This window comes from Hemicordylus capensis, chromosome 3 (assembly GCF_027244095.1).
Source record: "Hemicordylus capensis ecotype Gifberg chromosome 3, rHemCap1.1.pri, whole genome shotgun sequence".
Lineage (NCBI taxonomy): Eukaryota > Metazoa > Chordata > Lepidosauria > Squamata > Cordylidae > Hemicordylus > Hemicordylus capensis.
Window position 1 is genome coordinate 123,675,141 of NC_069659.1, and position 136,294 is coordinate 123,811,434.

General features: G+C 43.4%; 2 long non-coding RNA genes across 2 annotated transcripts in view; both read right to left on the reverse strand.

The window, feature by feature from the left end:
* LOC128348867 (uncharacterized) overlaps window positions 1–4,981 on the reverse strand; it is a 6,064-nt gene extending 1,083 nt beyond the window's left edge. Inside the window, exons 1-2 of the long non-coding RNA XR_008318392.1 lie at window positions 4,722–4,981; window positions 4,138–4,238 (exon numbers count right to left, since the gene is read on the reverse strand). This is a non-coding gene — a long non-coding RNA (uncharacterized LOC128348867). The remainder of the gene's footprint in view (window positions 1–4,137; window positions 4,239–4,721) is intronic.
* A 20,066-nt stretch (window positions 4,982–25,047) lies between these two features.
* On the reverse strand, window positions 25,048–77,034 carry LOC128348868 (uncharacterized). The gene is made up of 3 exons (XR_008318393.1): window positions 76,919–77,034; window positions 27,910–28,000; window positions 25,048–26,762 (listed from the first exon to the last, which is right to left on the reverse strand). It is a non-coding gene; the product is annotated as an uncharacterized LOC128348868 (long non-coding RNA).
* Between the last annotated feature and the right edge of the window lie 59,260 nt (window positions 77,035–136,294).

Below are 136,294 nucleotides of genomic sequence, written 5' to 3' on the forward strand. Positions count from 1 at the left end.
CCTCTGAAGGGGGTAAGTTTAAAAAAAAATCTGCGAACCCCCCCGCCCCCCAAACAGTCAGAGGTGTTCAGTCCAGGGTTGGACCAAACGGGATGGTTGGGTTTGACCCCGAAAGGTCAAACCTAACTGGTTTGACATTGAACACATTCTATGTCGAACCTGTTTGCACATCCCTAAATGTAGGTAGGGATGTATATCCCCATGTTCGTTCCACTGAAAATAATGCAGTGTTGATGGATTGTACTTACATGCATGTGTGCATTCAGATACAGATATTAATCTGAATTACTTTCAAAGCGTTATGGTTTTGAAATGCACAAATGTGCTGGACTTCAGAAGAGGACACTTCTCAAAAATGAGGGGACTTGGTAAGAAGCAAGTTGAAAGGGAAAGTTAGGACAGTCAAATCATTCCAGAAAGTATGGAACTTATTTAAAACCACAGTACTAGAAGCACAGTTGGAATGTATACCAAGGAGGAGGAAAGGTACCACCAAGTTCAGGAGGACACCAGTGTGGCTAACAAGTAGAATCAAGGAAGCTATAAAAGGGAAGAAGACTTCCTTCAGAAAATGGAAGTCCTACCCAAATGAAGAGAACAGGAAGGAACGTAAACTCTGGCAAAAGAAATGCAAGGACACAATAAGGGACGCAAAGAGAGAGTTTGAGGAGGATATAGCTAGAAGTGTCAAGGGGAATAATAAAAACTTCTTTAAAAGTATCAGAAGTAGAAAACCTGCCAGGGAGGTGGATGGACCCTTAGGTGATGAGGGTGTGAAGGGGATTAAGGAGGATAAGGAGATTGCAGAGAACCTGAATGAGTTCTTTGCATCTGTCTTTACAGCGGAGGATACTGACTATATACGCTCTCCAGAATTAAGCATTTCAGGTTTAGCAGCTTAGGAACTGGGCCAATTTGAGGTGACAAGCAAAGATGGAAAAAACCAAAAATTAACAAACCGCCAGGGCCAGATTGCATCCACCCAAGTGTTCTGAAGGAACTCAAATGTGAAATTGCTGATCTCCGAGCAAACAAATATAACTTGTCCCTACAGGGGCTCTGTACCAGAGGACTGGAAAGTAGTCATTGTGACTCCAATTTTCAAAAAGGGATCCAGGGGGATCTGGGAAATTACAGGCCAGTCAGCTTATATTTGGTGCTGGGTAAATTGATGGAAAACATACTTAAGGACAAAGAAAGAACCAGCATGGCTTCTGCAAGGGAAAGTCTGGCCAAGTCTTTGGAGTTCTTTGAGAGTGTCAACAAGCATGTGGATAAATGTGATCTGGTTGACATAGTATACTTGGACTTCCAAAAAGCTTTTGATAAAGTTTCCCACCAAAGGCTCTTGAGTAAACTTAGCAGTCATGGAATAAGGGGACAGGTTCCTGTTTGGATTGGTAACTGGTTGAAGGTCAGGAAACAGAGAGTAGGAATAAATGGACAGTTTTCACAATGGAGGTAAGTAGGAAGTGGGGTCCCCCAGGGATCGGTATTGGGACCACTGCTCTTTAACTTGTTCATAAATGATCTAGAAGTTGGCATGACCAGTGAAGTGGCCAAATTTGCAGATGACACTAAACAATTTAGGGTAGTTAAATCCACAGAGGAATTCCAAAAAGCTCTCTCCAAACTTGGGGAGTGGGTGATAAAATGGCATATGCGGTTCAATGTAAGCAAGCACAAAGTGATGCATATTGGGGCAAACGTTGATGGGATCTGAGCTGACCAGGAGAGAGATCTTGGGGTAGTGATGGACAACTCATTGAAAGTGTGTCTCAGTGTGCAGCAGCTGAGAAAAAGGCTAATTCTATGCTAGGAATCATTAGGAAGGGGATTGAAAATAAAGATGCTTGTATTATAATGCCCTTATACAAATCTCTGGTGTGGCCACATCTGGAGTACTGTGTACAGCTTTGGTTACAGTATCTTAAGAAGGATATTGTAGAACTGGAAAAGGTGCAGAAGAGGGCAACCAAAATTATCAGAGTACTGGAGCACCTTCCTTATGAGGCTAAGCTACAGCATCTGGGTCTCTTTACCTTAGAAAAGAAAGAAAAGCAACTAAGGAGAGACATGATTGAGGTGTATAAAATCTAGCATGGAGCAGAGAGGGTGGACAGAGAGAAATTTTTCTCCCCCTCTCACAATAGAACCAGGGGTCACCCCACAAAACTGAAGGTTAGGAAATTTAGGACCGATAAGAAGTACTTTTTCACACAGCACATAATTAATCTGTGGAATTCTTTGCCATGGGATGTGGTGATGACCACCAGCTTGGGTGGCTTTAAAAATGGGGCACGATGCCTCTGAATACCAGTTGCAGGAGAGCAACAGAAGGAGAGAGGGCAGGCACATACCTCTTGGCTGTGGGCTCCCTAGAGGCATCTGATGGGCCACTGTGTGAAACTTATTTATTTGATTGATTGATTGATTTCTATACTGCTCTTCCAAAAATGGCTCAGGGTGATTTACACAGAGAAATAATAAATAATAAACATGATGCTGAACTAGATGGGCCTTGTGCCTGATCAAGCAGGGCTGTTCTTATGTTCTTATGGGGTGCCACTCTGAGATGGCAAAGTCACTGGGAGAGGGGAATTACAAGCCCCAGCGCATGAGCTGACCTGCCTATTTTCAGATCCTGCCCAATGAACTATGGATTTAGATGCATATCTAAATGTTCCACGTATTAATCAACAACTAGAGCAGGAGGAGAAAGAATCAGCCTGGCTGCTTCAGTAGCAGGGTCATATTTTTTCTCTCAATATGCAATCTCTTGTAAGCAGTTTTGTAAACTTTGGAAATGGTGCGCAAAATAATCCAAAAAGGGGCACAAAGAAAAAGGACCCAGAACAAACTCCCGCCTTTTGACACAATACTAGTTTCAATTCATATTCTGAACCTTGAAAAACCTAGCAGGTTTACTACCAAAGTGATCTTTTTGGTGCATGGGCAGCTATGTGGAAGTTAAGAGACACATGAATACAATAGGCTAGGGCTAGTATCTGACAGCTAGTAAACAAGAGAGAAAGCAACTTTTGCCTTCATTTTTGTCATCATCCCTGTCCCAAATAGAGTTCACAGACAGTTCAGAATCTGGGTCAGCATGACCTAGTTTTATTCCTAGATAAGGCATTTTTCACAATGTCCTAAAATTCACAGAAGGAACCAAGAGCAAACTTGCTCCTGTACATAATAATTTGAAAATTCTTTCTGCCAAACTGATGATACCAATGTGTAATATGCAAGCTAAAGGTGTGAAACGGTGGCTAATAACTGTAAATTACATTCCATTGGCAGGTAGAGAAAGAAACATCTGTCCTAAAAATAGCCAGTTGGGTAAGCATTACACCTAGGGATGTGCACACAACTGGCACAGTCACACAAATGGCCTCTGCACTTTTTCGGAGGCCATTTTAGTGATCTCCACACCTGTGCAGAGGCCCAAACTGAGCCTGAACTGGCCCAGGCTACTCACGGGAGGCCAGTGGGAGAAGCCACTGCCACCCCATCCCCCACTTGTAAGGTACTTTCTTACTCTCCTCCTGCACACTCTACTTTTAGGGAAGCCTCCCTCCCCCTGTTTTACTGGTAAAACGGAATCTTCACCTTTGCCAGTAGAATTCCAAGCCAGCTCGGTTTAAACCAGGCCCAGTTTGGTTTAAACTCGGATCAGATGAGGATGGTCGAGTTCGCCCTCAAACCCTTTGAGCTGAGCCTGCTCTAAGTTGAACCAGCTCAAGCTGAGCTGGCCTACACACCCCTAATCACAACTGGTAATTTAAGGTTTTGTTGGAGAAATGAGCTGGGAACTGATGGTTTTAAACTATAGTCTAAAGAGAGGGGCCTGTGTCACTGTGGATGAGCTACAGAGCAGACAGCTACACCAGTTCTTGCTTATACTGGACGTTACTCCACAAACTCAGAGCATTTCTTGTATGGTCCATAGAAAAGTGGGGCAAAGACAGTGAACTGCGTACTACTTCCACCAACATTTAGGATCACAGGAAGCTGCCTTATACCAAATCAGATCATTGGTCCATATAGCTATTAATTGTCTACACTTATTATTTATTTATTTATTTATTACATTTATAAACCGCCCCATCCAGAGGCTCTGGGCGGTGTACTTACTGGCAGCAGCTATCCTAGGTTTCAGGCAGCAGTCTTTCCCAGCTCCAGAAATGCCAGGGAGTGTACCTGGAACTGTCTGCATGCAAGCCTATGTTCTAACACTGGAAAAAATATAAGGAGAGAGTGGTACTACTCAAAATAACAAAGAAAAAAATACCACCCAATGGAAGAAATAGAAACAATGCCAATATACGTATGAATGGAACTTCTTGAATCAGTTCATTAATATAAGTCACTTATTATAATAAAACACTGAATATACATGAATCACTTGACAAGGTTTCGCGATAAGTCCTTGTTTCCCAATGAGCTTCCTCAGAAGTGAAAGAACAATTGTTATGTCCCAAACGTGATAAACTTTACGTCCTCCCTGGTGTATAGAGTTCTTCAATCCTCCAAAAATGTTTCTTCAATTCCTCCAAAGGGAGTGTAGATTGTATCCAAACATTCTTAGATTTCTCTAAGGGAGTTAGACAGAGTCCTTATAAATACAAAACACAAACCATACATAAAAAAAATTTGCAAAACATGAGAGGAAACATTAACAACGTACTGAAATTCATGTTTACATCAAAGATAATTACCCAAAAGGTGCAACGGTTCACAAACTGCTGCCCAAGCTGACACCCAGTCTTATAAAGCCTGCTCGGATGAACTGACCAAGCTGTCTTACTCCAGTTTTATAACACTCTCAATCATTCTCAGCTGCTGAACCTCCTAATCAGCCACTATCTGGCACTCATCACGCTTAATTAGGGCACCACAATTACAAAAAACAGGATAAGTCTAAATTCATGTTTAAACCATAAGGTGACAGGGAATTTAATCTGTGTATATAAAACAATTCTTGTCTGTTTAACAATCAAATGTTTGATCTTACTGCATCAATGTTACAGTATCTAAATTTTTCTTTTCTAAAGGTGGAAATCACCACAAATTTAAAGTCATCAGGCTGATGACCAGCTAGCAAAAAATGTTCTGTGAGTGGTGCCTCTAATACTCCATTCTTTATTCTGTAGTAATGTTCTAAAATACATTTTTTAACTGGGCGTATGCTGCAGCCAACATATAGCTTTAAACATGGGCACATAATAACATATATGGCATAAGCAGAATTACAATTGGAGAAATCTTCCAAAGGCTTAACATAATTGCCAGTAGGGTGTTGAAAGACTTTAGTGGGCAATGAAAACTTGCACACAGCACACGTCCCACATTTGAAATGGCCCTTAACCCTTGACATACCTAACCTCTCCTGTGGCATATCAGAGTGTATCAAATAGTTAAACAAACTTTTATTTTTCCTGAAGCCAATCAGCAGTGGTTCCTCACAACCTGGAATAATATTAACCAATGGCCACTTTTTTAATTTTATTACTTAGTAAAGAATAATTCAAATCCCCATGTAATCCTGCGTGGTATGGACTTATCTTTGGTCTGAAATAAACATCTCCTCTGAATGCTATCTGCATGTTGTCTCGCTCTCTTAATAATATGCCAAGGATAATCCCTATTTAGCAATTGTACCTCAAGCGTCCTGGCAGATTTCTTATAATCAGAGTCCAGGGTGTTGTTTCTTTTTAATCTGAAGAACTGCCCATAAGGTAAATTATCTTTTAAATAAGAAGGATGAAATGATCTATAATGTAAATATGTATTACGGTCAGTCTCCTTGGTATACAATGATACAGAAATACAATGGTCAAATCCAATATGTACATAGACATCCAGAAATGAAACTCTGGATGAACTTATATGACTCTCAAATTTAATCATTTCATGAATGCAATTAATCCATTCAATAAACGCCTGGACCTTCTCTTTATCCAAAATAATAATAAAAATGTCATCAATGAAACGCTTATACAAAAGCAAATTATCAAAAAATGGATTGTTATCCTTATTGCAAATAATATGGGATTCCAATCTTCCCATGAAGAGATTAGCCAAAGATGGGGCAATAGGGCTACCCATCGCCACACCCTGAATCTGCATGCAAGCCGATGTTCTAACACTGAGCTACAGCCCCATCCTCTAAGAGGAATATCTTACAGGAGATAGTGCTCACATGTAGTCACTCCAGGGTGGACCCTGCTTAGCAAAGGGGACAATCCATGCTGGCTATCACAAGCCCAGTTATCCTCCCCAAAACAAGTTTTTTGCTCCCTTCCAACCAAATCTGAGACCCACCCCCACCTCAGGTAACAAAGCTAGGGTACCATTTAGAGGTGGTTAATTTCATTTCATTTTCAGGTGTGAACATTTGCTATTTAAGTGTATCTCTCTCTCTCTCTCTTGCTTCTATGTTGCAGTCTTAATATGCTGATTCTCTTCTCAGTTTAATGTACTACTAAATTAATCTGAATTAAATAGAACTTCCTAAAATATACTTACATTAGCAGGAAAAGAATATCACAGAAAAAAGTGTTTGACTTCCACAGTTGAAAAACCAGTAATTTGATATTTTGCAAACTACAAATATGCAAGTGACACAATTTTCAATCTATATAATTAATTCCTTTAGAGGCGATGTTTGGAGATGTGACAAGCTCTGCTCCCACTGCAGCCGCGACCAATGCAGGCCCAGAGGAGGTGACATATGCAAGGGCGGGAGGGAGGAGTGTGTGCCAGGAGCTGGTTGGGGCAGTGCATACCAGGAGGCAATTGGGGTGGAGGGCAAGAGGACTGTGGGTGGTGGGAGGAGGATGGGCGGTGGGCGAAGCCCCACCGCCCTGAGGAGGACAATGAGGCAGAGGGAAGCAGTGGCATCGCCTTGAGGAGGAGGGCAAGAGGATGACGGGCAGCGGGAGGAGGATGGGCGGTGGGTGAAGACCCACCTCCCCGAGGACGGCGAGGCAGAGGGAGGTGGCGGGAAGGCCTGGCCCTGGGCCCCCAGGGTGAGATGGCAGCAGCGGCATGGGGGGGATGGCTGGGCCCAACTAGAGGCACAGATGCTTTGTGCCCAGGTCCACTAGTTATGCTATTATTGTGTGTTAATAATGTTGTATTAGGGATTGCTCTGGAGCCCCACCTTCCTTATTTTTGCTGTTAGCTTTCCCCTGATCCCCATGGGAGGAAAAACCTAAAGATAACAATGACTGTCTACCTCTGCTATTAATGTTGAAGTGCAATGTTTGTAAACAATTGTCTTTTATGAGCAAAAACCCATAGACTTTTCTCCTCATGGTATTTTAGATAAAAGTCTGATCTAAATCACAGCTTAGAAGCATGGGAGCTGCCATTTTGAAATAATGCAAAATGCTCAAGCCACTTGGATGGAAGTTTTGTATGTGAACTTTGCAATGGCAATAGCAACACACTGCTATTATATTGCTTAAGCTGGGCCTCAGTCCTGAAGACAAGAAAGAAAAAAGGCAATAAGCCGAACAAACCAATGTTGCCTTTCTCTTAAACTTATGATTTCAGTTGCTGGACAATGAAGCTGTTCACACAACCAAAAACTGGGTATGATGTATCCTGCCCAGGTTTGGGAACTGGGTGTGCTGTGCTTCCAATTTCCGGTTGTGTGGGAGCAAACAATTAGGTAGGAGGAGGGAGAAGTGATTGTGTGGGAGGCAGGAGCTGGATAGTATAGCACTGTCCTGCTCTGCTTTCATGCCCAGCATTTGACCAATTTAGGAGGAAAAGCTGTCCTACCTAATTATTTACATATCTGGAAGGATGGTTAATGGATGTCATTATGTATCAGTTTTACTATTCATGTTTATGTATTTGTCTTATTAAAATAAACATTTAAAAAGAAAAAAGAAAAGCTGTCCTACCAAGCTCCTGTTTCCCACACAATCACAACTCCCTCCTTCTAACAACTTGTTTGCTCCCACACAACTGAAAATTGGGAGTGCATACAGCTTGTAAACCTAGGTAGGACACTTTTCCTACCCAATTTTTGGTTGCGTGAACAGCCTCATTATCCCTTTTAAGGGATCAAGCACCTAATTTTCCTAATTATTAAAATCAGCCTCTCAAAATTAGCACCTAGAAACATGTACAGTATAAACTTTGCAAGTGCTAAATGTGTGTTTGTGTACAATTGACAATACAGTTTCATCATTAGTTAAACACAGGCCAGCGTTAAGGCCAATGAAGAAAAAAAGATAGATCCATTTCATATTATGTGCTGCCGGGGGTGTCTTTGTTATTTGCAGACATTTCATCACTTATCTGGGGAAGAGATTAAGCTTTATGAGCTATATTCACACTTTTAATTAAAAAAGCATGCCCAAAATGGATGGTTCTGAAGGTCAGGCCATTCATTTTGAATAGACTGGCAAAACAATGACATTTCACCACCAGATTTCCAGGGCTTTAGTGATATGTTTTGTGATATTTTGACAAATTAGCTCTAGAGAGACAGCAGAACAATGCTTCAGATATTACACTTATTCATTCATCAACTGGATAAACATCAGGGTTATTAAGAAAATGACAAGTAATTATAACAAATATTACAGATTCTGGGGGGAATGTTACCAAATGTGTCTTTTATAATACGTGTCTTGTGAGTCTCTGCAGTTGTGTGATAATTTCGACATGTGGACAAAGGGACTACTTTATCTGTGAAATGAAAATGTTACTTGCTGAGGGCTCTTCCACATTATCACTTAGAGGCTTGTTTAAATCATCTTCCTTTTCCTGCCAGCCCAGATGAAATGTTTGTATAGTGAAGCAATCATTAGAGTGATACAGATTTCATGGTGCCACACTACCACCAGCTTCATTTCTGAATTACTTGCTTGATCCGGGTCTGAGGTGGAATATTCAGATGAATGCCTCATCGTATGTACCATATTGGACCTGCTGCTACCACAAACTGAAACTGTAGGAAATAATGTTGACTTACCCTGGCTAATATCCTGATTAACTTTTGCTTTTAATTTCAATGGGACTTTCTGAAGTAAACTTAGTCAGGATGTCAGCACCTGCTTTTTAAATATATATGGAACTGATGTTCATATTTGTAGTTTACATTTAAATACAAGGACAAATAAGGATGAACATTTCCTATGGGCACAATATTTTCAGCAATATGCATTTTTGTAGCTTGTCCAAAGAATGTTAACTCTGAGGTGTATTGCACTCTGTATATATCTAGTTAGCCTATTTCTATTACAATATCTATAGAACTCTACTAGTTTTACTTCTGCCGTTAAATATTTGTACAATTTGTACGACACCACTTTTGTATACTTTTCATGTCTATTCCTTCATATTATAATGTAAAAATGGCAAAATCTGATTGACTCTTCTGGTCTCTCCTTAATGATTCTAGTAAGTTGCTTAAAATTCAAATAAATAAATCAGAAATCTGTTTGTGAATAGAATTATATTTGAGAATCAATCACCCTAACCCTATTCTCAGAAAAAGAGTTCTGAACATCTACCATGAATAAATCTATGGAGGGATTCGCCTCACTGTGAATATCACCATATGCTGATTGATACATGTTTCCATTTCAAACTTAAAACATTACAATTTGATCAAAGGATAGATAACCTCTCACATGCTGTTACAAAACCCATGTTACTTTGACATGTTAACTGGTGCACAATTGTTTCTGTTTAGTTGGGGCTTTGCATCACAGTTGTACCACATGCAATTATTGATCAGACAATTAATCAGATTAATTAAATGATAACTGCCAAGAAGAATGACCCTAACTGGTTGAGGATAGCGTGAGAGCCATGAATGGAGCATGTATAAATCCGCCCCCTAGACCCCAATCCACCCCCTAGACCCCAACCCTTTGACTAATTTAATTTAATCTAATTTAATTTAATTATTTATTCAACAAATTTTTATACCGCTCAAAACTTACGTCGCTGGGCAGTTTACAACAAAGCAAAACAAGCAGAAAAAGTTAAAGCATTAGTTAAAACAAAATAAATAAATGACAACAGAAAAATTAAAACATCAGTTAAAACACAATTAAATGATAAAAAGTTAAAACATTACAATTAAAAATTTTAAAACAATATTTTAAAACAATGTTAAAACAATTAAAACAATATTTAATTAAATGCCTGGATGAAAAAATGCATCTTTAAAAACTTTTTAGAAGTTGTCATATTTTTAAAAGAGATGGGGAAGACTCTTATTTCAGCAGGAAGCACATTCCAAAGTTTTGGGGGAGCAGCAGAGAAGGCCTGTCCTTTAGTAGCCACCAGATGAGCCAGTGGCAACTGCAGATGGGCCTCTCCTGATGATCTCAATGGGCGGTGGGATTCATGACAAAAAAGACAGTCTTTTAAATACCCAGGCCCCAAGCCATTTAGGGATTTATAGATTATAACCAGCACCTTGTATTTTGCCTGGAAACTTATTGGCAGCCAGTGTAGCTCTTTCAATAAGGGAGTAACATGGTCTTTCTGAGATAACCCAGAGACCAAATTCTGGACTGCATACATACAGTTTCTGGACTACATACATTTTGTCATGAATAACGCTGCACGTGAAATAAAATGTCCTTAGGATTAATACCACTTTCACTGAGGAAGAAAGAGGGCTCACCAGATCTACAGTTGTTCAAAAGGGGATACAATTTTGCAATGTGACATTATTTGAAACAATCAGAACGCTCAAAAAATAAAGGTTCCTATCCTGAACTCCTTGTACAATGGTGTCTTCAATTCAATGTTTTAAAAAATTGCTATGATGTTTGCACACCATATCTTATCAAGTCAAGACACCTTATCATCAAAAGAAAAGGTGATACACTGGGGCTTATAAACAACTGAATGCAAAGAAGTGTAAGAGATTGCGGGCAAGACAAACTAAGTGCTAATTTTTTAAAAGCATAACAGTGTTTAAAAACCAAGTCTGAATTTTGATGTGATCCATGAATTCTGAACATGTTTTGTCCATCTGTTACAATTAATGTGAGATATGTCATCCACTCTACTTGGATCAAGATTATTAACTAATGACACAGAACTGATTACCATGTGAGGTTTTATTGAGAGTAACCGTCACTGAATAGCACTTCACTGGCAATAAATACTATGGCCCCAATCTAGCAAAAGTTAATTTCATTATGCAGTAGAATTTAAGTTATTGACAACTAACTTGTTCCATTGATTTCAGTTAGTACTTACTTGAAAATAGTTGCTGAATATATGTTTGGCTCTTTTGTGTGCAGGGCCGTCCCTAGTGGGGTGCGGGGCTGGGGGCAAATCAGCATGTGTGGGGCCTCCTTAACATTTCATATCATTACAGAATCATACTGATTGATGACATACAGTGTAAATATTGTGAGTGAGGTTTTTGGACATGTGCAACCAGCATGGACATATAGTTCATTTCTAAAGAAAATAAAAATGTACAAAACATGCTGCACAATTCTCACTCAGACCTTCTGGGTTGCAAGCCAACTTTAGCACACACACTCACACACCTATCTTGTTTGTTTGTTTATTACAGAAGTTTTTGTAATTTTCTGCCATAGAACTAGACACTTATAGGAGTTTTTGATAGGTTTTTTTTAATTAAAAAAAATTAAAAACCAACAATTTCTCCAATCCACTTCAATTTAAATATACATATTCCTCCCACCCTGCTCTACATCTCTGCTCAATACCAACACCCTATGCAAAGTAATTCCAGGTAATCTAAAGGCTGGGGCAGAAAGGGGGGTTATTTTACCATTTTTTATGAAGGCAAAGGGCAGATTCTTCCATATGGGGGTGGAATGATGGTCTTCGGGGGGAGGGGGCTTCAGTTCAAAATTATTAAAAAAAAACCCCAAACACCAACAAATTCCCCAATCCATTTCAAATTATATATTCAGAGTCTTCCCAATCTGCCCTACATCTGTACCCTATATCAAAGCCCTATGGCAAACCATTCCCTAAATATTCGAAGGGGGGGAATAACCACAAAAAGGAAATCACACTATACCTCGGTAGGCAGAGGCTGGGCAGGTCAGAGGGTCTGCACAGAGCTGTGGTGGGCATGGGTAGCCAGTGCTGGCCACTGTGCTTCCTTCCTTCCTTGCTGCCTGCCTGGGGCAGGCAGTCTGCCTGCCAGCTGACACTGGAGAGCTTCAGGCTTCAGAGAGGCCTGCACCAGAGGCCTCTCTGGAAACCCCACCCACCCACTGAACAGCTGAGAGGTGAAGAGGGAAGGAGCTGTAGCAGATTGCCTGAAGGGAGCCTTTCAATCGCAGGCAAGCCTGTGTTGCACACACATACAAAAAAGGCCGGCTCTCTGGCTGGGATGTGCGGGGAAATATAAATTGCTGGGACTGGGACTTGGAGGGAGAGAGAGGAGGACAGGCTGCAGTGCAGTGTGCCCAGAACGGGGCCTGGGCCAGTGCAGGGCTGGGGGTGATTGCCCTGGTCACCCCACCCTAAGGATCTCTCTCTCTCTCTCTCTCTCTCTCTCTCTCTGTATGCACATGTTTGTGTGCTCATTGGGGCTCAGGGGCAGAATGAACTCTACCAAGCTGTTGGGAGGGTCTTTTTTTAAATGTTTTCCATAAAAGAGAGAATTCACTAGTTCTCACAATCGAAGTGCTGCTGAAACCTGAGTGGAGGAGGGAGGACAAGATGTATGCGCTCCTGATACTCTATCATTTGGACATCAAACTGTCAGAGAACCAGGAAGTGATCATGTGCAAGGTGCAATCTTCGTTCATTGGCTCAGGCAGCTGACCTCCTTTACCCTAGATCAAATCAAAGCTCACAAATGTCATCTCCCTGATCAACTATTATTGTATTAGTAGTCTTGATACAGGACCTCAAATAGTCCATTCACATCAGCAGAATTATAAAGAATTGCTCGTCCCCCACCCCACCACCGCAATTTTCTGTTGGACATTTTCTTGATAGTGGTGCTATTCTATTGAAGCTCAAAGAAGCAATTATCCTGCCCATAAAATCTTAAATCCTGCTCTCCCACTGGTTTGTTTACTCTGACGAGATAAAGAATTATAGCCATGAAAATGCTAGTTGCATAGAAATCCCATTTAAAATCCTGTTTATTGTGTTTCCTGAACAGGAGGCCTCTTAGCCAAATTAAATATCTTCTACCATGTTAAAGTATAACAGTACAACTGAAGGTGTATTTTCAAAACGGTTCATTGCTCAAATCACTGCTGAACTTTCAGTGTGGCTATATTGTGACACTCCTTGAACAGAAATGTACCTGGATCAGCAGAACGAAAATTGAAGGTTCGAATTCCAAACATTCAGTTTCTCAAAAGGTGCCTATGAAAATAATTTAAAACAGGAAGAACTACTTGAGCAGCAAAACTAAGCATTCTTGTCTGAATGCTAAGGAAAAAAAGGAAGTAGTGGCTATCATATACAGCTGATGTTAGCATTTGGATTCAACTTCAAATTAACCCTCTTCTTCAGACCTTGTAGGCTCAATCCATGGAAGGGCAAGTGACATTAGAGCCATGGTGTCTACTCTGACCTCTGCATGTTCAACAAATAGTCTGAAGGGAGCCCCTGGTGGCGCAGTGGTAAAACTGCCACCCTGTAACCAGAAGGTTGCAAGTTCAATCCTGACCAGGGGCTCAAGGTTGACTCAGCCTTCCGAGGTCGGTAAAATGAGTACCCAGAATGTTGGGGGCAATATGCTAAATCATTGTAAACCGCTTAGAGAGCTCCGGCTATAGAGCGGTATATAAATGTAAGTGCTATTGCTATATGCATGTGCCACTGTACAAGTATAGATCTGCAGTCCTTATGGAAATCCTGAAAAGAGCCGATACGGAAGAACCTGTGAATTTGTCGATGACTTCTGTGCTGACTATTAGAGGCTGGGGGAAGGAGGCAACAGGTGCAATCCCACTCTTTGCTCTACGCACCCCCCTCCCCATGGCACAGTGTGGTTTCTGTCATGGTTTTGAATGGAAAACTGTATTCACCAACATAACAAAAAAATGTTTGTCATAATGCACTTTCCTATTACACAACATCACAGTATGATGAACATTCCTAGTCAATTATAAATTTCCACATGTTCTTCCTTTTATGAGTTAATGATGCATTTTTGCATCCTTCCAACATTTATCACATATATTTTCTCTGTTCGGTTTAGTAGTTTTTCAATCCCAGTCTGTGAATTGGATTGTTCTCTGAGAAATAAGAAAACTCAAAATTAGTCTTGGTTAATGAGGAAGTCAGTTTCTTTTTTTTTAATATAAAGAGATCTGAAACATTTGTATACATTTGTCAGCTAACAAAAAATGCATTAAAGAAAATTGAATACCATTATGACTATATGCTTCTCTAAGTGAATCTTGATTCAAATACTTATCAGGACATGATGACCATTTTTCAAATAGTTGTAGAACATTGAAATAAATACAACTGCCGGAGTGCCTATGCCAAATAATAAAATAGTAGGGATGTGTGAACTGACTAGAATCAAACTGGGTTTGGTGTCAAATCAGCCCAGTTCAACAGGTTTGGGTTGGAACCAGACTGGACCCATAGTGACATTTAAAGTGCAGTGGCCGTTTCAGAGCTGGTGGTGGCTGTTTTAGGTTTGTGTTTTCACTTTTTTCTCAATGGCTGATTGGTTCTCCTGGCATTGGCTTCTGATTGGCTAGCGATGTCCTTTCCCCCAGTTGGCTTGCCAGCCTGTAAATCGCAGTGTTGTCGAAACAACTCTACTCCCATTGGCTGGGCGGGAAGGACGAGGGAGCAACCAGGAGGAGGATTCAAACTTCACTTATGGACATCCCTGGGCATGGCTAAGCCACTCTGCTTCTGGTGGATTCTCAGAGTGCTGATCAGAACAGCTGGCCTGACTGCTCAGAAGAGCTGGAGTCTGCAGCTGTGAGACTGCTGCTGCAGCCTGGGAGGGTCTGGTCTCTCTGTTTTTTTGGACTGTGCTTGCTTCTGCTTTTTCCTGGCTGCTATGATTTGTCAAGAAGAGGAACAGCTTGCTGCTGTGCCTGCTCCTGCTGTTGCCTACCCAGCCAGCCAGTCAGCGTATCCATCTGGGCCCTGCTGGGCCCTTGGACCTTTGGCCCTAGTGCTGCATTTTTTTTTCTGAATGGCACTGGACCTGAGACAGAGAGAGGCCCTTTTATCTCCACCACCCTCCATTTCCCCCCCCCCACATTTTTTGATGTATTTCATTTCATCGTTTGCAGTTCCAACTAAGCTGCCGTTGGGTTTATTTTCATTCAGTGCAGCACTCAGTGGATTTCAGTTAGTGCTGTGTTTTATTTTTGTTGTTTGCTTCTTTGGGTGGGTGGTCCTGCTGATTGACATATCTGCCCTCCCTCCAGCTGTGAGTGAGTGCCAATGTGTGCTGCTGTTCTGGGCCTGCAACCCCTAGCCAGGACTCAAGCTGAAGACACTGACAGAAGAAGACGTCAAATGGTAAGTAGATTTTTTTTAACCCCTTGCCCTGCTAGATTTGTATTTTAAGTAGGGCTGGGCTGGTTTGTGGCAAGCGTTGTTGTTTAGGTTTCTAAAGAATGTTTAACTTTATATTTAACTGAAAGCACCCAGGGATGGCCTCCACCCAAGTCCTGACCAAGGCTTGGACCAGAGTGGTGGGTAGAGGGAAGAGTATCATGTTGAGGTGTGGGAGTCGGGGGCAAGGCAGGCAGGAGGGGTAGCCTGCCACTCTTCAGTTCTTCCTATTTGGAGGAGCCTGGCCTGCTCTGCAGATGCTGCCTGCAGGAGGGAGAGGGCACTCCCCTGCCAGGGAATCTGTTCCCATGGTGTGAGCGGAGGAAATGATCTTGATGCCTATTAGTCCATCCAGACAACCCCTCTCTCTATCCTCCTCCCCACTGATCCTGTCTCTCTGTGAGACCCTTGCCCACTCTGGGACTGAGGATGAGCAGGAGGAAGTTATTCCTGTTAGGCCTGGCCTTGCTCAGCCCCAGTCAGTGGTAGGAGTGGTAGCAGTGGGATGCCAGCAGGCTCAGTAGCACTGCCATCACCCAAGCAGTCAAAGACTGCTGCAAGCAGCGGTGCATGGGAAGACTTTGAGCTCTCCTAAGGTGACCCATGCTGCTTGTGTCCACTGCAGAGCACAGGTCAGCAGGAGAAAGCATGTCTAGCATCAGGGGATGTCATTGGTGTGGAGACATGTCCAACGGCATTACCCGGGCGCCCTTTCCACTGCTGACAGCACTAGACAGCCTAGTTTGCCTTTGGCCAGTGGTGGCAAGGGACATGCCCCAGGTCTGAAGAAGGGGATGTTGCCTGTCATGCAGTGGCTGCCGTCGGCATGCAAGCATCCTGGTCACCCAGACCTACGTCTCATCGTATGGACCACTGGGGAGAAGATGGCTATGGACGACCAGCCATTTCAGATTGAGGAAAACACTGGCTTCTGCTGGCTACTCCAGGTGCTTACCTCCGAGTATAGAGGCCCTCAAGGACCACCTTCAGTCAGAGGGTGATCCCATTCCTGTACTGAGAGTGCAGAGAACTTGTGTCAGAGCTGCTGCAGCCAGCAGGGCCCAACACCTGTGTGCATTTCACCACTGACCTGAGGTATTGTAAATCATTAATGTTTACTAAAGTTGATGGGGTTTCATTTTATTTATTGTTTATACATCTGATGATGTTTTTCTTTTCTCCCAGTAGTAGTAACACGCACACTTGTCAATGATGAGTGCATGGGCTGGTGCCACCATGTGTCTGTCAGCCTTGCAGGCTCTCAGCAAAGCTGTAGTAGCCCAGCCAGACTCCTGAGCAAAATTTATTTTAGCATGTAGATACAAAGAGAAGAAAAAAGACTTCTGAACAGGTGCATGATTTTAAATTTCTTTCAGCTCTGTGTTTTGCAGGCTTGCTTGTTTTCTGCTTCCTTCCCCAAAAAGGACATTTTGCACCACGGCATATAGTGCAGATTTGTGCATTATTTGGTGTGGATAGATTCTTTTCTTGCAATATTTATTAGTGGCATAATGAATATGTAGTGTAGATAGGTTGTGTCTATGCATTCATTGTTTCTGCCAGAGGGAACAGTGTAGATTGCAGCCGGGCCATTGTTGACTGCGGGTAGAGCCTTGGTAGTCAAAAGTGGGTTGCCAGCTACCACCCAACCTGTGCCAGCTAGGTGCCAGCTACCACCCAACCTGCAAGGAAAGCTGGCAAACAGGTTATTTTAAAGGATTGTTTTCTGGAGTGTGAATTCTTGATTTGTATTGACTTCATAGGGAACAGTGTGGATTGCAGCTGGGCAATTATTAGTTCTGCGTAGTGCCTTGGACCACAAAAGCAGGTTGACTGGCAGGGCACCACGGGTGTTGCCTACCACCCAACCCACAAAGCAGTTGGGCAACAGAGTACTTTTTAAAGATCTTTTTAAAAAAAATTCTGGGTTTTGCATTGTTAGTATGTGTCGATTTTTGGTTTTTGGCTTTCTGCCATAGGGAACAATGGGGATTCGAATTGGTGTGTTATTTCCTGCAGGCAGTGCCTAGAGATTCCAAAGCAGGTTGCGTGGCAGGGCACCATGGGTACAGTTCAAGGACTGGCTGATAGGCTTCTTCATTTCAATTCGGGCACAAATTGATTTGTGCCCGAAAATGGCAATTTCAGATGATTTGTCTACAAATTGAAACCAGAATTAGACCTCCAATAATTTTCGTTTACAAACCGAAATGACCTCCTCTCTGATCCGAGTTTTGTTTACTTCGGAAAACATTTTGGTGCTCCATCAGCATTGCATTGCAAATTGTCCTTTTCGTCTCTCCACACAGACTCCAGCAGCAACTGACTGAGTGTTTGTCAGAAAGATTAGCATAGCAGAAGATAAGATATGCAAAAAGGGACACAGCTTCTGAAGACATTTAGTTAAGAGAAGTGAGCTGTATTGTGATGCAATTGTGTGCTGAGTACGAAATGATTAAGCTGAGAGCAGCCGATTCATTGTCAGCTCTAAGTAATCCAGAGCTTCCCACTCTGTCTGGGGGGACTGCTGGGAGCGCCTGGAGGAGAGACTTCTTACAGCTTTGCCCCCCCCCCTTTTCTCCCTCTTTATTATCTTGTGTGTAATGATTAAGATTCCACATGCCCTGTCCTGTTTGCATTAAAAATATTTAAGCCCTTGCAGAAAACAAAACAAAACAAAATGCCGGGAGGGACACTGCATGTCTCTTTCAAGGTACATGGGAGGCACAAGCTATTATGCTTGGTTAAAGCAAAAAGCATACACTTGCTATTAACACACTGGGAAGTATATAAGTGGAATATGGGGAGGGTGAGGGTTTGAGAGGTAACATGATACAGGAAGACATCCTGATTGACAGATTTTTAAACTTCAGATTTGCATTGGAAAGGAAACTAGTTGGAGTTTAGACACAACTGCCTTAATTGAATTGATGGCTCTATTTCTCGTTTCCAGAAAGAGAGAACTGAGTTTGCACCAGGAATATATATGCTGGTGTAGGGCACCATTTCATCCTTACTGCAACATGTGTGGGTGAAGAGAGAACTCCATTCATTGCCTCTTCCATCATCCTTTGCACCTATCCTCCATGATTGACTCCACTTTCCCAGGGGAGCTGCCATTCTGCAGGATTTATGCCCTTCCTTAGCCTCACTGACCAGCCTGCTGCTTCTTCTGTGTGTTCAGCCTTTTTTTAAAAAGGCTAGATGTTGGAATGAAGGTTACGAATGTGAAATGTTAAAAAAATAAACATTGTGATGCTTGCTGATGCTGATAATGAGATGACAGTAAATGCAATGCTTTGCCAGCATGGTGTAGTGGTTAGAGTGCTGGACTAGGACCGGGGAGACCGAGTTCAAATCCCAATTCAGCCATGAGACTTGCTGGGTGACTCTGGGCCAGTCACTTCTCTCTCAGCCTAACCTACTTCACAGGGTTGTTGTGAGGAGAAACTTAAGTATGTAGTACACCGCTCTGGGCTCCTTGGAGGAAGAGCGGGATATAAAATGCAAATAAATAAAATGTCTGCTGTATGAATATTTTCTTTGTATTTCTCCAAAATAGAAAGAAGCACTCTGTGACTGACTAAAGCGGCAGCACAGAGAGACAGACACGCATGCACCAACCTACCCCAAAGGACTCTGTGACTTGATTGACTAAAGTGGCAGAACAGACAGAAGCACATGTGCCCACCCACCCCAACCTGTCCCCACCACCAGCAGTGGCCACTGATGAGCTTGATGCTACTGGTGCCCCCTCACAAATGTCTGCCACTCAGACTTTGAGAACAGCACATAGCATTAGGCCACAGCACAAACCCAACACCAGGGCTGCTCAACTTCAGCCCTCCTTCAGATGTTGGCCTACAACTCCCATAAACCCTGGCTATTGGCCATGGTGTTTGGGGATTATGGGAGTTGTAGTCCAAAAACAGCTGGGGTGCCGAAGTTGAGCAGGCCTGCCCTAAACCCTCTCCAACCCTCTCACAGAGCACACAGCCACGCACACACAAGTATAAAATGCTAATTTTCACCCACCCATGTCTAGCAAACAGTAATATATAATTATTATTAGTATTAGTAGTAATTTTATTATTATTATTATTATTATTATTATTATTACATTTATATCCTGTTCTTCCTCCAAGGAGCCCAGAGAGGTGTACTACATACTTGAGTTTCTCTTTCACAACAACCCTGTGAAGTAGGTTAGACTGAGAGAGAAGTGACTGGCCTAGAGTCACCCAGCTAGTTTCATGGCTGAATGGGGATTTGAACTTGGGTCTCCCTGGTCCCCAATAATGAGGATTGGATCATAAAGTGAGTTGTTGCATTATCGGGGTTTTTATTGAAATATTGCTTGAATTCACAAATGGGTGGTGCTGCTGCGCTGGGGTGCCACAGGCTCCGAAGTGCTGCAAAATGCCCAAATAACGGCGCCAAAAAATTGAGTGCCGTTGTTCATCAGTCTTCACTAGGGATGTGCACGGAACCACGGAGGCGTGGTCCGGCTCTGGGAGGAGTGTGGCTTTAAGGGTGGGGGTAGAACTTACCCCTCCCGCTGCTATTCCCCCTCCGGCGCTTGACTGTGCTGCAAAGTTTTTCAGGTGGCAGAGTTCCTCCCTGCCGCCCCTGCTCCCATTGTTGTCTGCAACCTCTGTAACAAGTAGAAGTTGGCGCTACACATGCGCCCATCGTGGCACGTGTGCACCCGTTGCTGCCACTGGCGCGCGCGCCACAGCAGTCTTCCACATATGTCACAACGTGTGACGAATGCGGGGCGTGCGCACCGGCAGTGATGGCGACGTGCGCACATGCGCCACGATGGGCGCATGCGTAGCGCCAACTTCTACTTGTTAAAGAGGATGCAGACAACGATGGGGGCAGAGGCGGCAGGGAGGAACTGTGCCGCCCCAAAAACTTTGCAGCAAAGTCGAGCACTGGAGGGGGAAGAGCAGCGGGAGGGGTAAGTACTAGTCCCCTGCCCTTAAAGCAACACTCCCCCCCGCCAGACTGGCCAAAGTCTGAACCATTCTGGAGGACTCTTGCATGATCCCGGACCGGTTCGGGCACACTCCTAGTCTTCACTCTTTCAACTTGTTTCTGTGGGAGTATGTTGTTTTGTATTCTTGCCATTCCCTGCTTCACCCGCACCACATGTTCTGGAAGTCTCAGTCCCTGTCTCTGGATGACAAATACTTGGGTGGGGGGCAGGGCGCACTTGATGCTGCTGTTGGCTACTAGTCTGCTGCACATATGATGCCTGCTTTGGAAACCTGGCTCTTTGCAAAGCTCTGCTGTTGTTGTTGTCGAAGTGTGTGCTGTTTGGTGATGTTCTTCATGGCAGAATTGGGGCATAAAGGGGTCTGCTGGGGCAGAACAGTGGGTTGGGTGGAAGTGCCCCAAGGGGTGCCTTCCACAACCCAGATTCCAAAGGAATAGGGCAAAGGGCTGATTTTTTGTGATTTGGGAAAGTTTGAGTGTCTTTAAGCTTTTCCCCCAGAGGGAATAATGGTGGTTTCAGCAGCCCCATAACAGCACTTGGGTGGCACTGGTGTGGTGCTGAGCAAGTGGTGGTGTAGTGCACAGAGGGTGCCAACCACCCCCTTGGATTGCTAACCCATTGGGGTACTGGGCTTTGCTGTTTCTGAGGTGTTGAGTTTAGATTCTCTAGTAGCAAATGACAGTTTTAATGAAAACCAGTGAATCCACTCTCATATGCTACCAGAGAATCTACACTCAGAACACCTCTAGAACAACAAAACCCTGTACTTCATGGGTTGGCAACCCATGTGGGTGGTTGGCACCCTATGTGCACTACACCGCCACTTGCTCTGGGCCACCCCAGTGCCCCTCAAGTGGAGTTACGGGACTGCTGAAACCTCCATTATACCCTATGAGGAAAATCTGAAAGACACGTAACTTCATTAATTCTTTAAAAATTAGCCCTTTGCCAAATTCCTCTGAAAAAAATTGTGGTAGCTTCCTTGCACCAACTGGGCACTACCACCAACCACACCCCACTATGGGTCACCCCTCCCCCCCGCGTGAAGCTATACTCTTCCTGAAACCTCCATTATACCCTATGAGGAAAATCTGAAAGACACACAAACTTCAAAAATTCACCAAAAATCAGCCCTTTGCCAAATTCCTCTGAAAAAATTGTGGTAGCTTCCTTGCACCAACTGGGCACTACCACCAACCACACCCCACTATGGGTCACCCCTCCCCCCCCCGCGTTAAGCTATACTTTCCCTGAAACCTCCATTTTACCCTATGAGGAAAACCTGAAAGACACACAAACTTCAAAAATTCACCAAAAATCAGCCATTTGCCCAATTCCTTTGAAATTTTTGTGGTAGCTTCCACTCATTGGGCAATACAACCCCCACCCACTCTTTTGGCCATATGACCAATTTTTTAATCCGAATTAATTCGTATTTGGATTAATTCGGATACAAAACAAAACTGGGGTTATTCGGAAGGCTTAATTTCGGACAAAATACAAAATGGGGTTGATTCGGATTTGGTACAAATTGAAACAGAAAAAATACAAAACGCACAACCCTACTGGCTGATGAGCTCTTCTTCTGAATGCCCTTCATATATGAGTTCCACAAGAGCATATGAAGGTGCACTCTCAGCTGGCATCGCAGCTGAGAGTGCAAGCTTTGAGCCAGAAAGATCCCAGTTTAGAGCTCACTTCACCCTAGAGTTGCCCAGTCCAGATGTTGAAAAAAGTCGATATTCATCACCAAGAAAGTGGAAATAGAGGATGCTTTTTACCAAAAAAGTCTCCAAAAAAATCTCCACTTTGCATATAATTTGCATATGTTTATTGGTGTTTTTATAAGAATTGGATAATTTGAGAATAAATACAGCTTACTACTGTGAAGCTGATGACCAGATGAGCTGTATGTCTGCTCAGTCTGCTGTCTAGGTGCAGAGTTCTCAAGTTCCTGCTTCTTAACCGTAAATTGCTTTACCACACACAGAGACTTCTGTCCTCCTCCCCCATGTTTTTAAAGAAAAATAAATCATAAGATGCTCCCCTGTCCCCAAGGGGCTCACAATATTAAAAAAAAAAATAGACACACAAAGCATCAGCCACTGAAGGAATGCTGTGCTGGGACAGGGCCAGTTGCTCTCCCTATGACAAACTGAAGAGATTTACCACTTTAAAAGATGCTTTTTTACTCATTTAACAGGGGTAGCTGCTAATTGAGTAAAGTAAGTTAACTAACAGCTGAGTAAAGTTAGCTAACTGCTCACTTCTCACTGCTGCCACCACCACCATATGAAGGAATGAAGCTGTACCCATCCTTGCTCCTGCATCACATAGCTATGCGACCTGCCACTGAAGCAGACCCTCCACTCTGGCTTCCCCATTGGATGCATGGTCAGTAGGAAGGGGAAAGGAGACAGCGAAAGAGAAACTGCTCATGAAAGCAAAGTGTTCTGAGCAAACAAAATGTTCTAGCAGCTCCTCAGAACTTTGGACACCACAATAAATGCAAAAAAAGTTGTTCAGTCCCCAAAATAATCTCTATTCCTCCTAAGGGGGGGGGAGTCATTTGGTCCCTGAAATAGTCACATGTCCTCTGTCAAAGTCTCTAGTTGGCAACCCTACTTCATCCATAAACTCAGGCAAGCTTCATTTGCCTATCTGCTATGAGAACAGTAATGCTGGTCTGTCCTACAGAGCTATTGTAACACAGGCACAATATACACAAAACATTTTGAAAACTTGAAATGCATTCACTAACATGCATAGCAGCCTTCGTATTCCGACGGTCTCTGTCTTACAAAGGCACTGCCCATGTGTACACACCTGAGAATCTGCTGCCACCATGCAAGAAAAATCTGAGAGCAGTAGCTGACAAAATGGTAGTTCTGAAAATGTCCCCAACAGGAATAAATAAATAGTTATTTATTTATGTTAGATTTTTTAATATATTGGTGTCCCTCATGTGAGCTTGCTCTGAGACAAAGGCTTTTAATTCACTACAAGGTGTTGCATTAGATATGCTAAATGCACATTTTAGGGGTGTGCACAAATCAAGATCTGTGATTCGCTTTGAGTTTGAATAAAATTGCAGACCCCCAATTGATTTGTCGAAAGCAGCTGGCTTGGCCAGCTGACTTGATGAACCACCTTTGATTCAACCTGAATTGATTCGGGCTCCATTTTGAGGCCTGTTTTGCTGGGAAAATGGGCCTCAAAATGGAGCTTCTTTTGGGGGAGAGCTGGTCTACCAATTGAGATCAGCAGGTAGACCAGCCCTCCAAGGCAGGCTGACGCACCAAGTTCAGCATTCGTCTACCCACTGATCTCAGTTAGTAGACCAGCTCTCACCAGAATGTGAGTAACTAAAAAGAAGAAACTCCTTGTCTGTGCTGAAGGGCTTGCACACTTGCACCTCCTTGAAAAGAGTCCAGGTTTAAGATTTTTTCCTGAAATTACAAAATATATGAGGGTTGTCTTATTTCCTGACTTGTTTCAACCACACATAGTGGTTTTAAAAAATCTGCATGACTCCTGACAAAAATTATGTAAAGGCCCACTTCCCTAGGAAGATGTAGGTCTGAACTGGATGCTGAACAGGGGAGCGTTTGTGATCACAGTATTAATTTTTGTCAAATGTTTTAAACCATTTCATATATGATGCACAGTATTAAATTATAAAGCGGGGATACCTGAAGTTTCAGTATGTGAACGTATTGGATTTTGGCTATAGAAAATGCTATCACCCAATCCATTTCCCGCCCCCCCCCCCCAGGCATGAGGGTTCCTTCCAATGTACTTATATACATTGGTACATTGTATGGAGTACCAATGGTTTTATAACGGGCCCTGGGTCTTCAGAAATTAAGGAGATATAACCAGCAGGGTAAGTTCAACAGAACCTATGGGCAAAGGTAAGAAGTAGATGTAAAGTAAAGCAATAAGTCATCACAAAAATACAACGGAAACAGAACAAACACTGACAGTTACACAAATGCTCTTTTGTTTATAATACTTGGTTTCCCCCACTTCTGAAGGTGCCCTTCCCATTGTCCCACCAAATTCTCTCATGGCTTCAGGTACCCTTAATACTTTAAATGCTGGTCTCTGCTGCACTGGATCTGTTTCGTGAATGGTGTCATCAGGTAACTCTCTTTCTTTTAAGTCTTTGTCTCTTCTCCTCAGCTTCTTCTAGAGCCTCCTTCCTTATCTTCCACCTTTTCAACTCCTCCTCCAGGTTACCTAAATAACCTGTTCCCTAGCACCCTTTACTGCCTTCTTCTAGGCATTGCATGCTAGGCTAAACTTCTATACCTAGAACACTCTTCCCCATGGTGTATTGTTAGAAGCTTAGAACTAAACTACACATTACATTCAATGCATAGTTGGGCCCTGGTTGCTTTTCCTTTTAACATTTAAAACCAACTGTGGACTTCATTGGACTGAGCAGGACATAAGCCCAAGCATCTGAATAGATTTGCAACTCGGTATTTTAGTATTTTGAAATTTTTATTCCAAAAATTTGAATCTGAGGTGTAAACAGTAATATTATCAATGCAAAACTTTGACATTCTGCATATCAAATTAAATCAGAATTCATTAATCAAACTGACGGTGCACACATAGCAAAGCATAATTCATTTCAACACTGGTGATAATGCCTGTACAGCTTGTATTATATATGCAAAGTATTCAAGGCTAGAGATTTTCAGTTACATCAAAAGTGTATAGCAAATGATGGCATTAATTCAAATCTCTTTGAAGTCAATAGCAAAGTCCTTTTTTGAGTTCAAAGGAGATAGACTGAAGTCCTGTAAGGAAAACTACTGAACTGTAATGTACCATACCACATTTCTGGGTAAAAACATTCAAAAAAAGAAAGAAAGAAAGAAAGAAAGAAAGAAAAAGCATGTATTGAGGCTGGGTTGAACAAGGTTAAAACTTTATTAAATTATTTGACAACATGGAAGTGATTAAAGCAAATTCCAGTCCCAGAAGCAATAAGGCTTACACTTTTCTCCCAGGGATCTACCTGCAACAGAAGACCTTCTAAAACCCTTAATCTACTGTTCCAGCCTGAGAGCAATGCTCAACTATTGGCAAGCACAGATAGTTCTCAGGTCCGCAAAAGACTCCCTTGTCCCAAACACATCTTCAGGCATTACTATAGCAATCTTTGGGAAGATTATGTAATCCTGTTGTTACAGCAAGAGGTGATAGTTACCACTAATTATGAACCTTTTTAGTACCTGCATGATGTTTGCTCATGCCTGAGTCTTGCTGGAAAAAAGCTTCTTCCTCTCCCCGCATTAATCCTGGCCCTGGTCTGGAGCTGACATAACCCAGCCCCACCCCACCGCTTAGCCCCATACCTGCTTCCCAACCTTAGGCACTACTCTCAAAACATGTGGCCTCCATCTTTGAGAATGGGTAGAAGACTGCCTGGGCTTCTCCAAGCAGTCAAGGTAGCCAGTGGCAGCAGCAACATTATCTGACCCTTCCTTCAAGCAACTTGGTAGACAGATAGGTCAAGCAGGCACCTGGTGGGCTCAAGATTGTTAGCCTGACAGAGCAAGAGTCTGGTGGCCTCCCATAGCAACCAGTTGTCCAGGAGCTTTCCCAGACAGCAGGATTTCCCGTGGATATACTGCAAAGTTTTACTGAGAGTCTGGAGCATATCGGATACTCTGACGCAAAAAGTGTATTTTTTTTAACCCAGACATAAATCAGGCTAGGCTCCAACATGTAGGGGGAAACCCAAATCGTATATAGAGTGCACTCTGATATGTCACAGGATAAATCTGGCCAATATGTGAACACACACCTTCCGTTCCAGTAGAGAAGCGAGCTAAAAGTTCCGTCTGGAAATGCTCCAGGGAAATGTCAGATTGGATCTTTATATCAAACAGTGTCTCTGGATTGGCTCTCTGGTGTCATCTGCCTACCTAAATCAGGAGTATTATACACTGTTGTGTGGATGTTCCAGGTGAAATTACCTATAGTCTTCTAGTCCACAGGCTCAGTGGTGCAGGAGCCATATCTATAGGATTTCCACACTGAGTTTGACAGCACCTGACAATCCGTTTTTTGGTGAGGTTTTCTTTGCCACTTTGTCTGTTGAACTATCTGTTCTGCAATCACAGCTATCAAGCATTTGTCCACATTACAATATACGCTACTGCTGGGCCAATGGAAAAGTGTTCCAAATGAGTGTTATGTGACCTACCTGTGATAAAGAAAGATTTGTGGTATTTTTGTTAGCTCATTTCCATACAAAGGTAATATTTGAGATGCCTCTATATAGTGTTTAGTGCCACTATATTGTTGTTTTGGTTATTACATAGTTGGTTATTACAAATTGATCAATTTAGAGAATGCAGCTGTATGTAGATTTAATTTTTGGAAGAATGGATTTCAGAATCTGTATAAATGAGTTTCAAGGATAAGGGGGGAGTTGCTGAGTCGTATTGATTTGACTTCACTTCTTGCATAATACATTAAATGTAAGCAAAGGAAGCAAATTATGCACTATAAATAACATGTCAAACAATATACTCTAAAGTATCAGTCAGCAGTCTCACTGCAGATTGCTGAATCAACAGAGAATTTTCAAGTAATGCTTTTCCTATATTTGCTTCATACACAAAACGTTTGTGAATAAAACATTAAATGAAAAAGCAGTTCTGTTGGGAATATCACTGTACAGTAAAGGAAGATGGCATTAGTTGTAGTTTCACATTTGTGGAGATGGAAAGGTGAAAAATGACTAGCAGAGAAAAATAAAAGACAGAAACCTTCAAGAAAAATTATATTTCTGGTTTGTATTAATATCCTACCTTTCCTTAAGATTGAATATCACATGTACTCACCTCTTCACACACTTATCAGGTGTAATTTCTTTATACATGAAGAAGTGATAAATCAGGTATTCATCCAAACAAGGTAAATATAGTCAGATCTACTCTATGGATTTTTGTCATATTTGTCAGGATTTTATATTTTGCTGACCGTCTTCCCTTGATAAATTCAATTGAGGCTGAATTAGTAATTAAAGTGGACCACCTTAAGTGGCGCAGAGGGGAAATGCTTGACTAACAAGCACAAGGTTGCTGGTTTGAATCTCCGATGCTACTATATCAGGCAGCAGCGATATAGGAAGATTCTGAATGGCATCATCTAATACTGCATGGGAGGAGACAATGGTAAACCCCTCCTTTAACCAAAGAAAACCACAGGGCTTTGTGGATGCCAGGAGTCGAAATCGACTTGACAGCACACTTTACCTTACCTTTTATAGCATGGTGCCCAAGATAAGCTGGGATTGAAGAGATTGAAATGAAGTACAACTTCACAGATAGGGAAACAATACATACCATGCTGCATGCAGCCTGGGATATGATAACTTCTTCACTACATGATGGGAACTTCCCCAGATGCGGACAGATGCAAATTCCAGAAGCATGCCTACAATTAAGAGGAATGGTGAAAAGGTCAGTATTGTAACAACTCAGATGCAACATGCATGGATGAATAGAAAGTTCTCTCTCTCTCTCTCTCTCTCTCTCTCTCTGTAGGTGTGTGTACACATGCACCTATTTGTGAAAAGAGATGAGTTGTTAAATACTGAAACTATATATATAGCCAATATGGGGGAAAGACAATCCAAGGACAAGTGGGTCACTGTTATCTTTATGATATTGGGGCCAGTTAGAAGTAAATGGGCATGCTTTGACCACCCCAAGGTCCAGCTGTCGCAGAACTCAGAGGTCTGACCATAGGATTGTAATCAACTCTTTCTCTTTCCTTACAGCATCAGAGTTTTAGTCAGGGACAGGTGCGTAGGGACATTGGAGCAGGGGGGGACAGTGCTTTGTTGGCTGGAGGGGGCAAGGGGCCACTGTGCAAGTTAGCATACTCAGCAACCCCAGAGGTTTGTGTTGGGGCTGCCAGCAACCTTACTATGCTCCTGCTCAGGGATAGGAACATAGGAAGCTGCCAAATACCAAGTCAGACCTTTGTTCTATCTAGTTCAGTATTGTGTACAAAGACTGGCAGCGGCTTCTCCAGGGTTGAAGGCAGGAATCTCTCTCAGCCCATCTTGGAGATGCCAAACAGGGAACATGTAGTCTCTGTATTGATTCAAGTGCATTGATGTACATGTTAGGTATGCATGACTGGGGCGGAAGTTAATACAAGAAAGAGCATATTTTACAATATTGCTGTTTCATTCAAAGGTGTACTGAGCTTCTTGAGTATACTGAGATTCGTCTTAATTTTCCACTAACCCCATTTGCAATTTATTATTGTGCATATCGACAGCATAATTACAATAGCACACAAAATGTAACAATTAATCAAGAAAATGCATGATCCTTTGGTTTAAATCTTCTTTAGTCAATGGATTGATGTGACACTGTTTCTTTCATAAACCAACAAATCTAAAGGCATATTTTCACTAAGACAAAACAACAACAACCTTGTACTACACTTAGGCAGGAGGAAATGACTAGAATGATGTGTGATCTCGATTTCAGGTATTCTATTACATTTACATTCAGATAAGCTATAACCAGTGAGAAAAAATATACCCTGGGTATGCCAGCTCCTTTATAAAGCTATAGTTGCTAGAAGGTGTTCTGGAACAAAATAATTGAAGGAGAATATGCATCTCTAAGTCAATGAAGCAGTCACTGAATATTTTGCAGAATACATGAGATTGGTAGGTTACCATGCGGGGTTCCCTCTCCCCCATTTTTACCACAGGAAAAAAAAAAAACTACCTTGTACTGACTTCCTGCACTGAGAAAGCACAATCCATTAACAATCTCTCCTGTGTCTCCCCAGTCTTAGATTATAGATTCACACAGCTGTCAAGAATATAGATTCAGTCAGGCTTAGCAAAGGTGGGCAACAGATCTGCATAGCAGTGTAACAAAGACTGTCATCTTGCTGCTTGCTTTACAATCAAGTTCCTTCAAGCAACAGCTTGAAAAAGTAGAAAGCACTTTAGATTTCATACTCCCTGTAGACTCTAGCTTAATTTGCATCACAAACTTTAAGTATTGTCACTAGCATGTTAATGTAACCTTCAGAATAACCTCTTTTCAACCTCTGATTTTAAAAAGAGACGCTAAATTATTTGTTTTAAGGAGAATGTCCTTTTGTGTAGTAGAAGCAGAAATCTCTTTCTGGCTCATGGAAATACATCACATACTTTGCTTCACACGACTGTGTTAAAAAATAACCAAAAACACTTGACTGTGTATTATTGCTGGTGCCCAGCATTCTAACTAATGAAGTGCTGGCATGTGTAACGTGATATGCACTCGTGCTGTGGATGGGATCAACTAATCATCACTGGCACCTGCTTGGGGGTGGGTGGGTGAATTCCTGCAATCTCCCTTTCCCCCCAAAGCCCTCTGTGTAACCTGAAAATATGTCCCTGAGGGTGACACAGCTCACAAGGACATATCTTCAGGTGACACAGAGGCCTTCCAGGGGAATAACTCCCACCACTCAGCTAGTGCCAGTGCTGTTTTAGTCTGGCGGCACCAGTGCATCTCATGCTGCACCCATGCTATGTTAGGATGTTACCCAACATATTCTAAGTGTGCATTTTAAAATGTGCAGTGTGGACACAGCTACCCCATGTTTTCAAGCATGGGTAACTTGTCCAAGACTGGCTGTGGTTCCCTGATGAGGGTGTGCTAGTAGCAAAGTTGGGTTTAGCTTGAGTAATGTGTGAAATAACCTGGATACATTTACTTGAAGGTAAGTCCAGTCATCATTATCAAATGGAATGCTGTGTACAGAATCACATATTGCAAAAATTAAATCAATGGCCTTCCAACAGAGATGTCCGAACATAGCAGAAGGTTTTCGCTAGGGATTCTTCTTCGCCAAATAGATGATAGCCCTGATAATATGATATGTTTTTGTGCACTGGCGGCGCTGAATCTCACAGCACTTTCTCTCTCCCAGCATCCCTTGCCAAACCCTATCGGGGAGGAATGACTGTGTTGTTGGTCACTGATTGCCCTTGATAAACATGTTAATTGTCTTTCATGGTTGATATATTCAGCACAGATATGAGCATTAATAGGAATACAGAAGCATCTACTCTTGCTTTAGTGCTTGAAATAATCAAGTCAAATTTATGTCAAATAATGAGTACATCAGCCTAGTAACATTACAAGGCTATTCTCATGACCAGTAAAAACAGGGCTTAAGGACCGAAGGCAGGGTTAGCACTCACATGTGAACCATTGGCAAGCCCTCTAGCTGTGCTCCATCAAAAGAGGCTCAACCAATTCCCAGCCCCACCTCTAAAACTAGGTTTAGCAAACAGAGGAGGTTGCCTAGCCTCTCCCAGTGCTTGTGTGGAGCCACGGTGTTGTTTGAGCTCCAACACCGGCCCTCTCCATGTCTTGACAGAGCTACCATAGAGTCAGGATACCAGAGTGGACTGAGAGCTGTTCTGTAAAGCAAGCCCACTGGGCAAAAGTCTGCCCACCAACATATGACATCACCGGCACTGAGCAGTTGCTCAAGCTCTCTTAAAGTGGCAGGCACCCTGCAAATGAGCTCAAGGGAAAAGAGGGAAAAGCAAGCTGCCTTCTACTGAGTCAGACCATTGGTCTAGCTAGCTCAGTATTGTCTACACAGACTGGCAGCAGCTTCCCAAGGCTTGCAGGAAGGATTCACTTTCAGCCCAACCTAGAGATGCCAGGCAGGGAGGAGAGCTGGTCTTGTGTTAGAAAGCATGCATTTTCTCCTTTGCTAAGCAGGCAAAGGGGGGTCATGCCCACTTGGTGAGTATACCTGCATCTATTGCCTGCAACTGCTTATAGATTGTGAACTGCCCTGGGACTTGCGTATGGGATGGTATGAAAATGTGTTCAGTGAATGAATAACTAAATGCAGAGCTAAATGAATGAATGAATAGGCTGCTGTGAACCACCCAGAGATGTGTGCTTTGGACAGTATGGGAAGTGTGCATATCAAATTGGCAGAACAGCAGCCAGCTGCTGCTTCTTTACTCTCTTGCTGCTGCTGCTGCTGCTGCCGCCGCCACCACCACCAGATGTCAATAGCTGCTGCCAGATGTCCAATATTGTGCTGGCAATTGTGGGGTTTGCCAAGCAATTGGATGCGACTTGGGCCCCCTGCTTTCTGCGGAGCCCAAGGTCCTTAATCCATGGAGGAGAGTTGGTCTTGTGGTGGCAAGCATGAATCGTCCCCTTTGCTAAGCAGGGTCCACCATGGTTGGCATTTGAATGGGTGACTACACATGTTTCTGTGCAAATATTCCTGTTAGGGGATGGGGCCACTGTGGGAAGTGCATCTGCATGCTTGCATGCAGAATAGTCATAGGAACATAGAACGCTGCCTTCTACTGAGTCAGACTCTTGGTCCATCTAGCTCAGTACTTTGGCAGCAGTTTCTCTAAGGCTGCAAGCAGGAGTCTCTCTCAGCCCTATCTTGGAAATGTCAGGAAGGGAAATTGGAACCTTCTGCATGCAAGCAGGCAGGTGCTATTCCCAGAGCAGCCCCATCCCCTGTGGGGAATATCTTACAGTGCTCACTTGTGGTCTCCCATTCAAATGCCAACCATGGTGGACCCTTCTTAGCAAAGGGGACGATTCGTGCTTGCCACCACAAGACCAACTCTCCTCCATGGATTAAGGACCTTGGGCTCCACAAAAAGCAGGGGGCCCAAGTCGCATCCAATTGCTTGGCAAACCCCACAATTGCCAGGACATCTGCACATCTGCAGCAGCTATTGACTGGTGGTGGTGACAGCAGCAGCAGCAAGAGAGCACAGAAGCAGCCACTGGCTACTGTTCTGCCAATTTGATATGCACACTTCCCATACTGTCCAAAGCACACATCTCTGGGTGGTTCACAGCAGCCTATTCATTCACTCATTTAGCTCTGCATTTAGTTATTCATTCACTGAACACATTTTCATACCATCCCATACGCAAGTCCCTGGGCAGTTCACAATCTATAAGCAGTTGCAGGCAATAGATGCAGGTACACTCACCTAGTGGGCATGCCCCCTCCCTTGCAGAAACAGCCATAAGGATTGCACAGGGTGTGGTGGGGGGATCCTGTGCCTAGGGTGAGTGGGGAAACAGACCCCTGCCCATGCCTCTCCAGGACCCGTGCTCCTTCCCATCCCCTGCAACTATCACTCACCACTGGGGGCACCCTCCCCTGTTCTAGACTGTGTGCACTGCCTGCCAAGGGACAAGAGCAAGAGCACTGCAACCCTCCCAATCTGGCATGCTCCTCCCAATTGGTGCCATTGGCTGATCACCCCCTTCCAATGCCATGGCAGGAGTGTCCCCCCGCCCCCACCTCCCTGCAGCTTCCTGGTTCCTTCTTCCCACTGCTGACTCAGAGGTTATGCCTCCCCCACCCCACCCCCGCCCAACACAGCCAGTGCTGGGAAGGCAAGCACAGCAGCAACCTTGTGCATTCCAGGGGGAAACTGCACAAGTGATGGGGCTGCTGCTCTCTCCTTCCTGGCACCAGCCATGGGGAGGGGAGCTCACACCATTGTGGCCATGGTTGCAGGGCTAGATCCTATGTGTGGACAGTGCTAGGTTCTGCATTACTGGCTCCCTGCTAATGGCAGGTGAGAGCTATTTGGGAGCAGTTGCGGGTGTGGTGCAAAGCTGGGTCAGTAAGCTCTTAATTATAAGCAGCATGGCAGAGGCATGCACGCCTTCTGAAGCATTGCATGTTGTGCAGGTCTGTATCATATCCTGTAATGCTGGCATGCAAAAAGAGCTGCCCCGAGGCTCTGTGGTGCAGCAAGCATAGCCCGCCTGGGTGCACCCACTTGCCTCATGCCCCCACCCCCGCGCACTCCTGGCCACAGTAGATGGGAGGGTAGGTGGGCGGGCAGGTGTTCCCCATCACCCACCTGCCTGCCCACACTCTTTACCACCATCACAAATCAATGGGTAGCAGTGGCAATGAGGGTGGGCAGATGGTGGGAAACACTTTGCCATTCGGACACACACCCACCTGCCCTGCTGGCCCTGCGGGGTGTGACAAGTGGCAGCAGCAGGGCAAGTGGGTGATGGGGAACACACACACCCTCACACACACATATGCACATCCACCTCCACCCACTCGCCTGCCCTCCACCACACAATTGGTTGAGTATCACCAATAGTGCACGCCATTTGCCTCTGTGCATGCACAGAGGCCTGAACTGGGTTGCAGACTGACTGGCCTGTCATTTGGGAGGCCAGGGTGGGTGGGTGGGTGGCAGTAGTGGATTGTCAGGGAGGCAGAGTCGGCACTTGTCTGCAGCAGCAGCAGCGAGGGTGGGGGGTGAGGGGACGTTTCTCCCTTTTACCTTGCACACATTACCACTGTGTGGTGGGATGTTGCGGGCGGGGGGGGGGGCAGAGGCCACAGCTGCAGCTGTGGGGAGCAAGTGGGGAGCAAGCAACAGGGTGAGGGCGTGAGGGGAAGGTTCCCCCTTTTACCTTCTCAAACCACACTGCTATGCGTTAGGATGGGGTGACGGAGGTGGCCGTGACAAGATAGAGCTCCTTCCAGCTCGCCATCTGTGCAGTGACATGGTTTGGGAAGGTGAAGGGAGGAACTTTCCCCTCACCCTCCAACCTCCCCACAGCCTCCACTGGTGGCTTGTTTTTAAAATTAAGATGTATCTTTCCCCTGACCTCCCAACTGCTGCTTGCTATGGAGGAGCCCTTTACTTGTAAGCACAATCCTTGCTGGGTATACCCTTCACAAGCATACCCCCTTGAGCCCCTTAGGCCAGCTCGCCAGTTGGGGTTTGAAGCCAGGCTTGGCTTGAGTCAACTGGCTTCCCTCCTCATTTGAACAAGAGCCTTCCAGCTGAGCCAGCTCCAACTCAAGCCTGCAGCAGCAAGAGAAGTGGGGCCGGGTTGGGTGGGGGCAAGTGGCAGCAGTGGCAAGGTGGGCAGGTACATACTCACCGTTGCTTGCCCGCCTTCCTGTCCACTGTGGCTAGGGGGCAACCAGACAGGGAGTTCCACTGGGGTGGTGAGGAACAGAAGCCATTGCCCTTCCACTGGCTTTGTGCCTTCAGTGGCTATTTGCTTGGCTTTAATGGGCGGCCCAGTCCTGGATGCCAACTGAGCGAGCAAATGGGGAGATGAGGGGAGTGTGCCTTGCACCATGGAGGAAACCAGCAACTGCCTTCACCTGCCATTGATTCTGCTTCCACAGGCAGCATTTGTGGGGGTGTGACTGGGAACCAGGGGGCATCTGCCTTGTCCCTTCTGGTTCTGGGGTGTGTGTGAGGATGTGTGGTGGTGTGTGTTCATGGGCTCTTTGGGGAGGGCTGGTAGCTGCTGCTGCTCCCTTCTCCCCTTCCATCTCATTGGGTATTGGGACAAAGTTCAGTGCCTTTAGCAGTGCTGGGGTTCCAGGAAGGGGTTAACTGTAGGCTTACGGGATCTACCAATCAGGGAGCTGCAAAGCAGGATGACAACTTGAAGCCACCTGAGTGGTCTCCTTGGGTCATGTGATTACCCTTGGCCACTCAGGGAGCTGCAGCCACCTGGCATTGTTGGCTGGAGGACCAACAATGCAAGCTCTGGCTTCCTATCCTGAGCAAAAGCCTGTCATGGTGACCATCAGTCTTGCAGGCTCTCTGCCGAGGCTTCACTATGTTCTTGTGTGATTGTTGTGAGGTGGGTAAAGGGGTTACAGCTCGGCTCAGGGTTATCCTGTTTGCTGTTCATGTGAATAGCCTCAATATTTATGTAATTTCATAAGTTGCATTACACAAGAGTATGCCCAAAGGAAATAATGGGATTACTCATGTGTAATGTTATTTGCTCTAATTTTGTGCTTGTGAAACTTGTGCAAATTATGCAAATACAATGCTGTTAGGCTGATATTCTCTTGTGTGTTATGTCAGCCATTGTACTTAATTCCTATACTTAATTAAGTATAATTGTATAATCATTGTACTTAATTAAGTGGCATGAATTGTTGCAATTCTGCAGGTAAGGCCAAAGTGCACAGAGACAGACAATATTATCTTAACATTAGAAAGGCCAACTCAGTGATCTCAAACTGCCTTAATCTGTATGTAACAGGAGCTTGAACAACACCTATGGGAGATGAAGAACAGAGGAGTCATTTAGCCTTCCGTGAGTCCAAGGACAGTAACCTACTGGAGGTGCCAGGGATTGAACCTGGGTCCTGTGCATACAAAGCATGTTCCTACCACTGAGCTGCGGTGTCCCCTCTCATATACCTTTTTCATGTTGACAAAAGGTTAATGATGCTCCATCTTTGGTCTTGTCGTGGTGTAAATAGAAAGTAGAATCAGAATCAGAAGGAAAGTAGAGGTACCTCCTGCAGATAAAGCTAAGATAGCCCTTTGCATGGGAAAAAATGGTTTTTCAGGATTTATGCACCATGGCAGACTGCTGCATTTAAAACCAGCACAAAAATCATGAATCAATATAAGACCATAATTAAACAATGGAGAGAGAGAGAGAGAGAGCTCAGAGCAGCAGAAGAACCAAGCCAAAAAGTTCAGGGGACACATAATAATGAGACAGAAGGTAAGCCAAATGTAGTATTCGAAGACGTAAACAAAGGTCTTTTAAATACTGGTGAAAGACACTCAAGAAGGGGCAAAACAACAAGCCTCTTAGGGCAGGGAGTTCAACATTAACCCCTGCTAAACAGGCAAAGCCGCACCTTTTAAAGTGGTAGTTATTTTATATTTAGCAGTGGGGAAGCAACTGCCACTATCCAATCTCAGCACAGCATTCTTCCAGTGGCTATTGCTGATACCTGCCTTGTATTTCTTTTTACAGCCCTTTGGGGGCAGGGAACCATCTTCTCTTTATTTGTTTTATTATTATTTACTTTTTTGCAAGTGTGTATAGATATACTACCACTACTACTACCATTACTACTCAGAATAAATCTGGCTTTTCCACAGAGACATCCTTTTCATCCTTTTAAAAATGTAATCTATTTCCTTTTATATTTTACATTCCTGTTACTCAATTGTCAATGATGGATTGGTTTGGATGACTATATCCACTGGTCCTGCAAACTACACAACTGCAAATAAGGGTGTGCACATGTTGTCCCCTCACACCTCACCATGTTGTTCTGTCCTGCACACTCATGAGAGGATGGATAATCTGAATCAATTGTATGGGTCTAATAGTCCTTTGGACCATGTGATTAGTTAGGATGTTCCTACAACCACATGAGTCTGCAGAAGACTGCATACTTACTGGGTGGGCGTGGGCAGGATATATGTACTGTCATCTATAATCTCATGTTGGGCGGGACCAGTGACTGGTATCATCTGAACCAGCCCTTTATGTTGGGAGCAAAGGCAGACAGAGAGAGAAGTATTGATATTAATGTGCTTCTAGATTTTTATTTTCTGCTATCCTCAAGGGCTAGTATATATCTCATTTTAAACTCTCCAAAATCCTGTGATCTGGTTATTTATTTAATACATTTCTATACCGCCCAAAACGCAAGTTCTCTGGGCAGTTTACAAAACAATAGCCTAAGCAACAGTGACTTGTCCAGTTAGCCTAAGGGCTGAGGAGGAACTTATACCCAGGTTTCCCAGTCCATGTCCACCATACTGAAAAACAGACCAAAATTACATGTTCCAACCAGACATTTAGAACGCCGCACTTCCTTTCACATCTGCCATTCCTGGAGTTGTGTTGTTTTATAAGACTTTATATTCATACCAGTACAGTAACACACTGTCTGGCGAGGCCAGCTGTCCTTACCTCCAAGGATGGAGTGGTGAGAGGACCGAAGGCAACAGGGACAGCTGGCAGCCGGGGAGAGGTGGAGGAAAGACTGCCAATGGGCAGGGACTCAGCTCCAGTGGAGGAGGAGCTAAGCCCTGATAAGATCGAAGGGGAGGCGTGCGAGGATAACAGCAGCAGCATGCCTCCCGAAGGGAAGGGATCTGAGCAGGAGGAAGGAGAAGGGGGAGCGGCATTGGCAACAGCTATAAGGGGTAATCAATTACAGATAATAAAGAGGGGCGTTGGCCCCATAATTGGGGGCGGGCGATGCACAGCCTGTGAGGAGGTATATAAGGAGCCAGCCAGGGAAGAGAGACTGGCTGGTGGAGAGTGTCAGGGGCCCCAGGAGAGGGGCAGACACAAGGAACAAGTAGCCTGGACAGAGGAGGCACAGGGTGATGCTCAGTCCCCTCCCTGCTCGGAGGCCAGACCCGATAAGCCTAGCCAGGCTGGGTAAAGGAGACAGGGATCTGTAGCCGGACACACATACATATTGCATTTTTTTTAAATAGTGGGCTGTTTCTCACAATCAAAGTGCAGCTGAAACAACTTTCAGGTGGAGGAGGGAAGGGGAAGAAGCACATGCACCTCTGATACACCATTGTCTGTGTTGCAAAAATCCTGATTGGAGGACTGGGAAGTGATTTTCCATGCACAATCATAGTTTGTTGGTGCAGGCAGTCAACGTCCCTGCCCTAGACCAAATCTAACATGACTGATGTTGGCTGCTTGTGCAGATGAACTACTATTGACTCTTTGTACATGATCACTACCTAATCCTCCACCCGACATTTTATCTCCCCAGACAATGCACATGCCCCTCCTCCACACAACTTTCAGCAGCACTTTGACTGTGAGAATCAGACCCATGTCTTTTTGGGTCATTATTGCTTGCAGATATTTTTGAGAAATAATTCCACCTGAATCATCATTATAGGAACATGTATGCTACTCCCTGGGGAATTGTAGCATCTATTTAGTGGCAATTGGCTTTTGTTCCTGTAAACATATTATGCTCTAAGAATGTGTTTCTGAAATTACATTTCTCTAATTACGTTATTGCTTTGATTCTCACACTTTTATGCCTACATATTAGCAATTACTCAAATGGCTATTTTATGTCACATTGCCCCATTCACTGGCCAAGCATCCACTAAGAAATTGTAAACAAAGCTGCTTTTAAACACTCCACTTCCTCAGAGGTGAATTTTCAGTGTCCCTCTGAGAAGGAAACAGTAAATTTGATTCATTAAGTTAATTGTCTGCTTATGCAAAGCATCTCCCAAAATGTTTTGGCAAAGCAACACAAGGTCACAACAAGGTCTTTCAGAGTCATATTGTGGGGTGTTTTTTAAAGCCAACTTTGAAATTTCTGGAATAGCTCTTTCACACATTTAGATGTGCAATCCATGTTAAATATATTGATAAAATACATGGTCATGTGGTGTTTCACCCCCATGAGGACTCCTGTAGAAGACAGAATAGGAAAATGTGTTCTTTTACTCATTTCTTCCCACTGCCCTGCCCACTTCCAATATAAGATATCCTTAGGCAAAGGTCTTATGGTACTTTGTCAATTCCAAATTAAACATTGTGTGCATATATAGGAAGTCCACACTCTATTATCACAATAAATAACACAAGTATGTATCACCAAAATTTAAGGTTTCAAATAATTTTAGATATTTTGGCAAGGAAAGAGATGACAGAGGGAAATGGGAAAACAAGAAAGGCATGGATTGTAGGGGAAGACTGGCAGTTCAGTCCCCAAATAGCAGAGCAAAACCAGTTTGGTGAGAAAGCAACAAAGCAAGAGGTCTTGAGACAGTTCTTTAGTATTGAAGAACTACAAGGATTTATTTAAAGAAAAGGTTACAAACAAATATGAAAAGGCCTGCAGCTTAATTTCAGCTGTAGCTCATGGCCGAAGAGAGAGACCAAAACCTCTCTGGAGAGACAAAATGAAGACTAACACTGGAAGAACAAAGAGGGGCAGAGTTTAGCACTTTTATCCATGACCCTACCCCCACCCCAGGGGTCACTATGAGACACTGCAGCTGAGAGCTGATGCTGCCAGGGTCCTAGCTCCAACATGGATATTATGTAAATTGAGAACCAGCGTAGTATAGTCGTTAGAGTGCTGGACTAGGACCGGGGAGACCCGAGTTCAAATCCCCATTCAGCCATGAAACTAGCTGGGTGACTCTGAGCCAGTCACTTCTCCTCAGCCTAACCTACTTCACAGGGTTGTTGTGAAAGAGAAACTCAAGTATGTAGTACACCTCTCTGGGCTCCTTGGAGAATGGGATATAAATGTAATGATAATAGTAATAATAATAATAATAATAAATTGCCAGAAGGATTTGGATGCCAGAAAAACGTAACAATGGTACGAACATTGTGTAGAGTGTTAAATCTTTATCTCTCCCACCAGTAACCTTGCCTAGAGCACCTCTTTGAGTAGCACAATAAAGCTCTAGATTCAGTGTGGGGCAATGACACACTGTTCTCTGCTCCCCCAATATGTTTTCATTTGGCTAGGGCATACTACTAATATGGGGCCCTACTGACAGTCTGTATATGGTAGAAGCACATGCTTGATAAGTGCAGGATGCAGTGAGGGACAAAAGACTGGGGGGAGATGGCCATTGTGTCCAATTCAACATGAGACAACGTACAAGTCAGCAAGGCCAAGGAGGAGTAATTTGCAAGCAGAGTGGAGGAAGTCTGCAAGACTGTTAATGTTCAAATAGTTATTTTGTTAGTTTTACTTTTGATTCCACTTGCACATTGTGCTCTGCAGCTTAAGATAAGTAAGAACGGACAGAATTAAGAATTAACACTTTCACTCCTGTGGAGTGAAGGAGGAGGAATAGGGCTGAATGACCCATGTGGCAGTTGCCCCACTTATGGCACTCCCCTGGCTTCTGCACATGCATGATGGCCAGGCCATTTGTGTGGTCAGCAACACCATGCTGACCATGCTAATGACTGTCACCACACAAATGGCTGCTGTGCATGTGTAGAGGCCAAGCAAGTGCCGTAGGCAAGGCAGCCTCCATGCGGGATGCTGCGTAGGGTGTTTCTGCTCTCTGCAGCTTCCAGATGCCAGTGGTATCACCAGTAATGTCTTTTAAATGTACCTCTTGCCACTGCCCCTGTGCCACCCTCACTGGCCGCCACTGTTTCTAGCATCATGATGACCCAATATTCAAAATCCAATTTCACTCTACTTTATCAAGTTCTTGGTAGAGCAGTGAAGGAGAGTTTTGTGTGTAGTGAAAACTGCTTCATACAAAATGCCAGCTTGCTTTAATTAAACAGAACCAGAAAGAGTTAATAATGGACATTTATAGGTTGACTATGCATTAGGAAATGTGAGCTGGAAGTAAAGCAGAAATTCTAAGCTCATGTTCTCTGCTGGAGCATTCTGAAAAGCCAGTTAATGATGCAGGATAGGGATCTATAAGCAATTCAATTTCTTCATGGCATTAGATTTTATTGAAGAGGCTGCAGAAAAATAAACTAGAGCTGCTTACGGCTATAGCTCTTAATGTTATTGTCAGCACCAGAATCCCTGTCACATGTTTTTAGAGGTCTCAGTTAATCCCATAGCCCAGGAGACAGAGAACGGGTTTAGACATACCCACTGGGATTTCTGAAGATTTTGCTTTGAACAGCAGACCCAATACCATATCACAAATGGTTTTGAAATTCCAACACTGCCTTGGGCATGTGGAACTAGTCATGCAGTTCTTTGGATCCAGGCCATTGTTTTTTAATATGTTCAAAGACATTTTTTTGGACACATATGTGAAACAAAGAAGCCCATTTTATGACAGATGAATTATTTCATGTAAGCTTGTGATGGCAAAATAAACACCTTTGGGATCTAAAGAAGGGATATATGATTATGTGTGTACTGGAGAAAATCCATACAATCCTTCGGGACCTTTTCCTATGCAAAACTGTACAACAGAGTTGTGCAATATATCTTTGTAGTATTCACATTTTTGACAATGGAACTTGCACAGCAAAGCATTCTTCATGCAATCATAAGGAAAATAAGGAGAGGTTGGGTCCTGATGGGCCCAACCAAAGGACTAACCAGATGCTTTCCAGGGAGCCCATGAGGAAGGCATGAAGGAAACAGTCACTATACAGAAAAGGTAAGCTTGCACACTTATGTTCATCACATGAGCCCTATTCACACTTCACAAGTACAGTCTATGTGCAGTGTACACACATCCAGATCTGCACACATGTACAGTTATTCACACATAATGATCAGTGCTTGTATATTAGTACATTAGTACCTGGATTCTACATTTGTGGGGCTTGGACCCAAATACAATTTAAAGAAAATGCATGTACAATCATTCACACAAAAGCATGTACAAGTGTATGGACACCTGTATGCATGAACAATGTAATGTCTGATAAGGGCTTTCTTCAGTAGGTGTTGGGTCAACTCATCACAAAGTACCAATCACCACCAATGGAACTTTGCCCCCAAACCAACAAAGACATGAGGCAATTAGTTAGAAGAAATGGACCACAACTTTATTAAATCAAACAGCCAATTAAAACAAAGCAATAAGGGGATTTGAGCTCCATCAATTACAGTGTAGGGGTGTGCCCAGAACCACCAGTGGCAGTTCAGTTCAAATTTGAAACAAATTATAACCAAACTGCCAGTCCCTGAACTGGTTTGTTTGAACCAGCAGGAAGGTTTGGTTCGTGCACATGGAACAGGTTGAAACAGGTCAACCTGGTTCAGCATGCCTGTAAAGGGGAATCTGGTAAAGATTCCCCTTTACAAGCTTTGGGGATCCCTAGCGACAAGATTTGGGTTGAAAAGGGCGGGTGGGGGAGGACTAGTGGAGGCCACTCTAGACCCCTTGGTCTTTCAGCTGGACATTGGGCTGTGGAGGGATACATCCAGGCAGACATTTAACAGCTGCAGTTTCCCTAATCACTTCCTAGAGATGCCCCTGATGAATTTGTGCCTGATGCATCTCTGATCAAGGCAAAGTGTGGGTGCATGGAGGCTCATTTCTAAAGCCATCATCATATACCAGACTGTAAAAAGTCTTTACAGCTTATATAGCACAGAAGTAAAGATGGGCACCTTAACTTGCAATTTCCATTCCTTTCAGAGCACAAGTGAAAATGTAAAGCAGCTTAACTCTCATTTTAAACTGAAAGTTTTTGGATTACTGAACTTCCAGGTGTGTTTAAAAGGGAAATCTTATTAGACATTATGGGGAAGAGCTTACCCAAGCCACAAGGTAAAACTTCCTGATGCTGAACACCAAAATTTTTGTAAAACCTTCAACTAAAATAAAGTAACATTCCCTCCTGCCTGAAAAAACACAACTAAATTAAATTAGTGGATTCAGTAATAGTGACAACCTCATGGTTATTCAGCAGTGAATAAGGACGTAACAAGAAGGAGGAAATTTGTGTTCACTTTAATCTGTACTTCATTTTACCCCCTTTTTCTTAAAAAGACACATACACAAACAACAATGACAATTAAAAATAACAAATACTTTAACAATCGTGTCCAAAATGACATTTTATCTTCACAAAAATTTCCCATAAACCTCATAATTCTCCTGCTTGTTTGAATTTCCTTCAGGAAGGTGTTATCAGCAAAATAATGTACAAGTTGTACACACAGAGAGAAAGAGAGAGAGACACAGAAACAGACACACAGAGACAGGCACACTCAGGCACATACACAAATACAGGTGCACACGCATGCACTCACACAGGCATGCACATGAGTGTGCGTGTGTGTGCTCACACACACACACACACACACCCTGGTGTGCTCCACATCCCAGCACCTGGCCAGCTGGCTTTCTCTGCTGGCTGCCCCGCCCCCAGAGCTTAGATGCACATGCACAGAGGCTATCTGAGCCTGGGGCGGTGGGCAGGGTGGAGGCTGATGCAGTCAACAGGGAATGGCAGCTTGCCAGGGATGAGGGATTGGGTGAGGCACATGCTCGAATGGGTGAGGGTGTGCGCTGGAACAGAGCAGCGGGTGGGAGCATTTCCTGCCGGCTGTCCTGTCCCCAGGGCTCAGATTGCTTCCATACACGTGTGGACTCTCAGTGGTAAACCATGATATAGCTATGGCATCTAATGAAAGGGAAACATTTTGTTATATTTGATACAACCTGAAATATTTAGGCTCTAATACTCCTCAGCATCACACACACACGTCAGCACACATGCACAGAGAGAAAGAAAGGCAGGGGAAAGGCAGATGTTCCAGGAAGACAAAAAAAATAAATCACTGTAAATATTGCTTGTACAAACAAAAATAAATCACCCATAGCAAATGTTAATATGCTATTACTGTCATTGCATTCTTAGCATTATAAAGGATTTCCATGGTCCTGTGATTGTCAACATTTCCCCAACTTTTGTCCCTGTGACTTGTCTATAGTTGTGTTTCGTTCTAGTAAGTAAATGCGAAAGGAGAAACAATAAAGTGTATCTTTAGTGTGAAAAGGATTTTCTGCAGTTAACGGAGTTTAAAGTGTAATTAAGCTAAGCAAAATGAATACATGATCATTCATTTCTAGACATGACAACTTAATGTTTAGTGCCCTAAACATGCACTTGCTGCTTTCCTGTCCTTCCAGTGATGCTTTTCTTGCATCTTATTTGCAACTTTAAGTTTGGCTAACTCTGCATATGAGGGAAGGCACGGCAGCACAGGATAGTGAAGAAAACAGTATGGGGCAGAAAATCTTCCATCCCTCAAGGGCAGCTCTGGGGTGGTGGTGGTACAAGGGTGGACAAGTGGTTTGTCCCCCCACCGGTCTCCCATTTCTGTTTCAGAACTCTAATATGTGAGACACAGCTCACCCACCCATACATGTTCTTTTGTGCCCCCCTCAGTTTTTGTTCAGGTGCCGCCACTACCAGGCCTGTAATATAAACTGCAGGAATCTGTATTCAGCCTTTATGATATTTAAGAATATGAACAGTAGGACATTTGTTTAATGGTGTCATAGCATAGATTGCTAGCTGCTAGTACCTTTACTCAAACTCAGCTTTCTCTCACCGTAGAGGTTCTCAGACTAGCTGGTATTACTATGCTGCATTCCACTATCTACAGCCATACCACCTACTCATTTCTCCTACCTCTCTTCTCCACCAGCAGAAGGGCCAAAGCATGAAAATTGGCAGCCAGTAATTGCAGTGTTATTTACTTTGTATATGTACTCCCGAAGTAAAGGTTTGGGGTCATTAAGGCATTCTTCCATAGGCAACAGTAATTTCTTCCATTGGCATTCTTCCATTTGATTGATTGATTAAGTGCCATCAAGTCATTGTCGACTCTTAGTGACCACATAGATAGATTCTCACCAGGATGATCCGTCATCAACTTGGCCTCTCAGTGGTGCTTTCATTGCTGCCGTAATTGAGTCCATCTACCTTGTAGCTGGTCATCCTCTTCTCTTTCCTTCAACTTTTCCCAGCATTATGGACTTCTCAAAGGAACTGGGTTTTCTAATAATGTTCGAACAATAATTTTGAAGTATGAAAGTTTGAGCCTGGTCATTTGTACCTCAAGTGAAAATTCTTCATTGATTTGTTCTATGATTCATTTGTTTGTTTCCCTGGCTGTCCATGGTATCCTCAAAAGTCTTCTCCAGCACCAAAGTTCAAAAGCATCAATACTTTTTCTATCTTGCTTCTTCAAAGTCCAGCTTTCGCATCCATTGAATTCAAGGGAAAAACCATTGTCCAAACGATTCTAATCTTTTTAGGTATAGACACATCATAGCATCTAAATATCCTTTCCAAGAACTTCATTGCAACCCTACCATTCTGCCATGGACAACTGTAATTTCTATCTTTATTTATTAGTTGTGTCAAAAATCCTTGAGCCCTTGTCTCAGAGCTTGAGACATCTTGTTTGCTCCCTTTACTTATGTGCACCTCACTGTCATCCAGTCTCAGATGCATAAGGTGTATGTTTAAGCAACATACACATTAAGCAAAAAACATCCACATAAATTCTGCCTTTTCCTTCAGTCATGTAGCTGTCTGTGACGAACACTTCTGCGGTAGACCCACCAGCAGTGCCCAAACCTGCTTTGAGTTTTGCAGGACGGTTCTAAATAGGTCTCATTGAAGGTCAGTGCAAAGTAGAAATTTTTTCTCAAGTTGATTCAAGAGAAGACATATCCCACTCATGTTGTTTTTTTCCATTATATGACATTATCTATTGGTTTCCGCTTTCCAGAGTCTGCTGCAAATAAAGCTGTTCTCAGTTCATATGAAGACATTTTCTAAAGCATGCTGATGAGCTGTACAACTTATCTGATGCCAACTTTGTCACAGCTGACTATTTTGGCTGCATTCTCAACTGGCCATAATGTAGCCTACAGGCTCTCTTTCCATCAGAATGGTTTCCAAGTGCCAGGTGTGGGCTGGTGTCCACCTTGGACAACCATCACGCTCTCATACAGATATTCTGGCATGTACTTAATGAAAATCCACTGGATACTCATGTCCTGCTTCAGTTCCTGGCAAGGAAGACAATTACATTACTGTGGCTCCATGAGGAGATGTCACGCCAATTAGCAGTGAACTGTCTTACCATCACAACAGGCTAAGAGACAATGACCTAGAACCTGTAGTGTCGCTATAGGTTTTGGACAACCATCATGATGAAATAAAGTGTAATTTAGCACCTGCCTCCACACAACCGCACAGAGCATCAGCTTCCCTTGCCTCCCATATGTGAAAAGGGCACTAAGTCAACTACCAGTGATTTAACCACCCTGGCATTAGGTAATTGTATCTACTGGCAGGTGCAATTGTGCCTTATTGTGACTCTCCCAAGGAGGATAGGTCCATTCCTCAGGCCATTTTAAATCAGGTGAGATTTATGTATTCGTTTATTAGATGGGAAGCAGGGAGCTTTTAACAGGCATGCAGCTGTAGAGTACATACATGTTTTAAATATTTTATTCATCTGTTTGGATTAGTACCCACTTCTTGATGACTTCATAGGTTACAATACAAGAAAACTGTATGTAGGATCAGATCATTACATGACACGGGGGGGAAATATTAAAACTACACAATCATGGTAGGAGCATAGGAAGCTGCCTTATGAGGAGTCAGGCCATTGTTCCATCTGGTTCAGTAATGTCTGCACAGACTGACAATGGCTAGGGGTGTGCAAACCAGTTTGAACCCCAGTTCAACTCAAACCCCATTTTGAGTTGAACTGGCCTGGTTCAACCGGTCTGGGTTTGAACAGCCCCCCCCCCCGCAAGGGGGTGCCAGTCTGAGTTCAAACCAGATCTGCCCCAGTTTGAACAGAACCGGTCTGAACCAGTCTGGGGCAATGCTTGTAAAGGGGAATCTGCGGAAGACTACCAAGGGGGATCCCCAAAGGTCAGGGGGAGGGGAACTTATCAGCTGTGGCAGGACAGTGGTGGTAGGGGCTCCTCTAACACACCCACCCACCAGCCTTTTCTATAGCCCAGAGACATAAGTTTTGGCCAGTATAAAAATATGTTAAATACATAAATAAAATATCAGCCTGGGCCAGCAGCTTTGGTATAGTCCGGGCTTGCATGTGGTAACTGCAGAGCATGCGTTACAATAAATATTATTCTAATATCTATTCATTCAATATTAGAATAGATAGCCCAGTGCTCTTGCACTGCACACTCTGCAGTTACCACACGGAGGCCACAGGCACCAGCCCAGGCTGCTATTGAGGAGGCTAGCAGGTGGTTTAGAGAAGTCCCCATGACCGCCATCCCACCACTGGTGGGAAGGTAAGTTCCCCTCTCCCCCCTCCCCACTTTGTGAATTCCCCTTTGCTTGTAAAAGGGAATCCTCAGCAGATTCCCCTTTACAAGCATTTACTCGAATCAGTCACAAACCGGTTCAGCCCGGTTTGGCTGGAACCAGAACTGGACTGGGCCAGGTCGGTTCGAATTTAGTTTGAATTCAAACTGAACCGGCCATACCGGTTCCATGCACATCCCTAGGAGCAGCTTCTCCAAGGTTGCAAGTAGGAGTCTCTCTCAGCCCTATCTTGGAGATGCCAGGGAAAGAACTTGGGACCTTCTAGATGAAGCATGCAGGTGCTCTTCCCAGAGCAGCCCCATCCCTTAAGGGGAATATCTTACAGTGCTCACATATATTATTAATTCAATTCGATCCTACTCAAATACAAACAGTGCAGACCCTGCTTAGCAAAGGGAACAATTCTCTTCCCATGGACGAGCTCTTCTCCCATAATTTAGGGACCATAGGTAATTACTTCATTAAAAGATTTTATTTTTAAAAAATAAAAATAAATAGCAGTCCCAATCCAGAGATACACATGTACAACATATAATCACTTGCACCTTATATAGTTTGAGGAAACAGGTAACATCAGTTAGGATAACCCAGTAACTGGACACAGAAGCACTTTTTAAAAGTGGTGGCTCCTTTATATTTAACAGGGGCAGGGCAACTGCTCCACTCAACCAAAGATAGCATCTCACCAGTGGCTGTTGCTGGTGTTGTGTGTGTGTGTTTTGTTTTAAAGACTGTGAGCCTTCTAGGATAGGGAACCATTTTCTTAGTCTTTTTGCTGTATAAACTGCTTTGAGAATTTTTTTGGTTGAAAAGCATTATACTAGAATAAATAATATTAAAACATTCAGACTGATGAATGCAAAATGACCATGCAGCACACACCACACAGGAGGGGCAATATTTGTCAATCTCCCCTTCCTTCTGAAGCCCACTGTGCCCTCTATAATATGTTACTAAGAGATGAGCAGCCCTTGAGGACATATATTTGGAAGTCACATGGGCTAAAGAAGGAAGGGGAGATAGACAAAATTCCCCTCTCTCCCACAGCTGCATCAGCATGTGTTAGTCTGGATGTTGGGTAATAATAATAATAATAATAATAATAATAATAATAATAATAAATATGTAATATAGATTGCCACCCATTCAGAAGAAAAAATGTATGTAGATTCACACATCTATCTTGTGCATGAAATCAAAGAATCAATTGCACTAGTCAGATGCACATGCAAATTACACATCTACTAAGTGCATAAACATGTACATGTATGCATGTAAGGTAATATATTTGTGTGCAGCATCCAGCGCTGACCTATGTATGGGGAAGGCATGTCCTTGAATCTATTTCTTGTGTACATATATTGCAGTATCCAAGTCAGGTTTGCATTTAAGGAACATGCACATACAACTCTGCTATGCAAGCGAAATAATTGTTGAATTGAGGACTTGAAGTATTACTATTTTAAATGAGGATTTGGTATATGTTTTCTTAGGAATGTAATATTTCATGTTTCATTTATATATTTTCTTGTGTAAATGATAGAATAATGAAGAGGACGCAGTGCAAGACCAGGTACCTGTTCCTGCAGTAAACCATATATGAGATGGATTTTAATTATACACCTAGGCAGACTTTATTAGACATGTGAATAATATCCATAAAGGTCAGTGAAATTAAAGTTACTCAAGAGTGCAAATGTTTTCAAGGTCAAATAGCATAAAAGTAACTGCAATTGCATTAGTATTAATAGACTTCTGGGCGGGGGAGGATGAGATGTATGTGCTATATGTTATAACTTGTATTAACTCACTTTATAAATGTGGCATTAGGGGGAAAAATAATTGGCTTTTTCTAGACACACTTTAACCAATAACATATTTTTAGTATGAAAAGCCACTATTATCTACAGCTATGTTTCTATACAAGAGAATCATATATAAAGGAAACATAGAAAAAGAATTTGCCCAGATAAATTAAAAATATATAATAAAATAGAATTACTAGCAAAGCTGTGGCTCCTGCAGCTTTTTAAACTTATTAATCATATTGCTTTCCAAATCCATGCTGAGAGGATTCAACATATACTGGACAGGTTTTCTCAGCTGGCAAACAGAATTGTCTGGGTATATCCAAAGTGACTCCTATTCTTAAATGGATTTTAAAAAACTGTATTCTGCCTTGACAGTTTCTAACAGAACAGTGGAATATAAAAGTCTGAATAAATAACAATCGTTTGATATACTTTTAATAATAGTTGATATAATAATAATAATAATAATAATAATAATAATGAGGAGGAGGAGGAGGTGGAGGATGAGGAGGTTGTTTCTGGCTTAAACATCTAACAAGCCTTCATAAACAACTATCAAAACAGTTCAATCACATTATGAAAGGCGGTGATATTGAACAATGGCTAACAACTGGGAAAACTCATCTCATTATGAAAGACCCAGCAAAAGGTGCCGTTCCAAGTAATTATAGACCAATAACCTGCCTGCCAACCATGTTCAAATTATTAACTGGAATAATAGCAGATGAAGTGATGCAACACTTATTAACTAACAAACAGCTTCCAGTTGAACAGAAAGGAAATTGCCCGAACACCAGAGGCACAAAAGACCAGCTGCTGATTGACAAAATGATTTTAGAAAACTGCAAGAGAAGAAAAACAAATCTAAGTGTTGCATGGATTAACTACAAGAAAGCCTTCGATTCACTGCCTCACACATGGATACTAAAATGTTTAGAAACAACTGGTGTCAGCAAAAACATTCAGATATTTATTTAAAAAGCAATGAGCATGTGGAGTACACAGTTAACAATCAATGGCGAGGCACTTGGACAGGTTAGCATTAGAAGAGGCATTTTCCAAGGGGACTCACTATCCCATCTATTGTTTGTAATCACCATGACCCCACTTTCACAAATACTAAACAAAACAGGCCTCGGATACCAAACATCTAAAACATCAAGTCAAATCAACCATCTGCTGTACATGGACGATCTTAAGTTGTATGGAAAGTCCCAGTCAGAAATCGAATCACTGCTAAACACTGTCCATATATTCAGTAGCGATATAGCAATGGAGTTTGGACTAGACAAGTGTGCTGCATTAATAATGAACAGAGGGAAAATAACAAAAACAGAAGGAATAGAACTGCCCAATGGAAGCAAGATCAAGAACCTGGAAGAGAAAGAACCTTACACATACTTGGGCATTCTCCAGGCTGATAACATCGCACACACTGAAGTTAAAAGAAAAATTGGAAGTGAATACATCAGGAGAGTCAGAAAAATCCTCAAGTCCAAACTCAATGGCGGGAACATCATACAAGCCATAAACACCTGGGCTATACCTGTAATTAGATACACTGCAGGAATAATAGACTGGACCCAGGCAGAGCTAGAGACACTAGATCGTAAGACCAGGAAAATCATGACCATCAATCATGCCCTGCACCCCCGCAGTGATGTAGATAGGCTATACCTCCCTCGCAGCTCAGGTGGAAGAGGAATGCTGCAAGTCCATCAAACAGTAGAGGAGGAGAAAAGAGGCCTTGAAGAATATGTAAGGGACAGTGAAGAAGATGCACTTCAAATGGTCAAGAACATGAAACTATTCAACACCAATGAAACAAAACAGGCCTACAAGAAAGAACAAGTCAAGAACCGAGCAGAAAAATGGAGAAATAAGCCCCTGCATGGTCAATATTTACACAATATAAGTGGAAAATCAGACATCACCAAGACCTGGCAATGGCTTAAGAATGGCAACTTGAAGAAAGAAACAGAGGGTTTAATACTGGCTGCACAAGAACAGGCACTAAGAACAAATGCAATAAGAGCAAAAGTAGAAAAATCCACAACAAACAGCAAGTGCCACCTTTGTAAAGAAGCAGATGAAACCGTGGACCACCTGATCAGCTGTTGTAAGAAGATCGCACAGACTGACTACAAACAAAGGCATGACAAGGTAGCAGGGATGATACACTGGAACATCTGCAAAAAATACAAGCTACCTGTAGCCAAGAACTGGTGGGACCATAAAATTGAAAAAGTTGAAGAAAAGGAAGATGTAAAAATATTATGGGACTTCCGACTACAAACAGACAAACATCTGCCACACAATACACCAGATATCACTGTAGTCGAGAAGAAAGAAAAACAAGTCAAAATAATCGACATAGCAATACCAGGGGATAGCAGAATAGAAGAAAAAGAAATAGAAATAATCACCAAATACAAAGATCTACAAACTGAAATTGAAAGGCTGTGGCAGAAGAAGACCAAAATAATCCCAGTGGTAATTGGCGCCCTGGGTGCAGTTCCAAAAGACCTTGAAGAGCTCCTCAACACCATAGGGGCCACAGAAATCACCATCAGCCAATTAAAAAAAGCAGCTTTACTGGGAACAGCCTATATTCTGCGACAATATCTATAGCCATTGACAATAAAGGGAAGGACTCGATGGCTGGATAAAACAAACCAGTCAATAACACCTGTCTGACTGTGTAAACAAGATATAATTTTAAGTTGTTAAATACAACAAAGAGTATTATGGCACCTTAATGACTCATCTCATAATCCGCTTTCATGGACTGCATTCTAGTTCATCAAACCCGTTTTAGTCCAAGATTTAATTATTTGGGGAGCTGGTCAGCTTTGCTTCATCCTATTTTCATTGAAGGGATTTCATCAAATCAGGGCCAAAGCCTAGGCCCATTGCTCGCCCCTCCTCCACCACTGTACTGCTCCTCCAGCCCTTTATTTACTTATTGCACTGGACAGCAGTGCTGAGGGGCAGTAGCTGCTTGGCTTCTTATTTCAAAAGGTGAAAGGTTTTTTTAAAAAAAATTTCCCCTACCCTACAGTCCTGGAAAAGACACAGGGTTACTTGGGAATTGCAGCTTTTTTCAGAAGCTGCTGCCATTGCAATCCTATTCACCTGGTTTCGTTTCCAAATCTGAAGGAATTGTGGCCGCATCTGCACATAACATAGAATGGGAGTTAAAGGGGCCAGAGTTGAAGGGGCCTGGAACCAGAGGGTACCAGATCATTACGTCCAAATGCAGGCCTGGCTCCTGGAACTCCGGTTCTGTTTGGACAGCGACCCGAGGTTGCACTCTCCGAACTGTAATTTGTACCCTCAGGTTGTAGCACGTTTCACCACTCCAGCCTGAGGTTTTATGCAGCCTGCATTATGGGTGAATGCAGAAATGCCGGCTGCATTACTGGAGTTGAGGGAGGAAGCTCTTTCCTCAACCTGGCTGTCATTGGCTGTGCAGGCTGTCCTTAATGAAAGAAGGAAGCCCACACAGCCAGTTCCCCCTCCTCTCTGCAGTCAGTGAGACTGCAGAGAGGGTGCTCTCTGTTATGTCTGAATATGGACAGGAGAGCAGGGGCGGGGAGGGTGGAACTGCAGGTCAATTGGACCCGTGGTTCTGCCTAACATGTGGATGCGGCCTATGTAAAAATTCCACCCCTCCCCCCGATCATCAGGAGGGGTCCATGCAGAATTTCTCTTTTTGTGGTGTTGAGAAGAGGGGAGCTATGTGCTTTTGAACTCTCTGGTTTTTTCTCGGAGATTGGCAGCTAAGTGCTGATGCACTTGTTACTGCTGTGGTGGAAGTATTACTTGAACAGCAGACAGTGGAAATAGGCCTCTGGGTCAGAAGCAAACTGTGTCATATTTGTGGATTTGGTAGGACAGAAGGAGAGTCTGCATAAAAGACTCTCTGCCTGGATCAGAGTATGACTGGATAGATTAACTATTTTGCTGGATAAGGTGATCTCACCTATTATATGCTGATGTAATATTCTTTGTTGTTTTTCCATTCCACTAGGAATGCTAAGTGTTTCTCCTGATAGTTTTTGGCATTCTTAAGTGGTATAGCTTCTGACCCAGCTCTCAGATATCTCATCTTCGCAAAAATGCTGCTATGGTCTATCCATGCTAGTGTCAATGGCAGAGCTGAATCCAAATTCTATAATCTGAAGGACATAGACATCCACTCTGCATTAATTCTTATGTCAGGAGCGATACATTATAGGAATCAGAATCCTAATTTTCTGTGCTAGAAAATCTAACCCTTTCTAACCAGATTTGTAAAATGTACTCCTCACCCTCCTCCGACATGACTTACGCCTCTGATGAATTTATCTGAACTGCTCTCTTTCCCTCTGATCCAACTGCACAAATGCTGAATGTACGCTGAATCTGCATATGCAGATGGAAGCAGACTTCTGTGCTCGTAATACCCAGCAGAATGAGAAATGCTGAGCAATTCCTCCAGCATTTGAGGCTGCAAGCAACCTCAGCAGCACTGACTTGATGCCCAGGAGGGAAACTGGTAGCTGTATTTGGTTCCTGCCCCAGCCCTCTGGATATTGCTCCCCCGAGGAATTTCTTTTTTAGTGATTACCTTTAATTTCTTGGAGAAAGCTTTATAGGATATGCATACCTGACTTGTTTGTAGTTCTTCTAGGGTCCTCTCAAGTCACTGATTTTCTCAAATACCTGTTCAGTCCTTTTGTTACCAGTATCCAGTATGGGAGAAGGGCAGATACTAAACCTTCTCTTCTCTCATCATATATATTACTCTCTGGTAATGATATAATATATATATATATATATTATATATTATATTACCAGAGAGCAAATATATATATTTGCTCTCTGGTAATGACAATGTGAACCTGAGAAGGTTTCCTGGTACTTATGGATCCATGAGCATGTAGTTTGGGCTGAAAAGGGGGTTACTCCTAACAATGTCTATATGCAAGACACAATACAAACCATAACATGGCTAACAAAAGATGTCAATGCTACTCTTCTCCTTTATCCTGTACTTCTAAATCTCCTTTCTTTTCCCCAGTGTCCACATCAGCAGCAGTTCTCCATGTATTAAAAATGTATGCACAGACTCTAAAATAAAATAATACATACATGAGTAGAAGACATTTTATTCATGCAAGGAAGGAGGGCAATTTTCACCAATGTCCCTTCTCTCTGATGCCTCTGCCCCCACCCCAAATTTGCTTCTATGGATTACTTAACCTCCAGAGAGATACTATAGGGGTCTACAGGAAACGCAGAGGGTATCAGTGAAAATGGCCCTTCTCCTTTGCATGGATAAAAAGTTTTCCATTTATAAAAATACTAGTCTGGATGCTACTCAGCCTTGCATATATAGAAAGGTTATATGGTTTGTTGGCATAGGACATTGCTGCTTAATCAGTAGTTCCCACTTTTGCAATGCAAACTATTTATTAATGTGTTATTGTGCTAAAACTTCTGAATTATAATCAACTGGATATTTTGTTTATATTGTTGAATATATATTGTTTATATTGTTGAAAAGAGCTGCTTTGAAATCAAGGGAATATCATGATAAAGATGATAACAATGATAATGATAAAGATAGTTCTGCATTGGCTGTGAATAAGTAATATGATGACACAGAATTAATAATCAACTAGAGCCTCATGTTGACCAAATCATCTTTGAGAAACTGAATTAATATATGTGAAGTACTTTGAGCACTTACATAAAACACTTTATAAATAATGACAGGATCCAAAGATCCACTCAATTAATTCTATACACAAATCATTATTTGGATTTGCCTTGCTTATACAGCAACATAAGCTATATTTGCATAGCAAATGACTTTTCATACTGAGCAGAGTTGCAAAATTAGTTGTGAAATAGAATGGGATCTACTGTTCACCAAACAAAAAACAAAATAAAATAAAAACCCTGCTAAGTGAAAGCAAATACTTAGGCTAACTTAATATCCCTTTGCATTCTAGCTGATGTGGGGAAGACAGAAGGTAGATTGTGATCATCTGTGGATGATTTGGAATAGATAGGTATGAGTTCCTGGTTAGTAGTAGTTTAACTACAGCAAGTAAAATTGTAAGAAAAAATGTGTGCCACTACAATATTCTTCCCCTCTAAAATCGAATCACTGATCAGTAGTAAGTAACTCAGGTATAGACCTGTGTATGCAGATTATCCCAATAAAGTAGGTAATTATTGTTACTCATATTTGTATCCCTCCCTTCCTCCAACAAGTTCAATGAGGTGTACATTTGGATTTATTTTTCTGTTATATATATTTTATCTCCCCCCCACCAACCATTTTCTTTTGTAATGGTTGAAAAGCTGTCAAACAATTTCATTAAAGAAAAAACTAGGGCTATTGCAAATATGCTATGTATGAAAGCTGAGTTGTAAATGGCTAACACTTTGTGGCTGGTTATCGTCCAGCAGTTGGATTGGTTGGCACATGCCCCATGCAGTATAGCTGACAAGTGCCAGACATGGTTTCCTCTTTTCATTCAGATCATTACATAGTAAGATTAGTGATTAAACAGTGCTAGTTTTCCTTTCCCAGAGTGGCCTTGGATAGCAAAGCCTGTAATTTCCTAACAGCTGCATAGAATTAGCTGAAAACAATCTTCTGCAGGCAGAGACAATTCAGATTATCAAACAAACACAAACAAGCCATTTATGCAATCAAGAGCCTCATTCCCCAAGTTTATCTAGGCCATTTATTTGCCATGATCTCCTTCAGTGTGAGGAGAAAGGTAACTAACAGAGCTATGAAAAGACACACAGCCTCTTTTCTAATCCATGGCCACCAGTGCATTTCTAACTGCCTGATTCTACATGCCATCAATTGCTGCAAAGGACTTGAGCTGCTGAAGCTAAAAACCCAGTTTTGTGCTTGGCAAGTCAGCCAGAACCAGATGACTTGGCTGAGGCTTCTTGCCAAAAAGACATAGGCACACACCCTTTCTATTAAGTACAGCAAATGTACCTTTGGGCTGGCTTCTACATCTGCTCTGGACCAATGTGGCTCACAGGATGCTATGCAATGGGATAGAGAAATAACCCATCCCATCCCATCTGATCATGGGGAAAAGAAAGGTATAACTGTCCGTTTGTGAATCGGAAGCTCAGTTGAGTTAAATCAAATCTAACCTTTGCAGGTATACAGTGTGCTTCTAATATAGAAGGACTAGAAGAAGCTGGAAAACAAATCAAAACGTGCTGGAACTGAAGATCAGACCAGATGGAAAATAGGAGACTTTTCAGTGCTTATATGGACCCGACTGACTGGTACTAAAGAGTGCTCCTCTTCATCAAATAACTTACTGCATGACAGCAACATGTTCAGCATATACCAGTGAATCATGCAGAACATGAGGGTGAACTAGAAACCATGAAAAATCCCTTGAATTGTGTGTGTTTGGGCAGGGGGACTGTTCCATTCTCAGAGCAAGACTTATTTCAAAATGTAGCACATCTTTCCCCGGCAGCATACCCAGCATTTTGATAGGTGGTTTGTGTCTGTTTAGGAAGGGCATATATATATTACTAGGATCCTCGGAGGGGGTGCAGTTAATCTCTATGCTTTTGCAAAGAAACAAATCACACTCCTGACAGAATCTATGTCAGTGTGGGAGGTAGGCTCTCCCTGTGGTTTACCCTCAGAAGCAATAGTATAAAAGTGGAGCACTTGAAGTGCCTTTATCATAATGGATGGCAACCATTTACCTGTACAGGAAATATAAAGGGATGCACATGGGGATACTACTAAGGACTTAACGTTTTCCCTGTCAGTGGTGACACAAACAACTAAGAATCAAGTCTACTCCACCCTGTACAGCTTCGTTTTTCATCCAGGCTTCTGTCTGGGGGTCACTCTAGATGTTAGTAACCATCTATAGATGTTTTCTAAAGTTTGAATAGCAGATTTTTGCTCATGTTGTTTTCATCAGAACAACACAAGCACATATTTTTTAAAAATCCATTGTTTATCTCTATTTACATTTATGTATTCACATTTATCTCTATTGCCCTCAAATCATTCATTAGTTCCTTCCAGACTCCTACCTTCAAAGGTTACACAATCCATCCACTTTGATGGAGATCACACATGTATATGTGCACTCCCTTGTGACTTAGAAAATAACTTGTAGTGAATGGGATATCTGGTACATGCAACATGCACATCCGTGTTCATGCAAGATTGTGGAACCTTGTCTTCCATTTCCTTCCTTCTATCACTATATTTGGATGTCTGCGTTTATGCTGTTCCTTGAACAACCTCCTCATTTCCATTTATCAACAGTTTTTGGTTTTCTATATGCCAAGGTATGAGTTTAGCTTTTATTATATTCTCATTAGTGAATATAATAAAATTATATTCTCATTAGTGGGTGAAGTGTCTATTTATCTGTCTATTTCTATATGCTAAGTGCAATTTTCCTCCAAGCACTTTTGTCATATTAGCTAGACAGAATTGTCTGTATATCTAAACAAACAAAAACAAGAAGCAAAGCCTTGCTTGCCAGTCGCCTGCACATCTGTAAAGCAAGATTGCATTGTGGAGCTCAGCAATTTCCCTTTTGTATTTTTTGTGTAGTGATCTGGCCAATTGGCTGCTTGAGACCTGTTGGGATAACTGATGATCTGGGATGCCACATAATGCCAGCAAATTCCCTCATTAGCCAGTAAAAAGAATAACCTTCACAAGATAATAATGATATCTGTAAACAACCTCTCTTCAAAAGACATAGGCAATTCAGTGACCCACATGAAATGCACATTTTCTAGGCATATCACTTTGAGAGCCATATCCCTTTTGCAGAGGTTATAAAATTTGGGTGAAATCCAGCATTAAAAAAAGGAAATACTGGGAATGTTGCCACTCAGTTCAATAGAACGAAAATTCCTCCCTTTGTTTATGAAGCCAGTGGGAAATGCCATGCTGCCATGTACTGGTAGGTGATGCTGTTGTACTGTGCAGTCATACACATACAATTAGAAAAAAAATGATTAGTTATCTGGTCACAAATGACCATGCTGTGTTATTAATTCCCACAATATCTGCCAAGTCTGGCTTGGAACTATAATCTTCTGAAAGCTTGTAGAGTTTTCGGCTAGCCCATTTATTTCTCACACATTTAGAATGTGTCGGACATTCACTTGAAGTTTCAAGATCAGTATATTTTGTTTTCACTGGTATGTATTTTGACTACACAATCAAAGATGTCATACAGTCACTGAACTCAAATATGTAATTGTATACTGGCTTCTGAGTTGTTGTATAGTGGCAGCTGCATGTAGTCAGACAACCATTTTGATGCCTATCTATACTTTGAGCTCTTCTGCTTGAAATCTACTTTAATTTTTGCTTCAAAATGACCATATTCAAGTATTTTATGAACTGGATCTGTTTTGCTTTCTATTGATATTAACTCTTCAGCTTAGTTCCCATAAACTGCATACAATGTGTAAAAATGTCTGTCTGTGATGTACCACTTCAGATGGGAGCCTATAGGACTTCATGCTCTTCCTTAAAAAAATATCTACACATAGAGAAGGATAAAGGTCCAGCCTTCTCCTCACATGCTACTTGTCCGTGTTTGAGGATTTTATTGTTTGGAGGAATATTCTATCATTTGAGCTGCCACAGCTTGCAGAAGCTGCCCGGGCTGCCGCCAGGGCATTCATTTTAAAGATGAAAATTAACCATTTTGCCCACTAGTGTGGTGGTTGGTGGAGCCTCTGCTGCCGCCTCTCAAGTATCCGCTGTTGCATTGGACACCCCGCCACCAGTGGGGCTTCATTTAAAAGGCAAAAAATAAGCATTTTGCCCATCCACCCTGACCACTTTAAAGTTTAAAAAGGAAAGCCTTTTAAGCTTGGAGGTCCTCTGTATTTTTAAAGGAATCCTGGCCAGATTCCTCTTTACAAGTATACCCCCCCCCCCAAAAAAAAAGCCTGTGAGCTGGCTCAGACAGGTTGCCAGCCGAACCAGAACCAGCCAGGCTCAATCAAGCCTGTGCTTGAGCCAGCCGGGATGCCTCAAATCCAGTCTGAATTTGAGCCAAACCAGTCTAATGTCTGGTTCATACATCCCTAATCTCAATTACACTAGATCATGGGCTCATGATCAAAGTACTCACTTAACTCAGCTTAGTCAAAAGGACTTGACTCTTGGCTCAAAGCAGATGAGTCAATGGCACAGGCTATTCTGGTAATGTGCCTTCAGGTCTAAACTATCAAGACAGACCGAAACCAGGATGCGCCCATCCCTTACTAATGAGAGACACAATGCTATTCAGATGATACTTCAAGGATAACTCACTGATTGGAGGACTCTCTTCATCTAAGAGAGATGGCAGTGAAGCACTCTTAGGAGTAATGCCGATAAAGCGGCACATTTCCCAAATTTGTACTTTGTATGTCTTTGTATGTAGTCCGGAAACTACAGTTGGTCCAGAATGTGGCAGCCAGGTTGGTCTCTGGGTCATCTAGGAGAGACCAGATCATTCCTGTGTTGAAAGAACTACACTGGCTGCCAATACGTTTCCAGGCTGGTTATTAACTATAAAGCCCTAAACAGCTTAGGCCCTGGGTATTTAAGAGAATGACTTCTTCACCATGAGCCCCACTGCCTGTTAAGATTTTCTGGAGAGGTTCATCTGCAGTTGCTGCTAACTCATTTGGCAGCTAATCAGGAATGGGCCTTCTCTGTTGCTACCTCTGGACTTTGGAATGCGCTTCCTGTTGAAATAGGAGCCTCCCTGTCTCTGGCAACATTTTAAAAGCCGCTGAAGACACATTTATTCACCCAGGCTTTTAATTAGAATCATGGTTTTAAATTTTTAAAGTTGGTTTTAAATGATTTTAATGTTTCAATGATTTTAATTGTTTAATTGATTTAGTTTTGATTTTAACTCTTAATTGATTTTAGTTGTTTTTATTTTGATGTAAACTGCCCTGAGCCAGTTTTGGAAGGGCGATATATAAATCACATACATACATACATACATACATACTTACATACATAGACAAACAAACAAAATTAGCTGTCAAGGACTTCATGGAGAGGCTCATAAAAACTATGGATGTGAATTCTGGTCTTAAGATAGTCAAACAAGCACACTCCTATTCATCACGCACATCACGTTTACATAGCTTCCTCCTGCCTTGTTGGGCCAGTTACTGAGTGACGAAGTTCAAGTGGCAATAGATTTTATTTTAATTTTTGGTCTTTCATGAAATCTGCCACCCCTCTGGGTGAGCAGAATGGCTTAGAAACTGCCATTTCAATGTATATCTACCTCTAGCCAAAGCACACATTCTCAGAATCTGTTTGGATCACTATCCTATGGACTATCACACATGTGAGTTGTAGCTCTTCACTCCTCACTCTTTTCCTTCACTTTCCTGCCTGCTCCCTGAGAGGAAGCCTCCGACCAACATGTAATGGATGCACCAACTTACCTGAGAACAATAGATAAACTTTCCTATCTCTCTTCTAAGTCTCCTTGCTACTTCTCTCCCCTTCTCTGCTTCCCTCCTCACTTCTCAAGCACTTTGGGAAGTGGGCTAGGCCACCCAGCCTAAGCCTGCTCCTGAGCCTGCTCTTAGCCAAGGTTAAGGGAACAAGTGCTCCCTTAACCTGGCAGCCGGGCTTGTGTGTCTCCTTGGCTCCACAGAGCTGAGAAGATGCAGAGACGGGCACCTAGAGCACCTGTCTGACAGGGGAATCCCCCAAGACATTGTGGGATATGTTGATGCCAGGATAACAGGTCTGAGCCTCTGTTTACCTGAGCGGCTGGGAGCAGCACGGATACTCATCCTCGCTTATCCCAGCAGTGCAGGTCATGTGGGTGCATGGCATACATACCACAAGGGCTGCTCACAATAGTCTAGGGGAAGGTAGGTTAAGCCCTGCCTTCCCCCATCCCCCGCACCCGCCCGTTTGGCTGTGTGGATAGCCCCAGTATATACATGTATGAATCTGTATGCATGTATGGTTATTTACATATCCTGTTCAACACACACAGATTAGTAGTCTTCCTATCTGCCCCCTACAGTTGAGGAGTTCACTTTTAAAATGAACATATATAAAGTTCTTCAAGCAAAAATATGTGCATGTGTACAGATGTCTGAACACATGTACTTCATGATGTCTGAAAAGGGCTTGGGTTTAAGCTCCAAAAAGAGTTTGACAGAGTTTTAAAAAAAACTCATCTCAAAGGAAATCCAGGGCCTTCCTACTCCCTTCACCTCTCGGGCTTTCCAGTGCCACGCTCCCAGATGACCAGTCAGTGTTCAACCACTCTGAGAGAAGTGAGGGGGCAGAGGAAAGCAGGCTGCGGCCTCCCACAATGTACCATGTGAGGCGTGCAGTGCTTTGGGAGATTTCTCTGCCGCCACCCAGCTCTGTGGTTGCTTGAGCAACCACATGGCCATCAGCCACACAACCAGGCACTGGGGGGGGTGCATTCGTGCCCCCCTGCTACAGTAAATGTAGTTGATTGTAACAGAGTGAAAGCTTAGGCCTGTTAAGTTTATTGAACAAAATTAGTAAGGTTTATCACTTAACTGTTACCAAATATAAACAACAGTCCTGAGTGAAAAATAATCCTAATATAAAAATAGCAGTCTCAAGTGTCCAGTAAGAAATACAAACTGACCGATCAGTATACAGAACTAATGATTGACATGAACATTCTAAACTTTACTCCAAGCCTATACACAGATACACATATAATACATCAGTTGCGAGAACAAAGACAACACATATACACATAAATCCCAACAGTAAATACCCAGGGATAAAACTTGGACTACCCAACAGAGCAGCACCGGGATCGGGCCTGATCCCAGCACTCCACATGAGCAGCCCTACCTGGTTATGGCTGTGCACGTCCATGTAGGGCTGCTTATGTGAACAGCTCCAGAATTCAACTTAGTTCTGATATTACACACACACACACACACACACACACACACACACAGCAAGTAAGAGAACAAGAGCTAGCTAGCTAGCTAGCTCTTTGGGCCTCACTCACTCACAAACACACTGACATAATACTCCCAGAAGAAATCATTAAAGATAGAAATATACGGTTTTGCAGGTAGGTTCCAGATTTCACCAAGACTACCAGAAAAATTAAAAACCCTGGAAAAAATGATTAATTTCCCAGAAAATGTGGGAAAACTCTCCCATTGGAAAAATGTGGGGAATGATGTTTTCCTACAACCTTTGGAAGTTTTCTAGGGGACTTTTTGAGACAGAAAGTCCAGGCTTTCACTGAATTATGAAGCCACAAACAAGCTAGATTTCCCCCGTTTGTTGCATTTCAAAGCATGTCGGATTTGCACAAAAATGGCTTAAGTGCTGGAGATATAAACACATTTTTCTAACCACATAAACTCTTCTGCACATCAACTACCAACGAGTGAAGGGAGCATGCTGTAGGAAAAATGCTTGCAAACTGCAAGCGCATTTTACTAGTATATTTTTAAATACCTATCTCTCTATATAACTGTACATATACAATTAATATGTAATTAAATGCAGAATAACTGTTGAGTTATGCAAATGGCCGGTGTGAATAAACAGCAACCCAAGAAGTGGCCACTGAATGAGCGCATAGGGATGAACCAGCCCCCAAATAGGCCAAACTGGCTCATGAAGACTCGGGGGAGGCTAGCGGGAGAAAGAGAGCCTTTGCAGTACCGCCCCCCCCTTTGCAGTACCCCCCCCCCCGCTTCAGCCTTTAGAGGCAGTAAGTCATAACTTCTAAAACTGAGATTTAATGCCCCCTGCCACCCTCGAACCGGGCCAGTTCGGCTTGACCTTGAACTGAACAAGGCCCAGCTTGGCTTGAGGTCGAGCCTTTGAGCAAGGCCAGATCAAGCTTGAGCTGGCTCGCACAGCCCTAAAGCAGGCATTATGATTCTTTCCACCTTTGGCTAGTGAGATTTGAGCTCCTTTTCCAATCTCATGTGGAGATGTGCTGCCCTAGGGTCTTTGTGTCAGTAGATACACTGAAAAGAATACATTCCTGAGCTGCATGGCAGTTCACTTACTATTTATTTTAGACTCTTTGGATGGCAGCCTCTCAGCAGTGATGTGTGACCTTTCCACAAAGTTGCTGTTTGTACTGGAGTTGATTTAATTGCAGAGATGAACTTTTACTTCTGAAGAGTCTTAATCCAGTTGTTTGATGCATACATCATTAGCCTTCTTGTCCGATGTCTACTAAAAAATAGCCTATTAAAGTTCAAAGCTTGCCAATTTTATTTTTAATCTGGTAATAGAAGGTTTTGCTTACTGTGATGTAAAAAAGTGTTGGATGACATTGAGTTGACACAGTAATATCTTCTCCTATAATGGGGGAGTTTTAAAAAAATCAAAAGAGTTTTCTTGACACAAGAAAAGGTCATTTTGCTCTTGGTGTCTTGAACCCTTACTGCATGATGACAAATACCATAAGTGATAATCAACAAACATTTCTCTCCTTTCCCCCTGTTGCTATGTGTTTTAAAGCTCTTTCTGCCTGGAATAAATAACTTTTGTCAATAAACAGAATAAAGCAAGTCCATGTTCCTAGAACGTTTGTCAAAGTAGATCTCTGTCAACCTTTCATCAACAGCCAGCACTCTAGTTTTCAGAATACAGCGCCTCACACTCAAGGATGACGCCAAGGAGTCGTGGGCTCTCTCTCTGAAATATTTTCCCCTTCCCTTTTCACATCCCATCCACCAGACTGCAACTTTACAGCAAAGTGTCAGACACAGTCATATATTATGGTTGAATTATTTTAAAGGTCCTCAAGTGTTTAAAGAAGCCTCATTCACTCATTCCTCCACCCCAGAATAAGCAGTAGGAACTAGTACAGCCAGGAAGTAGAGATGTGCAAATTGATTTGAGTTTGAATTGAGTCGAGCTTGAAATGGGCCATTTTGAGAGTTTTGAGCTTAAAACAAAACACCCTTAAAACAAAGGTACTGTTTTGAGCTCGAAACAAAACAGCTCTATTATGACTTGAAATGTTTTGAATGATTCGAGTGCCATTTTTGAGGCCTGTTTTTCCAAGGAGAGCTGGTCTACTGATTGTGGTCATTAGGTAGTCCAGTCCTCTGAGGTGAGGCAACACACAAAGTCCAGGGCGGAGGCCTGGTCTACCCACCTCATAGGGCAGGTAGACCAGCCCTCCATCCCGGACTTAGCTCATTGGCCCTCCTTGGAGGACTGATCTGCTTGCTGGCACCAATCAGTAGGCCAGCTCTCCCAGGAAAAAAGAGCCCTGTTTTTTCTGGTCTATTGATTGGGGTTGGCAGGTAGACCAGCCCTCTGATCCAGACTTAGTGTGGCTGCCCACCTTAGAGCACTGGTCTACCTGGTAAACTAGTCTGCTGAGGCAGGCCAATGCGATAAGTCTGGGATGGAGGTCTGGTCCACCGGCCACATGAGCAGGACATGCTAAGTCCACCTCAGACTTAGCATGTCAGCCCCCCTCCGAGGACTGGTCTACCTGCCAACCCCAATTGACTGGTCTACCTGCCAATTCCCGGGGGGGAAATATATCTCAAAATGGCACTCAAAATGGTTGAAATATTTCAAGTGTTTTGTGGTTGATTTGTTGAAACAACTAGCTTTGGCCACTGATTCGGTAAATTGATTTGAGGATTTTACTATTTGTTTTGAACTTGAAACGAATCACAAAATCTGTTTTGTGCACTCATTGGTTACCTAACTGCATTAATTACCTTACCTCTGTAAATATTCATAGTAAAATCTTCATGCCCCTAATAACATTCTTCTTTGCCCCTTTCCTCACCCAAACTTCTTGTTCTAGATAACTGCTCACACTGTATCTGAGTTTGTTCCAGAAGTTCCCCTCCATTTATGGGCAATAGGTTGGATGATACAATCAATTTGATTATATACATGATCAGATGCCAAGGAAGTGAGTTCCTCTAATATTAATGATTGAGAGGAAAAAGGATGCAAATGAATAAGGGTGCAGCTTTTCATACATCCACATGGAAGTTTTTCTACTTATGGTTCATATACAGATAAGCCACAGTTCTGAATCTTGCATATTTACATATGTTTTTAAAGTAGACAGCTGTAGCCCAGTTTATGCCTTCGATCTGCAGAAAATGAATATGCAGAGCATTGAACACCATCATGTTCACTGGCCCTACCCCCACAGCTTGAAAACCTTGATTGTGGGTTTAGCATGGACTTTTAACTTGTTTGGTTAATTTTATTAGTTATATTTTACATTGTATCTGTATGTTGTGAGCTGCCCCGAGCAGAAGTTTACTGGAGGGGCAGGGTATAAATATTTAAAATAAAATAAAATAAAATAAAATAAAATACCTACATATATACAACTGCATACATACATAAACAATTGTACAGTTGGATATACATGGGCTCTGTTCAAACCTTTGGCTAAATGCACCAAAGTCAGGGCTGGGAGACATGATCCTGATCTTCCATTCACATGTTCCTGAGGTGTGAACAGGGTTTTCCCCACGTTGAAGCTGGGTTGCTGAAAGAGGGTGGCGGGTGTGTGTGTCTCTAGGCCACTCTTTCTCAACCAGTGGTCTGGGGACCACTGTGGGTCTGTGGAGACTTGAGTGGTGGTCCATGACTGGGAAGGAAATCCCCCTCCCCACAACAATGGAGGAGGCAGTGCCAGATTAACCTAGGGCCTCACACTTTGTCTTGTTTTTTAACTGCTGCCTTTCTTTTTGTCTCCTTCAATTTGCATTATCATTTGCATGCCTCTGAATTCTCCTTCCCCCACCCTTTTAAAACCTACACGGAAGGGCAAGTTACAGGGAAAGGGAGGAAGTAAAGGCAGGAGTGTTTGCAGACTCGGCATGGCCACAGCCCTGTGCTGGGGGATGGGATTTTTGTCCCACCCCCAAGCACAGGCTCAAGGAGAGCACCGATTGGTCAGGGCTAGGAAGAGGGCGGGGAGCATGCACTCTTTGTGCAGTTCCCTCACTTCCCCTTCCTTGTTGGGCTCCGGCCAGCATCCCTTCCTCCTTCCCCTCAGCACAGAACAGGCTTTGGCTGGTCGTCCTTTTGGGGAAAGGCAGGAGTGTTTGCAGACTTCTTTATTTCTCTTCCACAAGTGGGACGAGTTGAAGAAATGCATGGCAATGGACTGAAGCTTGTGCATGAGGGATGGCCAGAAAAAGGATGAGCTGGTTTGAGGGGGTCAGGTTCTCAGGGTGAGGTAGCAGTCCTGCTCCTTCTTCTTGGAAGTGACTTCTGAAATCAGTGGGCATTTACTTCCAAATAAATGTGTGGAGTGGGGGGGGGGGGCATAGGAACTACTTTCTCCAAAGTGGAATTGTGTGCATGTTTCCAGGGAGTTTACCCTTGGTTTTGTAGAGATGTGGAAATGTTGGTGCCAGTTGGTTTACTTTGCCCGCAAGTATGAGAATAGATAAAAAGTTGGAGGGCTACTTCTGAACAGGAGGAAGAGACCGCTGTGCCTCAATCTCCAGACTGTAGAGTCACCCCATGGACTGGAGCAAGCCGCTGGTGGGTCTCAGATGTTCATGGGTGCTGGTGGGTCTCAGAAGAGCGAGGGCGTGTGTGCGCGCACCCTTCTAGCTTTAGCTTTTGAAGGAGAAGAGGAATATCTTGCCTGGGAGAAACCCACAGTGGCAGTGGGACACTTTTCCTTTCCTGAAGGGCTGCCAGCTAGTTGGTGGGATTATATCCAGTTTCACATTAATTTAATATCTTGTGTGTGTTGTTTATGAGTATGTAAGCAAAATACATTCTTTGTTAACAAATTTACTTTATTTATTTACTGAAGACATATGAAGACATACTGAAGACATATTTGTTGACCCAGGCTTTTGCAGGGGTTCTCAACATTCGGTCCCCAGATGTTGGTGGACTTGAACTCCCATAATCCCCAGCCATAATGGCCAAATGACGTTGTGGTTGGGGGTTATGGGAGTTGAAGCCCACCAACATCTGGGGACCGAATGTTGAGAACACTTGATTTTAGGGATGTGCATGGAACCACAGAAGCATGGTCCGGCACTGGGGGGAGTGTGTCTTTAAGGGGGGGCGGTAGTACTTCCCCCCCGCCACTCTTCCCCCTCTGGCGCTGGAGTTGGCAAAAATGTTCTTGGGGCGGCAGAGTTCCTCCCTGCTGCCCCTGCCCCCGTTGTCTCTGTAAGGGTTAAACTAGAAAGAGATGGCGGCGTGCATGCGCCCTTCGCAGCGCGTGCGCTCGTTTCCGCCGCTGGCACGCGTGCACTGTGTGATGTCATGCTGCGCGCGTGCCAGCGGCAGAAACAAGCGCACATGCCACAAAGAGCGCGTGCACGCCGCCAGCTCTTTCTAGTTTAACCCTTACAGAGACAACGACAGGGGCAGGGGTGGCAGGGAGGAACTCTGCCGCCCCAAGAATGTTTTTGCCAATTCCAGCACCAGAGGGGGAAGAGTGACGGGGGGGGGTAAGTACTACCACCCCCATTAAAGGGGCTCCCTTAAAGGGGTTCCGCCCTGCCAGACCCCGGACCGCCGGAATTCCGGACCAGTCCGGAGGCCTTTTCTATGGCCCCGGACCGGTCCATGTACACCACTACTTGATTTATAGTTTTAATGTTTAATGTTTCCTTTAAAATGATTCCAATTGTAATTATTTTAATGTTCATAATATTATTTTCATTGTAAACTGCCCAGAGATGCAAGTTTTGGGCGGTATAGAAGTCTGTTAGATAGATAGATAGATAGATAGATAGATAGATAGATAGATAGATAGATAGATAAACTTGAAAACCCTTTACTAACTGCTGGTCCAGGAAACTGTGCATGAAGAATGTAGTGGTCCTTGCAAATGGACATGTTTACCAGTCCTTGACCCCGAAAAGCTTGAGAAACACTGGTCTAGGCCACCAAGTGTGTTCATGGCACAGGGGAAATTCAAACCAGAGTGTAGTAAAGTGTATTTAACCATATTGTGGGAATCAAAAGTTTATAGTAGGACTTTTACCAACAGAGTATCTGGGAACAAGAATGCCCTTGTTGATATAATATATATTAAGTGTAATAAAACTGATTGTACCTGAAACTCCCAATATTATGTTGTGTCATACAATAAACCAGTTTACTTACCTCAGAAGAAGCAAGGCCTATTATATTTTTGGAGACTAGAGGTACTAGTATTTCAGTGACAACACGGAGAAACCCTGATTCAGAGCTCACCCTCTTAGGTACTATACTACACTAGGGGTCACCAATCTGGTATTCCTGATGTTGCTGATCTACAACTCCCATTATCCCCAGCTACATTATCCTCAGCATAATGGGAACCCCTGTGCTACACTAACTGTGTTGTCACAACATGGGAAAGGGTCTTTAAAACACTAAGCAAATCACACTGTCACTCCCTTCCCCATCTATGCCTTTCAAAATTGTATTTATTTGTGCTTTCATAATATTTGCCACCGCATAAAGATGCATTCCTGAGTCATACTGATATCAGTGGTATGAATCATTCTTGATGTCTTGTAGTTGTATTTTTCTGTCAAGTGTATAAATCTCTTCAACAGATTAAAATGTATAGTTGTGGCACTCAATGCTTAGCATTCATTAATTTCTGTACCTTATATCACTTCTTACTCAACCTCAGGGAAGGCCTCTTGAATTTGTATATCAATCTTCTTCCTGTGAATCAGTCATGAATCACATGGCCTTGATATAGGCCATGTGGCTGAAACATGAGATGCTGTGCAATAAATCTGACATTAAAATAGGACCATTCAACAACATAATAGGAAAGGAATCTCTGATGCCATGATTAAAATGTGTGTATTGTACTAGAACCTGGGTTGTTCAAGAGGCTGTAGACCCTAATTTAAGCTGTAAAAATGGAAGGACTTAAGAATAAGATGAGAATTTATTGAGCTGAACCAACATTTTTCAGTGCAGAAGTTCACATTCATAAAACTGAACTGATGTCACTAGCTCAGTGATGAAGTTCTCTCAGTCTAGGGAGGTCAAGGGAACTAGCATCTCCCAGATAAGTAGCTTCCACCTAACAGTTCTCCATAGGCTTAATGCTTTCATGTTTAAGGTGAGAGCATTACTTTAAAATACATGATTTTTTTTCTTTCAGACTGTCTCCCAATATATGAATGAATTTATTATTACAGTCAGTGACCCGCAATCAAAAAATAAAATGAAAAATAAAATTAAAGTAAAATAAAATCACAAAACAGGACTGGGTTATATATTAAAACATATATATACAGAGGTCTCAATTACAATTAATCAACTGCTCCCATCTCTGTTTGCATGCTGCAGCACAGAATCTTGCTACTCCAGCTGTATACTGGTCTGCCAGAAGGAAGGAAGTATAATATTCTTCTGATCGACCTGGCATGTTTTTAAAAAGTGGATTAATCCAGGCAATGCAAATGTCCCTATAATATAAACAGTATAAAAGCACATGTTGTCCCCCAATATATGTTTCCGAGCAAACTAATAGGTATTTATTTATTACATTTATATCTCACCTTTATACTATCATTGAACTGCACATGACACTAAAACAGATGAGGGAACTAAGTAGGGGTGTGCACGAACTGTGGTTCAAGCACTGGTACAGCACCATGGGAAAGGGAGTGGGGAACAGGAGCTTTAAGAAAGAAGAGAGCATGTCCTTACTTGCTCCTCACCACCCCATATGTCAAATGACATGCCATGATGTGGCAAAGCATCAGCAGTGGATTGGCCGCGATTGGCCATGATCTCGAAGGGGGCGTGCTGAGTGCGATTGTGCATTTTTGGAGTGCACTGCCCATCTTTGGCAGGGAAAGAGCATTTAAATCTGTTTAAATGCCCTGCCATGCCATGATAGCACTTCTTCTGGCAGCAATGGCAGTGGTGGCCACCAAATAGCTCAGCACCCTGACATTCCCAAACAAGCATGAATTTGGGGTGGGGTGGTTGGGGGTCTGGGGGAGGGGTATTTCTCTGTTATTCTGGTAGGGGAGGGAAACACTGAGACTTCCTAGGAGGAGATATGTAGATGAAGGAGGACAAAGGTTGCTGGAGTTTCTGTCCCACCATAACCTAGGATGATGTGAGGCATCACACTGCCAAAGCAGTCCATCCAGACCTAATGAACATCTTGCCCCACTGCCAGTGGGCTCACCCTCTCATGAGAGGACCAGTTTGGGGAGACCAATGTGGCTTTGAGAGCATTGGTCAACCCACAGACTGTGAGTTCACAAGTTGAGCCAGCCCACCCAAAGGAGCCCCACATGTGGGGCCCATAATTCTCCATGGTAAAAGATAGAACAGAATCTCTGCAACCTTTTGACCCCCATTCCCTGTGAAGACTTGGATGAACCCACAGGAGATCTAGATGCTCCATGTGCCATAGCCTGGCCGCATGCGTGGAAGGGGGAGACACTGGGACGGACCTGTAAACCCATTCAGAATTTGAAGGCCCGTTCTGGCATTGTGCCATATGCAGATCTGTCAGCACTGGGAATCACAGGAGAGGGAAGCCCTCATTTTCCTGTGACTTTGGGACAGTGGGGTCACCATTTCAGAGTGCAGGCAAAGGCACACATGTCCACATGGGTGGAGGGGCTGACAGGGGCACATCTTGACAGTAACTTGGTAACAACAAGAAAAGGAAAGTAGTATCCAGGTACTCCTCTCCACAGCTTTCCTCCACACAGCAACCTAGCTCGATACAGAGCTACAATGGACTGTCACTCTCATGAGAGAGCGGTGAAGGGGAGAAGGGGATGTCTGGCCGTCAGGCATCAGTACAGTATCTGTTTGGCAATTCTCCACTTTAATGGTTCTTCTCATGAGTTGTAAGGGGATGTCCTCACGGCCTGGAATTTTTGTGAGCGAGCAGTCCAGAATCTGACTTCACAGTTGTGTACTCTCCTATACTGGAGCACTACTGGCCCTGGTGACAGGCCTTGCTCATGATTAAGCCTAGAGACGGCAAACCCCAATGTTGGAAGGGGCTGAGCCCCCTTTTCAGAGGTACACCTAGGCAATTTTGAAGCCTGGACCAGAAGGAATTTGGAGGCCCACCTCCCTTACAAATTAAGCATCATCATGCTCAGCTGGGTGACCACACCACCTGGGGCAGACCAAAGAGTATTTGGGGGGCCCAGGGGCTGTGGAGGCCCTGGATTTTAGCCCGGAAGTCCAGGAGTAAGAGTGCCTCTGCCCCCTTCCCTAACCTTTCATTGAAAAAAAAATGAACTAGGCTGATCCAGAATCACTGTTGGGGCTGCCATTTAAACATGGCCAGGAGCACCCTGGCCAGGGATCATCCCATGAAACTGATTGTCGGGAAATTTAGGATCAGCAAGCAGAGTATTTTTTCACACAATGCATAATCAACTTGTGGAATTCTCTGCCACAAGATGTGGTGGCAGTCAACAACTTGGATTGCTTTAAGAGGGGCTTGGATAATTTCACGGAGGAGAGGTCTATCATCGGATACTAGTTGGAGGGCCACCTCCAGCCTCAAAGGCAGTATGCCTCTGAGTACCAGTTGCAGGGGAGTAACAGCAGGAGAGAGGGCATGCCCTCAACTCCTTCCTGTAGGTTCCCAGTGGCATCTGGTGGGCCACTGTATGAAACAAGATGCTGGACTAGATCGCCTTGGGCCTGATCCAGCAGGGCTGTTCTTATGTTCATATGTTATGTTCTTATGTTCACCCCCCCCCAGAACCATTTACTCCACTCTTGGTGATGGGGTGCCCTGCTCATGTTGGCTATCCCACCTATGAGAAGGGCTGACTACTGGGGAGGACTAACGGGTGTCTTTTCCAGGACTGCACATTCATGGGTTGAGCTAATCCTTCCATAAGGTGCACCCAACTCTCAATGGCAAAATTGAACTTGAGCACAGCAAGATTGAACTTGAGCACAGCAACCCCCTTCTCTGTAAAGCCTTGCGTGCATCCATAGAAGATTTTGATGCCCCATGTGTCAGAGCCTGCCTGTGTGTGCTGATGGGGCAGACATCAGGTTCTGGGATGGACCTTTAAACCCATGTAGTATTCCCAGGTTCATTCTGGGGTTGTACCGTATGCAGATCTCCTATTGCGGGGATTCACAGGAAAGAGGAGCCCTAGTTTCCAGCAGCCCCAGGATAGCGGGGTTGCCATTTGGGGGCATGGGAAAGTGTACACATGTCCACATGGGTGGAGAGGCTGACAGGGCAGATCTATTTGGTGGCAGTTGCTAAGACTTGGAAAGCAGTTGCCAAGGTTCCTGTCCCCACTGCATTTCTCCATAGAGCAGCCTGGTTCAATTTTGAGCCCTGACGGCTGGCACTTTGGTGAGAGAGAGGTCCATGGGATAATGGGTGGCATGTCCAAGAGTACCAGCTATTAAATTTGATATTGATGCTCCCAGACAGCCTTGTCAGCCTGGGGAGTAAAATTATGCCCCCGCTTCCCCAAACTTTCTGTATAAAAAACAGAAATTGGCTGCTCGAGAATCCCTGGTTGGGGCTGCCTTTTAAATCTGACCATGGGAACCCCCTCTGCCAAATGTTCCCCTCCCAAAGTTGTGATGGGCTACCCTGCTTATGCTGCCACCTGGTGTGTTTTTGCTTGTGAGCATACATCATTGTTGCTTCCTTCCCAGGGAGAAAGGCACTTAGTACCCATCCTGTCCTTCCCCCCTCCTGCTTGCAAGATGGGGGAGCAGGGGACAGAATGGTAATAGGGAATGCCCTTGAGTGATTGCACACCTTAACAGCCTTTAAAATCCGGGATAGTGTGTGGTGTCATCCCTGTTGTCGGGCAATTGCATTGCTGCACAGGTAACAGGTGGAGGGGGCACCTGTCCAAGAGGCAGCCAACAAGAAACACCACTGACATAGATCTGCCACATCCCTGGGTGGGTCTGTGCCACTGTGTCTATGATTGCAGTTTGAACATTTGCGCAAAACCACAGTTATGTTGGTATCTGGAGTTGGATGTAACACTTTGGTGGCCAAACCAGAGGTCTCAGTGGGGAACCTACATAGAAACCGAAGGTTCAATTTGGAGTTTGGTGAGGCAAACCTTGGGTAACTTTTGCTGTGAAACCACCATTTCACACGTTCAGATGTACTGGAATTCCAACCTCTGGAATTCCAACCTCTGTTTTGTGGTACATGTGAACCAGGCCATTGGCTGTTCTCATGAGCATCCTCGCCCAGGCTAGGGCTAGGCTAGGGCTAGGCAAGGCTAGGGCAGGCTAGCCTGGGTTAAGCTGCTCATGTAGAGAGCCAGGATCCACGTGGATCCTGGCACTCCTGCACAGCCTATCCCCATGCCTAAGCCCAGATTCTAGCCATAGTTAAGGGACCAAGCACTCCCTTAACCCTGCTGCTGGGCTCATGTGTGACACATAGACGATAGCCTAGAGCACCCATCTGATGGGGGAATCCCCCAAGGCACCATGTTTGTTGTGCAGTGCCTTGTGGGATATGTGGAGGCCGGGAAAATGAGGCCCAGACTCTGTTGCTGCCATGAGCAGCATGGATAGTACAGGTTGTGTGGGCATGGCTTGCACGCTGAAAGGATAAAAAAGGATCACCTGGGGCAAGGTAGGTTATGTGACTTCCGGTTGGACTGCCAATGCAGCTGCCAAGGTAATGCTAGGTCAGAATCTGAGACCTGACAAGTGAACACAAATATTCCTTAAGGGCTGAGAGGAAGAGCTGGCCATATTTCTTAATGCAGTTCTACAAATATGTCTCTGAATGGTAGAAGCCAAAAAAGGTGACTCATCCTTTCCACCCCACTGCCATCCAGTGATAAATGTGTGCTGTGTGGTCAGTGTTAAAGAAACTGCAGTTTCTGGCAGCTCCTGAGTGAAACAAGGATAGACCAAGCTTGAGTGGAGAAGCTAAGGGAAGCCTCCCCCACCACACACTCTCCCAGCCCATTGCATTAAATCACTTTGAGGCAACCTGCAGTATCAGATCAATTTGAAGTGAACTACCCATGTGCATCAGCAATGAGATGCATTTTGACTAGTATCAAAGCAGATTTGGTGAGCTTAGTAAGGGATTCCTCAGTTTGGTGCTCAGCCCTACTAATCAGAGCATTTGATGCCATTTTGCCAGGAAACAAATCAGGGAAATAAGAGAGATCAAAGCAACCACAGCCAAGCCTGCAGGTCATGTTTGTGAAGGGACTGGCTACAAACCTTAAGACTGATCAAAGAATTCACACATGTTCACAGTATTATTTGCAAACTAAGGAGTCACTTTTCTTTTAGTTCAATCTGCCAGCCTGCAAAAATATTTTTGAGTTGTTACTTGAGGCACAGACACATTTTACTTGCTGTCAAGCAACTTCTGTCACCTCCAAAAGGACTGTTTCCTCTGGAGAACACATTTGCATAATGCATATGTGCAGATACAGATAAATGAGCCCTTAAACATGCAGTTATTTTCTATTGTGTCTTTCACAGAGTTAAAAAGCTGGGGTCACTCTATAAATTAGCAGGAAAGCCATCCCACTTCTTCCTGATCTACAGGTATAGAATTTTAAGAGGCATTATCTATTCTGTTTCTGATGAACCACTAATCTTATTATCCTACATTAAATACTACAATAATAAAGATGAGTGGTTGATTAAGTGAGGGACCAAGCATTATTAATAACTAGTGTGATGCCCTCTAAATAGAAGGAGTAGCATACCTGGAAAACTTGGCCTTGGCTGACTGTATGGGCTAGGTGCCAGCTCAAACAAGTTTCTAACATGATTGTAGCTCGTTTTATTCATAGAAAGTGATGGGGCCATAGCTCAGTGGAAGATCATCTACTCTGCATGCAGAATGTCCCAGGTTCAATTTCTGGCATCTCCAGGTAGGGCTGGGAAAGACTCCTGCCTGAAACCTTGAAGAGTCGCTACCAGCTGCTGTAGAGCAGGCTTCCCCAACCTGCAGCCCTCCAGATGTTGCTGAACTACAACTCCCAGCATACCCAGCCACAATAAATTGCATTCATTGGGGAAGCCTGCTGTAGAGAATACTGAACTAGATGGACTGATGGACTGACTCGGCATAAGGCAGCGTCCTAGGTTCCAGGCAAAATCTAATCTGTTTTTTCCCAGTTTCACAGTGAAAAAATATCCTTTAGCACAGGGATGACAAAAAGTCAGATTTGGCACCCAGATATCTGCATTTAGACACTAATGACTCTACATTTGTATAATTCTTTATCAAAGGGGGGGGGGAACACTAGGTCTTCAAGAGCATATCAGTGTATTGTAGGGCTGTGCATCAATTGAGCTACCTATTTGGATCTGAACTGAAGCAGGCCAAATCTGAATCAAAGCAGTCTTTGATTTGGGCCCCAAATATCATCTATCCAATTCGGGCCAGCCTGCTTTAATTTGTATGTGATTTGGCAGTTCAGGGGTTTTTTTCAATGGGTAACCAAAAACTTCAAATTGTTCCGAACTTTTGCCATTTGACAGACTCTATGGCCTCAAAAGAGGCTACAATCATTGCAACTGTCATCCCAATACACAAACAAAAAACTATGTGGGTGACACAAACTCATAGAGCCCCTGGTGGCGCAGTGGTAAAACTGCTGCCCTGTAACCAGAAGGTTACAAGTTCGATCCTGACCAGGGGCTCAAGGCTGACTCAGCCTTCCATCCTTCCGAGGTCGGTAAAATGAGTACCCAGAATGTTGGGGGCAATATGCTAAATCATTGTAAACCGCTTAGAGAGCTCCGGCTATAGAGCGGTATATAAAATGGAAGTGCTATTGCTATTAAAGTGTCTCTACACAGAAATCCCCACAATAACTTTTTTTTTTTTTTTTTTTTTGCAATTTGGTAGGCTTTGTGCCCTCAGAAGAGACTCCCATTCATGAAATTTTATTTGCATTCTACCAATATTTTTTTAATTAAGTGATTATCATCATAGTCTGAAGCATTATCTCTGAATTGAAGTGACTTTCTGAATTGGATCAGATTGAAGTTCCATGCAGGGGCGTAGCAAGGTTGGAGTGGGCCCAGAGACAAGATTTTAAAATGGGCCCCCCCCACCAAAGTCCAGGGCCTCCGCACACCCCAGGCCCCCAAGGATTTAAGTGATATTCCAAAATAAGTATGCTGCCTGCAAATACATTTCACTGAATACACACACACACGTCACAATATATAGTGATATACATTGAGTACTATACATTTGTATTACTTTTAATGCCTAGAACACACTAGAAAGATGAATGATTAAAATGGGCCCCTCGCTGCAGATTAGCAAAGGAGACTTTCAACCATGCAGGGTGAGCCTATGTTTGTTTTCTCAGAATTCTGAACAAATTCAGTCAAGTTTGATTGCAGGAGGTTTTTCACAGGAGGCTTTTAAAGCCCTTTAAGACACATCTCCTCTGGAATGGAGGTGCTGCATTCACATGTTGGCCAGATTTACCCTGAAGTCCCTGCAAGTTATTGGGGAGCAGTTCACACACAAGAAAAATAAAATAAAATAAAAGCACCACACATGCTTCACAGTTCTCACTCAGACCTTCTGGGTTGCAAAACAACTTGAACGTAAGTGCATTTATAAATAAATGAATGAATGAATAAAATTAATAAAATACTGTTCCAGAAGTTTTTGCAATTTTCTGCTATGAAACAAGCCACTTATAGGACTTTTTAGATAGTTTTTTTTAAGTCAGCAAATTTTCCAAGCTGTTTCAAAATAAATATTCAGAGACTTCTCAGTCCCTCCCCCCCCATATCCAAGCCCTATGGCAAGCAGATCCCTATATATGGGGGGGGGGCGGGGGGCGGGAAAGGTAACCACAAAAAGGAGTTCACACTCTACCTGGCAAATGCTGGTCTGGGTTAAGCAGTGCAGCAAGAGGTCTTCTGCTGCAGAGAACACTCTGGCTGCCTCCTCCTTCCTGGCTGGCTTGGGCCCTACTCGAGTTCAGGCTTCACTGCGGCCTACACGGAGGCCTCCGTGGAAGCCCCGCCCACCCGCCGATCAGCTGAGAGGCGGGAGAAAAGGAGCTCTTTGCAGCTTGCCTGCGGCTTCGATTGCCGGCCAGCAGAACAAGCAGGAGAGACAGCGAAGAGGGCAAGTGGCTGAGAGGCTATGGGGCTGGGCAGGGGGCAATGAGGAGTCACATGAGGTGCCTCTGGGGTGCCCCTCCAGGCAGTGGGGCCCCCAGACAACTGTCTCCCCTTGCCCTATCATTGTTACGCGCCTGGTTCCATGTGTTTCTTAAGCCGCAAATTTAATCACACACCCATCAGAATCTCCAAGGCAGCTTCTAAAATGAATCCTTGTTGTGTGCACAGTCTTGATGTACTGCTCTGCACATTGTGGAAAGACAAATGGCCACTGTCAATCTGATTTTTAGGAAGATCTTCAGGAAGAACATAGGATCTTCTGCCATCACCTTTCCTGTAGTCAATGTTCTCATGCCATCTCAGTGTATGTGTTCCATACATGTCAAAGACGTTATTTCCAACTGTGAAATTGGCTGCACATTCATAAGGGGTGGTGGTGTCAGATTAGACTAGAGTATGGAGGAGAAAGTGACATCTGAGAGTACAGGAGTTGACCATCCTTGCCCTGGCTACAGGTCTTTGAGTGATACAGCATTACATAAGAGAGGTATTGGATTTATTTGTAAATCAAATAATCAATCTGTAAATTTTAAAAAATAGCAATGTAGACTTTTTGAATGCATCAGGTGCCAAACAACCATCTACAGGGCATTCCTTTTAATTGCTGTTATTTGCAAGGTTGGACTGAAGTAGGGATGTACAGAAACCAAGGTTCTTGCACTGGCTTAGCACTGAACTGGTTAGGCACCACAGAGAGGAGAGTGGCGAGCGGGATCTTTGTAAAAGAGAAGAGCAAGTCCTTACCTGCTCTCCACCACCAGATGCAGTTTCCTGCTGTGATGGTACTGCCCCCAAGAATCCACAAAAACCTTGGTTCTGCACATCCCAGCACTGAAGAATAGGTAAGGGTGGGTTAATATGAGATGATACAATCCCCTTAATGGACTTTGTATTCAATTTTTACATGGAAAATTGCTACATTGAAACTCCTCCATGTGAAAATAGGCCTGACTCAAGAAGGATGACCTCAGTATTTCTGAAGTTTTGAAACAATTACATAGATGATATCTTGCCTTTGTTGTCCCCATTCACTGATTAGTCAATGTATTGACTAACCTCAGTATTTCTGAGGTTTTGAAACAACCTCAGTATTTCCTCAGTATTTTGAAACAACTTCAGTATTTTCTCAGTATAACCTCAGTATTTCGGAGGTTTTGAAACAATTACATAGATGATATCTTGCCTTTGTTGACCCATTCACTGATTAATCTTCCCTTATTCATACTCAGATTGATGTGCTTGTGGTTATAATTGCACACATTGGAACTGATTTTTGAATACTGGTTCTCATGATCAAAATGCCACTGAAATTTGGGAAGAGGAGTCAGGAGGAGGCACACGTTCTCCCAATATTGGATTGTCTGGGCAGTGAAAATGTTTGGTGGAAGACCAAGAAGTGATCGTGTGAAAGGTACATTCATAGTTGATGTGGAAGGTACAATCAGAGTCAGCAGTTGACATCCTCTGCCTTAGATTAAATCTTAGATTATTCATGTTGTCTGCTTGCACTGATCAGTTACGATTGACTGGCACACAATCAATTCCTGGTCCTTTGCCTGATATGTCCACTCTCCAGATGATCAAGTATCGGAAGCATGCAGAACTCATCCTCTTTCCAACTTTTGGTGGAACCTTGATCATGAGAACCAGTCCAGTGTATCAAGAGGTCCTGACTTCACACCTTTGGATGAATTATTTGCCATATTACAGACATGCTGTGATGTGAAAAAATTATAATGCAAAACTTTCTTATCATAGAAGAAAATTGTAAGATGCAGCCTAATTGAATACTTCAAAAGGAGGTTTACTGTGTTTACAAGTTCTTATTTTAATCGTCATCCAAGTGCACAGTGTCTTACAAAAGGCAGTAACGGTTCCCTAGTTGATGATAATCCTGCCTTTGAAGTTTTCTGTTAGATTATAAAGAGGATAAGACAATGGCTGGCTACTTTGCAATGACAGCTGGGTGAAACCACTGTAAACATTGATGATAACTTTCCATCTGGAAAGAATTTCTGACAGCTTATATGATAATTACTACTACATTCTCATTAAAACCCAAGGAATGTGGCTCCACTGCAATGGAGTTCTTGGTTACAAATTGATCAGCTCGCTTTACAGTAAGTATTTCTGATGTTCATTGTAAGTCAAAATATTTCATCCTGTTATGGATTCTGAAAAAAACACCCTTCACTAGCATTATAAACAAGTAATTTTTGCCCTATATCATTATTAGAAACAAGACAAATGAAGGTTGTCTTGGCTTTCATAATTCATAATAGCTCAACTCCAGATCTCTTTTCTGAAGCCACTTGCTTTATTATTCAAGTGCTATTATACAAATCACCCAAATGCATAATTCTAAAAGGATTACTTCATTGATGTTCTAAAAAGAATCCAAAAGATCACCCCACTGAAAAGAAAATGTGACATACAGAAAATTAGTGCTGTGCTCAATTTCCATTGTTCAATCTAAGTTGATATTTTGGGATGGTGAAAGAACTCTGCCTTCCACTCTTTTGAAAAGTTATGTTATTTAATAATGTTTTCCCTTGATCTGCCCATGGTTGCACCCATTTCTTTTACTTGAAAATACTTCTTTATCTTTACTGCATAATCCCAGCCAATCAAATATTAAAACATCACATATGAATATGACAATACAGTACCATGTAGCCAATTAGATATGGCCATGTGCTAACATCACTAGCAGATTTGTGGCAGTGAGTTCCATATATAAGGGTTGCTAACCATGGGTTCCCAGATGTTGTTGGATTACAACTGTCATTATTCCCAGTCATAATGCTCAAAGGCTGGGTTCCCCAAGGTTTGGAACCCCTGCCAGATAGTAATTATTTAGTTTGGAAACAGTACTTGATCAGGTTCAGATGATACCCATTCCTTGAACCAGCCCATTGAATGGAGATGAATAGAAGGCACCTGCCCTCTCTACCCACCCAGTGCAACAGCCCACCTCTGATGTCCATAGGAAGATGTAAAGTCCAAAGTTGTCCAACACACATTAAATCATACATACACATGCCTGAATTATATGTAAGATAGCCAGATTTTTGTCTTCGCTTGTAGATCCCACCAAGAAATCACCTCTAAAATGTTTTAGTGATACATCCATGAGTAGTTGTTAAATCCACACGAATCCAACACGACATTTCTCAGTGGTGTGTGGCACATCTCTAATCTACACAGCTTCTGGGTGACTGTTGCAGGAAGAGTTTACCACCTGGATTACCATTATCTTTATCATGAGGAAACTTCATTTCACCATGAAATGTTTTCAAATCTGGAAGTGATGGGGTTCAGTTCAAACTTTATTTAGGGGTTCAGTTCATTTCAAACTTTATTTAGGTCATCAACAAGCAAAAAGAAAATACACCGATACCCATTTACATAATTGTGACAACTAGAAGTGATTGTGTGGAGAGGGGGGGGAAATGAAACCAGCCTTAAGATGACTGAGCAGTTTTTCTGTGTTATTTCTGGGCTATTTCCTAGCTTTCTTGAACATTCTCAGCTGCTCACATGAATGGAAAAGGGGACTTTTAGAATACCTCCCATGAGCACATTGTTAATCTGGAAATCACTATTCACAGAGGCTGATCTTCTCCTATGACATCACATTGCTTACATGAACAAACCACCCATGTATGCTGATATATATGCAGAAAACGATGGTGAAAGTCATGTATCAACTCTCTTCTAGTGGCCCTAATAGTTGCTGTGTCTCATTTGATCATATTAGCAAATCTTATTTTATCTCATATTTATCTGTTTGTTTGTTTTATATATCACCTGACTCCAAAGTCTCTAGGCAGTTTACAAAAATATACACAATAAAAACAGAATAAAATCAACTATTAAATAATTAAAATTTAAAACATTCTAAGAATATCACAATTAAAAAATTTAAACAGCAATTAAAAATCTAAAACATTCAGAGATTATTAAAAACTTGGCTAAAAAGGTGTGTCTTAAGGGCTCTTTTAAAGACTGGTAAAGGTGTTAAGCCACGAATGTCTATAGGGGGCTCATTCCACAGCCCATGAGTGACTATAGAGAAGGGCTGCTCCCAAGTCACTGCCAGAGGAGCAGGAGGTATATGGAGATGCACCTCTCTTGATGATCTTAATGTGCAGTGGGGATCATGCAGAAGAAGGCAATCTCCCAGGTAATCTGGTCCTAAGCCGTTTAGGGTTTGTAAGGTAATTACCAACACTTTGTATTTTGCCCGGAAACCCATTGGCAGCCAATGCAATGGTTTTAAAACAGGCATAATATGGTCTTGCTGAGAAACCCTGGAGTCCAATCTAGCCACTGCATTTTGAACCATACCGTCTCTGAACGATATACAAAGGCAGCCCCATGTAAAGCGCATTGCAGTAGTCGAACCTAGAGGCTCCCAAAGAGTGCACCACAGTTCTGAGATCATTATCTTCAAGGAACAGATATAACTGTTGTATCAACCAAAGTTGATAAAAAGCATTCCTGGCCATGGCCTCCACCTGAGAAACCAGAGCGAGGTCTGCATCTAGAAACACTCCCAAGCTATGTACCTGTTCCTTTGGGGAGAGTGCAACCCCATCCAGAACAGGAAGATCTATCATGTCCCTCAAAGTATGTCCCCTTACCATGAGTACCTCCATCTTTTTTGGATTCAGCTTCAATTTATTATCCTTCATCCAGTCCATTACTGCCTATAGGTAGGCATTTAGGGGGACTATGCCATTTTCTAATGATGATGATATGGAGAAATAGATTTGTGTGTCATCAGCATATTGATAAGACCCTGCTCCAAATCTCCTGATGATCTCACCCAGCGGTTTCATGTAGATGTTAAAAAGCATTGGAGATAGGATGGAGCCCTCATATGTTCATTACGTCCACAACTGAGTATCACCATGATTACAGGTGGCCTTTGTTATTCATGACAGTTCTGTTCTGGACTATGGATAACAAAACAGAGGAGTATGAAAACTTATGTTAATGGGAATTGTAGGGTTTGGTTCCGGAGCCCAGTAAAACTGAAAAATCACCGGACAGGGTAAAAGCAGTAATAAGGAAGGATGAAGCACAACATTATACCTTGGCCATGTCAGCTCTCCTGCTCTCGCACTCTCCAGCTCCTCCAGATTCTCCAGCAAAGTGTAATCACAAAGTTAGCTCACCATACTATTGAAGTCTAGTACTTAGCAACACTATCCCCTTGATCTGGTAGGCTGGCCAAAGAGGCAGCACAAAATTACATTACATTCAAGTAAACACAGAGAGAGAAGTGTGTAAGAATCAAGGAGTAAGAGGAGAATCAATTTTTACTGGATAGCTAAAATCAACATTTTTAATTCAAATTGAATTTTAATTGCAATTTAAATACAGTACTGTAATTATCAAAATTAAAATTAATTAATAATTTGAACTTTTTGATTAAAATACATTTTAATCAAAATTAAAAATTTAAAAATGGTAATTTGCATCTTACAAGTGCAGCACAATGCTGCAAGAGGTTCCACAGAAATGGCTCAAAAGAGCCTCCAAAAGCTCCAGGGCAATGACTCCTGAAGGCTCTCAATGGCTCCCTAAGGATACCAAATGCTACCCAGAAAGGCTTTTAGAAGCACAAAACACTCTAAACATGCAGACCAAAGCATTCCATTGTCCTCCAAACTTCTCTCACAACCCTTGAGCACGTGTAGCAAGAGCACGGCCGTGTAAGGGCAGAACTGCATTTCTGAAAATCCATGTACCATGGATAACAAGGTTGGGCTTGTTTGTTTGTTTGTTTGTTTGTTTGTTTGTTTGTTACATTTATCACTCCATGGTTCTGGGTGGTGCACAATAAAAATAAAACCCACAAATCAATGCTTTTAAAAACAATCATTGCAGAATAATCTAAAAACAGCATAAAACCTGTTTAAAAACAATCATTCAGGACAATTTAAAAACAGCATAAAACCATTAACAATTAAAATATTTAAAACAGTTTAAAAACCCTGGAAGCCCAGGCCAAACACATAGGTTTTAAGGGCTCTCCTGAAAGCCAGCAATGAATTCAAGATATGGATTTCTGCCAGGAGTGCATTCCAAAGCTCAGGAGCAGCAACAGAGAAGGCCTGCCTCTGGTGATCAGATGTACTGGTGGTAACTAGAGATGGGCCTCCTCAGATGACCCTAATGTGTGATGGAGATCATGCAGAAGAAGGCACTCTTTAAGGTAACCCAGATGCAAGCCATTCAGGGCTTTAAAGGTAATAACCAGCACTTTGTATTTTGCCTGGAAACATATTGGCAGCCAGTTCACCTGTTTTAAAACAAGCATAATATGGTAACTCTGGGTTATCCCAGAGACCAGAGACTCCAGGTTACCCCAGAGACCTGGCTAACACATTTTGAACTTACAAAAGTTTCCGAACTACAAACAAAGGCAGCCTCACAAAGAGCACATTGCAATCATCAAGCCTGGAGGTTACCAGCTGATGCACCACGGTTTTGAGGTCCGAAGTTGGTAGAACACTCCTGACCACAGCCTCCAACTGAGATAATAGGGTGAGATCTGGGTCCAGGAGTCCCCCCAAGCTGCATACCTGTTCCTTCTTGGGGAGTGTAAACCCATCCATTCATCCATCAAATTCTGAGCCCCTACAATGAGAACCTCCATCTTGCTTGGATTCAGTGTAACTCTGATTTTCAAAAGAGGATCCAGGGGAAATCTGGGAAATTACAGACTGGTTAGCTTAACTTGGGTGGTGGGTAAATTGATGTAAAGCATACTTAAGGACATAGAAGAACAGGTCTTGCTAACCAGCATGGCTTCTGCAAGGACAAGTCTTACCTCACTAACCTTTTGGAGTTCTTTGAGAGTGTCAACAGGCATGTGGATAAAGGTGATCCAGTTGACACAGTATACTTGTACTTTGTTTGGTGGGGACTTTGACAATGCTCCCCACCAAAGGCTCTTGAGTAACTTAGCAGCCATGAGATAAGGGGACAGGTTCATATGTGGATTGGTAACTGGTTGAAGGACAGGAAAAAGAGGGTAGGAATAAATGGTCAGTTTTCACAATGGACAGAAGTAAGAAGTGGGGTCCTCCAGGGATCTGTACTGGGACCAGTGCTCTTTAACTAGTTTATAAATGATCTAGAAGTTGGGGTAAGCAGCAAAGTGGCCAGATTTGCAGATGACACTAAGCTATTTAGGGTTGTGTAAAATCAAAAGAGATTGTGAGGAGTTCCAAAAGGATCTTTCCAAAGTTGGTGCATGGGCACCAAAATGGCATATGCGGTTAAATATTGTAAAATTGTAAAGTGATGCATATTGAGGCAAAAAACCCCAACTTCACATATACGTTAATGGGATCTGAACTGTCTATGACTGACCAGGAGAGATATCTTGGGGTCGTAGTAGACAGCTCATTGAAGGTGTCAATTCAGTGCATGGCAGCTGTGAAAAAGGCATATTCCATGCTGGGGGTCATTAGGAAGGGGATTGAAAATTAAAATATGCTAATATTATAATGCCCTTACACAAATGTGTGGTGCAGCTTCATTTGGAGTACTGCATACAGTTCTGGTCACTGTATCTTAAGAAGGATATTGAAGAACTGGGGAAGGTGCAACAGAGGGCAACCAGGATTATCAGGGGCCTTGAGCACCTTCTTTATGCAGCACGGCTACAGCATCTGGGGATCTTTAGTTTGGAAAAGAGATGACTGTGTTAAGACGTGATTGAGTTGTATACAATTATGCATGGAGCAGAGAGAGTGGACAGAGAGAAATTTTCCTTCCTCTCTCACAACTCTAGATCCCATGAACTGAAGGTCATAGTAATAGTAATAGTAATAATGGCAATAGTGATAGTAATAAGTAATAATGGCATTCACTGTCACAAGATTTGGTCATGACCACTTGTTTGGCTGGTTGTTATAAGAACTAAACAAACTGATGTATAATTAAAGGATACATCTATCAATGGCTATTTTCCACCAGAGCTAATTAGTCTTTTATTCTGCAGCCATGTGTATCTTATGCATGCAGGAGTTTTCAGTCTTCTTCACGTCGGTTCTCAGAGGTTCCTCTCTGGTGCTGTTGGACACAAAATTTGGTCTGACCAAACAATGCAGTGCTGTCAAAAATGCATTTTCTTGTGCTTCTTTATGTTTCAAACTTTGATTACTTTCTCTTGCAGTTTTATATGAAGATAAATTATTAGGGTTACACATTTTGTATTTTTTCTGTTTCGATTTGTACCAAATCCGAAGCAACCCCATTTTGTATTTTGTCCGAAATTAAGCCTTCCGAATCACCCGTTTTGTTTTGTATCCGAATTAATCTGAATATGAATCTGAATTAATTCAGAATTAAAAAATGGGTCCCATGGTCAAAAGAGTGGATGGAGGTTATAGTGCCTAATGAGTGGAAGCTACCACAAAAATTTCAAAGGATTTGGGCAAACTGCTGATTTTTGGTGAATTTTTGAAGTTTGCACGTCTTCCAGATTTTCCCCATAGGGTATGATGGAAGTTTCAGGAAAAGTATAGTTTCATGCAGGGGTGAGGGAGGGGTGGCCCAGAGTGGAGTGTGGTTGGTGGTAGTGTCCAGTTGATACAAGGAAGCTACCACAATTTTTTCAGAGGAATTTGGCAAAGGGCTGATTTTTAAAGAATTAATGAACTTGCGTGTCTTTCAGATTTTCCTTGTAGGGTATAATAGAGGTTTCTGAAGTCCCATAACTCCACTTGAGGGGCACTGGGGTGGCCGAGAGTAAGTGGTGGTGTAGTGCACATAGGGTGCCAACCACCCACATGGGTTGCCAACCCATGATGTACAGGGTTTTGTTGTTCTAGAGGTGTTCTAAGAGTAGATTCTCTAGTAGCATATGAGAGTGTATTCATGGTTTTTCATTAAAAACCTCATTTGCTACCAGAGAATCTAAACTCAACACCTCAGAAACAACAAAGCCCAGTACCCCAATGGGTTAGCAATCCGGGGGTTGGGGGCTGGCACCCTCTGTGCACTACACCACCGCTCACTTTGGGCTATCCCAGTGCCCCCGAGGTGGAGTTATGGGGCTGCTGAAACCTCCATTATTCCCTATGGGGGGAAAATCTTAAAGACGCATAAACCTCAAAGATTCCTAAGTAATCAGTCCTTTGCCCTATTTGTAACCTGGGTGCACCACCCTTCGGGCACTGCCACCCAACCCACTATTTTGCCCCTGAAGCCCCACATAAACAAGTTGAAAGAGTGAAGAGAATGATGAACAACAATGACACTTAATTTTTTGGCACAGTTGTTTGAGAATTTTGCAGCAGGCGGGAACCTGTCCCTGTGGCACTAGCACAGCAGCACAATCCATTTGTGGATTCAAGCAATCTTTCAATAAAAACACTCCCTCCCCATGGAACAGTGACCACAGGTCATTTGAGATAGCAAGATAGACCAATGAGGCAGCATGGTGTAGTGGTTAGAGTGCTGGACTAGGACCAGGGAGACCCGAGTTCAAATCCCCATTCAGCCATGATACTAGCTGAGTGACTTTGGGCCAGTCACTTCTCTCAGCCTAACCTACTTCACAGGGTTGTTGTGAGGAGAAACCTAAGTATGTAGTACACCACTCTGGGCTCCTTGGAGGAAGAACAGGATATAAAATGTAAAAAATAAAAATAAAATAAAACTGCCTTGGTACTATGGAACAGCTTCAAATGTTCATTTGACTGAAGTGGAGTGAGCCGTAGTCCAAACAAATCAGCCTACTGTTCAGAATTGTTGAGATTTATCATCACTGCATTTAAGAAAGTGCAAAACCATGTATCATGGTTACAAGAAAGAGACAAGCAACTAAGATTCCTGGGGATGTCGATAAATTGACAGGGATATTCCCCACCCACCCCCTCCTTTTGTCTCCTGTGGTCCCATGTGGAGGACCTGTCCCTGCAATGGCAAAAGTTGTGAACCACTGGCTTAGACATCATGTCCCACCAAATTACATTGTGGCCTAAATTACATTAGACTGCTCAACTTGGGCAACAAAACTTAGACACCACTATAACTCATAAAAATCAGAAGAAAAACAAAACAGCTCTTCAAAAAACCTCTGAACAAGTCAAGAGATTCTTTCTAAACCTTTGGAAAGAAACACCTGTGTAATTCCAGAACTTTCCTAACCAGCTTCTCGGAAAGCTTCTCCACACAATTTATACCATGGCTTTTAGCAAGAGCTTTGGAATTGCATTGAGCTCCCAAAGATATTTGGGTATTTCTGTCTCAAAATGCTGTCTTCCAAATCCCTTTTCATGGTCAGTTTGCATTCCAGTCACACTGAATACAACACATACTTAACTAAACCATTCAAGCTCAAAAGTTTTTTACATATCTTATCTTCTGCTAATCACTCAGTGCCTCAGCTGGAGTGGAGAGAGTCAGGGAAGTCAATTTCAATTGCAATGCTTTTCCGAAGAACAAAGCATTCTGTCCGAAACACAGTCATTTCAATTTGGAAACAAAAATCTTTGTTTTTTAATTCTTGATTTTGTTTTGGTTACAAAACCTCTGAAATTGCCATTTTTGGGCACAAAACGTTTTGTACCCAAATCGAAATGCACACGCCTATAAATTATTTTAAAGTCTTTTAAAATCCATTCAGCACTATTTCAGAATTGTTGAAGCATATTTAACCAGATATCTATAGAACCGTCTTGGATGAAGTGAGTACTGGAAATTTGCAAAGAACATGCAATCCAAGCATAAACCTATTTTTATTCCTAAGAAAAGTGACTAGCTAGAATAAAAATTGTACATTGGATTGGGACTATACTAGACTTTGCAGCAGTAGATTTGAAACGACAGACCTCTATTTCCAGTGGGCATAGTTCTATCAAAACATGCCTGCCAACAGAGCTACCATAGCAGAAAGGCTCTCTGAAAACCTGAACCCTATTCTACACTATTTAAAGAATAAAAAGAAAGCCAGCCATAAAATGGGTGAAGTACCAGTTATACTAATGTCCCTCCTAACAAAAAGAGATTGAGTCTTCCAGAATGCCTGGCCGTCTATCTAATAGCAAAGTCAGGAAGGTGACTCTCAGAAGACTGGTATTTTATTCTTACTAGCATGAAAAATCCATATAATGCTGTCTTTGAGTAAAAAGAGGCATCAGTAAAAATTTTGTGCTTTTAAATGTATCAGTACTAACCTGCTCACTAGAGCTTCTTCCTAGAAATTCTTTTGTCAGTTTCCCTGCACTTCATGGGGGAAAAAAATAGACTGTGATATTGAAGATTGGTCTGTGGGAACATGAAGATAATAACGTGGGTAAACTGAATCACTCTGTCTGACACAGTGGGGGATCTGTTCTTTGTACTTCTGATGGAGTGATGCATTTTCAAAAAGTATTCTTTTCTCCTTCTCCCGGTTTTGATTTCCCTTTCTTAGTTTAAATGGCCACTGTAAATATCAGAGGTAGATTGGGGATATGCTAATGTTTCCACAGGAGCTAAATACTAATGCTGTGTATATTCAGACACCCAAAGAACCTTTGAATAAGACCAGCCAGGTAAGCAGAAACTGGACCAATTTGAGTTTGAGATTTTAATCTCTGAAGTGGCTCCAAAATTAAATTCAGGTACAGAGACAGATAATTAGAGCCACTGGAGAATTTCTCACATGTGTTTATGATATTCATGGCTGACACTGTTTTCTGCAGGAAGAGTATCTTCCTAACAGAGAAAGTGAGAGTAGAAAGCCTTGCTCTCTGATTGATTAGCTTCAGAATGATGTGACACCCTGAAGCCAATAAAAGGGAGAGCAATGCTTCACGCCTCACTGTCTCTCTCCTGAGAAATGATCTTCCTGCTGGTAAGAAAAAATGGTGGCCACCAGCTGCCAAAATGCCAGGGAGTGCCATAGCCACTGCTGCCTTGGCTGAGAAACACAGCAGTGACAAAAAGCTGAGCTGGCAAAAATCTTTTGCCCCACTGGAGGTCCCCAGTTTTGAGCCAAAGGTTCTCATACAAGACCATACATGTCAGTCTTAGTCAGAATCAGTGACCATCACCATGGGGTGAAGCTGGGGTGTGAGGTGTCAGGATTTGCCTTGGGATCAGGTCTGGTGGTACATATGGGACCAGAAGGTAACAGCCAGGCCTCAGAGTCCTCTTGGTTAGAGCGCCTGCCCCGTTCTGGGCCTGTTCAAGTCACAGTGCCTTGGAGAAGTTGCAGCCCTGGGCAATCCAGCGAGTCATTGGGCTATTGACAGGTTGAGCCCTCCTCATGAACTGGCCTCTCATTATTGGCCAGCTCTCCCCTGGCAAATTGTCCCTGGTAATCAGGGCAAGTCTTGTGAGATCTCAGGCCCAAGTGAGCTGTTGCTTCAAAATCTCGCTAAAGTTCCTCAAGGTCTTGCGAAATGCTTCCAAGTTCCTGTGAGGCCCCCTCTTTGTCCTATCAAGGCCAGTGCCAGCTGTCGTTGATGGCTGGAGCAGCGACGCCACCACTCATGGAGTTAAGCGGTGTCACCAGGTGCTCCCTGCCCCATATGGCATACCTTCTTTCTCCCCTTCCCTCCTCATTCCTCAGGGTTCCCTCATAGGGTGTTTTATTCAGCACCATTCAAGTGAATGGATGCTACTGAGATATAACCACACCTGGTGTGTGCATGGGCAGCTGATGTCAGCTATACAGTCAACAGCCATGTGCTTGCATGGTGTGGTGGCCCCTGTTCTCACCACTGCTTCCCAGTAGTTACAGGAAAGGGTGGGCATTTCCCTTTGGTTGTCCCTCAGCAGTAGCCATTGTTTCCAGCTAGTGGATTTCCTCATCAGCCATGTTGAATAGAAGCTGGGACAGACACTAGGGGTAGTGGGTAGGGCTATGGAGCACAAAGAGTTATCTTGGATGGAATGGAAGTGCTTCAATATGTATCTGAACTTCACACATACACAGTCCTTTCTCACACATACACAGTCCTCTTCCCTGCACTTCTGATTTATACAGTAGCAGAAGTGATATGGGAACCACAGTGCTATTTCAGATTGATAAAATTAACAGTGAAGTAGCACAGCTAGATACCTCTATCTACAACTTGAGTGATCTAAGAAATTGGAACTTCAATGACAAATACATTTTCTATTCTGGAAAAGAAATGGGAGAATTTACATAATGAACTCAGTACAATGAAGATCAAGACATTCAAAGGTTAGGCAGATGATGCCAATCAAAGGGGTTTGTCTGAAGCTGGCAAATGCTAATAATAATAAATGTTACAAATCAGTCTCCTTTAAAGATCTGGTTGACTTTCTACTGACACTGAGTTCAAAGAAAGCAGTAATGATTCTACTGATACATCTAGATTGTTTTTTTTTAGGAAGCAGTCCTAGAGGGACATTTAAGCCACAGTGTAGCAGCTGTCCTGTCCTGTTTGCTAGGCTCAACTCCATAATTAGCTAACTTGTCTTCCTGTGAGGTCACTGAAAAAGAAATTTGTGTTTCGAATAAAAGCTCTCAATTTTATTTATGAATAAATACAAAAGGCAGCATTGCAATAAATAAGCAACATTGCGATAAATGTCAGTCGTGATTATCTTACGTTCCATTAATTCTGGAGGATTACCTATCCTGCAGTACAATGCAGGCCTGCCTAGGCTTGCCTGCACCACTGTGGGGCCTCTAAGGCATGTAACAATGCTGTTGCACAAAAGCAACAGCATTGCTGACTCTTATGTGCTTGCACATTGTGCATGACTTCCATTGGCAATAATGGAAGTTGTGTCTGACATAAGTTCATGCAAGAGTCAGGAGTCCCAGTGCTGTCCTCCTGTGCAGCAGCATCACTGCTGGCTGGCTGGGTCTGGCACTACCTGCATTACACTGTGGGACATGTAAGCCAACAGGACTTAGTCATTACTAACTTAGTTAAAAAGCATCAGGCGGCATCTAGACTTAACAGTTGATCTGTACAAATATACTAGAATATTAAAACTGTGGGGGTTCTCCTCCTCCTCCTCCTCCTCCTCCTCCTCCTCTAAAAATGCCTCAGTGAGCCCACATCCAAATAGTTTTAGACCTAGATATAAATTTTGTAAAACATACTGAGGAGATTTTCATGATCCACTAAAAGCAGGCTAAGGGACCCTAGCCCACTTTTGGGGGATTGTGGACTGCCATGGGAGCCACCCGGCGCCCGGCAGCAAGCCCTCCTAATTCTCCCTCCCCTTAGCCGAGGTTAGCGGAGCGAGCGCCCCACTAACCCTGTCTATTTGATCGTGTATTGCTGTGGCGCAGCTCCGCGCCACGGCAACACACAAGGAGACCCCTGCCGAGATAAAATAAGCCGAAATAAGCCTCCCGGCCCTGGGGGTCTCTCCAGGATGCCTCGTGCGCTCACGCGGGGCATCCTGGAACTTTCAGGGGCCAAGCGGTCCCTGATTCGTGCAGCCCCCACCAGCTCCATGACGGAGCCGGCAGTCGTGTGGGCGGCCAATCTGTCTGGCCAGGATCACAAACCCCATTCAGGTGAGTCTCACTGATCGTGAGACTCGTCCCACTATCAACGTTCATTATTTTTATTTACTAGTCCTACACAATTTGCACTGTTCAGAACAGAAATGTATTCCCATTGGGGATAATTTATATAGTTGTGGATGAAAACTATTGGAGAAGAAGAAGAGAGGCAGAGACTCTTGTGATTATAGATACAAAATATTATATATAATAAGTCAGCAGGAAACGTATTATCAGACCTTCTGACAAATCCTTTACATGTAATCTTATTAGAGCCATTTTATTTATCATTCACATCTATATAAAAGAAGCCCAAACTCTGGGTAAGTGTAAAGCTCTCTACACGGTCAACATATTTGGTGGCTAGGGTGGGTGGTGGTGGGGAAGCACTGAGGTCAGGAGTGACCCCAGCACTATATCTGAGCAGGCTAAACCAGATTGGGCTACCTCAGCCTGGGTTAGGCTGCTCGTGAGAATAGCCTTTGGGGGAAAATATATCTTTATTAGTATCCTGGGATACCTGCATTTTATTTATCAGTTCATTTAAACATTTATACCCTGCTTTTTCAAGGCAGCTCACAATTACAACACTTAAACCTATTGGATCCAATAACCTCTTCAGGTGGACCATTCTAATAGGCCCCTCGCACCTGCAGAGATGGAAAGTGGTTGTAAGCCTAAGGATAACCTTAACCAGATGGTGGTCCATCCATGACAATGGGGAAATCACAGGAGTCCCCACCCACTGAACACCACCCTGATCAGAGTAAAAGACCAAATCGAGACCAAAAAGACCGAATTAAGATGCTTTATAATTTCCCTCATTTTAAAAAGAATGGAAGTGGCAAGTTAAGGTGCCAATCTTAAATTCCATGTCATATAAACTGTAAAGACTTTGTACAGTCTGGTAGATGATGATGGCTTCCACCCATCACTTCTTAAAGATGCACCGGGTGAATTACTGCGTGATGCATATCTGATCAAGACAAAGTGTGGGTGCATGCATGCTGCTTTGTTTCTAAAGCCATCATCATATACTGGACTGTACAAAGTCTTTACAGCTTATATGTCATGGAAGTTAAGGTGGGCACCTTAATGTGCAATTTCCATTGGACATTTCTTATTTGCATGTAATGGCAAACCATGGGTAGACGAACATGAGGTTAATTTTTGTAACCACAAATCACATCACAGATGTTTGTCCAACTGTAGCCTGGTAACCTCCAGCTCCAGGGCAGGGAAGCCACTCTATCTTCCTAGTTTGCTGAGGCAACATCCCAGCGTCAGAACATCTGCAGAGCAGCAGCCATTGGCCACAATCTTCAAGGGGGCATGCCGAATGTGATGGTGCCTTTTCAAGACAGTTTTGCTGCGGCACTCTTACAAGGGCGGTGATGCAATTGCTCTCAGAAGGGCTTAAATGCCATTTAAAGGAATTTAACTGCAAATTAAAATTAAATTTGCTCACCCTCGGCAGGGAAAGGGCTTTTAAATTCCTTTAAATGGCATTTAAGCCCTTCTCCTGACAGCAGTTGCACAGCAGCCGTTGTAGAAGTGTCGTAGCAAAACAGTCTTGCACAAGCACAAAGACTGACGACAGGGGGATGTAGAGGGGCATTATTTTTCTGTTACTCCAGGAAGGGATCGTAAGGACTTCCTAGAGGGGAATATGTATATGAGTGAGGGCAAAGGATCCAGGGACCAAAGATCCTTTTGCGATGGCAGACCCCAGCAAAGCATTCCAGGAACACCCAAGCAGACTCCTGCCCCCATGTCGGCTTTTCGCCTGGGGATTAGTCTGCTCATGAGAGGGCCAGTCCACTGGGGAGGATCAGAAGCTTTGTGAGTTTTGGAGCACACTCCATTAGACTGCACTTTCATGTGGTAGGCCATCCAAATCAAGCTCTCCCCCCCCCCGCCCTGCTTAGGTAAATAATAGAACTTGTACCCCATGACCCCCTCCTCTCCAGGCAACCATTTCATACTCCCAAGGAATAGTGACTGCTCCATGTGTCTGAGCAATCCCGAGTGGACAGACTAGGAAAACACGGGGACTGGGGATAGAGCTTTACTCTTATTCAGATTTCCTTGGTTTGGACCAGTGTTGCAGGGTATGCAGATCAGTCACTGTGGGGAATTGCAGGAGAGAAGAGTGATCCCAGGAAAGTAGGGTGGCTGTATTGGGCAAAAACAAACATGGATATGTGTCAATGGATGCCCAGACTGGCAGAAGGACTGTTTGGACTGCTTCTTTGCTACAGTCACAAAGACAGGGAAAGGTGTTGCTGGGGTACCCAGCCATGCAGCCTGTGTCAAGCAAGCAGACTGGTCAGCAGCTGCCACAAACATGTCTCCTTGGGCTATCACTTTCATGAGAGAGCAGTCCACTCTGTCATCCACAAAGGAAGAATTGCTCTACTAACTGGAGGCAATACTGCTTCTGCTGGATGGTTCTTCTCATTTTTGAACAAGAACTTTTTGTATAAAAAGTAGAGCACGGCCATTCAAGAATTCCTGGGTGGGGCTGTCTTTTAAATCTGACCCTGGGTTTCACGACTCTGCTATGTGTTATCTTTGCAGCGATCGTATCGGGTTGCCTGGTTTATGGTGCTGCCTCGACTGCATTTGTTTGTGAACATACTTCTTTATCCATTCATTCTAGAAGAGCAAAATACAAAGTGCCCATCTTGCCATCCCATCCTCTTCCTTTTCTGATTGCCAAGGGTGGGGGGTGCGACAAGAGATAAAGTGGAAAGCAGGTATCCCTCAGTGGGATTTCCCCTTTGACAGGCTTAGAACCTTGGGATGGGACAACACAGCATTCCTGTTTCCAGGCAACAGCTTGAGGAGCATGGAGATAAGGGACAGGGCAAGTTATTGGGGGCAAGTGCTTGGGGAAGCAGTCATGCTTTTAGGCATGGCAATCATGGCACAGGCATGTTCCTGGCCAGGTCTGGACCACCCTCTCTATGATTTCAGCTCCATAAACATGAGCCCCTGGTGGTGCAGTGGTAAAACTGCCGCCCTGTAACCAGAAGGTTACAAGTTCGATCCTGACCAGGGGCTCAAGGTTGACTCAGCCTTCCGAGGTCGGTAAAATGAGTACCCAGAATGTTGGGGGCAATATGCTAAAATCATTGTAAACCGCTTAGAGAGCTCCAGTTATAGAGCGGTATATAAATGTAAGTGCTATTGCTATTGCTAAGTGCTATAAACAGCACAAAACCATGGTTATGGCAGTGTCTGCATTTGGACGTAATGCTGCCACCTTCAAACCTCAGGTTGGAGCAATGAAACTCACTACAAACTGAAGGTTCAAACTGGAGTTTGGCAAGGGAAACCACAGGTCACTTTTGCCATGAAACCATGGTTTCACCCATTCAGACATACACAGATTCCAACCGCTGACCCGTTCAACTCCAGTTTGATGTTATGTGTGATAGGGACCATTATTTTTAGAGCATGAGTGAAAATGTAAAGCATCTTAACTCTCATCTTAAACTAAAGGTTTTTGGATTACTGAATTTCCATCTGTTTTAAAAAGGAAATTCTGTTTAGACACTATGGGGAAGAGCTTACCCATGCTGCTTAAGTGGAGTCTTCCCATTCTTAGTCAGTATACCTCTAATGTAAAAACCTCTGTGTTCTGATTCAGTCTGCCACCACCTTAAATGCCACTGCCATTCCCCAGTCATCTCACTTCCTCCTTGAATTCCCTGGTAAGTACAATTCTTGGTAAGTACAGCCTGTTCTTGTCCATGCTGCAGGAATTCCTGTCAGCAGTAAATAAAGACACAATAGAAAGCAGGTGATTTGTATTCACTTTAAATCTGTATTTCATTTTTTATTTTATTTTTCTTAAAGAAACACACAAAAACAACACTGATCATTAAACATAATACCTGCTTTAGATTCCGTGTCCAAAACTGCAGATTCTCTTCCCAGAAATTTTCCACAAACCTCACAGTTCTTCTCCTAAATTTCCTTCAGTAGGCCTTAAGCTAATCAGACTGAAATAGAAGGTGTTAACCCTCCGAATTGCAGCTTTTAACCGTATATAGTGAATCATACACGGCTTTATGAACCCCTAGAAAACTAAAGCCTTCCATTTCTTGAAAGCCCCACTCTTGTAAGAGATGGAAACCTATAGGAGCCCTTATATCTTCTTCTTTTCGTCCTTCCGTCACTTGGGACACACAGGCCTTAAGCAGCAGCCCTGCCCTCTCCTTTCCAGGGCCTGTTCTTCTGAGTTGGCCCTCAGGAGCTGATATGAGCTCTTCTGGGCTTGGCTCTTCTGTTTTAAGTATACTGTACAAGCAGATCTTATGCCCTCTGGGATGCTGTGGCTAATGTCAGATTCTTTGAGAACAATCTGTGTGTTGTGTGCTGGGTGGGATGATGGTGGTTTTATCTCAAAGGATTTTTACATTGTTTTGCACTCACATTTTTTAAAAAAACTTGCAAATATCCTCCCCTCCCCCAACACAATTTCTCAGGAATTGTTTAACTTTCCCCTCATTATTTGGAAGCAAGTCCCACTGACTTTAATTCCCTTCAAAGGGTGCACATAGAATTGTATCAGTTATCAAAATGCTTCTGGAAAAGTCCTATGTACTCCAGCCCAGCATCCTCTTTCTAACAGTGCTCAGCTACATGCTTCCAGAGAGCTCCACAGAATTGCAGCAAGGAAATCCCAGAAACCATTTCCACCCAGTGCCAACAAACTATTATTGTAGTGTAGAGTGCCCTTGAACATGGAGGTTCTACATGAGAGCCAAACTGCCTGTGAATATGGAGGCTTCATTTCTTAAGAATGGTCAAATGAAGCCTTCATATTTACTGGCGGTTTGGCTCTCTTCAAGAACAGCCTACACCAGAATGATGATTTCTTGGTGTCTATGAGAATAATTTAGGATTTCCTTCTTTGGAACTTCCTAGCAAGGGGTCCTTGGTCCCAATACTATTAGGCTGTTTGCTGCCCAAATGGGCAGTGTGGCCAGTTTGCCTCAATCCCCTTCCAAGAGGCATGAGGCACAGTCGAAGCCTATTGGCTGGCCAGCCCGTGAAGGGGCATGGCTATGGTCTTGCGGTTGGCACTGGCATTCGACATTCACAATCCGCTCTTTGCAAGCAGGAGGAGCAGACGTGGAGCCCGGAGCTGAGATCAGCCGCAGTTGGGACAACTTCGGGGCTTTCGGCCTCCACTTCCCGGGTCGCAGTGGTGTCAGTGGGCTGCAGGGTTCCACCTCGGAGGTGGCGGTGGCATTCTAGGAGTGATCCCAGAGGTGGCAAGAGCAGGGGTGGTCTTGTGAACCCCCCCCCCATAGTTTGGAACAAGGCCTTCGGGCCAAGAGAGGGCACATCTGGTGGCAGGGCTTTCTTCCCTGGAGAGGAGAGCTGGTCTTGTGGTAGCAAGCATGACTTGTCCCCATAGCTAAGCAGGGTCTGCCCTGGTTGCATCTGAATGGGAGACTTGATGTGTGAGCACTGAAAGATATTCCCCTCAGGGGATGGAGCCGCTCTGGGAAGAGCAGAAGATTTCAAGTTCCCTCCCTGGCTTCTCCAAGAGAGGGCTGAGAGAGATTCCTGCCTGCAACCTTGGAGAAGCCACTGCCAGTCTGTCAAGACAATACTGAGCTAGATAGACCAATGGTCTGACTCAGTATATGGCAGTTTCCTATGTTCCTATGTTCCCCATTAGCTTCTGTGGGCCTAGGTAAAGTGTTTGGGGCCTAGGGTCCAGGGGTTGGTCTGGGGGTTCTTCCCTGGGGAGCAAAGGAGGTGGCCCTGGGGAGGGTACTCGGCCCATCCGATGATCCGCCTATACCCAATTTGCAGATCTCCCCTTTGGGGGTGGTACCCAAGAAGGTCCCTGGGGAATATAGACTTATACACCACCTGTCTTTTCCCCACAGCTCTTCAGTGAATGATGGGATCCCAGCCAAGCTCTGCTCAGTCCAGTACACCTTGTTTTATGAGGCAGTTCGGATGGTTCATTTGTGCAGGCCTGGTGTACTTCTAGAGAAATGTGACATTGAGACTGCATTTCGTTTGCTCCCAGTGCATCCAGATGATTTTAACCTCCTTGGCTTCACCTTCCAGAGCTGGTATTACATTGATCGTGCCCTGCCCATGGGTTGCTTGGTTTCCTGCGCTGCTTTCGAGGCATTCAGCTCCATGTTGGAGTGGGTGCTTCGATGCAGGGTGGGGCTTTGGACAACGGTTCACTAACTAGATGACTTTCTTTTTTCAGGAAGGGTTAGAGCATTTTTTAGACTGGCCAACTTTGTATTTCCCCCCACACCTGAAGTCAATCTGAAATCCTCTCTCTTCATTATCCAGTACAGTACTGATTCCAGGATTCGTTCCATTACTGTATTTTATATTCATTATTAAAGCCCCTTACAGATCTTCTAGCTGGGTAGAATGAATGTACATGGGAAGAGCAGCTTTGTAGAAGCACTCCTTCCTGATCCTGACTTTTATTTGAACATCAGAAGCAAGTGTAATGTGTCTGCTCACATCAGATGTTGATGAAACAAACATGTATTTGCCAGAACCTGCCATTGCAATGTACATACACACCTCATATATATTATTCATTAGGTTAGAATGTCTGTTAGTTCTTATGAAATAGGATAGCAGACCAGTCTCCTACTGGGCTACATAATACCAGTTCAATCAGAAAAATGCTATTTGTGGATGGTATTTTAACATGTGTTCTTGCTGTATTTCATTTTGTTTTCAGAGATTTTGCCTTTATGATTTGTATGGTTATATATTTCAAATGGGCTTTCTTATATTGCATGTCATCACATAATTGTCATCATATAAAACCTTTTGATATACTTATTGATATTTCTGATTGGTTTTCTGTTTGTTTTTCAACCTTGGGGGTCCTATAGTTGCCTTTTGGTTCTCTTTTTGAGCACTCTTTTCTCACTTTCTCTGTCCACCATTCATATATTACTAACAGAGGCCTGTCAGCCATTATGGCACAGCTGCTGCTTCTGTACCACATGCTGGTTTCACACACACACCCCTCCTTTAATTTTTGCAAAAAAATATTTTTAAAATGAATTACAAAAAACAACAGGCCAAACTCATCTCAGGAACAAACAAATATAACACACTTCAGAATCATTACTTCACTTAATTCATTTAGAATATTTGTAAATACCTTTATAAAATAGAAATTTCCAACTTTTGAGGTCTTGTATATGCAGGGTTTTTGGGCATCAATAATGTTATATGCTGGTATCATTGAAGGAGGTCTGTGGATGGGGCTGGCTCACTATTTTTCATGCTAGCATTGCCAGTCCTCAGGGTTGTATAGGGCTGGTGTAGGAAGTTCCACCTTCTATAAATTGGTTCATTCAAAGGTTACCCTAGCAACATAGAAGCAGCTAAAGCAGGTCATGTATGAACTCTCTCAAGTAAAAGAAACCAGCATACCTGTATGCAGAAATCTCTAGTTAAAATAGCTCTGCTGTTTTAATAATCTGTTTTTTACTTTTATATGCATTCTGTGAGGCACAATTTTAAAGCACATTTTATTATTTACCTTTTTTAAAAAAAATTCCGTCTGTGCACTCTCTAAGGAATACATCTTGCCCTTGCTAGTGAGGAAAAGGAACTGGTGAACTCTGAACCCACTCTGGTTTGTTTGTGTTTTTTTTTTTTTTTAAAAAAAAACAACCCTTAGGCATAAAAATTTTCCCTTTTGGCACAGTCTGTGTGCATAAGTCAAAGATGGAAAACTGACTACACAACTCCTGTGCAGAAGCTGTGGAGAAAGATGGAAATACTGTTTTTCCCAAGTAACACAGGACTACATGCAAATAGTCTGTGTTTACTTTGTGCTGTTCCAAGAAATAGTAGGAACCAAGCAGAGAGGGCTAAGTGGAAAGCAAGCAGTTGAGTGATGGGGGAGCGGAATAATTTGCTGCTATACCAATGAAGTAAGCTTCAGTAGCAGCTGAGCAGTATAATCTGTGGCTTGTCTACATTACATTTATGTCCAGTAATGATGGGCAGGGACTAGAATTGCTCAGAGAGGTAACCTGCCTTGCTTGCTCATTAGTTTTTACTCAATAGCTCCTGGAAGTTGTTAAAAAGTGTCCAGTGACCTACATGAAACACTTTAGTGACTTATGCCAAGCAGCTCAAAGGGACTATTATTTTTTAAGCCATCAGTGTGGACACCAGTTGACATCTGTGCTGGCAGATACCAGAGATTAATTTCTGCATGGACATTGTAAAGGGAACTTTCAGACATTACAAAACCAGCCTTTTGGAGACTGCATTTGTTGAAATCCTGAATTCTTTTCAGAGTGTGTTTGAGTCAGCACTGAAACAGTTTCAAAAACTATGCATCCAGATAACCCCAAAACCCTGCCTCCAAAAGAGCTGAAGTTTGTGATTTGAATAATTAATATGACTATACACACACACACACACACACTTATTTGTTTGTGCCATTTACAGGGTAGACCAACAAGTCCTGAATGATAGAAATTTTGGGATGCTGCCCCTCTGGTTACTAGGACCAAGAAGCATTCTGTGTCAAGCCTTGGAAGAAGAGTTCAGTGTGAGCACTAGGAAGTAAAGCAGGGAAGGCTTGGTGAAGGAGCAAGAAGGGCAAATGAGGCAGGAAACTCAGGCAAGAAGGAACTAATGGGGTGCTCTGAAGAAATCTCACAATGTTCAAGATCAGGAGGGACTTGATACTATGTGGGGAAAGAGGAGAGACACATATGCAGTATGTTAGGGAGGCTGCCAAAGGGACAAGATAATGAAGAATAAGAACCTGAGAAAGACTTCATGGTGTACCCCTGCAGAATAATGTGTTGTGAACCAAGCCTGATTTGTATACTAGATATGCTCAGGAGCTAGCATATGAAATTAGGCAGGCTTCACCAGTGTCACAAAGTGACCAGTTCTTTTATACGATAACCATGTATAGTCTGGGTGCAAAGGAAGAAAGAAGATAAAAAAACGCTCTTAAATGATTCAATGGGCTTTATTAAATAAAGGAATAACAGCATCAATCTAATCTGAGTAGAAAACAGAGCAATCAATCAGTATTTCAATCATAGCTAGCAACAACATTAACTCAGTGTTCCTAACTATCATATGTACATGTATTAAATCTTCCTAGAGCCTAATATAATTCAGATGGAAAAGCGGGGTGGGGGTGGGGTAAGGAAGGTTGAGGTATGGTATGGTTTGGGAGAAGAGGAATTAGTAGAGGGAAGAGGGAGAAGAAGAAGAAGGGGGAAGGATGGAGGGATCCAAGGCTTGTGGAAGCAGCATATTACCAGGGTCAGAGGCTTGAGAGTGGTGAGGCTTCAGCTGCAAAGGAGATGCTGGCGCTGGAGAACAGGAGCTTGGAAGCGATGCAAGCTTCTAGCAGTCAAACAGGCTGGTGGTAGTTTGCTCAGAGTGAGGTGGAGAGTGAGAGCGCCATGGCTGGGGAAGTTTTGACTTCTCACTGCGCAGTAGAAGTCACAGACAGTTCCTGTCCATGGAAAAAGTTCCTGCTTGTTGCCCTGCGGCTTTAGCAGCAACTCTGGGATGGCTCTTGAGCAAGTATTGCTTGTTAGGCAAAGATTGCTAGCTGCCATGTGCAGAGACTGCCTTCTTATAGTTGTTCCTTCCTTTGATCTCCATAGAGTCTATTTTCAAAATATCCTCATCCTTCCTGGACCCCCAAAAGGTGACAATTTGTTGTTACCCTCTGGATAATGTCTTTTAATTATTCAGGATATTAGCTCAGTCCAATGAGATCTGAATCCCATCCTCTGTTAGCTGCTATCTAGGGAGAGGACGTCCTATTTTGCCCAAAGCAAATCTGCATCTCTGAGCTGTAAATGGGCATCTTCTCTTGTCCCCAGATTTCTGGTGCCTGGTCCCAGAAGGTGTTAAAAGGTGTTAATAAGAGAATTAAATCTATAGGTATTTTCTTTGTGTGCATCTACCTAGAGTGGAATTTCTATAGACAGCAATTGGGTATCCCCTTTAGGCAGAGCAGAGCAATCATTAACAAGGATTAACATAGACTTCTTGAAGGAGGAAATGTGAGCTCAGCTCCTCACTACAGACATTATCTGATAGTAAGCTAAATTTTAGTATTTGGATAGATCAAGCCTGGCCATTGTATTTCTTTTGAGTACCCATTTCACAAGCATTAAGAATTAACATCAGTCTCAGAGGCAAGTCATGTACTGGTCAGTTCACCTTGAGTTCAGGCATTAATTTATTCCTTAATAAAATGGAATCAGACACATGCCTGAATTCCATATAATTATGGGTTGGTAGCTCTGGGTTGAATGTTGAGGTCAGGGTATCCCCAACATATTAGAGCTTGAGGAAACAATGTATGGTTATTAAACTTCTATTCGTGCCCTATCCAAAGTCTTTGGGTGGTGCACAACATGACTGGGTGCAGGAAATGGAGCAACTATCTGTATCCTCACACTTGGAAGGGGTCCCATCAACATTCACGCTACCAAGATCAGCTCCAGTTTGTGAAGACACTCAGCAAGATGCTTCTATCCTATTAGTGACCACTGCCACAGGCAACAACAGCTCTTCCTCTGCTTTCTGCTTCCTCCTCTCTACTTCATCTGCAGCACCATCCATCACAATTCCTTCCTCTTCATTCCCATACTTCTCTGCCAGGCACAGGACAAAAGGTGTGGGTATTTCTTGCCATTGCCAATGGCCGCAAATTATCCTTCCCAGAGGAAGATGGCAGGTGAGTGGCTGATGTGCCTTGCTGTTATTGCCAGCTGCTTGCTTCTAGCAGCCAACGTTGTTTGCATATATATAGGCAAGAAAATGAGTGAATAACAATGGCAAGAACTAGCAGCTGCCACTGTCTTCTGCCTTTCCTTAGCAACCATTGTTGCCCTGTCATGGCCCAGTCTCAGACAGTCCAGTGATCTTAAGTTTCACCTCTGCCACCCAGTAGACTTATGGATATTTTTTTCTGGCTATGTCAGAACAAAAAATAAAACTTCCTGTGCTAGATGGGGTTACACTGCCCCAGAAGAAACAAGTATGCAGCTTTGGAGTGCTCTTGGATCAAGGCCTCACCCTGGTATCTCAGGTGGAGCCTATGGCCAAGAGTGCCGTCCATCAGCTTTGGCTGATTCAACAGCTGTGTCCATTCCTTGAAGAAAACAATCTCAAAACAGTGATGCTTCAGCTGGTAACCTCCAGGCTAGACTATTGCAATGTGCTCCACATGAGACTGCTTTTGTATGTAGTTCAGAAACTTCAGTTAGTTCAAAATGTGGCAGCCAGATTGGTCTCTGGGGTAACCTGGAGAGGCCATATTATGCCTGTACTTAAACAGTTGCATGGGCTGTCATTATCTTTCTGGGTGAAATACAAAGTACAGGTGGTGGTGGTGGTGGTGGGTGGTGGTGGTGGTGGTTATTAATTGCATTTATAAACTGCCCCATCCAGAGGCTCTGGGCGGTGTACAACAACCCTTCTATTACCCTTAGAGCCCTGAACGGCTTAGGTCCAGGTTACCTTAGAGAGTACCTTCTTCTATAGTGTGGTATGGGTACACTGTTGGCCTTCACTGGTGTAAACAGAAGCCTTTGAAAAAAGCATTTGATGCCCAGCTTCCAATCCAGTTCAGGAATCTTATTGAAAATAACCAAAACCACTGCATTGGCCACTAGAAAAGGACCATTTAAAAACCACTAGTTAGTTTGAAAACTGTGCAGTTTACTAAAACAGAAATCATGCAGTTGGAAATTCACACTATTTAGTTAGCAAGCTATGCAATTGACAAAAAGCTGGGATGTGCACTTCTGGCAGAAGGGAAGTGAATATGCAAGGGAGCCTTACAGGGCTGGGGACCATGAGTTAGGCAGCCAGGGGAGCATAAGTCTACTAGATTTAGACTCCAAAGGGCTACTGTACATGTATGAATTGCACAGAACAGGAATTCACCCCATTACGGCTTCTACTGTCACTGCAGCACTGTGGACTGCCAATCCCAAGGCCGCAGAGAGGGCCAAAAGGCAGAGTAGGCTCTGTACGTGTGCACTGAATTTCACATACGATTTGAAGTAACCAGCTAATGTCTTGGCTGTAGGCTTTTTGTTTCAAAGTAAAGCAGAAGAGTTTAATTTTTTCCAGCACTTCTTTAATATGACATTGAGGGGGAAAAGGCTGCATTTTTAAAACTAGGCCATTTAATTAGTGCCAAACTGAATGCAGAGTAACAGCAGCTTGTTTGCTTCAAGGACTAATTAAACTGAAAATGAATTACCCATGTTTTCCATTGAAATGGTTGATCACTGTGAACTTCATGTATTTTTTTTAGAAAAATGACACTTGACGAAAGTGATAAATTGAGAGGTTGCTTCGTGAAGGGTTAACATTCCTAAAAATTGGCTACATTCTCCTGACTGGAATACTGACTTAACCAACTTTAACTTCCGCACCCCAGATTGCCAAATTGCCATCTTGTCATGTACTATAGCTTTGTCCATTTGTCAGTGAAATTAATTTGATTCCCTATATATAGCACACGTTTCCTTGGCAACTATCTGTTATGCTCTGCAAATACAGAGACATTTGCTGCCTGTTTGTAGGAGTCACCAAAATCATCTGCTTCCATCTTTTATATATTTGTCACAATATTGAAGGCAAATATTCAGTGAAATTTTAGCCGATTCAAACAATCTTTTTGTTTTTAATCTTCAGTAACTTGTCAATACTTCATGATGATCAACTTGAAATCCATTTATGCAAATTGGATAGTTCATGCACCATTCAGCTGTCTTGCCTCTAGATGCCCAGCAAGCTCATATTTGGAGTGCTGACTAGCATGATTTTATTTCATTAGTTTCTGTTATATTATTTTTATTACTATGTAATTTGTTCCTGGATTGAAGAGCAGGGCATAAACAAATATATTGGGCAATAAGTGTGTGATTAATACATAAACAAGGGTGGTTCAGTGTGAATCTTGACTGTGGCCTAGTTCTCACAAGCAGTAGATGACATGGTCAATAGGTTCCTGGACTATACAGCTTCAGACTGAAGGTGAGGACATGGATGACTGAATGCTCCTCTATACAAAAAACTCTGTACACAGAAAAATAAAAACTAGTTTTAGCCCAAACTTCTTCCTGATATGCCAGTTTTCTATATATAGGAGGATTCCCCTCCATGGTGGAACATTCCATTGTTTGATCACTGACCTTGTTAGAAGTTTGAGAGGCGCTATTTTATATTAGAATTAGGTATTGATCAGTATTGATAGAAGCGGCAGCTTGGCCAAACTTCTAAGCCTCTACTCTTTTGCCAATCCACTCTTTTTCATAAAACGTACAGTCAGTCGTTGCTCAGACAAGTCTCAATAATGTCTGTGGGTAGTCAGCATTCAAGAAACCAGGTCTTACTCCATAGGCAGCCACAGTATAGTTAGAACCAAAGGGGATTGCCTCATGGACACAGAAAATAAGAAGCTGCAGGTGACACATTGCTGACATAGTGGAAAACAAGCCATATATTGGGAAAACCCACAGGAGTTGATCACGAACCAAGCTTGTGAATATGTACAGATGACCAAAAGGGGTTGCATGGAAAAGGGAAACTTAGAATCTACCAAATTAGAGTATTGAAACTGGAATTGTTGGCGTGCGGACTGGAAGGCAACTGTATAAAAACTGTTGTATGGGATACAGAGGCTATCCTCAGATCTTCACAGGAAGCTAAGCACTGTCAGCTGGCTGACTAACAATTGCCCTATTTTGCTACTTTGTTCTCAGGATTTGTGATGAGTTCCTGAATAAATGGTTTCTAACTGAGTGATCACATTCTTGGTGCTCAGTAAGGTAACCAGCCTGGGAGCAACCTATCTTCTGAACCAAAGTGCCTCTGCTGGGCTGTGGCCAAGTCCAGAGAGAAACACTTATATCATTTAAATAAAATCTCACAACCTGCAGTCAGAAGCGTTGCAACTGAGACATGGGTTTACCACTTCATTTATTGTTTGTGGGAACTAGGCCAATGGGAGAATTCCAAAACAAGCAATATTTTGTGGTTTCAAAGTGGTTGTGTGAATATAGTTGGATTTATGTCCATTTTCCTGGCAATAACCCCTTCAAACAACCACAATAGCGCCAACTAAAATGAAAAGATATTGGACATGATCACTCGGATACTGTTTGTATTGTAGGTTTCTATAGAGAGGTTAATCATGTGCTATTCCCACTGAAATGAATAGGACTTAAAGTTGCTCAGCTTTGGATCATTTGGACCATCATTACAGTTACCTGCTCAGCCAAGGCATTCAAATGGGTCACTAGGGTCCTATTGGGAATTATAATTATCTTACAGTTATGCAATAATAGAGTTACAGTGGATAAACTAGATGAAAACTTTACCCAGTACTTCTTAAGAAAGGGAGTGTGTTTATAGGAAACATGATTTCTAAGTATGTCAAAATATTAAGCATGCAGAAGTCTGAATCTTGGCTCCTTCATTTACTTTATGGTAAAGATAGATTATTAATATTTTGTTTAAAAACATGTTGACCCATTCCTCAGAAGTGAGTTCTGAAGAGAAAGCAGACAGTAGCTGGAAAAGCAGCTTGTTGAGGAAGAAGTTGTTGAAGTTCTGAAGGACTTCATAGAGGCTGTCTAGTTGGAGATGTCCGAGCTATGGGTTTTCAGCACTGAACAGAGAATTGGGCTGGATAACCTATAAGGACCATCCAGTCCTATGTTTCTAACTCATCCTTTAGAATTGACTGTGCAGCGGCTTCTCCAAGGTTGCAGGCAGGAGTCTCTCTCAGCCCTCTCTTGGAGAAGCCAGGGAGGGAACTTGGAACCTTCTGCTAGTTCCAGAGCAGCTCCATCCCCAGAGGGGAAAATCTAACGGTGCTTACACATCAAGTCTCCAATTCATATGCAGGCAGGGTGGACCCTGCTTAGCTAAGGGGACAAGTCATGCTTGCAGTCAGAAGACCCAGCTCGTGCTTGAGTATCTTGAATAGCTACCAGTCAGAAGAAGGGTCCCTGATACAAACAGAATCTTGAGGAGTGGAGGGGAGAGAATGGTTTGGTTTTTCGCAATTGGCCTTCTGAGGTAGCTCTGGAGGGGTGCTCTGAGGAGAAAAGCCTTTGTAGATGTGCCAGCTGTGTCTTGGAGGACCCCTTGACATGAAGCCAGATGAGGCGGTAGCATAAGGCAGCAGATTTTGGAAGTACTAACAGGGTCCCAAGATGCCCCGTGCCCCTACTATTGAAGTATCTCTTCAAGAGGGGTTGGGATCACTTGATGGAGGAGAGGTCTCTTAAGGACTATTAGTGGGAGGGCTATAGGCCACCTCCAGCCTGAAAGGCAGAATGCCTCTGAATCCCAGTTGCAGGGGAGTAACAGCAGGAGAGAGGGCATGCCCCCAACTGCTGCCTGTAGGCTTCCAGTGGCATCTGGTGGGCCACTGTGTGAAACAGGATGCTGCACTAGATGGGCCTTGGCAGAACATCCAGCAGGGCTGTTCTGATGTTCTTAGGACTGATCTGACCCTTGGAAGCTGGAGAGCTGGCATAGCATAGTGGTTAGAGTGGTGAGGACTGAGACCGGGAGTACCCGAGTTCGAATCCCCATTCAACCTTTTCTTTATTATTCTTTATTTAAAATATTTAGACCCCACCCATCCAGTACACTACTGCTCGGGGTGGCTCACAGCAATAAAATAGATACCATAGACAAGAAAAAAAACAAGAACATTAACCAAATGGAGTAAACAAGTGAAAAGTCAGGTTAAAAACCACAATCAATTTTCAGTTCAAACTAAAAGTTATTTTAAAAGATAAAAAATGAAAATTATAAAAACTAAAGAACCGACCAGATATAACCAAAGATGGGGCATCAAAAAGCCTCCTTGAAAAGGTGTGTCTTTAGTGTTGATGTTGTTTTAAAAACAATGAGGGAGGGAGTGTGGCAAAGCTCTTCGGGGGGGGCATTCCAAAGCCGAGAGGCCACAACCAAAAAGGCCCTGTCCCTAGTCCCCTCAAACAGGATCTCTGTTAGTGGCGGGGCCATGAGCCTTTTGGAAAGGCGGCATAAAAATTTAATAATAAATAAATAAATAAGCGAGAAGGGCCTGAGACGATGAATGGAGGGCCCTGGCAAATTAATATGGACAAATGCGGTCCAACAGGTACCCCAGCCCCAAGCCATATAGAGCTTTAAAGGTCAAGACCAGCACCTTGAATCTAGCCCAGAAGCGGACCAGTAACCAATGAAGCTGCCACAGGGTGGGTGTGATTCTCTTGGAACAACTCATACCCCTGAGCATCCTTGCAGCAGCATTCTGGACCAGCTGAGGCTTCCAAACAGTCTTCGGGGGCAGCCCCGACTAGAGCACATTGCAGTAGTCCAATCTGGATGTTACCAATGCAGGAGTGACTGAGGTCAGGTCCCACTTCTCCAAGTAGGTTTGAAGCTGGTGTACCAGCCGTAGTTGGTAAAAGGCGCTTCAGCAAACTGCTGCCACCAAAAAGAAGTACCCCCAAGCTGCGGACCTTGTCTTTCAGAAGGAGTGTGACCCTGTCCAAGACCAGATTTACCTCATTACTCAGCACAGCACAGCAAGTGGGGCAGGAGCAACTATTGTGGGAGTGGGGGTCAACTGCAGGACCCATCCCACCTTCCCCCTGCCTTTCCCAGCCCAGGTAAAGAAGATTGTGTAGAACCAATATCTCTAATGTTCTATGCATTCATCTGTATGGGGCTAATCACTATTGCATGGTTGACTTTTTTAAAAACCAAAACCAAAAGCAGAAACTCTGCAGTCTACTGAAAGTAAAGTGTACATTTAGAACTTCTTAATTGTTAAAGAATGACAGATCTCCCTTAAATTATCAGAAGGATACCTATCAAAAGGGTTAGAAGCACCGATCTATATAAGATCAATGTCCCCTCATCCAGCATTCTTTTCAGGGATAGGAACATAGGAACATATGAAACTTCCACATACTGAGTCAGACCATTGGTCTATCTAGCTCAGTATTGTCTTCACAGACTGGCACATCAGATACATAATTCACGTCCTCACATGTTAGATAAGGTTAAACAGGAGCATACTCAGAACAAGAAGCTTGGGCTGTCTATGGAGCTGGATGTAGGATTAGAAAGAACTAGGTAGGGTCATCCTTTCCAGGCTCGTAAAGCTTTTCAGCTAATTTACTTAAGTCCTGCCTCTGGACTCTGGAGCACATGCAAAGGATAATCAAATGAGATGTCTTCTTCCAGCAGCAGAGAATTACAGCTGTTTTGCCAAAGTGTCTTAAGAAAAACAGAATACAAAAAGGGCATTTTGAGATGGATTTTAGACAATCATAGTGACTAGATAGATAGATAGATAGATAGATAGATAGATAGATAGATAGATAGATCCCTCAAAGCCAAAATGGCAGTGCTTGGTACTCAGTGAGAACATATAGTATGGACATATCAGAATGCTCATGGAATGGTTAGAATCAGTTGTTTCTGGATATAAAACATATTAAAAAGACAGGGGGAAGTATAATGTGGGTAGTGTTGTTCTGTATTGGAAAATGGGCATACAGTTCATTAAATTAGAACACCTAAGCAGAACATATTCCTCCACAGAATCATGATGAGTAAATATATCAAACATAAAATCTAATGTCATACTAGTGATACATTACTGCCCCCTTGATCAAAATTCTGATGGTGAATTGAGATGGAGAAACAAACAAGGAAGGCAGCCAAAACAGAACATGTTGTAAAATTAGTGATATCAGTTACCCTCACATTGTCTGGACCAAGGTACATTTCATTTACAACAAAGAGACATTTCTAGATGCAATAAATGAAAGTGTCTTAGAACAACTGACCATGGAACCAGCTAGAGAAGAGGTGACCCTGGACTTCATTCTGAGTAGAGTGCAGGGCCTGATGTGAGATGCAAGTATAGTCAAACTACATGAGCAGTGAACATACCGTTTTCAAACACAATTATTATTTAAGAGGAAATTTGCCCTGAAATCCAACCTGGTCATACTTAATTTAAAAAGAGGAAATTTCATAAATATGAGGGGATTAGTTAAGAGAAAGTTCAAAGGGAGAACTTGGAGGGTCAAACCTCTTCAGGGTACTGGTGGTTATTTGAAACCAATATAACAAGAGCTTAGATAACCTTTGTTCCACAGATTAGAAATGGTACAAACCCAAGAGGACTACCCAAGTGTAGTTCATGATAAAAGTCAAGTAAACAGTCAAAAAGCTCCTTTAAAAAGTGGAAGTCTTGTCCAAGTCAAAAGGCAAAAAGGAGCACCACCTCTGGCAAAACAAATGAAAATCTACAATAAGGCAAGAATTTGGAGAACATATTGTTGGAAATATTAAGAACTGGGATAAAAATTATTTAAGTACACTACTAGCAGGAAACCAGCCAAGGATGCAATTGGATTGTGAGAAACGATTATTGAAGGACAATGTTAATTAATTCCATATCAGTCTTCAATTCAGAAGATGCTGAGTTCTTGTTTAAAAACATACTTGAAGCAAATGTTTAGGGACCATTCAGATGATAGGCTCCACACATGATTAAGACCTGAACAAAAGAACAGCCCTGCTGGATTAGGCCCAAGGCCCATCTAGTCCAGCATCCTGTTTCGCACAGTGAGCCACCAGATACTGCTGGAAGCCACAGGCAGGAGTTGAGGGCATGCCCTCTCTCCTGCTGTTACATCCCTGCAACTGGTACTCAGAGGCATCCTGAGCCATCCCAGCATGTGCTAGGAGGGTGTTGAAATGTCCAATTAAGATGTCCCAATGGGTGTGGTGTACTCTTAGCCTGCTGCTTTCCTATTCACATATGCTGCCAGCCGTATCATTCAAACCAGCCCAATGTGTGAATAATCTTATGTGCATACTGATGCTGATCTGTATATGTGTACACTGTTCACAGACTGTGTTGAACATACTGTAATAGGGTGTGTAAACTGGGCTTTTGTATCATTTGAAAGAGTAGGAGGTCATTACAAGTTTAAGAGAAATCATTCTTATTTCCCTAATTTTGTTCTTAAGGAGCATGGACCTTCAGAGCTTTCTGTTTTGACACAATTATATTTTGTGAATCGTGGGCCCATTAGTTGTGAATTTGGTTTTTACTTTATTGAAAGCAAGCCCAGCTCCAAAAAAGATGAAGTGTTAAAGTAACACTTAAGCAAAATTGCTTTTGTGTAATAAAACCTTAAAAGCGTTTGAGAAAGTGCTTATTTAGGTTCACTGTGAAAATTATTCTCTCAAGAGTTATTTTATTGAGTTACTACTCTTCATTCCATTTCACCATGGTTTATAAAAATAAAGCAAACATTTTCAATGTGTAGATTCTGTTTCGGAGAAAATAGTTCAGATTTATTTACCTTATATCTTTGCTGACAGAAACATAACACACAGCAGCCAGCAAAACGCACCCGGGGTGCTCACTCTGCTCTGACTGTGAGCTGAAAGAAACTAGGTGAGGCCCATAGCCAGAACTTTTGTGGTGAAGGGAGGATGGATGGAATGTTGCAGGAAAGTTAGACTACAAAAATAGATAGTATGGTATGGTCAACCTTATTTTATTGCATTACATATAAAAACATATTTACCTTTAAGTAAACTAAATGTAACTCCTTGCCAGTTTTCCTAGTACCTTTCCACTCATTGCCTAGAGCATTAGAAGAATGGAGTAAATTTACCTCTTAGACAGCAATTGGGTAGAATATTGACTGAATGCTTTCCCCTTGTATAAGCAAAAGCCCTAGATACTTTTAAAAAAATGAATGCTGAAAATTCAGGCTGGGGCCTAGAAGATTCCTAAAAGGCCAGCCCTGCTCCCCGACAGCCCTGAAGACACAATAAAAAATGGGAAGCCCATTTGGACTCAAAATATGCTTTTATGTGAACTGAAAAAAGGAAGTGGAGCTGTATCAGGAATAACTTTGTTACTTCTACCAAAAAAAATTAGCAAGGTGCTATTTTTTACATTGTTATCGCATTAACTGAACAAAGAGGCACCTTTTAAAGTGGTGGGTCTCTTATATTAAGCACAGGGGTTTAGCTATAATTGAGCAGATGGGTTCAAAGAATATGGGGAGCCCGAACTCCTGAGGGACCCCCAGCTCTACCCCTCCCTATTTTCTTCATTATCTCCCTCACTCTGCAGGGCAGCCAGAGAGAGGGGTGAACACAGGCCTTTTGTGGGACTGTTGTGGGAAGAACTTTTCCCACAGAACTTTTGTGGGAAGGCAGTTTATACAGTAAGTAGTAGTACACTGCTGTGAAGATGAGTGAGGGATGGCAACAGTCCCCGTCCTCGCCCCCACCCCACAGAAATAGAAACTGTGTGAAAAAGAATTTTAGTGAGGATCTCAAGGGACAACTGTCTGGGCGCCAATGGTTACTGCTGCTTGCTGTGAGACTTATTTCCACATGATACCTAGCTAAGAGGCAGAGGTTTGACCTAAGGCTTAGCTTTCTTAAGCCTGTAGACTGTTACTTTGCTGTAATAAATATTTCTGCAGCATGACACAGAAAAACCAAGGCATCGCTTTCCAAGAAACCTTGGATAGAAATGTTTCTGGTTCATGATGGATACGAATAGGTGGAGTTTGAAGGTGAAAAGAAACAATGAATTAGGAACAGTACATCATCCTTCCTTAGAGGTCACCTTTAAAAAATGTGTGTGGGTAGCAAGAAAAAACAATTTACTATCTGTGTATTTAGCCCCTTTCTTTTTTGTAGTGATATTCTGTGGAAGGATCTGACACTTGGATTGTCAGAGCAAACTTTCAGTGATTAAATATTTGTGAATTTTTTGGAAAGTATTCCAGGGCAGTGGCACAAGCTCAAGAATATATCTCTGTGCACCTTTGTGGCCTCAGATGTAACACAGAGATTGCACTGGGCAAGAGGATCATCTTGGTAAATCTTAGAGATCGTGGACTGGTTCTGACAAATACCAGCCACAACTTGTGCTCAGGATAGGGTTGCTCCATGAGTGTGCCTGCCATGACATCACTGGAGTGGAAGATATCTAGATGTTTTCTCTGTGCATCCCTTAATCCCATATGGGGAGCAGTCATCTGAATAACCCCTCTACATGTGATCCAAAACAGGGTTTTGGAGCATAAATGGGAACTATTCAAATGAATGCCCCCCTCATACAATTAAGGGATACCTTGAGAGTGTGTCAGAATATCCTCCACTGACATTAGGGTGGGTGCGCTCTCAGCATGACCCCATTCTAATCATATGTTGTGGCCGGCATTAATCTGAACCATGTCTGTATAAAACATGAATGCATGCTTTTATACAGCTTTACAACCACCCTTTTCTCTGTGAAGAATATCTACATCAAAATTCCCAACCTGTGGTCCTCCAGATGTTTCTGAACTACAACTCTCATCATCCCCAGCTACAATAAAATATAGCTGGGAATGATGGCAGTTGTAGTTTCACAACATCTGGAGGACCATAGGTTAGAAACCTCTGATCTACATCACCCACACAGACACACACACCACCACCACCACCTATGAATTCAAACACAACACTATTTATATTGTTTCCATGATATTTTTTTTAATTGTCCCCTATCTCTTTTTCTCTGTGTCTGTACATTTTAGTCATGAATGAAAAAGAGAGAGAGAGTTAACACTCTCATTTCTTACTGGTAAATAGAATTTACAGTAAGCTTATAAACAAGTGGCTGGCCTTTCCATTTTCTATTGCCCAAGTATTTAGAGGCGAGAGAGAAGGCAGTTTTTCACCCCAAAAAAGGTCATAAATGAAATGGAATGCAGCAGTGCTGACAACAAACACTTTAAAGATCTATCGGAGGCCTGTTAAGGGCTGTTTGCTCTTGGATGAAGGATTGCCTATTAAATCTGAAAAAGGTTGCAAGCTGAATAAACACCATCTACTAGGGTCAGTACTCTTTAAAGTCATGTAATAGAAAGCACAGAAATGCTCTGAGTATATTGGTTATGTACAGTACATCTACATCAGATCAAATGGTGTGGGAGGTACACTACAGGCTTGAAATGGCACTTCCAGGAATAGATTTCCATTGTCTTTCCAGCTTCTTAAAATACATAAATTAATTTTGATTTGTTCTAACATTCCCAATCTAAATGGGACAAAACCTGTTATTGGTCTATAGCTGAGGAGAAAGTTGTGGAGCATGTGGAAAATATGGAAAAGCTGAAGGCAACTTGAAAGCTGACAAAGAGAGCGATGTATCTCTTTCTCCATCATATTTGGTGGCACACATTGCTCTGGTAAGCCCCATCACCCCTTGTCAGCTGAAAAGTGGTGAGAGAGACAGAAGATTGGCAGAAACAATTGTGGCTGGCAGGAATATGCTTAACCTTCCCCTCACCACTATCCCCTGCAACTTGAAGCGGCATGCTTGAAGAGTGATGGATAGGGAAGGGTTAAGGATGCTTACTCTGCCCATGGTTTCTTCTAATCAAATGACCCAATTCTGTTGGTTTTTCAAGGGAGAGAAGAAGCCAGGGTCCAAAAATATATATCACCCTTGGTATGCCCAAGTTAGAGCAGCAGCTGCATCACAGAAAATGGTATTTAAGGCAACAGCCCTAAATCTGTGGAGTTCCCTGTTAAGTGAATAGGCCTGCTCTGAATAGTCAGAAGATATCTTCTAGTCCATACTGCTCTCTATTCATAATATTCTCAGCCTCAAACAGGGCCCTGTTTGGCATATGTTTACTTTATTATCAAAGGGCCAGTCCATTTCCAAGAAAGTGTGTTTTCTAAAGATGCATTCGACCTCACATGTAGTTTGCTTATAAATGTCTGTTGTTCATTAGCTGATGTGATATCTATATATATAATTCTCCTGGGTGTGCCTTGGAATGTGCATCCCAGCACCCAGGTGATTGGCTGGGCAGCGGATGCACCTGATTGGCTGGGGCACACCCAGGAGGACTGGTCGCCGTGGCGGCGGGCCTGGTCACGGAGGCCAGAGGCAGTGGCGGGCCCAGCCCGGCCATGGAGGCAAGGCCCAAGAGGGGGGAAAGAAAGTGTGGGGGCAGAAGTGGCTGTGGGAAGGACTGGCGGCTGGGTCCAGAAGCGGAGGAGACTGGAGCAGAAGTGGGGGGGAGAGGTAACCACTGGCCCCAAAGAGCGCACAGATGCTCTGTACGAGGTTGTCTAGTATTACACTATAAACCTCCAACACAAGGGAGCATTTTTTGAGCACCAGATTCCTAAGCTTCCCTGCAAATGCTCTGAGTGGATTCTGGAATCCTAGCTTCCATGATACAGTCCAGAGTTTTGGTGGCTGGAATGCAATAATTCCACTGCCTGCCAAAAAGCTTTCTGAACAACTTGGTTATAATTGACCACATGCTTTCAGCAGGTACTAACTGTTAACTGGCACAGAAACTAACAACACAGCAGCACAGTGTTGGGGACTGTAATTTTTATCCCCCAGTTAATTGGCAGAGCACTAAAGAAGCTACCCACTCCAGTTATAGTTGCAGAGTTTCATTGTCATAGCTATTTATAGAAGACACATGGAGATCCTTGTAGAACTAAATACTAAGTATTTATTGGTGAAGTATTCTTTGGATAGGAAAGACCTAACCCTAACCTATAGAACTACATAATGAATCGGTAGAGGGGGGGGAGAGATGTTTCCATCTGCTCTCTTAGAGGAAAGGAAGGGATTCTGACTTTCAACAGGAAATACCTGTAGAGTCATATTAGGGGTCATAGAGATTGAAAGGACAGTTAGGGAGACCTTACTCACTGTCTCTACTCCCAATGCCCCTAGTGGTCATCAGGACAGTTAGTGCAAAAGGTTGATGCACTGGAAGTCCATCTCCAACACAAAGAAATACAGATGTTTCAAAAGCCAGTATTTATTCTGCTGCATCTGGACTTGCATATCTTGAGTCAAGTGTGGAAAATGCAGATGTGACTACATCTTGCTACCAGATGTGCATTTGAACCCATCTGCAATCCATTCCCTCCAGAATTATGCAGTTTAAGTCAGCAAGGCTCCTCTGGACTGGCTGGCACAGTTGTGAAACACTCACCATAGAATACAGTAGACCTAGTGAATAATCCTAGTAAACATCTGTATAAGTTGAAGATAAGCTTCCTCCTTTTTCCATGGTAGAAAAAGAGATTTCTGCATTACTGATAGAAATTATTAATTCCTATTCAGGTAATTTATCTTCAACAGAGTGGGAATCATTCTTCTCCTATACACAGACCTCCAAGACCCTCTCAGGACATATAGTCTGGAAGGAATTTATGAATACTCCCACTGCTATTCTGATTAGCACTATAAATAATACAGGATATGCAATGATAAATATTAAAAATGAGCCAACTTGACCTTCTGAGGAACTTCTGAAAGTCACAGTTTTGCCTTGCCTCATTCATTGCCTAAGGGAAGAACAAACCTGAGTGATAAGGGCAGCAACAAATAAGGTCTTTTGCAATGCAGTTCCTCTTTGAAGGCAGTGAATTGTACAATTAGTTTACTTTCTGATCCTAGATCGACAGTCTCCTGCTGCTATCTGTTTCTATTGGTTTGGGTTTGTTTTTCTTATCGCTGAACCAGGATCATCAGTGTGTAGAATATGAATATGAATAGTACATAAAATATTAATTTTGTTTCTCTTTCATGAAAAAGGTGCAAAATCAGATTGTTGTGATCAACTGGATGCGATTACTGCCAATCTGAATACTTCTATTGATTTTTATGCAGGACAGTTCCTGTTAGGAGTATAGAATAATTATGCAACTCTGGGGGAAGGATTAAGCACTCCCACTGCCCCTTCCCAAAGTTGCCTTGGAACAAGGAAAGAGGCCACTGGGCTGTCCTGAACTATGCAGTCCTGAACTGCTGGAGACCTCTCTTGTTGTGCCCGTCTTGTCATCCCTCTTTGTGTGGATGGACAAGTGGGGCCAATAAGATGTAGGGGGAAATGAGCTTTCTTCAATGTTGTTCTTTCCCTTTAAATGAATGAACACCACAAACACAACATCGCGGTTGCCAAGCACTGGCAGGAGGAGTGCAGAGATGGCGAAGGGCGGGGCAACAGCTCTGAGCGGCGGCCATTGAGAAACGCAGCCAGCACAGACATTTCTGGGCTCTTCAGAGCTTCCTCATCTATGGTTTCGGGAGGATCCACAGCACAAAACCCAGGATAGGGAGGTTGCAGAATTCGGACAAAACAATGGCTCTTTGGAACCTGAGGTTTTAGCAGCAAAACTCACTACAAACTGAAGGTTCCAATTCAAGTTTGGAGGTGAAAACGGAGCCACGGTCGGATGATAAAACCGTGGCTTCACACGTTCAGATGACCACAAACTCAAACCACTGCTATGTTTACTCTGGTTTCTCATTATGTCTGAAGGTGGCCTAAGCAAAACAAGAAATTGACACAAATCTGACACCAAAAATGGCCACATTCAGACACATTCAGTGGGATAACATTTTAATCCTCCAGACTTGGCTGCAAACCCTAAAATGACAATGCTTTAACAGAAACACTTTGGAGAAAGACTAGAATGAGAATTAGCTGAATTGGAATTTGTAATAAGGCTTGATACTATCAACATAGGCCTGAATCAAGACAAGCGTGTGGTTTATTATAAATGAGATTACAGAGTTAATTAACATCACATTGCTTGGAGGTAATTATCACCAATCACTACTATTGAGAATTGTCACCATGCTTACTTTAAAAATTGCCACTAGACTAGAGGCTTATACAGACTTCATATTAAAAAATGCTGCAATCATGTCAGTGTTGAAAGCAGGTCTGGAAGTCCTACCACAGCATTTCACACACCCCACTCATCTCATTGCTCATGGTTATGGCAGCATTTGTCTGAAGAGGCAAACTCCATAACAATGACAGTGGGCATTTCTGATCACAGAAATGCCTACCATCATGGTTAAAGCATTAATTTCTCCTTAGATTAAAATTCTGGAATTCTGGACTCACTTTCAGCACCGTACATGATTACAGCCATATGTATGTGTGTGTTGTGTGAGTGTGTGTCTGAGCCCCGCCCACCGGAACCCCACCCACCCCACCACTGTGTTAAGCATCATCCCCCTACACATACATACATACAAACAAACACAAACTCTGTGACACATGCATTATTTTTAACATGTGGGTTCTCAAAGGCACAAACAGCAACTGAACTCACAAGAATCTAAGAATATTTAACAGGTATATTTATGCAAATATGCAATTCCTTCAACACAGGAGTGACATGGTCTCTCCTAGATGACCCAGAGACCAACCTGGCTGCCGCATTCTGAACCAATTGCATTTTCTGAACTACGTACAAAGGCAGCCCCAAATAGAGCGCATTGCAGTAATCCAGCCTAGAGGTAACTAGCAGATGTACCACTGTTTTGAAGTCATTCATCTCAAGAAATGAGCGCAGCTGGCATATCAGCCAAAGCTGATAAAAAGCACCTCTGACCACTGCTTCAACCTGGTACACCAGGGAGAGGTTAGGATCCAGACTGCATACCTGTTCATTCCAGGGGAGCGTGACCCCATCCAGAACCAGTGGATTGAAATTGTCTCCCGAGTTCCGACCTTGCACAATAAGTACCTTCGTCTTATCTGGATTCAGCCTCAGTTTTTTATCCCTCATCCAGCCCTTTAGTGCCTCCAGGCAAGCATTTAGTGAGGTTGTGCCTTCTCCTGATGATGTTGACATGAAGAAATAGATTTGGGTGTCATCAGCATACTGATAACACCCTGCATTAAATCCCCTGATGTAGATGTTAAACAACATCGGAGACAATACGGAGCCCTGCGAGACACCGTACAAAAGCTAAGATTTTGAAGAACAGTCTCCAAGGGACACCATCTGGAATCTGCCTGTGAGGTAGGAGCAGAACCACTGCAAAGCAGTGCCTCCCACCCCCAATCCCCTCAGACGTTCCAGATGCATATCATGGTCAATAGTATTGAAAGCCGCTAAGAGATCCCAAAGGACCAACAGAGTCAAACTCCCTCTGTCAATTCCAATTGCAGATCATCCATCAGGTGAACCAAGGCAATCTCCATCCCATAGCCCACCCGAAAGCCATTTTGAAATGGGTCTAGATGGGTCAAGACTGCCTGGAGCTGGGAGGCCACCACCTTCTCAATCACCTTGCCCACCATGGAACGTTGGGGACAGGCCTGTAATTATTTAACTCTGAGGGATCCAAGGCAGGCTTCTTCAGAAGTGGTCTAATGATTGCCTCCTTAAGACGGGGATGCATCCTGCCCTCCCTCAGAGAAGCATTTATAATCTCTACCAGGCCCTCTAGAACAACCTCCCTGCCAGACAGTATAAGCTGTGTTGGGCAAGGATCAAGAGGGCAGGTGGTAGGCCACACCATTCCAAGCAACCTATCCACATCCTCAGGAGTCACAAACTGAAACTGATCAAGGGTCATCACATAAGAGACCTCGGCATCAGACTCTGTAACAATTGTGGAGTTTGATCCGCCCAAACAGGAGTGATTTTGTCCACAAAGAACTCATTAAAAATGTCACAGTGAGTAATTGTTGGTTCTAAGTACTGATTCAAGGGGGAAGGGGTGCACAACTCTTCCCTGAGCAACTCCGCCGGATGGGAACTTGCAGAGAAGGAAAAGAATAGCTTCTTTGCCACACATATCGGCAGAGCACAGATCTTCAAATGCTGTCTATGTAATAATCTGTCGGATTCGAGTTGAGTCTTCCTCCACTTGCATTCTAGTTGTCTACCTTTCTGCTTCAGCCACCATAGTCCTTCCGTATACCAAGGGGCCAGTTTCGAAGAGGGTTGGAAAGGATGCTTATGAACGATTGTGTCCACAGCCCTGGTGAGTTGATTATTCCAGTTCTCCACCAGAGTGTCAACAGGGTCACCAGCAGAGCCAACACTAAATCCCTCCAAGGCTTCTTGGAATCCTATTGGATCCAGTAACCTTCTCGGTCCATCCTAATCGACCCTCCACCCTGCGGAGGTGGGATGTGGTCGTGAGTCCAACCTTAACCAGATGGTGCTTTGTCCATGACAATGGGGAAATCACAGAAGTCCCCACTCGTGGAACACCACCCTGTTCAGAGTGAAAGACCAGGTGAACATTGAAGTCCCCCAGCACCACAAGCCTGGGTGACTCCAACGCCAAGCCCGAGACCAAGTTCATCAGCTCAGTTAGGGACTCCGTCAGGCAGCGAGGTGATCAGTACACCAACAGAAGTCCCAGTCTATCCCTGGTCCCCAAACTTACTGTAGGTACACATATTCAATATGGTCAGACACTTTGACAGGGATCCTAGTCAGGGAGATATTGTTCTTAGAGACCATAGCCATTCCACATCCCTGCCCACTTCCCCTCCCCTGCTCCTCAACAGAGTACCCTGGAGGAAGAAGCGGGGACCAGACTGGGCCACCAGCCTCCCCCAACCTCCCCCAACCTCTAATACATACCAGGTCTGCCCCTTCATCCAGAATCAAATCTTGGATGATTTCAGGTTTATTCTGGACCAACTTGGCATTACAAAGGAGCACGACGAGGCTCTGCAGGTGGTTAGCATTGCTTTCCATGGTCAAAGAGCTGGCAGGACAGCCAGAAGGGGAGACAGCAGTTAAGTTTCTGATTTCATTTCTCCTGCAATGGCCTGCTGAACTGCAATGTTACTTCTTCTATTCCGCACCACCACTGGAATAGCTGCCCCATAATCAGTGGATTCACCCCGTCTCCCCATCCCCAGACAGACCCAGACACATTAACTCAACTCACCCAGGATTTCAAAAAGAAGCTGAGTTAAAATACCCACCCACTTCTACAAACCCATGAGCGACCTTGGGCCAAACAGTCTGGCCCTCGCCCTTGTTGTCCCCTGAAATGGCTCCCCCAAAGCAGCAAACCCCTTTGGTGATGCCCCTTTGGTGGCAACCCTGCTGGTGGCAGGCTTGCCGCCACTGGCAGCATTCCTATAAAGGCCCAGAACTGGCAGGTGACTCCAGGAACTGCTGAGCTCTTGGGAGAACTAGCTTTCCCAAATATACGAATGTGGATGGGAGAGGGGGTAAGGGCATGCAGAACCTCAGGTCCATTGGGCCTGCAGTTCCATGTTATGTCTGAAGGTGGCCATAGACTCAAAAACTGCACAGATACTGAATTCACTTGGGAACCTGGGTTTTTTGTTTTGTTTTTGTTATTGGTCTTCCCGGGGGCAGAAGTGTCAGCTGCTCATGGGAAACAATGGAGAAATCCAGGATTTGATGGTATTTATGACTGAATGTGTCTGACCACCAAATAAAACATCGACACAAATACATGAGCTCCTGTTCTATCTCCAGTTTTATCCATGTGAAAAATGTAAAAAGGCTTTTTTTGGGGGGGGGATTAGAAGTGCAGCTTCTCTCCATGCAAGTCAGTGGAGCACAAGGCTTCTGTATGCAATTGAGTATTGGATTTGGGCTAGGAAGGAGTGCCAGTGGGAAATTTGCTGCACGCATCAGGGAATGATGATTCCCTCTCCCAATTTTTTCAGTGGAGAATTTGCTGCCCCACTGTGAATAATAACCATCCATTTAGGGCACTGGGAAATTTGCACAGTAAATTTTCTGGGGGAAATATTATGCAAATTTTATACAAATGTGGAAAAACTGCATGGGGAAATTTCAAGAAAATTTCCAAATTCAATTCTCTGCTTCCCAGCTCCACCTGCCCACCACCAGTGGCACACTTGCATAATAATTGCAGCTCACCACTCTGTGTGTGGGATTTCTGACTGGATATCCAAAATAACCTGTGCTCAGAGGCCGAGTGGCAATATAACAATTATTACATTGCAAGGCTGTTATGAACCATTCTAAGTCGCAACATCTCCAAACTGCAAACTGAAATATAGGAATTATGGACTTTTTTTTAGTAGGACAGTTTTAAAATATAGAATTTTTAAAAATGCATAGATGTTTGCATGCACGGGGGAGAGAAGGGGAAGGAGGGAGAGAACGAGAGAGAGAGCGCGAACATGTTTTTCATAAAAAATCAGACCAAAGCTGGAAAGAGCATGAACTCTATCTTCGTTGCTACCCTTTGTTGGAGTCCTGCTGAGCTCTACTTCCCAGTCACAGCTATGCTAAAATCCTTGAATTTCAACACATTTTCTATTGAGCACTTCTTAATACGGCCCTGCAGGACCAAAAACAAAAAACAAAAAAACCAGCTTCCAAAACATAGCTCTCTTCCATCATCAGACAACTGAACTGTCAACCCAATCTTTTCCTATCTTTATGTGTCATACATATATCAGAGCAGCAAAACATGTTATCACTACTTCCTTTGCATGTCAGTCAAAGCTGTGACCTCATTCATTGATAGGAAGAATGAAGAGCTGGAGCGGACTGGCTTTTAACTAAATTGTACTGAATATTGCCTGCCTGCATGTTTTGTTTGGTATTTCTTAGGGATGTGCATTGTGATTCGCTGCTGAATTGTTTCAATTTGAATTGGATCATTCAAATGATTCTGCCTCAAATCGAATTGCCATTAGCAATTCAATAGCAATTCTAGGGGTTGAATTGAATTGACCTTGATTTGAATCAAATCATAGATTCGACTAACCATTGTCTTTGCTCATTCTAAAGCTTCTGATTGGTTTTCTGGCACAGACTAGCAACTGGCTGGCGATCTCCTTGCTTCTTGATCAGCTTGTTACCATTCAAATCAATTGTTGGCATGGGCAACTGTATCCCTTTTGGTTGGGGGGGAAGGGACAATGGAGGGCAGAAGCAGAAGGAGGGAGTTTCAAAATATATATAAGGGGACTCTCTCAGGCCACCTGACATTGCCTTTTCTGCCTCTGGAAGAGGACTAGACTGCTGATTGCTGCCTGCATGGGATTCAGACTACTGTTGCTGCTGCTTGCATGCCTGCCTGCCTACCCAACCTGCTCAGAGGTGATTTTTCATTTTGCTGAAATCACTGTGTTGTGCTGAATCACTGACTCTTTGAGTAGTTGAGGCAAGGGCGTAACTACCATTAGGCAAGGGGAGGCAGTCATCTTGGGACCCCACTGCCTCGAGGGCCCCCCCCGAGGCACATCACATGACTCACCACCCGCCCATGTTGCAACCCCAATGAATTATGTTGAGTCTCTTGGAGATCGGCAGGAGCAGAGAGTAAAAAAACTATATTCAATGTGAACTAGATATTCACCGTATTCATAATGGGGATGTGAGTGTGAGTGCACAATCTATTGTGAAGTGTGTTTGTGTGTGTATATTTGCAAGGGGCCCATTTTAAAACCTTGTCTCTGGGCCCCCTCCAACCTTGCTACGCCCCTGAGTTGAGGGCATTTTGTGGACTGTTGGAGAGACAGAGCCTCTTCCTGTGCCTATCTGTCTCTCCCTATATTTTCCATTTGCATTAACCTACTGTTTATTTTACATAGTACCAGCACCTAGTGACTTAACTAGGTGCTGTGGTTTTCTCCACCCCTTATCTGATGGCTCCCCCTACCACAGACTTATTTTCTCATAGTTTGGAGTGGCTGGGTGCCTGCCCCATTCCCCCCAGTCCAACTGTTGAGTACCAATGTGTGCTGCTTGGCCTGATTGCCTGAAGTTCCTGGTCAGACTACAGCTGAAGATGCCAAAAGAAGACATCTTCAGAAAGATAGGCCCCTTCTTTTGAGAGAGAGAGAGAGAGAGAGAGAGAGAGAGAGAGAGAGAGAGAGAGAGAGAGAGAGGGAGGGAGCAAGAGAGAGGGGGAAGAGGGAGAGAGTGGTTAGTTTAGAGTGTATTTTAAATAGGGCTCAGTTTGGGGGAAGGAAACTTAGGAAGGTACTAGGGCTGTGAGGAGAATTGAGAGGGTGACCTAGAGAGGCCACTGACTAATCCTCTCCCCTTAGATTCACCACATTGTTGCTGCTGCTTGCTCTTTTGCCCCCAAAGCAGGCCTCCCCCCCTTCCACAAAATCCTGTCCTTTATGTTGGGGTTTTTATTTTTTATTTTTTTGCTGCTGTGTATGTGTACTATAGTGCTATAGAACTCTGTGTGTGGCACACACAGCACAAATATAGACCACCCCCAACCCCACACCCCTTTCTTAGATACCCAATATACCCCCACCCCCATTAGAATTAGGGCTTGAATTAAAATCCCCAAGAGATCTGAAAGGGTGTGAGGAAAATCTGGGAGTAAAATGTCAGGGAGAGGGAGGGGTGATGCTGGTCATAGTGGGGGGGGGCAACAAAAGGGGCCTACTCCCCAAGTCACCCCCACTTCTGCTTATTTGGCTGGGCACAGACACACCTACTTGGATGAGCTGGTAGCGCAGCCGGTTTGGGTGGCAGAGCAGGAGTTGGGAGGAGGGGCTCCCCTGTCAGGGAAGAGCATCTTCACATGGCAGCTGTGGAGGAGGTGCAGACTGCTTCAGCTGCTAGCCCAGACAGATCAGTCTCGCCAAACTCCCCAATCCCCCTGGGCAGTGCGAGCCCCTGGTCCGAGGCTTAGGATGAGCAGGAAGAAGTCATTGCATTTCCTGTTCCTGGACCTTCTCAGCCCCAGACCGATGGTGGCAGTGGTGGCCCTCAGAAAGATCCAGCAGCTCCATCACCACTAAGGAGGCCCAGGCTGTCGAGCATGGTGGCAGCATGGTCTGGGATCACTTCAAGCTCTGTCTTGATGACCCAGCCCATGCTGTCTATATCCACTGCAGGGCATGGGTCACCAGGGGCCAGGACCCGGAGCCTCTTGGGATGGCCCCTTTTATACTTGAAATGGCATCACCTGGGGTCCTCACTCCAGCTGACAGCACTAGCCTAGCGTGCCTTCAACTTGCGTGCCTTCAACTATGAGCAAGGCTCATGCTCCCAAGCAGATTAAGCAGACTGTGCAGTGGGTGCAGTCATTGGGTAAGCCATCTGATCACTTGAAACCACATCTCATAGTGTGGGCCATTGAGGAGATGATGGCTTTGGACGATCAGTCAGATGTTGGAGAATGCTGACTTCTGCCTGTGCTCCAGCTGCTTGCACCTGACTAAAGATCCCTCACACACCACCTTCAGGAGGCAGGTGGTGCTTTCCCTGTATCAGGCATGCAGGCAGGCTGTACTGGAGCTGCTGCATGCAGCAGGGACTAACACCAATTTGCATTTCACTGCTGATCTGCGGAGCAGCTGCAGCGGACTGCACACTGCTTTCCTGTCCCTAACTGCACACTGCTGGTATAGACAGTGCTGCATGTGGAGGCTATGGACACAGACCACATGGGAGATGAGTTGTCAGGGCCATGGACCTACAGGTGAATGCTTGGCTTTCTGGGGAGCCAACCCTCCAGTGAGGCTTCATGGTCACTGATAATGCACCTAACTTAGCCAGAGCTGCCAAGCAGAGTCAATTTAGGCACATCTGCTGGGTTGCGCAAACTTTGAATCTGGTTGTGCAGGGTGCACTTAACCTCAAGGAGGCAAAAGCCAGGTGAAATAGGGGGTGACACACAAACAGGCCCTGCTGCTCGCATGACTACTCTTCTGGAGAAGTGCCACAAGATAGCTGGAGTGAAAAAGCTAGGTGCATGTTCAAGGAGAGGCAACGTGAGCTGGGCCTACTTGAACACCTGATCTCCCAAGATGTCCCTACCTAGTGGAACTCCACCTTTCTCTTGCTCCAGTGCCTGCAGGAGCAAGAGGCAGCCATCCACAGCCTGGCAAGGCAGCATGGCTTGGCTGTGCGTGATCTGTCCAACTAGGATGGGAAGCTCATTTCCAAGGTTGTCTCATCACTTGTTCTTTGTTGCTACAAACAGCTTGTGTGCTGAGACAGCAATGCTAATCCAGGCTTTGCCCGCTGCTCTTCTCCTCAAGAAGACAATGGGTGAGCTCCATTCCACACTGGCCACTGGGGAAGCAATCACTCTGGAAGGTCAGCTGAGGACTGGAATGGTGGATTGGCTCAGTGACCCCTTGGGTGTATTGGCATGGCATGTTCTGTCATTCCTATGTGACCCAAGGATGAAGGGCAAAACTGTCACTCATGACCAGCTGCCCAGGTGGAGGGACATCCTGGTTGAACATGTTAGGCAAGCAGAGGAGAAGAGGCTGGGTCACAACCAGAAAGAGGGGGCTGAAGCACCTCAAAGTACACAGTCCACCCACAGCAGCACCATCACCACCACTTCCAGGTCCAGCAGTGTGGTTTTACTGGCAGTGCTGCCAATAGAACTGGCAGTTCTACCTCTGCATTCCACCTGGTGGTTCACAGAGGCTTTCTTGGTGCATTGCCAGGGGGACAGGAGGAGCCCACCAAGCTTTGGAGTGGTGCAGAGCCAGGAGCATAGCTAGGGGAGTGGGGACCCATGTTCGCCCCTCTCCCTGGTAGCCCCTTGGAGTGAGGGAGATAATGAAGAAAATAGGGAGGGGTGGAGCTGGGGGGCCCCTCAGGAGTTGGGGACCCAGGTTCTTTGAACTCATCTGCTCAATTAGAGCTACACCCCTGTGCTGAGCAGTCCATACTGTGGTAACTACAGAAGCTGGTGGCAGGCTGCGAAATGGAGCTGAGCCAGTTTGGGGTAATGCATCACCAAATCTGGCCTGATTTGGAGATGGTTGCTGCATAATTCCTCTTGTGCCTGCTGACCAGCATCCTGAGTGAGAGGTTGTTCCCCATGACTGAGGACGTGGTGACACCTCATTGCTCATGGTTGGATGCTCAGTTGGCCAAGCAGGTCTTCCTGAAGGCCACCCCACCCACCCACCCCACCCCCGCTCAGCTATCTTGAGCTCACTGTGGATGAGGGTGAATCAGTCATGGTCATCCCCATCCACTGACTGTAACAACCACTACTAGCAGTTCGCCCTGGTCCAACACAAGATGTGTCACAGTCTGCCCGTTAGTGCTGTGAACACACTCAGACATGCATGCACCCATCCCACCATCAGGCCAGGGATGATGGGCAGGTGCCTGGAGGCCCAGCACCAACTGGAGGCCACGGTGGAGGAGGCAAGAGGTTTGATTTTGTACATTGTTGTTAATGTTTCCTTTGTTGTTCTTAAAGTTTTTCTCCTAGATGGCACAGAAATACATACATCCCTAGCATGACCAATGATGAGGTGGACTGGTGCCCTGACATGTGTCAGCCTTGCTGTCAGGGCCCAGGTAATCTGAGGCCATGGTATGCTTTTATTTTCACACACAGCACACATTGATACATGTCACTGGAGTTCTTTTCCAGGAAGGTTTGTTTTTTTTATTTTCTTCTCCTTACTGTGCTTGCATACCTCTCCTTACTAGGAATGTGCATGGAACTGGCTGTTCTGGTTTGATTTGAGTCCAAACTGGACCAGAACCAGACCAGACCAGTTCAGTCCAGTACCCCCTTGAACCCCACTCAGTTTGGTTCAGTCTGGGGTGAGAATTTGCAAACTTTTTTAAAAAAAAACACCTTTTGAAAAAATTCAAAACAAAACCTTACCCCCTCCGGGGGTGTTCTCCAGGGCAGTGGGGGCGGGGTCTGCAGAGGTTCCCCCTCCCCCTGCCAGCCTCACTTCAGTCCAAAACTGGCCCATTCAGCTGTTCTTCAGCTTGTTTGGAACTTTGCAGGCCCATTTTGGCCACCCCCCGGCATAGTGGCCATTTTGGAGGCTGCCATACCTGCACAATGGGTCTCTGTGTGGCCTGGCATGACCCAGCCTGGCATCACCCACGTAGAGGCCCATTGCTCAGGCATGGCAGCCTCCAAAATGGTCACCATGCCAGGGGGAAAGGACCAAACAGGCCAAAGAATGACTGAATAGGCTGGTTTTGGACCGAAGGGAGGCCAGAGCAGGGAGGGGGAACCTCCACAGACCCCCCTGCCTTAGAGAACACCCCCAGAGGGGGTAAGTTTTTTAAAAAGTAAATTGTTCTTTAAAAAACAACAACTTGTGAACTGTCTAGAGTCAGTCCAAATGGGGGATGGTTTGGTTTGACCCCGAACTGTCGAACCTGTTTACACATCCCTACACCTTACATCAGGAGAGTCAAGGAGGTTTGATTTTGTGGTTTTCTCACTGAGTGTAATGTTGTGTTATTGGTAGCTGCTTAAAGTTTTGCAGGATCTCAGGTTGACAAAGGCAGAACTTGTGTGCCTGCCTGGCTTCTTCCTAGTGCTGTGGTTTGGTGGTCTGTTTGTGAGAAGGTGTTGTGGTGAGAAATGGACAGTAGCAGTATCTGTGTAATATTGCTTGGTGACTGCTGTTGAGCTCCATCTTTGGCCTTGACTTTGAGACTAAGATGTGCTTCACTCACTGCTCTGCTCTGCTCTGCAATCTGCATTCTGCTCTGCTTTGCAAGCTGTACTCATTCAGTCAAGATGTGGCTGTAGTTCAGCTTGCTTTCAAATTCTGGCTGCTAAGGCTGCTGCTGTGCTATGGGAGCTGAAGCAAATAAGGACAGAGTCATAACTGTTGAGAAAGAGCAAATTGTGCCTATGATGTTAATGAAGCACTGGTGCAGTGGCTGGCAGTGGAATGGGTCAGTGTGATTCATTTTTGACAATCTAGTTTGGGCTGTCTCTGAAATGTGTGTTCTGTTGGGAGGGACAGCTTGTGGGTGCTGTGTGCTGTGTTTCTCCCATAGGGAACAATGGGGCCACAAAACATTCCATTGTCCCTCATGGGTGGCTTATGGTGGCACCACAGCAGGTTGGGTGGTGGAGCATGATTGGTGCTACCCACCACCTGGCCCCCAGAGCAATTGGGCAATCAAGCGATTTTTAATGTTTTTTAAAAAAATTGCCAGGCTCATTTCAGGTCATTGACCTACTGATCCAGATAATATTCCATGCAGGGAGAGCTAGTCTACCAATTGGTTTTCTCAGATTTTTAAATGGGTCTAACCATTAAACCCAATTGGTTCACCAGCTCTCCCCAGAAAAACAGTCCTCAAAGCAGTCCTTTTTTTTTCTGGGCTGAATAGGTAGACCAGTCTTCAGAGAAAAACAATTGGTAGTCCTGCTCTCCCCACATTGAATGTTATCTGAGTCAGTAGGTAAATGATGTAAATTGACCCTGACAAAATGTTTTTAAAAACCCTTGAAAACCGCCTGATTATCAGATTGCTCTGTGAGTCAAGTGGTGGGGCAGGTCTACCAATAGGTCTTGCAGACCAGCTGCCCACAGAAAATCTGAGGGCTGTTTTTCTTAGGAGAGCTAGTCAACCCTTTGGGTTTAACGGGTAGACCATCTCTCTCTGGAAAAATAGATATGTATAGGGAAGCAGAAAGAGGAGAGCGGGCCAGAGCCACCATTGTGAATGGGTTCAAAGAACCCGGGCTGCGCCCTTCAGGGGCCATGCCTTGTGCCACAGCCACGCCCCCTGCATCTGACATCAGGTGCGGGGGCATAGTTTAGCTTGCAAAAAAGGTAGGGAGAGCCGCTCCAGCCATGCTGCAAATGTGGCACTGGCCGATTTTGCTCCCAAATAGGGCCATGGGGTCCCATTTGTGAGCTAAATGACTCCTCCTGCATCTGACATAAGACGCTGACATCTGACACAGGGGGTGGGGCTAGGGGGTCACGGCAGCGGGCTGAACCCAGGCTGCCACTGGCCTCCCTCTGTGCCTCGGAGAAAGTACATTTATAGTGGTGGGAGAGAGCTTGTTTCACATGTTTTCATGATCAAGTAAGTATGCTTTGCCTTATTTTAATCTCCTGTTTATGATTCTGCAGTGGGGCCAGGCCAGACAGTGTGAGTTGGGGGACACTTGCCTCTTTTCTCTCCATGCCCAGTGCTACCAATGATTAAAAAATGAATCTGGGAATCCAGGCCAGCTAATAGATCAAATTGGTCACCAGGTAGACATGTTCAGAATTTGGGCAAAACTTGAACCATAGGACAATCCTAGGCCTAAGAAACTTTTCTGCAGAGAGTTCTACAGTGAAGGCACTATCATAAAACAAACCAGTCCTGATTGCCAGTCTGACTTCCAGACTTAACAAGAATTTGGAGGAGGAACTCAACTTGATGCTCTTAGCACTTACATTTATATACCGCTTTATAGCCAGAGCTCTCTAAGCGGTTTACAATGATTTAGCATATTGCCCCCAACATTCTGGGTACACAGGTGCTCTTAGTGCTTTGTGGGCATATACAAGAGAAGGAGTTCCTTTTCATATCTTGAATTCAGGGCATTTGACTGCAAGACAATGCCAATGACGAAATAAGGAAAAGGTGGATATGACTGCAAAGAACAAATTGAGCCTAGGTGCCCAGGCAATGAAAAACATATTAAAATTGACTCTATACTCATGATTTTTAATATGCCTCAGCTGTACATCAATCTCAAAAGGAGCATATAGAAAATACTTCAAGAAATGTTACTGCCACTGCAATACAGGTATGCATAAATTAACTCTTCCTGTGTGAGTAATATAAGAACTGTAGCACGATTAACAGCGGAGAGGCCCTTTAAGGAAGAATCCAGTGTACTTCAGCATATTTGTCACTCATAACAGATGTGGCTCCCTAACCCTGAGTGACATGATTCTCTTTAGAAATGTCAAGGTCTTCTGCTTTTCTTTAGATGAGCTACAAGTGAATGGGCATTCAACTCGCAGGGGGATGGAAATAAAGAGGTAGACACCAATAGCTGGGATAAAAGAGGCCATAACCTTTTAGAAAAAAAACCCTGAACTCTAGTAAGACAGGACGGAGTAGTATTTCTGGCCCTTCCTAATAAGATGTCCAACAAGACTGGCATGGACAATGAACCTTGCACAACATCACAACCTTAATTTCCAATTTTACATGGCAGTAGCACATTGTCAGGGCATCCTAGCCCAGAGGTTCTCAGATGTCATTGCACTACAACTCCCAACATCCCTTTTGCCTTTGGCCATTGTAGTAGGGCATGATGGGAGTTGTAGTCCATCAACATCAGGAGACACAACATTGAGAACCCCTGCCCCAGAGAATCATTCAGTTGATCATTCAGCTGATGCATATGTGGGTTACAGGAGGGGGACATGAGTGTGGTGGCAAGCCCTTCCATCCAACCTATGTGCTTTCACTTGACTGCCTATATAGCTCCTATGCACACACAAACTGTATATGCAGTGATGCGTTCTGCTTTTTGTTGGGCCCCCAATCAAGAGTATGGAGCCTTTCAAGACACATCTTTTCATCCAAGCTTTTTAACTAGTCTCGTGGTTTTAAATCATTTTAAGCTTTTCATGTCTGTTTTAATTTGTTTCATGTTGTTGTAAATCACCACCTAATGGCACAGCAGGGAATTAACTTGCCTAGGGAGCAAGAGGTTGCTGGTTCAAATTCCCACTGGTATGTTTCCCAGAATATAGGAAACTCCTATATTGGGCAGCAGCGATATAGGAAGATGCTGAAAGTTATCATCTCATACTGCGTGGGAGATGGCAATGGTAAACCCCTCCTGTATTCTACCAAAGACAACCCACAGGGCTCTGTGGGCGCCAGGAGTCAACACCTACTTGATGGAACAACTTTACTTTATTTTAAATCACCCAGAGTTGGAAGTTTGCGGTGGACTACAAATATAAAATAAAATAAAATAAAAATCTGCTATGAGACCATGCAGAAGGTTGAGAGAGTGTAAGCAGGTTGGGCAGAGGGCTTTGTTGCTATGGTCCTGCTTCCCTTTATGTATATTCTTTGTATACATCAAGATAATCTAAACAGAGCTAGTAGTTTATGGAACCAATACAGAAACAGCCACAAAATGTGCTTTTCGGTGGTGGTGCTTTTAGACTGTTTATAATGATTTTTTGATGCTGTAGTGACAAGCACACCACATTCCTATAAAAGCAATTATGAATATTACAAACAAATCTTAATGAAAACACAACGGTGCTCTATCTGTGCAGGTACCTTGCATCTGGGGCTGACACATTTCGTTAATGAAGGGCGACATTTCCCAAACAGCAATCCTGCATGGGTGTTTGTACAGAGAAAGTTTTCCCTCACACCCAAAGGCAATCATTTTATTCTATGAAGCATGAGATTTAATTTCCCTTATCATTAGTTTCCACAACTACAACTTTTATTTGCAGTAATAATAATTACCCTGTCTTTAACACACACACACACACACACACACACACACACACACACACACACACACACCTACCCCTAGTTATATTTGTCTTATATTACTGTAGTGGCAGTGGCAGAGTGGAGAAAGATACCAGCGGCTTGGTGTTCTGCTGCTTGGGCCAAAATGTGGTAAGAAAGCATTCCAGAACTTCCATCAGATTTGCATTGTAGCACAAAACTGCTTCGGAAGGCTCAAGCTGTTGGAAGTATATGGACAATTTTAGATAACAGTGACTGAACTGCAAAGTAGATTCCTGGATAAAGGCTGAGTTTGTGCATCTAATTTAACCATTTACTTTTTTCTATTGTACACCAAAGCCCCAGGCTTCAGATAGATGTTACATTCGGTGCATGATTTGGCCCTGCTAGCTTGTTCATTCAAGCTTAAATAGCAATCACAGGTGAGCCCAATAAAGACTAGGGCCATGGTGTGTGTGTTTTTAAAAATAAAAAAATAAAAATAAATGTTTTCCTCAGCTGCAGTCCTGAACCAAACACACATGGCTGTTTTTTCCCACAAGAAGGAAGCTCCCATTGTCTCAGCAGGAGAAATGGTTACATATCTCATTCCCCACATTCAATTCTATTTTGGAAACAAGACCAAATAATTCAGAATTCCAAGTCCTGGAAGAAATTTGGCTGACAAGGATTTCAGAAGCCTCCTTAAGAACCTTATATCCAGAATTTCCTCTTTATAGCTTTGCTGTCAGTCTTGGCCAACTCTGCATTGGCTTCCACTGTCCTGCCAGGAAGACACATTAAGTATCGTGCAGGATGGAGGGAAAGCATTTTGATAATTTACAGTACATACTTCTGACAAGGAATGGAAAGGGGCTGTCACTCCAACACAACATGGCTGTGAGCTGCAGGCTCGAGGGACAGTCCCAGAACAAAAACACAAATGACAACTGCTGTACCAAATGGTACGGAGGCCAAGGTCAGGTCCTGGCTTTGCCTGGGGCTCATGTTGAACAAGGCTCAAACATGTCACACTGCTAACTGAATGCTATTCAAAATGGCACCTCCATGGTGGGTTTTCTCCATGGCATCTCCATGGTCTCCTGGACACCATCATATGGAGAATGTCTATGTGATCACAAGGAACATGGAGTAGAATGAAGGTACGGAGGCCCATAAGTTGGTGGCAGTCCAAAGTGGGGCAAGCTACTCCAAATATGGCAGAGTGTACGCATGAATTAAGAACTGGCCACAGGGCAACTATTTTCAGTGGCAGCCCCATGGCCATATGTGGTCTACGTCTTGTCATGGCTCAGACTTCTGACTCAGAAGAGTCAGAGCAGGAACGGGAGGATTCACCTGCTAGTGAGGGCTCAGAGGCACAGCAACAGGATTTGGCAGGAAGACCAGACTCTGGAGCTGAGGATTCGGAACAGCTGCCAGACATGATTTCTGATGAGGAGGAGGTGGCTGGGATTTCAACTGTCTTGAGAAGACATCTCAGGAGGGAAGCTCAGTGGGAATCATGCAGGCGCAGGAGATCACAAGAGAGGAAGCAGAAGTGCTGACTCAGGGAAGCCTGATTGGCTGCTGGTTCTCTTCAGCCATATATATTTAGCAGTCTGTCAATTGCTCAGATGCTGTTAGCAACTTTCGCTGACCGCAGACCGTGTGCAATTTGGAATTCCTAACTTCTCCGAGTTCCAGTTTGCCCTTGTTTGTGCTTTCCTGCTTTGTTCCGTTAATTCCTTGTTCTAGGGTTCCTTTGTTCTTTTCACTCCTTGCTCTGTGTTTTCTTTTCAGTTATTACTCAGTTATTGTTAGAGGGGGGTACCTAGTTCAGTTCAGGGGACTTAATTCATTTACTGTTTTCTTTGTGAGCCTTTTATTTTCCTTCATGTAGCTTCGCTGCTACTTTCTGTTAACTCACAGCGGGAGTGCTGAAGGGCGTTGTAAATCTTGGGCTAGCCAAGTTAACAGATTTACGACACTTCTTAAGAGTTGGTGACACAGCATAACAGTTTACATAACAGGGTGGGATTGTATCCACTTTGGGAACTTTTGTTGAAAAGTGGTGTATAAATATTTGTCATATTCGTATTGTATGAAAATATCAATATTTTTAAAGGATTTGACTATTGTGAATGTTTTTGAATCATAGTTTTTAGTGCCCTTTGTTTGGAAGAATCGGATTTTCTGTGCTTTCATGTTGCTCATTATTCTGAAAAGCTAGTAACATCAGGAGAACCACAGCTGTGTACAGATAATAGCTGTCTGCATAATGCGGTATATAATGAGATTGTGAGTCAGCTAACACCTCACCCCTTACCTTTTCACTTTGAATAATGTGGTGTATCTTTGCCCAAGAACAAACAAGGACACCAAAAATATATAAAAACTATGCTTACTGTGTTGGTTAATGTAATACTCAATAGGACTATACACCAAACATCAGGAATAAACAGCCACTTGTCACCACCTGATTGTCAGTACCAATTTGTAGACTTCTGTATGTCACAACAATAAGGGATGAGTACATTTCTGTTTGTGTGGATTTGCTCTGCCCTATGTTTTCCACACCTGCTTCATTTCAGCACAACTAGGACAATTTTTCAAATTGATTCTGGAATTGGATCTTCTGCAGTTTGCTACACTTTTCATTTTCATTTGTTCATTTGCATCCTTTCTAACCCTCTGTGTAACAGATGTGGAGTGTACCATAGCTCAATGGTAGCACATCTGCTTGGCATGAAGAATGTCTCAGGCTCAATCCCTGACATCTCTAGGTAAGGCTGGGAAAGACTCCTGCCTGAAAACTTGAGATTTGCTGCGAGTCAGTGTTCACAATAATGAGCTAGATGGACCAATGACCTGGCTGGGTATAAGGCAGCTATGTTCCTATGTGTGTGTGTGCATTGATAAGTCCCACAAAAGGCAATAATTTTAATTATTAACATTAATAATTGTAATGTGATTGCACATTTAATTGCATCAAGATTCTTTTTGGGCAGTGTTTTGCCAGGGAACCACTGAGTCAGACCATTGGTCCATCTAGCTCATTGTTGTTTCTACACAGACTGGCGTGGCTTCTCCGGGTTATAGGCAGGAATCTCTCTCAGCTCTATCTTGGAAATGCCAGAGAGAGAACTTCGAACCTTCTGCATGAAAGAGCATGCAGATGCTCTTCCCAGAGTGGCCCCATCCCCTATGGGGAATATCTTACAGTGCTCACACATGTAGACTCCCATTCAAATGCAAACCAGGGCACACCCTGCTTAGCAATGGGAACAATTTCCTACCACAAGACCAGCTCTCCTCCCTTAACACCTTAACTTTAACACATGCACAGTGTATGAATCTCTATGCAAATTGTGTATATGACCACATGAAGTTAGCTTTATTCTTTTTCAGCAGGGTTTCTCATTGTGAACATTTCTACAGCATAATCTGGTAATACGTATAGTGGAAGAGGCAAATGAACTGAAAGTGGGTGGCAAGTTCCATTTGCATACCACTCTCTTCAAAATTTGAAAAATTAAGAATCCTTAATACATTGATTACACTTCAGAAATAAGACCAGGTCATTTAGAACCACCATTACTGCTACTATGAATTTATATACCACTTTTCAACAAAAGTTCTCAAAGCGGTTTACATAGAAAACTAGAGATGGCTCCCTGCCCACAAAGGGCTCACAATCTAAAAAGAAACATAAGGTAGACACCAGCAACAACTATTGGAGGGATGCTGTGCTGGGGGTGGAGAGGAACAGTTGCTCTCCCCCTGCTAAATATAACATAATAACCAATTTAAAAGATGTCTCTTTGCTCAGTTAGCAGGGGTCAAAAACCTAGAGAGAAATTCAGCAGAGAAAAATTCAGATGCATCCCTAGCGTCTGTTAATGCAGTTTCAGTTTATATACTTTTTGGAACAAGCTGTGGCAGCTATTGGCATGCTTCTACAAATGCTGATTTCTATTGTCCCCAACCCCCCCCCCCCCGCATTGGAGCTGATATTGCAATTGTTGCGGAAGAAGGGACAACAATTCAGGCATGGGAAAGTTTACAAGCGAATCCATGACACAAAGGAGGAAGCAGCGTTTCATTTTCAGTAAGATTTAGGAGATGGCTACCCTCTAGTTCTCATGAGTTCCTTTTACTGCAGTCTTGTTGACCTTTAGGACTTGAATTGGAGCATAAAGATAAGTGATTTCCTGGGAACTCAGCTAGTTATGGCAGCTTTCAAGCAATCCAGCAGGTCCAGCTACCGTCTTCACTGTTCCATGAAAAGCTGAGATAAGTGGAGTTTCCTCAGGTATTTGTAATCCATCTAAGTGAAACTGATTGTGACAAAGCATCTGTCTTTATTTAGTCAGTATTGATGGATCTGGGGCACAATAAACAGTTATTTCCTGGTATTAGGGTCAT